The sequence below is a fragment of the Tympanuchus pallidicinctus genome, unplaced genomic scaffold (assembly GCF_026119805.1).
Source record: "Tympanuchus pallidicinctus isolate F22 unplaced genomic scaffold, pur_lepc_1.0 scaffold7, whole genome shotgun sequence".
NCBI lineage: Eukaryota > Metazoa > Chordata > Aves > Galliformes > Phasianidae > Tympanuchus > Tympanuchus pallidicinctus.
In genome coordinates, this window is record NW_026294791.1 from 15339155 (window position 1) to 15465955 (window position 126801).

Genomic DNA, 126801 nt, shown 5'->3' on the forward strand with positions numbered 1-126801 from the left:
ACTCTGCACATATGATCCTTGCAATCTTCCTATTTGTTTTCCATGCTTAACAGGTAAGTTACTAATCACTTTGGGGATCAGAGATCACTAATAATACAGTTCAGAACAAAGATTTTCCAGCATCCCTAATTCTTGTTACTCCACGGTATGTACCTATTTGTGCTGAAGGACAGAACAAAAACTTGCTGACCCTTTCACTCCATTCACAAAGAAAATCAGGAAGGTAAATGCTCTGTGAACTGGGAATGCAACAGTCCCTTACAGATACTGCATTTTGACTTTAACTGGAACAGCATTAAAAAACTCACAAGACTGACAAAATGTAGATCAAGTTTGCTGAGATACTTATAAATACCATCAGCTTTCTCAGCTTAACACTCAGTTACGATCTTCAAAATACAAGTTTTTGCAAGTACAGTATGTTCCTTACTAGAACTGACTTAGGCAGTTTACAAGCAGCAATAAGTAACAGCTGAGCAAAAGGAGACTCCACCCAAACATTTTTTAACCAATATTTCTTATATCCATGCCAAAATAATTGGATGGAAAAAGAGCTGTCATTTTTAAAAAGTGCAAGAGTAACAGTTTCGTGCTGCTTTTCTTTTTCAGCTCTGCAAACCATCTCCTCTTCGTGCTGTTCCCAAACAACGTAGAACTCAGCACTGCGCAGGACCAAACACCAGATAAGCAGGCCTTGGGGCACGGTGGGCTTGGTGGCACCCCAGTATGCTGTGCCTTCCGTACACATAGCAGTGAGTCCCTTATGGCTGCCAGTGAGTGAGAATCTATAGAAATGTAATTTCAACTGCTACCTCCTTTGGGTAGGTGAAGTGATGTAATTTGATCTTTCTTATACAAAGAATTCCAACTGTAAATGCATATAGGTTCACGAGGTCTGCTCTTGGGCTGAAGGACTGGGATTGCAGTATGAAATCTAAGCTGCAAACAGACTTTCAGCCCCATAAATATCTGTTTTACAACTACAAAGTGACAACTATGAAAAGGTATCAAAAATATTGGCTCCTTTTCCTTTTATATTGTGTTGGAAGGAATGCTGTGATAAATTTAATTCTGTTTAAAATAGAAAGGATCTGGACTGTGTTTTTCATGAAATTGGCACTTGGTATTTTTTTGACATTCCCAGATGTTTGTTTCACTCACAAAGGTCTGTCAGAAACAAATTCCAACAACACCAATACTTTATAATATGGTAAGACTTGATTCTTAATGTACAGAAGCTCATGTATAGAAGCTCAATATCGTATCATAATTTGTTGGGTATTACATGTTAAAATTAAATCCCCACATAAGAGATTGATCATATATTTGCACCACATTTCAGTCAAAACGTAAATCTTAAAGATGAAGGTGAAGAACAACTCCAGTATCTTTACGCTGTCAGCTCCAGATAACTCAGTTCCAAAGAGAAAAAAAAAAAGTCTTAATTCAGAAACTGATATATGGCTGCTAAGAAGCAATAAATCTACTGCACCTTTGGGAGTTAAGCTTACAGGCTGCCTATGACTTATGATTGCTTCTAATTAATAGTCTTCTCTGTACTGAAAGAATCCTGATATTTAAAAACGAACATCAAACATTTGGAATTCCTTTTTTAGGGAGCTTCACTTTGTGAGTTAATAGCCATAACCTTTGAATAACCCAAGGAAATACAGCGGAGGCCGGCTCCCCCAGACTGCCCATAAAGAATATTTTGCACATGAAATACAGGAAACAAAGCAGTAACTAGGATAGTAAACATCCAAATCCTTGCCCTGCTGGCAACTGACCAAGCTATCTGCTCTAACAGAGCACGACCCCTCAGTAATGAAAATACAGCTCGGTCTTGTTTGTTCATGTCCAGTGTACTTGCAGTTAAGTGTACAACAGACCAAGGAAACTCTGCTGCTTCAGATGGAGGACTCTCAGCTGACTCTTGATTTTGGCTGTTCTCAAGCCAGGCCTTGTGCAAAATAGGACTTGGGACATGTCACAATATACAACAACCAAACACCTGCTGGATCCAAACTTTGGACTTGGAGTGAAAAATGGCAGCAATCAACTAAATATGTCTACTGCCTTCTGCAATCAGCCGTGATACTGAGAAGGCAACCAAAGTCACTGAATAAAAGAACAAAGAAAGGAGAAAAAGAAAAATATGACAAAATCAAATCTTGCCTTAACCACAGTCTTCACTGAAGTTTATGGAAGAGGAGGAAACAGGCAGCAACGCAGATCTCAATCAACTGTTTTTCACAGTTTGTTGGTATTAGTTGCTTCAAATAAATGAATCACAGCATCAACTGTTAATAAACTGATATATACTTTATTGTGCACAAGAGACTAAGATGACATGAAACTGTGGTTATCAAAACTTTACAACTAAGCACTTCCCACAAGTCTCTGAAATACTGAACATAAAGTGTAGTACAAATGGGATGTTCTGACTGGCCACAGGTATTAGCAAGTATATTTCTATTGTTCTTGGATTTAAAAAAAAATCTGGCATTTGGATCCTAAAGAAATATACTTATCTATTTAAAGGTGAGAATACTGTGTGGAACTGGTAGGTACATGGCAGCGAAATATGGTTTACTCCATGAACATCCCCAAAATGACAAACAACAAGATGGCAGATCAGTCACCTCACAGGAAGGGCTGTCAGCACAACCAACAGTACAGTCTTCTTGTGAAGCGTGAGGTAGATATACGTAACAGAAAGAATGGTACATACATACATACAAGAAATGGTTAGAAAAAGGCAGGGGAACGTTTACAATCATCGACATCTACAGACATTTTGGAAAATCCATTTCCATGCGGGAAACACTGCAAAAACATTCTAACACAGAAAGCTCTGACTTCTTGAAACATCAATATAGTAATGTCCAACACCAGAGGCTCTAACAGGTTAGTGATTAGGCAGCGAATGTCACAACAAGCAGTATGGTTTGGAGTTTAAGTATGTTACTGATAGCTTTCAGAGAAAAGGTGTCCCTTTTAAACCCAGTCCTCCCATTGTTGCATAAGAAGTTCCTTTGGAGTGAATTTGATTAGGCTAAAAGTTGCCACTGTGATGAGGCAGCACGCGGCCAGCCCCCTGAAGCCCTGCTTTAAAGGCGTGTGCTGGGACATCAGTAGTACACATATGTCCCGGTGGCTTTCCACAACAGGCAGACATTTGCCACATGAAATTCAGTGTGACAAGCCCAGCTTCAATTGCATTGAGAATGAGTGACTTTGCAGTTACATATTCAGATAGCTTGCCACACCAAATACAGAGACTTGCAGTAGACATGAATAGCTGTTATAAAAGCAGAGCTTACAGGTGTATCAGTACTCTCACAGGCAACTTAATAGCTGGAAAGTACTATTGGTTTCTGTAATAAAGCTATTAACTTGGAACGTCCACTTTAGTTCCCTCTCTCTCTTGAATCAGAAACGCCTCTTCCATCTGCTGAAGAATTACATGTATTTTTGGTAATCTCCAATAGCCAATCAATTCAGATTGATTAAAATTTCTGAATTAAACAGCTAAGTACACTAAGTTCAGTTAATTAAAATATTTGAAATCAAAGCCAATAAACTGAATCTTTGAACTTTATATATTTTTGGTTTATCCAACAGTAAATATAAATCTCTACATCATTTTAAAATTAGAGTATTTTTTTATAAAAACATTCTTAATGCAGCACATTTCCCTCAAAAATATAGTTATCTATTTTACATAGAAGTTTTTCACCCATCCCTCCCAACAACCAAATTTAAAACTTCTTATGAGAAACTACTCAATAAAATATCTGAAGGAAAGGGTTAAAACAAGGAAAGAATTTACAGAGTATGTAAATTTCACAGTAACTGAAATTAAACATTTCATATAGAGTAACTTACATTTATCTAAAACATTTAAATATATCTTTATACACAAATTTAATGTAGTAAAATATAGCTATGATTGAACTTAAAGACTCTAGTCTTCTTTGAAGACATCTTTAAAGACTTTACACATAGAATATGCTTTTACAATACATTCTGCTGAAGGTTAGGGCAAAGCACTTTCTTTTTGACCACACAGGTAGCACCTTCATCCTCTTATCAGAACCAATCCTGCACACTCTTGTGCATGGGTAGAACTACACTTGCATGACAATTCCTGCTGATGTTTGCAGGAAAACTCATTGGCTTGGTAACATAAAGCCTATGGCAACATAAGCTTTTCACATGCTTAACTCTGCACTGGATGTCTCTATAGACTCTGAGAATACCAGTAAATTGTAGAGCTGAGCACGCTCAGGTACTATGAAGATGATGCACGTAGCTACCCACAGGCATGAATGTTTGCAGGATTAGTAACAAATTTGGTTCAAATTGAGCAATATTCTTCTACCCAGCTCTGGGCACTTAACGTCCATTGCATATCTTGCACTTTGACCACCCTCGCATCAGCAAGGCACAAGTGTAGAATCAGCGAAAGAAATCTGCAGCTCAGACTTCAGAGCAGACTATCACTCTAGTGTAATCAATTCCCTTCTCCTCTTGCAAAACACAGGTAATCTTTACTGAAATTAATGAAAGTTAGTTACCCCACTTGTAGAGGAAAACAACACTCATTTTTCCTTAAAGGAGAAGGATCAGTAGGACACATTAAAATTACAAAGTGGCAACATAACAGTCAAAGAATCACACATTAAAAATTACTTATTGTTTCTTCTCATTTGGCATCTAGTCAAAGGTCAAGCTATGGCAATTCACTAAAAAAGAAAATCACTGAGACAATTAGTACCTTTTTGTGCTTTCTGCATTTCAACATTATTTTGGGACTACTGGATTGCAATCTTCATACAATGGTTTGGCACAAACAACTGCATACTTAAGAGAATAGTTTAGTTTCATACGTGGCATTTTACAAAAACAATAGGCTTTACTGCACATTCTCTGTACCCTCTCAAAATCATCTTTTATTTCAAAGGGAATTTGAGGGGAGCTAAAGGAGTAGAACCACCATCACCTTTTTTTTCTTAATCTCCTCTATCTACCCATTGAGAACCAACGTGCCTGATTTTTCATACATATGCATTTTATGTTTTACATATGGAAGGAACGCTCAACTAATTTTGCAGTTGTTGAAATAACAAGTTTGGATCTAAATGTTGAGATATACATCTATTTGTATAAGGACACTGCCATTAAATGTACACACACATTTATACTAGTGCACAAGAACGTTATTTATCTCACTGCTTGTGTGTGTTTGTATTTGGTATAGCAGATTAAAAAAAAAATCTCTCATTATAGAGCTTTGGCCTGGAAAAGAGGGAAGGGAATGTTAGAGCATGCTTTTCTCCCATTACCAAATCAACGTGCATTAAAACAGAAATAACTGGAACAAACCTGAGGCTGCAAACACAACAGAAAAGCAAATGAGATGCTGTAGCTGTAAGCTTAACAAAACAAAGGTTACTCATAAGTTGCTAACATAGCTGAAGTAATAACATGTTATTAATCAAAGAGATTTCACCTTCAGGCTTTCTCGTTTAGACAAATAGAAATCTTTTGACCTAAGATAATTTTTGTTCTGCTTATCTTTTTGAATTCCCTTAATGAATACCTTGTGTCAATGAGACAGTTTAGGGAAAAAGAGTCATATAGACAAAGCAGCATTTTTCCAAACTGGCAAAGATTTCACATTGAGGGCCAAGAGACCCCTAGAACAGGTTGCAGTACTGTAACATTAGTAGCTTTGTCACATGTAGCATAACACGCTATAGATCCAAAAGGCTGTGCTTACCCATGCATTGTGTGCACGTGTACACACACATGCACATAGTGGCTTCCCCAAAAGAAAATCAGTCTTTTTTTCTGTAGAACAATCTATCCTCACGTTTTCATAAAGGAACCAAACTTTGAGCATTAAAACGCTGATGTCAGCAACACACAGTCCTTTGAACCTCTGCACTCCTATGCTGTTCCTCAGTGTTGCTCTCCCCAGCTAGGTTGCACTGCTGCTGGAACAAGGAGTGCTCTGCGTGCTGCCAATGCTGTGCGCTGCGCTGCTGTTCTCAGAGGCTGGTGGGGATGTAGGGACCTGCCGTCTTCCAGCTGCTTCCCCTGAGGGAAAAGGGAGAGAAAAAAGGAGATGGAGGGAGAGAAGTGGAAAGTGTTAGTTGTGACAGAAAATATTCCATTCCTTCCCAGTCTTTCTCCTCTTCTGGTGGTTTTCATTTCCATACAACTAATGCTTTGGGTGACAGATCTCAGAGTACTGCTGAAGATGCGACCATACTTTGTTACCTCAGCATCGCTATGCACGTGGGGAAAACAGTATTGTTTTTTTCTTAATCACTGTAAAAGCAGCAGATAGAAATGACCAAGATGGACACTGTCCACCTTTTGTTGTCAGCCATCACTCAGGTGTGTCTTGCTACGTGACTGACAACATCACAGCTTTCTCTGTTATATGGAGAAAGGTCAGTGAAATGCAGACTTTTGTTCCAACGCCAATTCACAGAAGAGTGCATTTGCTGTAATTGAGAAGCTGGAGCTAAAGACAAAGTTCATCAGTCAGCAGGATACCACATATCCTGAGACATGATCCATTTCCTAGTGTAGAAAAACAACGGGCTATGCTGCAATCTTGACTTGATGTACTCTGAACATAACATGTAGGAAGTTCCCTTACAGCTGCCACAGTATGTGCAGCACTTACAACTCAGTAAGAACAAGCCTCACCACTTCTTGTAAATTGTTTATTGACAATAAATTAAAAGCTCTTTGTTATCTGGATTGCCAAATCAAGCACTCAGGAGTTAAAGACAGATTTATGCCTCCTGGTAAAACCTAGATTTCATCTGCTCTCTTCATGTCCCTTCTGCATATGTGGCAGGGATCCTCTGGAAGAAATCCAGCTCTTACTGCATTGTGTCACAAAGTAAATGCCCAAAATATCACATTGAGGCCACATAGGAAATCATAAATAATATATATACAAAAAAGCCCCAGTTATTTATTTTAAAGTTTCAGTGCTCACTTTTGTAACCTCTTTTGTAGCAATATTACAAAATAGCCTCTTTAGAACAGATGTGAAAATGAAGTTTATGTGATTTACACTGCCACTGCCCCCCTGCAAAGGCAGGGGGTTGGAACTAGATGATCTTTATGTTCACTTCCAACCCAAACTGTTCTATGATTCTATAATGATTGCCTGGAGGTTAAGTCAGAGATCTCAGCACAGTAACAGAGAAATAACTGCCATGCAAAGCCATGAAACAACCCACAGCAGCCAGCAGCACACAGTCACTCTACCAGCGAAGTTGCAAGAAGGAAATATTTTGCTGGATCGCAGGCAGGAATAATCAGGAAAGCCGAAGACTGGTGGATCTCCAGCCTCGTGAGCTTAGGAAGGCTGCAGACTCCCGCCCTGTGTGTTGCCCGAGGTTATCTGATCCCATGGGCAAGGTCTGCCAGTAGCTGAAGAAAGGTGGAGTCCAATTCTTCTTTCCTACCCAGAGCAAGCACATCAATAACAGGGTCACAGAACAAGGACAGGTTCTCCTATAGGTGCCTCATGGCATACTTCATGCCCTTGCTTCTAGCATCCCGTGCTCCTCAAGAAGGGACCCTCGGGGCTGCATGTTCTTAATGTCTTGCATCTCAGGCCAAAGCCAACAGATTTCCACCGGATGAAGAAAACATACTTCTGCTGGCTGCAGAGCCCTCAGAGTCTACTCTGAACAAGGGAGGTCTGAGGATTTCTCACAGCAGAGGCTGCAGGCATTCTTTGTAACAGGAATTGCTGGGGTCACTGCAAGCTTGTGCTGCAGCCACAGCTGTAAGCCCAGGCACAGCCCTGGAGCACACAGACCTGCCTTGCACCCTGCTGCTCTTGGGACGGGGAAGGCAGAAGGGAAAGAAAAAAAACAAGTAAACCGCTAAATTCATTGCCCAGGAGGCCAATGAAATGTTGTGTGGGAGGATCAGTCTCACCCTCGCAGACATGAAGTACAGCCTTGGCTTTTGTGAGCAGATTTGATTCTGTTCTCTACGGGGTAAGAAATATCCACATAGCTCACCAGGAAAATGCAGATTTCTGCTTACAGGCAACAAGTCAGAATCCATCCCCAGCCATCCACACATAAAATGTGTTTCACCCCTAACCTGCATTAGAAACAGCTTTGTAACTCATCAGAATAAGCTGCACCAAATCAGCGTTTTGTGTTACCGTACTGTAAAGACTTTCATAAGCCTTGTTTGGATAGCTTCTCCTTCCTAGCTGCTCCCTTCTCCAGTTGTTTGTGCATAAGCCCTCCTTCCTTCGTACAAAAGGATATATTTACAGAGGCAGGAATAAACAAACTCCCTTTCACTAAAGAGAAGGAAAATCATCAGAAGGCAGCGAAGGGCTAACCCCAGCTGGCAGCGTTGGAGGAGGCAGCTCTGGCTGGGCTCCCCTAGTGGGGCCCCAGCCTCCCCCCGCTGTCTCCCATTTACAAACCACAGTTACACAGCTCTGCATCAGCGTGTCAGAGCAATCTGGATGTATTTAACCAGAAATTCATTTACAAGCTAAGTGTGTATTTTTATTATTAAAAAATATATATATATATTTTTATGGAAAAGTGACAGGCATGTCGGCCTCTGTGCAATCCCTGTGACGCTACCTGCTCCTTTCAGTTTCTCTTGGAAGCGTCCTACAGGCACTTCCCTTCAGTTTGGGATGGCAGCCCCCTCCCTCACTGGCATCCCCCGCTGGAATTCAATTTCCTCTTCAGTACTTCATCTCTAGAGCATTATTGGCAGCTCCCATACACCCCAATCAGCTGTGGAATAAATTTTCAAAGACCGGAAGAAAAGAAACTTTGTCACTGCGATATTACAAACACAGACCAACAACTGTACTTGGACGGGCTGATTTCTCCTGCATCTTATTTCCTAAACACCCAGCAAAGATGCAGCACAGCATTTTTAAAGAATATTCAAGAAATGGACTTAAAGAAATGTAAATTATTGCTAAAGAGGCATTCCCCATCTGTCTTCTTGTAAACAGCTTAGAGTATCCAACGTTACTGAACCAGGACTACTCAAAATGGACATGTCTATTGACAGTAAACAAGCTTTTACTCATCCGAGCGCGACAACATGCACTTTATTATTCACACTTAGGAAAGCTGCCAGTTGTACTCCCTGTCCAGGAAGTCTGAATGTTTGCTTTTCTATCTCCATCTGCCAAATATAATTGGTTGCTATGTCAGTTTATTTTAAATCAGATCCCATTTAAAAAAAAAAAAAAAAAAAAGAAAGAAAAAAAAGAAGTGGGGGAGGAGAAATGCATTTAACTTCTCAGACTTTGGAACATTCTATCCTGTTAACTTGCAGCACTACCTGAAGCAGAAAAAAGCACTACCTTACAGTATGAAGTGATTGACGTTCCATGTAACAGCTTTCTGTTTACACCTTTGGATATAGGTTTGGCAGCCTCACTAGCTTACAGATTTGTGCATGTCCTTTCCTAAACAAAACCACTTACTCCTATTAAGACAGACACTTGATAGATATTTATGTGTCTAATTTTGAAGGGTTTCTGAAACTGCACAATCTGCAAGAATTTTTGTTTCTTCATGTAATCTTCATCTTCAGCAAATCTCTGCTGCTTTCCTGTTGTTCTCAAGGCCTCTCAGTCAAAAATAATGCTGCTGCCAGTCACTTTTAAAGGCCTTTAATCGACTGGGCAAAGAATCAAAAGTAGGGAATTGTTTTGCAGAAAGGTGGGCTAAAATTCCTCCTCCAAGGTTGCAAGCACAGCTTCTCTTTTCTCCTCCCTTACTACCTATTGTACCTTCGGACAACTCCATACTGAATTGTTTCAGAGAGCCATGCACAATTTTAAAGCAAAATTTTGATGCTTTTGATAGAAATCTCTTATATTTTAATCACTGAGAACAGTGAAAGTCCTACGTGAGAGACAAAAACAAAACACAACTCCTGCTTAATATTTTGAGATTAAATTCTACTTATTTTTAGTTCTTTTTTTTTTTTGCTATCAACTGAGATTTTGATGGTAACAGCCAATACAGATGAATAAAGGAGCTCATACACGTAAAGCTTTCCCCATGCTAGAATGAGCCTGCCAACAGAGCCATTCTGGTAAAATCATATCAGCAAACCTTCTCACTACTGGCAAAAAGGTAGCTTTTTGCTGTATTGTACTTCACACACTCCCAGCTGGCATTCTCCATCAGCATAGCTTGTCCCCATTCTCTGAGTATCATTATAATATATAACTTCAGAGTTAACTCACTTTCCAATTTTTGGTCTAAATAACAGGTTGGAATAGAAACTCAGCATTATTTGCAACAAAAGATGAGATTTTAAAGAGCAATACAACAGAGGGTGAATTCTGTAACAGCAAAAGACAGCCACTCTGTAGATGATGTTTAGATAACTTTTTTTTCCTCCTTATTTTAATAAGTCTGCAGTGAACTCCCAAATGTTTCCACTGCAGCTGGATTATCTTGTCCATCACAGCAGTTGTCCTCTAAGAGGCTGTCCCTGCCAGAACTTTCACTGTACTCTGCTGAAGTTCTGCTTTGTAGATACAAGTTGTTATGCACAGAAAAATTACACGCGCAGGAACGTAGGCTCACTTTCAAAATCCAACCCAGATAACTTCCTAGATAATTTTCTCATCTCACTGCTGCGATTCTCTGACCTGATGAGTTACAGCACCTCCTTACTTTTCTTTTTGTTTTTTTCTTCTAAGTCATTTCTTCTCTTTGTCAGGCCTTTTTCTCCACTTATTTTCATCTCTTAAACACAAAGTCGGGGCAGCTGTCTTCTTCACTACTTTTACAGGGTAACTATGACTGATCTACTCTGTTAATGTAATAATTTTAATGGGATTGGTCCAAGCCTTGCTGTTAGTGAAGGATTTATCATGTTGCTTCTGAGTGTTCCATTATTACTGATATATAACATGTGCCCACAGTTGATTCTGCATATGAACAGAATCTCAACTTTCCCCAAACACAGAACCAACAATATTAATTTAACAACTGTTTTACTGTTTTTGTTAGTAAGTGTTGCCTATTTGGAAATTATTTGCTATTTAGCCATCAAAGTCACACTTACGTTTCTTGCATAATATTTTGTTAGTACATGGGGTAGGATAATACTGTTTATACTTATGATCCCAACATTTACAGTTTCCACATTTGCCTCTGAATTCCAAACAAGCTTCATACACAGCTGATGCATTGGGGAGTATTAAAATGCTTACACGAAGTTGCTGTACTGTCAACTGGAAATAAAACAGATTTTTTCCGAATTAACATAAGCTTCTAGGTCATAATATTTACAGGAGCTCTGACCCGACAGGACCAGATTCTTACTGGTCCTTACACTTATGTAGCTTCCATAAGGTCTTAAATGCAGAGGAAAACCCACAGTAGCCTGTAATGTGCTATGGGACAATCCTAGGGCTCCAGAGCTGCACAGGTTTGGAGTAGATGACCTCACATTCTCCCCACCTCCTAAAGATCTTGGCAGGGTCTTGCAGTGTTAAAAATGGAAGTAGTTGGCAGTCCAGTATGCTGCAGGGATCCTGAGATACTCAATAATCCGCTGGTAGCCAAGATCACATGACCCAAAGCAAGGCCTTATCACTGTTCAGTCTTTGTTTACATCAAGCCACAAAACAGAGACCTCCCTAAACAAACTCTGCTTCTTATGGTGTTGCACTTCTGATAACTCATCATAGTATGGAAAGAGATATGATAAGGAGACACTGAAAAATTAGCTACGCATAAGAAGTACATCAATTTCAGGCACTTTTTTGGTTATTTGCTTGAGTTAAATTAAAGCAGATTACCTGTGACTTCCACCATCTTGTGCAACAGTTGATGAACAGAAAAATAAATGGCAGGGACAAAATTTCTACGTAATCAAGAGAAACATTTTCAAGTCTAGTTATGTTCAGGAAATGTCAAAGCAAGTAAGGCATTCTCTCAGTCATTCGGCTCAGTGATCACGTCACATCTTGAGCAACATAAATCTAATTTAGTAAATTAAAAAAAACCAACACAAATAAATTAGAAAAAGTAGTATGTGAACCAAAAGGGATACATTAATGGATATGCTAATTAATTTGAAACAGAGATGCTACTAATGATACTGCACAACACAGGAAATCTCAGTTTTAATTTCAAGACCCCAGGTGAGTTTTCAAGACTTACATTTAAGATTAAAAATATATATATATATTTTCATAACACACAACATCTCCTTTTAAGGAAGGGCAGGTATCAATCTACTCATAAATACCAACAGGCTCCTGCAAGGAGTTGCTCACAGAGAAAAGCGAGTGAGAAACAAGGGCAGGATGGCTATTGCTAACTCCCCTCCCCACTCTCATTGCAAGGACTTATACCACACTGCATTTCCTGCACTATGATCTACACTGAGATCACTGAGAGTTCTTACGCTTACCTGTGTGAGAGTAGATAAACCACAGCGCTCCTGTTAGCAGGGCTCCAATTACAAATGCTGCAAAGGCAATGCCCACAACAGTCAGAGTGTCCAAGCCATAGAACACAGCTAAAAAGGCAAACACACAGAATAAGGGCTTTTAATTTTGTCAGTGACAAGTTGTGTTTAAGAACAATTACCCTTAAACTTCCATGGAAAAAGTTGTTTAGCTTTTTTTTTAGTTGAAGTTCATAGTAAATTAAGCACCATTTTAAGGAACAGTGTAGCAGATTAGCATCAAGGAAATAAAAACGATGCTTTTGGAGACTGGCTTCCGTCCAACCAACTGTTCCACATCACAAAATAAAGCTTCAGCTCTGCACACCCAAATGTGCAACACATTGCAAAAACTGAGCATTTTCAGTTGGCCCTTAATAAGTTGCTTTCAATTAAATATCCATTTATCTTAAAAATGTGTTTCACAAAGGCAGGGATTTTTGGCAAAAGATTATTTTAATTTAAATGCCCTAATATTCAAGCAAACTTTTCCCTACATCTCAAACAAGTTCAGTCTGAATTCTAGGTGGAGAACGGAACTGCTGTTAAGAGGAAAGAGATGCCAACAAAAAAGTCAGCAAAAACATAAATAGAAACAATTGAAAAGATTGCCAAATGTGAAAAACAATAACTAAAATTAATTCCAGAACACAGAAATAGAACACTTCTCCCTCCCCCCCCCCACACACACAAGATCACTTTCTAGGGGAGAGGCAATTTTGCAGCAACATTGCAAGGGTAACAGCATCTGGTTCCTTGATACGATGCCCCAGAGCTGAACATCAAAAAAAATTCCAGCTTTTGTCTTTTTTTTTTCTTGGTGATTAGAAATGCTTCAACAACTCTCCTTCATCAACTATTTGGGGGTAATCTTTTCTTACAAAATGGATTTCTAGTTTCAGTATTTTTAATGTCTCCCAGTACGCAGAATGGCTTAGGCCAGCAAATAACATTTTACTGACTAAGCTGGCTGGGAAATAAAATGACTAGATCTTCTCAGTAGTATCCTTCAGGAGAATTCCAGTTCTAAAAACACAACCAACACCCTCACTTTAGAAATAACTACATATGTTCCTGCATTCAACAGATATCCCCATAGATATCCCTCACCCACCAGCTCCTGGGATTCTCAGTGCCATCCCCACTCTGACAAATGTCATTTCCAGCAGTTCCTGTTGGCAAGGGCCTGAGTACCTGTGACCAAGTTTGCATGTGCAAAACTAGATGGACAGTGGCTTAGAAGGCCTTTCTCCCTTTACTAATATAGGACTATTTCTCATTCCTTTGTTGGCACTTGGTCACTTTTAAATGCAAAACAGAAAAGGACTTCCTAAATTCAAATGTTCTTTTTCCATGAGGCACCAGCCCTGTATACTCTTCTCTGAGAGTACTTAGTAAAGAGGAGAAAGTTATCTAGAGACTCATGCAGTAGAAGCATAATTTTTCATCGCCTTTGCTATTTAGAGTAAATTCAGTCTCAAAGCTATGGGGACAGAAATAGAGGGGAAAAAAACCTTTGTTGCACTTCCCCTTCTAATTTTCCCTCTTCTTCATTCATCGCTGATTTTAGCTGCAAATCACCGCCAACTTCCTATTTTATTCTCCTAGAGCCACTTCTCCCCTCTTTCTACCTCTCCAGGATTAGTCACTGACCATGCTGAAAAATGAAATTCACTATATCAAGACAACAGGACAAAAACAAATAAATTAATCCTACATCAATTCAGTGATCTCATCTAGAGCATGGCCTATGAGTACTGGTGCCAAAGTAATTGAGGATGTGAGCAATTGCAGTGCAGCGTAGAAGAGAGGCTTGCCATGGGATACAGGAAATCCTTAAGATGGCATTGCTGCTGAAGCTCTTGTATTGGGAAGTGGTAGCCTTGACAGAGCTGGGGAAAAAACACACACTGGCAAATGAAGTCATTAAGACTGAAATTCTAAGTGGTGTTTTCCCAAATTCAATTTTCACATATAGATATGCTTACAGTTCTTCTCTCTAAAGATCAATAGGAATGCCTACAGCAGCACTAATCAGAATTCTCTTCTGTCTCAATTTAACAAACTCACCCACACACATATAATTCAGAAAGCTTAAATATAATTTTCCTAATTAATCTAATACTAGACAAAGGTTTAAAGCTTAAAAGAGATAGGTTGAAGAGTTACTTACACGGTTGTCTCACATTTGATTTCGGAAGAGAAGAATCTGTTTCAAAACAAATTAAAAAAAATTAGAAAGTTTTACAAAGAGCCTCCAAACTCTGAAAGTAAACTTCAGGATCTGATCAAGCAGAAATACATTAATGGTAATCTTTGAAACCAAAAACTTCAGGAAAACCAGTCCAAATCTTGCTCAGCCTAGAAAAATTCCATTCATATATTGATCATTCCTCAGAAAAACATTATAGAATGAACTACGTTCATGCAAAGTGTGATTTGCTGGCAGGTACATTTCAGCTTCCCACCCAGATAACATCAGTTCTAACCTGCAGTTAAGTCTGGTTAATTCGTATAAGGAGCTCTTAAATGAGCACAGATTACAATGTCAGTCCTGAACAGATTACACTGATCTGGCTACTGACCAGTCACAAACATGAGATATCAGCATGCTAAATCATGGAAACCAAAACAATAAGTGGCTATCTTCTCTAAAGAAAAGTCACTATTATGGCATAATATAAATTCGTTCATCCAAATTGCATGAATATGTGTTGATTCACACGTTAGCTTAATTCCTACTTAGTATTCTGTTTTGAATGTTGTTTTGTTGGGCTTTTTTAGTGATGGTGGGTTGTTTGGTTTGGTTTAAACACACACAGAGAATCAAAGATCATAGCTATTAAACCAAAGTTATTATTCTTGGCATTATCATCATCATTATCAGCATGTAGCAGAAAGTGATTACGTAAATACATGTTAAGAAATGAAGAATTTTCTCCTTTTCTTTGCTTAACTGGCTCCTCTTATCTTTCTCCAAGAATGCCACCTCAAGCAGAAGAGCCAGAGATCCTGGCTTCAGATCCAAGTCTTTGTTTGGTTAGCTGCAGAATTTGCTTCTGTCCTGCCCAGTAACCTAGGGATCTTGTTTAAATTCTGGGAATATTTGAGGGTGTTCAGTGCAATAGCTGTAAAAGGATTTGTTGAGACAGTGCCCCAATACTTATTTTTATATCTTCAGGGACCAGAAAACAAACCAAGCGCAACATAAACAAAGTGGTGCAAAAAAACCCTGAAAATAAATGTTATTTATTTAAAGTGTTCTTAAACCAAGCCAATTTTTCTAGCTTCTTAAACTCAAGTGGCATCACTAAACTGACAGCAATATCCTATAAGGGCATTACACCCTCAGACACATGTGCCTACAATATCCAAATAGCACGTTATTCTTAAACTGCATTACGTTCAGTTGTTCTAACGCATAGTTATCTCCTCCAAATCACTCTTGGCAGGATAGCAGGAAACAGGTGGAACAGTAGTAGGAAACAGGTGAGAAAAGAGGGTTTGGGGGAGCTTGTTCACGCGTAACTGAATGTAACATTTGTGAGGAAAGTTGGACTGAAACCAGGAAGCAATTCACAGCATAAACACAAAAGTGTATGTAAGTGAGTCTGTATAAAACTGTAATAACATCAGTAAGGGAGAAGTAATCAGTCTCATACAGATAAGGCAGTTGTGATTTCTACTAGACTCAGTGACAATCATAAGATCATGGCTGAAGAAAAAAAAAACCTTTGCAATGTTTAGTTTGCTAAGGCTTTTGAAATTTCAAGCATATAATCCTTCACTTGGCTTACAGAGCAGCTGCAATAGCAGTAACTCATAATATGGTCTGCAACAATGAAAGCTGGCCTGTTCACGTGAAAGAAAATTGTGAACAACACCTCCGAGACGTAAATTCTCCAGTTCAGTGACGCAATGTGACTTATTCTCCAAATCTTAGATGTATTGCTCTTTACTTTCAGAAAGGGGTCATTTGATTCACTGCAGAACAACTGCATACCAACAAAGCTACGTTGTTAATGTGCCACTTTGTATTACATCTGAAAGCTGTGATATGCTGGCGGAGATTTCCATGGAACGTCCCACAATTAGACCAAATCACCCACGATACAACAAAATATTCTATCACATCGTTGTCTTGCAACTAATCTTTATAAATTTAGCTCGTCTTTGCACACTAAGACCTTGTGCCTCTCACAAAGGCAACATTCTGAGTGCAGTCCTAGACGGGAGCTGCACACAATGCTCCACACATCAGAAGGGCAAGAGAGCTCAGAGTATAAGTCCATTTATTGAAAGATGAACTTCAGTTGGAGGATTTACTCATCTCCAATAGAAAAGCAAATGAGAAAGTGGGAGCTTTGTAAAAAGAAAGAGCACAGAATCAGGCCAAAGTAGAGATTCAGCTGTATCACATCAACAGATCAATTACCAGCTTTTAATTCATTGTGAATTGATCTGGATTATCAAGAAACTTGTAAAATAAATCATAAGCTGCCTTGAAGAATTAAATAGAAATACTTTTCTCTTAAGTCCTATAGCAATGCTCTATGGTACTATAAATTGTTTGAAAACTAAAAATCTCACACTGTACAATGGAGGTTAAAGAATTTCTTACCCCCATCCTTTGACATTACCTGAAAAGCATTCTGAAATTTCAAGCAGCTTTTGTACACAATTGTAAGATTTTGATATGCACATAAAGCTACTGGAGCTTACTAATTAAACTGCCATGTTAATACAAAAACAAAAAGATAATGTATACCTTCGCCTTCTATGAATGCAACAAAATATGACTAATGCTGTTGCCAGAGGGATTCACCAAAAACTTTCAAACTAAATGAAACAGGAAACAGTTCTCAGTTCCTGTTGCTTAAAACAAAAACAAAAACCAACAAAAACCAACAAACACATTCCTTCCAGTAGCCACCCTTTTGCTTTACAAACTTTTGGGGCTTTAGCATTCTCAAGATCTTGTAATTCTACTGCTATTATTCCTAGATATATATTTACAGACAAAATAAAGAAGTGATGCAGCAAGGAACAGACTACTGCTATTGATCTCTGGGCAACAAGAAGTGCTGGAAACACTAGTGATGTATTCATACTTCTGAAACCAATTTTGTTGCTTAGTACGGTATTCCTTTGTCAATGCTGGGCAAAATCACATTCCAGGGATCAATAATGACCATTAATAGATGGCAACAACTGCCATGATAACTTCTGCCAGGGAAAAGTCTAAACAAATAACAACTTATAAACATAGTATTACCACAAGATTACAAGTTGCTTCATACTTAGAGTACTCTTTTCTTTAAAAGCCCATTTCAAGTGGCTATAAGTACATAATATAATATATTAGATTTATTAAACAAGTCAAGCCCATTTTCATACCTTCTAGTTTTCCTTCATGGGTTATTACAAGAGGCTTGGTGAAGGTTTTTTTGTTGTGCATCATGGCCAAGATCATATCCACATTCAGAGAGGTGCAAGCTTCATCAGGAGGAACACACTGCAGATGGAAAGAACGGTGAGGTCAGAGTCACACAAACACCAGCAGTGTCTGTCAGTCCAGCTCTGCCAGCTGCACAGCTATCTCATAAGTTTTATCAAACGTTGTTTACCAAAAAACATAGGAGAACTTCCAAACAATATCTGTATAACATACAGGCAAAAGTAATCCCAAACAGTGCTTCAGAATGCAACCTTTACATTCATTAAGAATCCTCTAAGATTTATAGGAGTGTTACTCTCGAACTTCAGTTGTTCTTAAAATACATTCTCTGGTAATGAACTTAAACCATATTCATCAATCATAACACAAAATTTGGTGATTTTGTAAATATCAGATAGAATATGAATTTTACTTAGAATCAGTAGAGCAGCGCAAGACCGTTTGCTATAAAAACACCCAAGATGATATAGAACCAAAATGTAGCAGACATGGCAGTACTTAGTTACTTTCTACCCAAGTTGTACTGAGATAAGCTGATCTCAATATTCATAAAAGGAAGGTCAAACACACTTGCAAGATTCCCTACTGTTACACATAACATCGTTTGTCACAGTGTTATGTGAGATTGATAGCAAAGATAAATCTGAACCATTTGCATAATGAAAAGCAATTTCTATTTATCCCTCACAATGAGATTTAAATAGAAATTGTAATTTTTGTTGTCAAAACATATAGCACCATAACCCATAAAATCTTGTACCTAGAAATATGCTCATTATATCAATCCAACAGAAAACCATGCAGTCTCTTCAGATTAAAGTTCAGATTAAAAAAACCCCACAACTTATTATTACTTAAATCAATTTAGACTTTAAAAAAAAAAAAAAAAAGTACTCACCTTAGGCAGTCTTTGTGTATCTCTGTCTTTATTTGTACACAAAGTTAACTCACAATGAAGAAAGAGCAGTGAGATGTTGAATATTGGTTTAAACACAAAGCTGAATCTTTTTTTGTCCTTCTGTGCATGTGCTATTGGGAAGTTCAACTTCTCAGTGCTGTAGAATTTAACAGATTCATCCTTTGGACAAATATTTTCTATAATGGTGTAATCAGACATTCTATCTGGATTTGAAAATGGGGAAACAAAGCACGTTTGAATGGCAAAGCCTAAGGATCTGTCAGCTTTAGTCACAGACACCTGCAATAAAAAGAAACACATAGTAAGATCTCCAAAATGACATTTTTAGTGCACGTTTCATTTGTATTTTTGACATCTGTTTAAAATAGTGATCCAGTTCCACATTCCAGTTGAACTGTTTTGAAAGCTGAATGTTAAGGGTAGGCTGTCACACACAGAGAGGAAAATCTATGGTTTCAAAACTAGCAGCTGTTTAATAGCATTACCATGCAAAACAACTCCAATTCCTTATCTTAAATAAATAAATAAAATCCAGCCAGATCACAGAATCACAGGGGTTGGAAGGATGAACCCAGATTGACTACAACTGACTACAACTACAACTGGAGATGATGCTTCTTCCCTCACAGCGAGACAGATCATGAGAACTCTGTGAAAGGCAATTACTAATCCTTTGCCTTTATTGAAAGCTTTACTGACCAAAAAAAAAAAAATGAAAAAAGAAAATGAAAAAAGAAAAATAAGGAAAAAAAAAAAGAAGGAAAAAGAATGAGAAAGAAAGCCACACAACAGAAAACCCAGCCCCAGCCAAGAGTGGAATGCAGAGGCAGAGTGGAGGTCAAGGTCTGACATGCGGGTGGCATTCCAGGACTGGGGGGGTGTGGGCAGTCTACTAAAAAGCCCTAATTTATTGTCAAGTATGAGTCTGAAATTGATATTCTTTAATGAAAAATAATTAAAAGTGCCAACTTGGAGGGCACTGATATGCTTCAGCTGAACTGGATAGAGACAGCAAATGTTACAGAATAATTAGGAAAAAAAAATGGAATTTGTAACAAATGAAGCATGCTAGTCTTAACAAATAACAGGACCATTTAACATGATGTGATGAAAACAGTTTCACAAGAAATAATTTTCTTCTCAGAAATAAGAAAATGTGCCTTAAATGTGTACTTAGTTCTTACGTGCTACATGTATATTTAAGAGCCTTCCAAGTTTTCCTGTGGTCTATACAGACATTTTTGGATGTTAAGCTGTGCAGTGAAGAACGGCATTTCCCTTTTTTCACCATGTGAGCATTAATCAAAGATGAAAGGATGAGCTGAAGCATCTAACCAGAAGAGATTATTTCATAAAAAGAACAAGAAACAAGAGGGGTGAGTGAAAACCAAGGCACTGATAACGAGAGGGAAAGAAGCTGGTGGTGTAAACTAGTTTGAAAAGAGACATGACATGAAGGACAAATATATTACTGAGTTATGAAACAACACTGCGCAAATAAAAAGATGCACAATATCTCGAGGAAACAAGAAGAGCTACAGTAGGAAGGTGAGACCAAAATAAGGTAAGAAAATGAAATCTGGGGAAAAAAAGCCAAAATGTTCAGACGCCAACAAGATTTTTTTAGCAGAGAAAGTTCTTACAGATGAAGGCTTAAGTAATTTATCATAAGCAGATCATAAGCAGTGGGGGGTTTGTTTGCTTTTTAAATTATTTCAATTATCTTTTTAATAATAACAACAACGTAAAAATGTCTGTCAGTTAGAAATGAAATCACAGAAGTCCAAAACTGATATACATTTTCCATTGTGCAAGAAGGAGAAACAGAAAAAAAAAAGGGGGGTGGGATTTGCCAGGACAAATGGTGAAGAAATCAGCACATTTGTCTGAAAAAACAGCTCCAGAACCAGATCAGTTCCAAGAGCTAGAAGCCAAGGGGACTCACCCCAGATTGCTGAAGGAAGCAGAAGATTTTATCCAAACGGAAAAAAAAAAAAAAAATCATGTGTCTTTTATGAACATTGGTATGAAGATACGAATATTATGATAAATATTATGATGATATGAATATTATGATAAATGAATATTCTTCAGTGATGAGGACATACCTTCTTTTTGTTTCAGCTGTCTTAAGAACTTTTCACTATCCCATTGTTTAAAGTCTTTTAGGCAGAAAACAACTAAGGATCTTCAGAACAGACAAAAACTACCATCAACTAAAGGTCACAAATATAGTTCCCAAGTCTGCTTGCTAAGGATCTCTAATGAGGGTGTTAGAGACTAGTAGATCCCTTTAGAGAAGGCTTCACTGACAGGTACTGAGGCTATGGTAAAGCCAAAGCTTCTTACTCTTTTCACTGTTTAGCTGGTATTTTATTCTCAGGCAAAGTATGAGAAAATAGAAAAACAAAAGAAAACAAAAAAAGACCTTCACAGACCATCTGCTATCTAGACGCCCTTAAATGGACAGCAGCTTTAAAGAAAGGAAGCAGAAAACTGCTCTAGTAACTGAAAATACAACAAGCAGGATACTACAAATGAGAGGAAACAGGAATCTGGAGCTCCAATACCACTTTCACATTTCTGTTTCCACCATGCAGTGCTGTATCATACTACAAAGACTCAGAAAGTCATTTAAAATAACTACTTTGGGATGAATCCTTATGACCTTTCTCGAAAGAAGTAGAAACCTCTTCACTGGGTAGAGAATGAGAAAGATTCACAATACACTGAAAAAGTGATGACAACTACTAGTGTTAAATGAGCCACTATGCTTATGGCTGCTGACTTTGTTGGGTTCATTTATTTTATACCCTTAGATGCCGTGCGTTAGCATAAGAAAGTGTTTGAAACACTTTTGTGTTTCAAACAAAGTGTTTGAATGTACTTCAGAGACAGATCAGAACCTGTATTAACTTTGTAACCTGAGAACACCAGTATGTAGAAGACAGACACTTGCAACCATTTTTTTCCATGCCTTCATTACAATCTGAGGTTCAACCACATTATCCAATAAAAATAAGCCCTGAAGTCTTCACCAAAAACTGCCAGGTCAGAGCAAAGACTTAGAGACCACTGTTAGGTTCTGAATAGTAAAGCAGATATGAAAAGAATGACCCTGTACTTAAATTCATGCATTCTGCAAGGATCTTTTGATGTCAACCAAAAGCACTGTCCTGCTTGTAGTCAAAATCAAACCCACAATTTCTGTTCTCTACCACCCCAAAAGCACATACCTATCTACTTAAGGCAGCTGCACAATGAGTTGTACAGCCCTGCAAAATGCTTTTGCTAGTATGAGAGCCTTTTTCAGTTTGTTACCTCTACATATATTGGCCCATTTTCAGCAACAGAGAAGAGTCCTTGGGAGGGAGCAAGGAATAGATCGGTTTTGTAGAGTTCCATGTTGAAGGTCACATTAGTGATGTGTGGCTCAGGAGGCCAGAACATGGCAGGATTAAAAAAGTCTTTCTCTGGCTGGTGCAGCGTGCAATTAAACTGAAATTACAAAAAAGATAAAAGCACAAATGCATCCTGAGTTAGAAGTAGTAGCAAAGAAAGGACAAATTTGAGTATATAGTAATGCCCCTCCCACATTCCTTTTACTTAGTGCAACCCTTCAGCAGGGTCACAAGAAATTGAAGTGGAAGGAAAAGTGGTAAAGACAAGTTAATTGCTATATTACTAATGTAATCTCTGTGAACTGCCAATTACAAGAGGTTTTTCTCAGTTGTCAGGTGCAAAACCAAGAGTAACATACCGCTATTTCAGGCCAGCTTGAGAAAGTAACATCTCCCTCGTCAGCATCCCCTGGAAATCCATTATCACCTGATTCCATGTCATCATCATCAAAGCTGCTGCCTTCTGCTGGTGATGATAGCTGAATGACAATCTGCACACAGCATATTGCAAATTGCATAAAATTAGATAATAATTGAGCATTCTCTCTTTACAATTATTATTTTCTTCTCTCTTCACAACAATGTGAAAGCCAAAAGAAGTGCACCAGCTAAAAAGATGGTAAAAGAACATCTCTTATGCTTGACACAAAGCTGTTGAAAATACATAGGTTATGTTTAGCGAAAGTCCTTTAGTTTGTTTCCAGAATTCAGAAAGCAAAGACATAAAAAATGCTGGTCTGGGTGCTGGTATCTAAAACAGTATTTCAGTATTTCCATTCTATTTCTAGCACTTCTATAGCCAACATTAATTAGAAAAGATGGCTTTCTGAAGTGATTTTTCACAACTTACAGTTTTCCTTGATGCACACATGAAAAAAATCACTGCAAGTATTAGGGTCATTAAAAGCTTTTCTCTTCTGTCATTTGCATTTTTTGAGATGCATATCCAAAGAAATTATGTCTTTTTCTTTGTTTTTCAATTTGAATTTCTACTCAGCTCTTCCACTCCTCCTTAGCACACTTTTCCATTTCCTCACTTGACAATTCCAGTTTTCTTTTAGCAGCCTTCTTCACTCTGTTAGTAACCTATGCCCTGCAACTGCACAGCTCATCCCCATCCTTCAAAGACTTCAAATTTGTTTTCCTGGACACAGAGCAACCACTACGAAGTGGCATATCCCTCTTTGGGACTCCACTGATACCATGCACAATTCTGAATTTAAGCAAGTAACCAAGGCTCTTAAGACATGATGGAGAAAGGAGAGAAGCATTAAATATCCATTTTGGTTTGGACCACAACAGAATATAATACAGGAACAAAGACAATACTTAGCTCCACACACATGCTATTCTACAGTTTGGAGATGTTTCTATCTACAGCCTCGGTTTAGGACTTTTTCTAAAGTCAGGCTCTACAGATTTAGTCAGGCAAGGTCAGATCAGACTGCCTTAGCAGTGTTTGGGTTGGACCAGTGGCTTTCCATTATTTGCCAAAGATAAGCACTGGAAAGCTCAGAGAAATGTGTCATTACTTCCTAACCCAGATTAGTCGCAACATTTTTAAGGTCATAAACTGAGTCAGCATGAAAGTGGTAGAACCTAAGTAGGCTCCTCGACATCATCACTCACATAAAAACACTCAGAGCCTCTTCATCGCATGCATCAACTGATAGCAAATAAATATGAATCCAAAACACAAGAGAGAAGCGTGCACAATCTATTTTCCTCACTTATGAAAGCCTTTTCACCCACCATTCTAAAAGAAAGAATACATCTTAAGCAATCCAGTACGTGAGTTAAATGGTATTGCTCTCTGCAATCACAGAACTTCATTCTTATCCCTTCTTAGAGCAACATACCTACTTCTTAAGTGTGGGCACATCTAAACTGCACAAGAAAAGTAGATGCAACTTCTCTGAAACTGGTACAGAGGGTTCAGCCATGTAATTTTGTAAAAGCATGCAACTTCAACTCCTCCTTTTTCCTATAGGATACTATCTGACCACAAGGTCAGATGGAATGTATAGCCTTCATATGTTCTTGAATACAGGGACTGTAGCTAGAACTAGGTTTGAGCTCAACAGGAAAAGGTCAGGATGCCTCCTTCCTGCGAAGGCTAAAGCTAACTACAGTGGCTTCCTTGTATCACTATGCTGTGCAGCAGAGAAGAAGGCTCCACTTTGTAAAATACTCACAGAGTTAAAATAAACAATCTTGTCCAAGATATACGATGTCCGAGTCCCACATTTGTTCGGCGAAGACTCCAGAATGAAATGGGTACCATTCATCCTGGCTTTGCAAGAGTGATCCAGCAATGAGAGTTCAGTTCTTGTGTAGCCGCTTGCCTAAAACAAAGATGCTTTGTAAATGGCTGCAACCTCCACTGAAATTGTGTTAGACCCTTTCTTAAAGTATAGCTCAGAATACTGTTCATGACTACTGATAAGAGGGAATGAAGTTCATTGTACTGACATCCAGGGAAGGTCAATCTCAAAATGTTGTTATACTTGACAGACAGGGAATAAGTGTAACATGGAACAAAGGAAACAACAGGTTCATTATTAATCCACTGACAGAAACTCTATTTGGTCTTGAATTAAAAATGTTTTAGTCTGTATCAAGCTATTTTCCACAATGCAAATGGGTTCAAGTGACTTGTCAGCTGGTAGATGGTGAAGACAGAATAAAATAGCACATAATGGGTAACAGCAGACTATATAGTTTCACCCTCCAGCTTTCCATTCCCTTAGCTGCCTTTTCATTGAAATATTCAGGCCTTACGAAGCTACCAAAAGCAGTTTCATCGTACGACAGAAATTAAAAACTGACCAATGGTTGAACGCAGTAGTTTTCTACAGAATCAATCCTGCAAAGCCTTAATCAGAAAGCTCTCTACAAATTACTGTATTACTGAGAAGAGGAAACAAGAGTTATGGCAAAGAATAGGTACAGTACAGTTTCCCCATCAAACTCCTGGGGGAGAGGGAAGCAGGGGAAGGTCAGGAGGGTGAAAATTGCTTTGAATCTTAGACTACTTGTTTTCCATCAAAATACAAATAAAATAATCTGATCAAAAAAGCCTGCCCAAATTTGAGGATAAGAGACCACACTTACCTGCAGAGAATCTTTTTCTACAGCCACTGTCATGACTTTGTCATCACACTTTATTGACAAGGCTACATCAGCACTGCCTTGAACTTCTTCAGGTTCTTTGTGTTTTGAGAGGGAATGCTCAAAGTCATGATTAATTAAAGTATCCACTGAATCCCTGGATGGGAAAATTCCTTCTCCCCCTGTGTCATGTCCTCCTCTATTAATGTGAAAAGGGAAAGTCAGGCCATCACTTAATGCAGGATTCTTTGCACCATGCAGCAGTTCTGTAAGCTCTGGAGGAAGAGAATGGTCTTCTTCATCATTCATCTCTTCTAAAGGTAGAAAAAAAGTTTTTTGGCTTATTAGGTATTTTTCCTAAAAGTATTCAGAGCTGAAGAACTTTCATGTAAAAAGCCATTATCTTATCCAGAAAGGAATTTCTGAAAGACATCCATAAAGCATCATCTTTGTACTTTATTAGCCACAATTCCTCTACCAACAGTATAGTTGATACTGAGGCACTTAATGTCGGTATGTTTATTTTCTTCTAGAAATATGCTTCACTAATAGTTAAAAACAGACTTTGAATGGGCCTCATTGTATGCAAAAGGCCACCACAAACATAAAGAAAACATCATACCCAAGAAATACACTAGTTTAGTGCTGCTAAAGTATCAGTCAGTCATATGAACCTACAAAATTCTTCTATTACTTGAAAATACAAATTCTACTGTTGAGGAACTACTTATATAACTAGAGTGAAGTTAAATTAGAATTAACTTTAAGATGAGGAAATGAGAACACTATCTCCTGGATTGCAGGCTGTACTGCTCAGAAGTACTGCTCAGAAGTTTTAGCACCTCACCCAAATAGAAAATTATGTGGAAACCAGAAGAGTGCAAGTGATAAAATTTATGTGAATATAAACTTTATCAAAAAAGAAAACGGTATTTTTAGGGCCTTAAATTCAGAACTATCACCAAAGGAGATGTAGTTCTATTAGCTTCTTTGGACTAGGGTATATTTAAGTCAGCAGTGACTTTGACCAATTAATTTTTTAAAAAATGGCTGTATTTATTCCAGTTACTCAGACTTTTCTGGTAACCAAGCTTTTTCAGTCAACAATTCAAATTTTCATTTAATTGTCCAAAGAAACATGTTCATATTTTTGATAAAAACCAAAACTGCATTTATTGACTAACAAAATATGCAGTTGGTGAAGTCTCATTCCAATGAATATTGAGCATGGTCAAGCTTCTGAATTGGACAGAATATAACCATTTAATTCCACTTCAGGATGTAACACAATTTGTCAGGAATTTTCTAACCAAGAAGCCACAGTTTTTTATTTTTTAATTTTAAATGAGCATTTACACATACAAGCAGCATACTTTACAAGGAGCAGTGAAAATAGCACAATCCCCAACAACAATATTCCAAAATTGAGAAAGGACCTTTAGAAGATCATACTCCTGGGAACACAGTATTTATTTCTACCATATGATAAAAATCCATCTTGAAGCTCACCTGTATGTTCAAGTTGCAGATGAAATCTGTTAGCTACGGGGGCTTTTGTATAGGAAGTAACTGGACTATATTTATGCTCATATGCCCACTTGATCAAACTCTCATGTGAGGAAGGAATATCGGGTATTACTGATTTACTCATAGCCATGGATCGTTCTGTTTCCTTTCCAAAACCAATACTATTCGATGTCTGCAAACAAAGAAAAACATGGTTCATTACTTACCATTTAAGGATACTTAACGTGGACTAGGGACAGTGATATTTTGTTGAAAACTTTTACTCTTAACAGCAAACTGAGATCACCTGGGAAATAAAATAAAATAAACTCTGCCACCTTAAAAACAGAAGTGCTGCACACATGGAGAAAGTTTTCTTGTCCAAATAAGCAAGTCGAAAGGATATATAACAAGCATCCCTAGCTGTCAAAGGGGCAGACAGAAAATATGCATTGATATTACATTTCAACTTTCTTTTAAGTGCTTGGCATCTTATGTTTAAATACGTATTCCCACAAAGCTAAAGATACAGGAATTTATTTTTACATTTACAGTTTCACTATTATCACTGTAACAATTCCATTACGAACTACATAACAAGCTGAAAATACACAGCAGGAAAGGGCATGATGACCCACTCAACAATTCCTCCAAAGTGACTGAATTGCTTTTTCTACATGCAGATTACATCTTTCAATTTACAGCACACACTTAATTTCCATGCTTGATTATATTCTCCATCATAGAGACTGTATATTGTTTATCTTCAGCTCCCTCCCTCTTTTCTTTCTAATGACCCAATTGTGTATACTTCAAACACTCAGAACTTACAGGGAATTTTAGGTGACAGTGTCTGGTTTGAGGATACTGTTACTAGTTTTCAAAGACCAGTAAATACCACCAAACAGAAGAAACAAAAAGGAAGCCACGAGTATCTTAATTTCAGTGCCTTATTATTGTTTTGGGTGAAATAATATTTTATTTTTCCAATAGATACAAATCTGGATATGATTTATCACACATTTTCATATTACCATACCGCTTCGACCAGCTGGAATTTCTATGCCATCCCAATTTTGCTGGATTTCCCTCTCTACTTTCCCCTTCTTTTTCTTTGTTAAAATGAGACAGCTGAACAAATATTATCCCAGAACTTTTCAGTTCTAGCTGGCTCTTGAACATTTTCAGAGCTTGTTTATACCTCTCCATGCCACAGTGCGCCTGTAAAAGTTCAGTCTTGCATCAACTTAATGAAACAAAACCAATCACAAGGGCTTCCAGGAATAGGCATACCTTCCTTCATATGCCTGCCCTGTCAACACCCTTGCACAGTGCAGGCAATCAACATGGAGCTGCCTAGAAAGCTATTCCAAAAAGAGAGATCCTTTCAGAAACTGGCAGGCAGTTTTCCTCATTAAAGAACAACTCCTCCAAGCTTCTGGAATCATCACAGATTTGTTGTTCTGTGCTTTTTACCTCTTTCACTCTTTACCCCCCTCAATACAGTGGAATTGATCAAATCTTTCTGCAATTTCACTTTTTTTCTCCACTGCACAATCTGTACACAGCTGTGTAAGAAGACACCTACTCTGAAGGGAGCAACGTGAAGTGCAGATAGTCCAACAAGCACAGAAACTCAAGCTGATGTAAGGACATAAGGCTACAAACAGGATCTGAACACAGCCCATGAAAAACACATTACACATACACTGCGTGCAATTATTTTACCCAAACTGTTTTCTCTTTACTCAATTTTGTGCCCATCAATTTTCAAGGAGCATGGCAAGGTGGGAAATGATAAATGATCATTTATCATCTCTGCATCTGGACCTTCACTCAAGCTTTCCGGGTTGAGGCAGCACAGCATTAACCTTTCACTCTCAGTTTGTCAATCCCCTCAAGACTAAAACTGAGGGCAAGATATCAGGAAAATCGAAGTGCATGGAACCTACTCAACTAATAAAAAAGCACATTGTGAAACATTACCTAATTGTTTAGTAATGTTTCTATGTATTGTCTAAATTTGAGCTTGGAAAGGCCGTTAGCTTAATAGAAATATTAACAGATCCTAAATCCTCACAGTACTTTTAAATAATAAGTGGTTGTTTAATTCCCTCCCCCATATAAAGTAGAACAAACACACATTTGGAAAATTAGGCATCCATATGAATGAGCCAGTAAACAGTCACGAATCCTAACATAAACATACAGTCTTTAAAACACTGACATTTTCATATACTGCATTACTTTCTCTTTTTGCTGACCTAAATAAAATATTATTTTTTGCCACCCATTAGAGAAAAGTTTCACTTATACTTTTTACTCACACTTTCAATGATTACTAAAGGTGAACTTGAACAAAATATAATAATATTTCTTCTTTGTTCTGAATAAAATTGCAGCATTTTAAGACATTTTAAAATCTCCTAAAAACGCTCTCTCTGAAAATTCACATCTACAAAGAGGTAGCTTCATGGCTTTGAAACATGTCACTGAAGTGAACTAGTGCACAATTCTCTATCATGTGGAAGAAGAACAGTCTAAATATACAACAGTGAACTTTATTAAATAACCCAAAATGAAAGTTTAAAGTGCAATGTTGTTTTTTGATCTTTTGTTTAAATGTGCTAATCCTGAACAATTGACCTTGATCTCACTCTTTTCGGACCTACTACATCAGCCCTACCTGTCCATATGATCAAGACGTGCCAAGGATCAGAAGAGAATTTCATTATGAACACTAGAAAGTCTTTTCAGACAATTTCCTGAGCAACACCACCATATTTTCCTTAACATTGGTTTCTCTTAAAATTCGAGCCAACATTAAGCTCAACTTTAAGCTCAACATTATAATGCACTCAACTCACTACTTAAGAGAGAAATAAGCCTAATCTAATTTTTATTTAGGTTTTCTTTCTCTCCAAAAAAGGAAAGGTTTATTTTCTTAGTAGAAACAATGCTGAGTCACAGAGCCTGTGCCAAAAACCATTCTGAATTGGAGCTTCCAATTATGTTTAAGTATGGTTTCAAATGCTCAGCTTTACAGACCCTGATTTTAAATTTTATAAAACCTACTATTTGCGGTCTGAGCAGAGGTGAGGTCAATTTGACCAAACACTTGCTGGGGACAGAAATACTGGCAAGGAAGAAGGCTGGAGACCACTAGAATCACAAGTGGAAGGCAAAACGCAGTTTTCACTTGTAAAACAATGTGGGTGTACGACTTATATCTAGAATTATCTATTCTGATTTCATAGGCATCTTTCCAACTTCTTAGATGAACCTGTAGATTCATTCACCAAATTAACAGCAAGAAAAGAGATGAAGATTCAACTCAACAGTGAGTGTACTTCAACAGAAATCAAGAAAACATAGACTAAATCCTTGCAGTAACTATCTGGCTTTTGGGACACGTTGGTCAGTATGTAAAGGAGAAAAGAAATATGTACAGTTTCTGTACTTACTCCTTGCAATGTTGGTTTGCATCAGCACCAGCAGTTTAGAATACATTAAAAAATCAATATGGACTAGTAGCATATCACATTCAAATGGATTCCATACTGTTCATACATGGTACCTCTCAAAAAAATCAAGGTGCCATAACTTACAATGACTTCCAGCTTTCCTTGGACATCATGTGACTTGATAACCCAGTTGACCGATTTCTTACACTTGAGGATAAGTACGACATTTCTGTCAAGTTTGGCGCCAGGTTGAGATGGTTTAATGTCAACGATTATATCCACCTGGAAAGCACTGTGTGTGGAAAATAGAGGGAAAGTAAGACCAGAGTGCCAGAAATTTCCAGCTATCAACCTTCTTCCAATCCATCATGTTTCCACTGTCTGGCCAGCTGATTAAAATGCTGGAGGTTATCCCAGACAACACAACATGTGCAAAACAGATTGTTATTCCATTTACTCTTGAATGATTTTACACTGCAACAGATACAAGTATTTTTTAGACAATTTTTTTTTTGTTTGCTTCTTTGTTTACAAAGAAGCTACTCATTTCAGCTATTATTTGGGGCAGGTTAGCTATATGGCAAGCCGTTTGCTTTACACTCTTTGCTTATTTCATTCCAGCTGTGGCTAAATATAGCTGTTTCAGTTTCCTCTGGGTATAACAAAATTAAAGTTCAAAATAGTATTTTAAAAAAGCAAAAAGACAAGCAAGTTAATACCAAAAAACACAAAAATGCTGTATCAGGCAATGTCTCTGTCTATGCAGTTAAATTGTTGAAATTACTTTGCTTAGGATCATGTATGTGTTGAGGAATTAATCTGTCCTATTTAGTTTCCAATACTTCTGGATATATACTTTAAAAACACAAGAAAACAGATGTACAGCCTACTGATCACTGGAAAATAGACGAACATTATCCAGATTTTCAACACTTCAGTACAGTAAGTAGAGCAATAACATTTCATCATGCAAAATATTAATTCAACATAAAAACCTTTACTTCCAAATAATCTTATGGGAACATACGTCTAAGAATGTGCTCATCTCCAAATATCAAGTTTCAACTAATTTTCTACATTGAGACTTGATATCTTGGCATCTTCTGTTTTATCTCATGTAGCTTTACATATATTCACTTCAGCTTCTGTGCAGATAAAGTTTGTAAAGATAGCTGTGGAACTATTTATGAAGCAAGCAGAGATTTAACATACTCACTGCCTTTCTTAGTATTGTAACACTTAAATATTTTGCAGTGTTATCATCTAAAAAACAAACTCCTACCCTGCACTGTCAGCCAACGCTAAATGCCCAGAGGAACAGAAACAGGGCCTTAATCATCACATAACGCTGTAAGAGACTCATGGTGATGTTGCTACAAACTAATACCATGATTCAAAATGGGCTTACTATCCACTGCCACAGACAGGCAGGACTTAACTACTTGCCTTCTATCACCTCAGCACTTTCTTGCTCTGCCAAGATTGCTAGGAAAGAGAGTATTTTCAGACCCTGGATTCAGCATCGTGCAATGAGATAATTAATCTTCCACCTCTGTCTCCCTGTGTGATTTCCTGGCTAGAGATGGGAAATATAATGCATAAGGAGCAGAAGTGGACAATGCTGGAAAGCCAGTCTGCAGAAAACAGACGACATTTTAATTCTACCTCATCTCTGCTGAAATTGTGCTTTACTTCTTGCAAAAATAAGTTCCATGGCAAATTTCTGTTCTAGCAACATTACTCAGCACTTATGAAGAGCTTTTCCAGGTATGATTATCTGTAGCAAACACAATTCATATGTTTCCACTAAGATCCAAGAAAGACAGGCAAAGGATGAATGCTTTGACCATCTTAGCTTCCCAGTTTACAGTACTTTTGACAATTTAGATAATTCTAATAACATGTACAGAGAGCTACCTAATCTTCCTAACAACTATTTATAAACCTTCTAAAAATGAACGGACTGTTGTTAACCCTTTTTCTTATAGATTATCAAACTATACCTTATGCTCAACCAGAAACATTACAGAAAATACGGCTATGATTCTGCAGAACTGTGACACTCTTACCATGGATCACAGATCACTCATGACCTCTAGACCCCTGGTTGGGAATCAGTGCCCTTGGCTTACTGTAAGTCATCAATACCTATGACAGGTCAAAATTACTTTTAATTCCTCTCTCATCTCCCCATTCAGTGGGCGTATTTTAATCCCTGTCAGATTTTGTCCTTATTCATACCTCCTTGTTCATTTCACTAGAAAACATCAATTGATTGAGCAAGACTGCTGTCCTTCTTTAGACAGAAAAGTAAAATCCATAAAAACTGTGCATTATGGTCTTGCCCAGAAAAATCCTGGAATCATGAAGCAGAATCCAGAGTCTTTACATGATGAAGAACTAGTTTCTACTTAAGTTAAAATGTTAAGGTCCAAGCTCTTCCTGCAATGATGAAATGACTAAAAAGGCTATCTTCATTTAAATTCCAATACAGAAGGGAAAGATCTAGCTGTGATTTCAGATTTTATATCTTTCATGATACCTTACCTGTATGGATTGGAATTTGGAGTGATTAGTTCAATTATGTGAACCTCCCTTTCTTGGACCAAGTTAGACATTAGGCACCCCTCTGCTCTTTTTGGTTGTAGGTATCCCGCAAGGTAATTTAAAGACAGAAAATTCTTTTCTATGTTGCATGTGGGAGGAAAAACTTGATCTGAAAAGAAAAAAAAAAAAAAAAAGAAAAGAAAGCATGAGTAGCTTTATACATAAATATCAACTTACATTCATGTACGTACAGCATGTACTTCAATGCAGCGCTGTATTTTATGATGCAGATCTCAAGCACAAGAGGTTCATCTGTTACCCACCTTAAGTACTTAGGAGAAATCACCATAATGTTGAAAAGCAGGTAACTGTTGCAAAAAAAACCACTCCTCTGCTCAGGGAGATGATTTAGCAGAGGGCTGTTAGAGTTGGGGTAGCATGGTTAGGTTGCGGTTGGACCTGATGATCTTGAAGACGTGAACCTGAACAATTTTGTGATTCTAAAATACATACTTTTGAACTACAGATTCAAATATTTAATGAACTCCCTCCCTTCCCCAACAGAAACCTGAAAACAATACTGAAGGAAAATACGTGAACGTTTTTCAAAATTAATAACATATTTAATTTGCTTCTCTCATATTTCTTTTGAAATTAACTCAAAGCCTCTGTGTTAACTCCTCCCTTTAGATTTTTTTTTCTTGTTATTAAAAACTTAATATATTTAAAAGATCACAGAAAATATGTTCCATTTCCATATTCAGTATATTTTCCTATATTTTGTGTAGTCAGAATCAGTTTTGTCTAGAAATATCACAGTTCTCTTACACATGGAAAATTGAATATAGCAAGAAAAGGATGAAATAAATGGCTGATATAATACTCATCGCCGAAGTGAAGAAATCCTAGAGTAGGTAATCTTTTTTTTGGTTTCAACTGTCTAGCTGATCACGCACATTAATTACTGTACAAAATTAAACTAAAAAATAGTCTTGGTATGAAGTGCTCATGCACAGCCTACATTGCTGCACTTCAAGCAGCAGCATACATAAATACTTCATTTCTGAGAGAGCTTTACGTACGAACTACCATAATACACAGAAGGACTAAGTGTCATGCTCAAGACAAAGTCTTACAAGAACAGAATTCCAAACCATTGCCCCATTGACCTTTGCATTACAAAGAAGGCTTTCCTTTTAAGATCAGTAGCACAACAGAAAAATATCTGAAAGAATATAATGCATTACGCACGTAAAGCTGCGGACAAATTCCTAGAAACTGAGTGGAGATCACTGTTTGCATTTGCTTCGTAAATCAGAGCTGATGTATCATCCCTGAAGTGCATTTGCATGTGGTACACAATTTCTCAGAAAGCTCAGAGACTCCTGTGACCCAAGCTACAGTGAAAACAATTAGGAGAATTTCTTCTCCTGATCTTACACAAAGCAGTCTTTGAATTTTAACCTTATTGCCTTTTGTACAGAACCTGTCAAAGCTGCATGAGGCAGTAACTCTTCATACTGTGCAAGCAAAGCACTCCTCCAACATCTGGTGCGTGCCCTGCCAGATTAGCCTTGAATGCAGCTGCACTCCTGCCAACTCCTCCCACTACAGCACAGAATGGAAAGTGATCCCAAATGATCTATACTGAGCCTGAAGTTATATATATATGCTCATACTTACACACAGATATTATGTATTTGCTTCTCAGTTGCTGTGCTACAACACAGTTAAACCCATAAAACACCAGCCTCTAAGCAGTGTGTGGGTAATCACCACACGTGCTATCACAGACCATGGCAAAGCACTCGCCTCCTGCTCCTGGCCCTTCCCTGCCGCGTCAGCACAGCTCAGGGAACCGCTGCTTGCTGCCACCAGCGCTGATGCTCCCCAGCCCGGGCCCCTGCTCCTCACACGCCTTTCTTCTGCACTCATTTTAACTCTGTCAGTAGATGCTTGATATACACATTTACTGCCCCCGTCTTAACCAAAATGCATTTACTCTTGTCAGTCAGTTACCAAGATTTGGGCTGTAAGAGTAGATTCATTTCTTCTTTCTTTGGTCACCATACTTTTTTTCCTTCTTTTTCTCCCTCTCAGTGCTGTTTAGTTACTTTAGAAGGTTGCTGCGGGTGTCTGCAATTCAACTGATCAAACAGAGCCCACGAGCCCATCTAGAAGCCCCAGGCCTCCCTAATCTCCCCAGGCACCAAGGTGAGGCTCCTCTGCAACAGCACCAGGTGAGCTGTAGGCCCACAGCGGGTGAGCCCTGCTTGCCACAGGCATGCAGCCCTGACTGTTCCCAGCTGCTGGCACAGGAACAGGAGTTCCTGTGGGCAACACCTCCATTTTAAAGAGGACAGACAACAGCTGCTCTCTTCTATACACATTAGGTATCACCCACAGGTTCTTGGCTAAACTGGATAAAACTTAAATACCCAGCTTTAACTCATGCAATTTTTGTGCAAATAAGAGCTGTTAATCAGGTATCACTCTCCAAGACATGCAGTCTTAGCAGCAGCAGCTTAATTCAGCAATAAAAATCCCATCCAAGCAGAGCTCACCTTCCAAAACTCTAAGCTGAGGATGAGCAAGGTATCTGGGATTTTCTTCTCCCACTCCTCTACATGCAAAAAAAATGCAGGAAGCACTTTACAGTTCACTAGCCCTTAGCACTACAGAGATCAGAACATCAACTTTAAAGTGGCACCACATTAAAAAATAGAAAGCAGCTGCAGTCTTTGCAAGGAGGGAGGAAGCTCTTAGCAGCACTCACTGTGAAGCAGTGAGCTAAAGCACTGGCAGGACAAACCATAGCACAGAGCACAAACCTACAGTATTAAACCCACCAAGTCTGCAGGTGTGGGTAAGTACAGGGCACCAGCCCAGCAACAGGACTGAAGCTCCAGCTTCTGCCAGGACAGGAGCACAGTGTTAGTTTGTAAACAGATCGTACACGGAGTCTTTTTCAAACCTGTTATTGTTATGGTTGACTCCTTCCCTGCTTTAAATGTGTTGAAAATAGGCTGCCCTCCAGGCTAGCGCACCTGTGCTGGATTTAGATTGGTGGTACCGGCTGCATGAGGTAACATTTAGCTAACTCATAAGTCTCCCTGACCTGTATGTCATATCTTACTAAGCCACAAGGAACTAAATCAGCTTTTTTTCTATAGAAAAATATGCTCTAACATCACTTTTTCTGTGAGCAGTCCAGCCTTGTAGGATCTGATAGCAATCATCATGGCTATCACTTTGTCACCTCTTTTATCACAAAAGTCCAGCTGACCACAACATCCCTACTCTGTGGGCCTCCCAGCTCAAAATTCTCACTCTAGCCTGGTTAAGTTTCCACTGTGCTCACCACCCCTGCAGAGCTGGATCAGCCACACTCAAGCTCTTGATGGATGGAATCAATAAGATTCAGGTGTGCCTGGCCCCAACCCAGTTTTGGCAGGCTTCCATACTCAGCTGCCTTTCACTCACAGCCTCAAAACTGATTTCAGAGACTCATGGCATCAGAAGCAGTTTTATTCCATGACAGATCATCCTTTTTCAGATTTTTTTTTCCTCTGGCTTGAATTCTCTTTTCCTTGCATTCAGCTAGAGCACCAACTTCTAAAATGTTATGTCTTCCAATTTCAGATATTTTTAACTTGAATAAAGATAAAATGGCAGTATTCATTTAACTACCCACATTAAATTCTGTATCAGCTGTGTAGAATGAATGACTTCATGCAGCCTCTTCTTTTATGAGTAACTCTAGCCATGAATTCAGAGACTGGCAATTGAGGGTACCTGACTGTGTAGTGTGATTTCTGTAGGAAAAGCCTAAGCTGCCTATCAGCATACACTGTGATTTGTGGAACTCACTGATTCCATTGTTCACTCTGCAGAGAAGCAGATCAGGTCCATGTCCCACGTGTTTTTCGTAGAACTTCTTGCATGACTGCTACAGTTCAAGAACTGACCCTCTCCTATGCAGGAATACATGTGCATGATCTCTCCACTTCCCCCCGCCCCTTTATTTCTTCTGCCAAAAATTCAAGTCTAAATCAAATATGGTTACAGTTGAGCTAGTTTGTAGGAGCCTTCTCAGAAACTGATGTTGGTTGCTTGCCAAGTTCCATTTTGTGTACTTAACTCCTAATTAAATTGTGTTTAAATATACTCTAAACATGATGCAAAGCTCTCATATTTAGCTGTTTTGTTTAACTGGAGATAAGCAAAACAACAAACAATTTTATATGTTTTTTGACATATCTAATTGAGTGCTTATCTCTGTAACATAGAGACCATACTCCCATACATATGTTCCAAGAGCACTTTAATAACCTAATAAATGTATTTCTGAATGATCTTCTGGCATTAAAATACAAGACTGGTGCCAAGCAGAACAAAAATCATGCAGGGGAATCCTGTACAAATTTGGCATGTTTTGGATAAAACCAACACAGCCATGCTCTGATTTGGGGGGACAAGCCTTATGCTTCAGGAAATCTAATGATGGTATACAGGTGGTGAGGATTAGGTGTTTTTGCCACAGAAGACTTTGGGTTTGGTTTTCGCTTTTTTTTTTTGGTAGCCAACTAGATCCACTCTGCAGCAGTTTCTCTAGAAATACTGCTGAAGTGATACTAAGTCACACAGCCTGCTGGTGCTAGTCAATGCTCAGCCCCCAGTACTTTTGTTAAAAGTGTTCTTCTACTGATTTCTAATATTTCAAAACAGCTGGATCTCTAGCTGCAATGCAAAGAACAGCTCCAATTCACTTTTACCAGCCTTTATTCTCATTGCGTTTGGTTTTGCCTAGACTTGAATGGCATCTTCAAAGAACTAAAGGAACACTGAAATCTTATGACATCCCCCGCCTGCAAATAAAGCAAATTTCACCCCCCATCATCTCATACTATAACGGAAAGCTGCTTTTGCTGATAAATTTCTTCTGCTCTCTATATGTGTTCCAGAAAATAAATCTGAATAAAGATAAGCAGTTTATAAAACTCTCCTGAACCAACAGCCTTATTCCAAGATCACAGTGAAAAGCTGTGCCTGTTGTATCACTATGAGTTAAGAACAGCTCAGATACAAATCTCTTGCAGAAGATATCTGTAGCATGATAATATAAGCATGATCCAGAAGCTACTGCATAGATTCATATTTTTATATTTTTCTGATATTGTTCAGCTGCACACACAGCCAAAGCCCCACCCTAACATGGGCCATGAAATCCCTCAGGCACTGCAGTACTTTCCCAGCTCCCTTTAGCCCAGCTCAAAAGGATAGGAAACCTTAATCATCAGGGTAAAAATACACAAAGACATCAGATCAGCCCGAGATGACCTATCTTCATGAGAAAGACAATAATTCTTTGCTCAGAGTAGTCTGTATCCTTATGCAAGGGAATAAGAAAAACAAAAGACAACTCATGTATTTCTAGAAATAGCCCTCAGAAAGTTTATAGAAACTTTCCTCAGGTTCTACACTCTAATCTTGAAGGCACCTAAACAGTCACCACGAGTAGAATATTTCTTTAAAAAGGCAATTTTTTTTTTTCTTGTAATATTCTAGCCTGTGATCCTGTACCTGAATTTATAAGCATAAAATTATGGCACTAAAATTCATTAAAAAACTGACTAAACCTAACGTCTGTTCTTTACACCTGATTTTCTCTGCCTCATCCTCTTCATAACATATCTCTTTGGAAAATGAGAGGTTTGTTTCACAATCAAAATCAAAAAACAATGAAATACTACAATGAAATTTATTCTCAAGATTGAGAAGTTCCAACATTTCTGTTGAGTTTTGTTTGCCTGTTTTCTTTTCGTTTGATTTACCTTCTCCTACTTTAATATAGATGTTTCTTGATACTTTGAGTTCGGTGAAAGATGTCACTGCTCCATATTCCTTCTGGGCCCACTGTAACAGATGTTCGTTTCTCTCAGGAAAATTCTTTTCTTCCATTTCGGCTGACAAAGAGAAATTTCCCTTCTCGAACCAAACAATGGAACCTGAAGACACCTGATGAAAATAAAAACGCAATTTTAATGCGGTACATTTATCCACACAGACATGCAGCCTGTTTAAGCAACATCATCTGGCACACCCAAATCAGCTGCACGTTTACAGCTTACTTCCAACTTCATGCCTAAATTTCATGCATTTTAACATCTGCATAATGATTCATTCGCAGAGATTATTTACTTTAATGCAGTTATTTTAAACAGCACAGTGTTCCCAACCTATCAGTTCGGCTGGAGTGCATACGGCAGCTGAATCAAAGGTCTCTAAACCAGTCTCAGATGTCGGCTGCTGACAATAGTATAATAATGCTGCATGTGGGCTGAAGAGGAGAAGAAGGGGAGAACAGGAAGACAGCAGGGAAATGGGAGGGGGTTAAAACAACAGAGTCCAGGTAAGTGAAGGGAGAGAAGTATGTGAAGCTCAATAAACCTGGGAACTACTGAGGTAATCCGAATCCGAAAGGTCTTCCAAATCCAAAAGAACATGAGTTCAGGCACAGTGAAAAGACCAATGGAGAGACACGGTTAGAAATGAAACAGGCTATACACACTACTGCTTTACTTAGAGTAAGAAAAGAAATGCTTTGATCTAGCACATAAAGCAGATGACTTGCATCTTTAGAAAAATCACTATAAATAGGTTGTATTAACTTACGTCTTGACCAGAAAAACTAAAACAGTGCTTAAAATTGTCAAAATATAGAGTGTATCAGTTCTTGCACCTGAGCACAAATCAGACAGAAGCCTGGAGGCAGAAAGTATCCCAATATTAATATATACTGCTGCAACATCAAGGCTTTCTAGTAAACTTGATTTCTTTGTTAAAAAAAAAATAAAATGTATTACTTCCTTACTTCCTTGAATTCAAAACTAACAGCGTTGATCAAAAGAGTAAATAGCACAGTGCAACAATTTCCAACCCCTTCTGAGTATTATTTACACGCTATCACAGGATAATGGTGATAAGTACCCATCCAGTCTTTTAAACAGCAATTATTTAAGCAAATTATATGAAGTCAGGCTCCAATTAGATAAAATTAACTAATAACAACCAGCCATTATCTTCCCTGTATCTACAGTTCACTTCACAGCATTATTTTGTGATGTTCTATATCAGCTTGTTGAGCAGTTTAGCACATACAAGTATTTGTCTAAGTAAACACATAAATTATGTCCTTTGGCACATGGAAGCAATTTCAAAAGTTCTTCTCCATGCTTCCAGCTATTATGTTGGCATTTATTATCTATGTATCACACTCTGCTCAAGAGAAGACTTTTTTCCCCCCACCAGAATAGCATTCAAAGTTTAAACTAATATTTGTTTCAATTCCAAATGATCTTCCTTAATTGTTTTTCATATGACCATCAGAACACATTTCCTTTAAATTAATCCTTATCTTCTGTAACGCAGAAAATACCATCCTTACCAAATAAGAAAGTAGACTCTAACATAAGAGAAAATCTAGGATTCTCCTACAATACTAGGAACAGATGGCAACGTATGACAGCACTTAGCAAACAGTATTCACTTTGTAATTCCATTACTTAGAAGCAGTTACACCATGAATGGGTTTTCATGGAGCATCTCCATAATAACATTGGATCACAGTGCCCAGTCTTACAGGACAAAGACCACACTGTCAGTACAAGACAGGTCATGTGGAGACAGCCTATGCAGCACCTCTTAACTATGCTGTCTTTTCTATCCAAACACATGGGACATCTTTGTAGAGCCCTGGCCTAAAAAAGAAAATTCTCCTGTGAGTAAAAATTGCTGGATTTAAGGATTTCAACAGTTACTATTTTACAGGTACATTGGATAGATACTGGCATTCCACTGCCAGGAACCAAGATTCCGTAACTGCCTCAAAAAATTCCTACAGTGCATCTAAGAGTGACAGCAATTGATGTTGATTTACACAATTTATAATAGGCCTGGTATTTTCCATGGTCAGTGTCAGAGAAAAGAATTCAGTGTAACCTTTTAAGACATTTAAGGAAAATTGGAGAGGAAAATATTAACACTTCTAAAATATTGTCTAAAGAAATGCATTTGCTTGCAATAATGCATTTTCACTGTATTTTCTATTTAGGATTTGAAATATTTAAGTGTCTGTTAACAATAGGTTTCTTCCTCAAAGGTCTTGGCTTTCCATTTATTACTAATTAAAACTTGCAAATATTCAGTATAATTCTGGGGCAAGACAGATGTTTCCCTGCAGGACAGATCCTATCAATAAACACCACACTCAAGTTTCTGAGTCTTACTAGAAAGAAACTGGGAGACAAAAAGCAGAATCACCAAGTCTCTCACTAACATCCTCAACTAACGATTATATAGTAAACATCTTTATATAGACATGAAGCTTATCATCATTCATTTTTTAATCACAGACCGAAGATAATTAGAAATTAATGGTTTCACTATTACATTTTTAAAAGAAGTGCAGAGTTCTGCTGTTCCTGCCAGTGTTAGGATTTTTACTACATGGATCTAAGGTAAGGTTAAGTGGGCCAAGCACGTTATTTTTTCTGGAAAGAATTCAACAAACTCTTCCAAAAAAGGCGACCATCACTGTTTCAACACCTGCTTCAAACATTAACTGCTTACTCTTCAGAAAAAACAAAAGCAGCCCTCTTGGAAGTACTTCAGGCATGGCAGCCAGAGCATTCAAACAAAAGAATGCTTTACATGCTTAGAAATATGTCAACAATTTTAACGTGAGCACACATTACCCAGCCCAATGGTTGATTAAGAAACTGCGACCACGTTCACTCTCATCTCCCAACTTCATCTCCTGCAGTGGTTACTTCTAGAGGTTGCAGAGTGGAAAAAGCGCTCCAGCTCTATTTCTTCCTGTTGTTGTGCGGGCATTAAAGATGACTGCACCAGAAACATCCCCTGTTGCTGAGGTCATCTACATGCTTTGCCACATTTCTGAGGCTAAATGAAGAACTTCCAAGTCTGATGTGGAAAATCAGTTTGCAGGCCCAAAATACACCGTCCACAGACAGCAGTATTCCACAGCAAGGAATGCAGTTCAAAAGGCTCTGCTGTCAGGGGGAATGAGGATCAAGTGCAGCATCTTGCATTTGCTACAAAACTCTGAGCTTTCTATCAAGTAGTAAAACATATTTAGGAACCTACTTTAATTACACATACTACTACTTAGATGTAACTTAGTGGTCCTTGGGAGAAACAGAAATTTTCTTTGCACTGTACAGAGGCAAGGAAACTTCAAGGATCTCTCATCCTGAAAAAAAACAACCAAACCTTTATGTGTCTCTAAAAAAACTTTCCAGTCTCACAAAAATTGTTCTTGCAGTGCTGCCAAGGCACCTTGGGACATCAGCTACCTGGCGTTAAGTGCCAAACTGCGCCAGTTACTGCTCACCGGAAGGAACACCTCAGATCCAGCCATAAGTCATCTCACTGGTGAGCACGTCACTACAGCCACTCAAAACAGCAACTTCTGTTTCTTATTTTACCTATTTCCTTCTCTCTTTAAAGTTCTGTCTTTTTTTTTTTTCCTTCTTTTCTTTGAACCTGATATATTGGGGATATTATTTTTTGTTTGCCTTATGACATTTTAAGAATTTAATGTAGCTGTAACTCAGAACACCCAAGTAGGAAGCAAGCTCATAAATTAGCCTTGAGAGAGTCAGATACCTTTGGACATTGACTCAAAACACAAAGTTAAGTATCCACAGCATGAATCATTCCCTCTCCTCACAGCAACAGCCACTCACCAAGGTCCCTCCAGCACAAGTGACCAACAAAGCCATCCATAACGGAACAAACAAATCAGCAGAAGAAAAGCAGCACCCTTTAATGTTTCTAGATAGTATCAGACCCGTGACAGAACACATCAGGAGTAAATCCACTCAGAGTAGAAGTAAAAATCTTGCACCAACTTTCATAGCAGCCTACACAGAGTCAGGACTCGGTAGCTTTTTTGATAATGTACTTTGACAGACTTCAGACCTCTTACAGAGAAAAAGCGAAGCCACAAATGGAGAAAGATCAAGTACCCTGAAACTCAAAAAATATTTCCTTTATTGCTTAAAAAAAAGCAGCATACAATAATCACAAACAGAGCAATTCTTGGTAAGTGGCTGCTTTTGAAATCAGGTGCAACATAAAACATGCTGCACATTTGTGCAGCATCTATAAGCTTTGCATTACTCCCTACAAACCACAGAGATAAGATGCTTTCAGATAGCAGTATATTTTTTTTCATTTTCAGTTTGGTGTTCTCAAGACCACTTAAAATCATGACAAACTTCCACTTCCTTTTCTCACTGTTTTTAGAACAAATGTGAAAGAAATAGCATTATCTTATCTGCAGATTTTAATTCTGCTTCTGAAGAGATGTTGAGTTCACCAACTATCAAAGAACCTGATAGGAATTAGAGCCCCGTGGGATCACACTTGCGCATTTATATGCATCTGGAAAGAAAATCCAGAAATTTTCCATCTAAGTTGAAACCACATCAAAGCAAGTACAATTTTCAGAACCACCATAGAAAGAATCATGATAAAAAGGAAAAAGAAAAAAAAAAATGACATGAAGGATAAATCTGTCCCCAAAGTTCAGGGCTCAGCAGGAGTTTAACATACACAGGCAACTGTTCACTCACCTCACGGTAATCTAATACCATCTTAATAGGTTCAACACGTTAAGTTGATCTGAACAAAATAAGATAGCAGATGCTTTTTCAGGGATTTTGTTTCAAGCTAGATTCCACCTAGCTAGAGAAGGAGTGAATTAAAGCATATCTAGGCAAGTGTAGCTATACTTTCCACTGGAATCAGTGACTAAATAACAACCTGTTGTGATTTATTATCTCTGCGTCACTAACACCAGTAGTCTGCCAAAATGTGCTGCTTGCTTCTGTGAACTTCCACTTTCAAAACCCCCATCAACTGAAGCAAGTGAGGACAGGAAGGAACTATGACAGTATAGAAAAGACAAAAATCAGCACAGGAATCTGTCTCCAAACACTTCAGCCTATTGCAGAATGGGTCCACTCCAATCTCCAAGTGCCAGAATGTTGTTTCTTTCCTTGCTCTTTCAACTTGATTTAACATAAAGCCCCGGATGCAGACAAAGCTTTTGTTGGAGCCCACCCTCAAAGCTTAATGAAACACCAAGCATTAAGCGTGAGTTTTGAAAAATGGCTTAAATCACTTAGGACATGAGAGAATCTAATATGAACTGTGATAGCATGAGCAAACCAAGCTCCAAAAAAGAAGAGGGCCTGACCATTCCATGAAAGGAGAAACTAAGGCACACAGACTTGCATAGATTCCTCTGATATTTACCAGCAACTTGGGAATTTTGAAATATTTCTTTCCAGATTAAAGTGCTTTACACTGAAAGCAAAAGATACTTCTGTGCCGTAAAAAATGTCCCCTGTTTTGGGACATCATGCTACCACAAACAGAATTCTTTGCTATGAACATAGCTTCATAAGTCAAAAATATAAATTCTCCCCTCTAACATTTCCTGAAGGAACTTTTGAATAAAAATAATCCAAGTATTTAAAGATGCTTTACTAGAACTACTGTGCTCTTTCACATTCCATTTTATTGAATGCAGACAATGCAACACTGTTACACATGTATTAAGCACTCTCATTTTCTACTATCTCTACTTCTGACAAAATCCTTCCAGCTGATTGCCAAGAACAGCTCTCATATATAGTCTCTGAAATTTCTGGGAGGAAAACAGTTCTACAGACTAGAAAAGCATGATTTTGTCAGGAGGTAAATCAGGCTAAATTAGACATTGTCTGAGGAATTTTACAGTTGTGACAAGCATAATAAACATTACTGTTTACTAAACGCTGCTTTTAATTAGACACTTAATGGTATTTTCACATTCCTTCCAAAAAGCACGGAAATGGTATGGGAAGGGGAAGGGGAAACATGAACTCTGCCAAGTGGAAAAGGGCAACCATGGGATTATTTCCTGCTACTAAGTAGAAGAACTATGAAGATTTAAACAAAAAACAAACCCAGGATTCTGTGGAAATGCAGTCGTCCCTTTAAATTCCTCTTCACACTGCTACACAACGCTGAAAATCTACAGCATTTTACTTTGAACAGTGAAAGGTCACTATTTATACTATATTTATCACTAGCCATGCACTTCCTATCCTTTCTCACTCTTCTAGCAGAGCGCTCTGTTCGCATCTGGGTCTGTTTAGCAAGTGATTGGAAACTTAAGTCTCCTGATTTCCCGTTAAATTCTAGGCACAGGAAAACAAATAGCACTTGTTTTTCAGTGAGTTTTGTCAGTCATCCAAAATCTAGTGCAAACCATAGAGCAGCTTGTGGTTTGGTGGCAGAGACCCAAAATATGTCAGCCATATGAAGTAAAAGGAATACACTAGCTATTGGCTGAAGAAATAAGACCATCCCTTTTTTTTTTTCTTAGAAATAAACAGATGACTAATAATTAAACTCAATCACTCTATCACTCATTTTTCTTTACAGCTTTTTCTTTTTTTTTTCTCCTCACATCTCAAAACAACAGCACACGGTCTGGTTTTGCATTTATTTTTATTACTGTTGCTTCCTCCGTTTTACCAATCTCCTGTCAGGTTATTCACTTCTTAAGTGCTTTCGCATCCATAACTCTTATTCAGCCAATTACCTGAATAACTAACTCAGAGAAAGAGCTGAAGCACCACATCCTTAACCAAATACCACAAGCAGTACTATGAAGTAGATATTCAGACTTCTGGGGAGGGAGGAGATGGAGAATCTACTCTAACAGTGATTTCTCTCAGGAAAGCAAAAAGGATTGAGGTCCATTTTTTCATTTAATTCTGATTAGTTTCACTTGCCCAATAAAGACGTTCCTAGGCTATAAAAGCAATTGAGAAAGCTAACAAATCTGAAGAGAGAAATCACTAGCGAGCAGCATCTGCAAAACCCTCTCTCTGGGCAGCTTCATAAACCTTCTGGTTTTCTGCCAAGACATGTTCTTAATAAACTGCTTTTAGGGAAGGAGTGAAATAATGACTTCGGGGGAAGGGAGGAAATTATTTTGTTATACAGAAATTTAAATGTATGGTGGTGGGAAAAGTCTGGTCAGGTTTTTCTGCAAAATTGGCCTGTAAAAGGATCAAAGATAGAAGTATTTTCTGCAGGTGTTGTCTAGCTTACATAAAATTGAGATCTGTTGTAATCTAACCAGGCTAATCCCCAGTGAAGATGTACTCTCTCTCCCTCTGCCTCCTTCCGGTACAATTCTGGCCTACAATTTCTTCCCACTGAAGAAAAAGCAGTATTTAGCACAGGTGCTAAATATTCCCCTTGCTGAACTAAGCAGACTTTCCCATCTGCGTGCCGCTCTTCCTACAGGGGGCTGATGGTTCATCCTAGGAACTCTCCAACAGAAAGGGCCCAGTCCCCAAGCTATTGTATATTTGTAAGAATATCCAATCAGACTAATATGTCTAGATACATCAGTAGTCAAAGTGGTGATTTTCAGTGACTTAGGTCAGGCAGACTTCATGCACTCCTATATTTCAGGTGTTTTCAAATTAAAATAGTACGATAATTAGGTCTGCTGATTTTCAGCATCATGAGAATAAACTCAGGACTTGCTGGCACCACCAACTTAACCCATCAAGATATACATAACTGACATAGGCTCTTTGAAAATAATCTTATCTAAGCCAGATTCAACATTAACACCGTACCAGACAGTCACCATGTACTTACTTTCTATAACTCTCCTGCAGAAATTTGCCTTTTTTGGCACTTCCACAGCTTCAATAATCACTCTCCACCCTTCTGCCTTCTCCCAGGTAACCTGAGAGAACTCAGCTGCAACAGGAGTCAAAGCTCAGGAAAAGCATCTGTTTTCTAATTTATTTTCTATGTGAGTACTTTCACATTAAAAAAAAAAAAAAAAGAGTACACAAAGCATAAGAGCATCTGTAGTTTCCAAGAACACCTGTGCACTAAAATATGGCTATTGAAACATACCTGACTTCCTTGTCTTGCACAGCACTGGAATATTATGTATACCAAACAAAGCATTACAATTCTATAATCATTATTGCATCACTTTTGACTTGAGAATACAGAACGTGTCTGTTTTACTTCTATTTACTGGCTTTTCCTTCTCCATATTATGTAGTTCCTTTTGACTCTCCATCTAGATAATTACCATGTGAGTAACTCAGCTGAATGCAATTCAGGCAGTTCAGAGTGAATTCATGAATTGCATTTATATAATTGACAAATGAACCTACCAGGAAAATCATTACTATTTAGATATCTTAAGTTAGTTTTGATCGAAATACCAACATTTTTTCTCAGGACTATTCACTAATGTTTTGTCTGATTTACAGATGCAGAAATCAGTGCAATAACAGCAAAAAGGCAATGAATAAGTAAAGAAATCCCTTAAGAACCATCCCAGATGCCTTCCTCCAAGGTATTGTAAGCGTCACTGTGCTTCCATCCATTGCACTGTTTGGGGAAGAAAATAATAATTTACAAAGTACTTTGTACTTTCTTCTACAGTTTAACCATGCGCCTGGAGGACAGATTTTCTCCACCATTCATTTTAAACTTCTGTATAATGCAGGACCTGACCCAAGTCAATAATGCAAGCTTTTAGCTATATGGAAAGAAGGTGAACTCCAGACTGACTCAGAACTACTACTGTATGCTTTCCTGGTCTTCTGAGTATATGCTGACACAAGCTTTAAATCTTTTCATTCTTTTCCATATATACAGATTGAAAGATAAAATAAATTTTAAAAAAAAAAAAAAAAATCAGCAAGCAATCTGAGACCCCTTATATTTGTTCTCTTCAACCAACCTTTGCAGTGGAAACTCAAACAATGAATTCAGACTGAGGGGAGCAAAATATCTTTCTAACAAGGATACCAAGAATACACAGCCATAGTTCTACTGTCCACTGCAACAGAAATATTGTTTAACCTCAGCAAACATTTTCTCCACCTGTACAAAGGTACTAACAGCATCTCAAAGATTGTTTTATTATCTGCTCATATCCTAGAGTTACCTCCCTTTTTAGAAATAGCTTTTGATCTTTTAATATAATTTGTATATTTATTTATTCAAATAACTTCGCTGTAATGACTTAAATATTATGGTGCTATGCAGGGGCAAATTTAACAGTTAGTAATTGTAAGAAATAAACAGTCAGGACTTGGCTCCAGGAGTGTTTTCTTTACCACTAACAAGTCCCAGAAGTTGCCAGTTAAACATTTTTACTTACTAACTAGGCTCAATCAATAAAACACTGCAATTCACAATTTACATACAGCATATTAATAAAATTGTGAATGAACATATTGTATGAAATGTCAGAAAGAGAGGCTGGAAAGACAATGATTATCATGCCTCAGGCTTCCATAGAGACAGACACAATAGTTATGACACTCCTATGGTATGCATGACACACATTCCTGTTTTGAGCATAGAATTCACAGACATCAAAACATATTTTTATATTTGAAATCCTTTATGATTCAAAATACCCTGTTTCTGGCTTGTAAACATAAGGAGAATGAACAAGATGTAACTGCAGAAGTACATGCATAAGCCAAGTATTTTCAAACAAGATGAGCCAATGAAGCCAATTTTGCATCCCATGCTTCTTAAGGTTGTGATTTACACACTGAAGCTTAATTCTCTGGAACTTATTGAGGGCTTTGGTAAGGAAGAAGGGAGAGTAGAAGAAGTATGTCTGTCTGCTCCATGACTCACCTGAAAGTACCTGGAAGTAAAATCCCTGATTCTGCAAAGAGGCAGATTGCTTCTTCAGGTCGGAGGCTGCACTAGTGACTGCAGTGTGGCATGGCCTAACACAGACAAGCAGCTCTGCTGCCAAACTAGAGCTGATCTATTTCTTTGTGGGGTGGTATACCTGTGCACAAATCAAGATTTTTTCTCCATTTCCCATAATTTTCTGTGCCACATGATTCTGTGTTGTTTTATTTTTTGAAAGAAACATATAGACAAAACAACGTATGTATCTTTTTGAGCAGAGCGGAACTGTGGAAGGGCAATCGTCTGTTACCACAGGTTAAGTTATTCAGCCAACTAACACAAGTCATAACTACTGAGAAACCAGTATATGAGGAATAGGAAGGTTGATGAGTCCCTGATAAGAGAATGAAATAAACTTACAATGCCTTTTTTGGCACAAATCGTGACTGCTGCTGCTCAAGTTTTCAAGACTGTTTTTGCTTTCAAGTCTGTTTTAAGTCAGAAGAGATTGAAGCACTTTTCTGAAGCAAACACTTGGCTAATCGTACAGTTTTGGCAGCTAAGGCCTTAGACACATTCCTATTGTTTCCGTGCCTTACTGCAGGCCACTGAGCCAAGCTAAGCAAGTCCAGCACAGCCACAGTCTGAACACTGGCATGGTATGCTAAGCAGAAATTGATAGCTCTCAGCAGAGTCTCTTCAATTCCAAAGTCAAGGCAAAAGAAGAAGGAAAATGCTGAAGAGAGGAGAAGAGAGGGCTGAAAACAAATTAGCGGAACTGAAATGGGAGTGATGGTATAGCAACTGCAAGAGGAGATCAAAACTGAACTGAAAATATGACTAAATCTTAATTAACTGGTGAAAGGTGCTGTTTCTTTTGGCCATAAGAAGATCGAGGACTCTCATCGTACTGCTGTTCATCATCATCTTCAGTCAATTTCCGAGCACATCTGAACCGTGCTGGCTATGTTAAGGGCACATACCATGAATGGTCAACAAGAAGGTAACAGATAAGAGTCTGTAAAATTTAGTGAGAAAAATTGAGATTTTACCTTTAAAACACCTTTAAAATACAATATTATTTTTTAATTTAAAACAAATTGCACTGGGAACAGGACAGAGTCCTTCACAAGTCAAAATACTAAAGGTCTTTCTACTCTTGTACCTTGATGGAAGGAAAGCTGGTGACCCGTTTCAAGTGGTGTCCCCCAGGGGTCAGTACTGGGGCTCATCTTGTTTAATATCTTTATTGATGACCTAGATGAGGGGATTGAGTGCACCCTCAGTAAGTTTGTAAGTAGTAAGTTTGCAGATGACACCAAGCTGGGAGGTGGTGTTGATCTGCCTGAGGGTAGGGCGGCCCTTCAGAGGGATTTAGACAGGTTGAACCACTGGGCTGAGATGAATGGGATGAGGTTCAACAAGGCCAAGTGTCGGGTCCTGCACTTTGGGCACAACAACCCCATGCAGTGTTACAGGCTTGGGGATGAGTGGCTGGATGACTGTGAAGAAGAGAGGGACCTGGGGGTGTTGGTTGATACTCAGCTGCACATGAGCCGACAGTGTGCCCAGGTGGCCAAGAGGGCCAACGGCATCCTGGCCTGCATTAGAAACAGTGTGGCCAGCAGGAGCAGGGAGGTGATCATCCCCCTCTACTCAGCACTGGTGAGGCCGCACCTCGAGTATTGTGTTCAGTTTTGGGCTCCTCACTACAGGAAAGACATTGAGGTCCTGGAGCGTGTCCAGAGAAGGGCAACGAAACTGGTGAGGGGTCTGGAGCACAAGTCTTATAAGGAGCGGCTGAGGGAGCTGGGAATGTTCAGTCTGGAGAAGAGGAGGCTCAGGGGAGACCTCATTGCACTCTACAGCTTCCTGAAGGGAGGTTATGGTGAAGAGCGATTTGGCCTTTTCTCCCAGGCAACGAGCAGGACACGGGGAAATGGCCGCAAGTTGTATCAGAGGAGGTTTAGATTAGACATAAGGAAGAAGTTTTTCTCTCAGAGAGTGGTCAGGCACTGGAATGGCTGCCCAGGGAGGTGGTGGAGTCACTGTCCCTGGCAGTGGACTAGATGATCTTACAGGTTATTTCCAACCTTGTGATTCTATGATTCTATGATAAAGAAATCAATCCCAGAAAAACTTTTGATATCCTGTGAACAACGGGACTCTTAGAGAACTTTATGGAGTCACCATTACACCAAGTCAACAGAGACAAGTGTCCCTTCCCAGTGTGCTAACTGCTTCCTTCTCCTCCTGCCAGAGCACAGTGACACCACTGAGTTCCCTCCCATCAGGTAGTGCAGAAGCAGTCAATGCCTACCACAGTCAGCTATGCTGGAAGAGCAAAACTGAACCCTATAAGGACATAGCTAAAAATAATCAAGTTTAGTTCTGCAATTAGAGTTGAACATAGCAACTTTAATAACGACAACTCATGATTAGACATGATGTCACACATTAAAAATTTAATCCAAACAACTTGTCTGTTTCACTACAAATAGCAAACTTGAATGTCCTGGCAAATTGTATGGACATGATTTACAAATACTAGGTAATATTTGGATCATAACATTTTAAGCAGCACTCCAGTCCTTCTGAGAAATAAAAATGACTTCATTCTGGGCTTAGTTTGGTCATTTCAATAGATCAAGCTTCACTAGAAACAAACATATCTTGAACTCAATACACACAAATTTTTGTTTGTTCACAGACTACACAATAGGCATTCACCGTAACATTTCCCATTGCTTTGAAGGGTTTTTGCATTGTTTATCAAACTTCTAATCAGAACAGGCAATCTGTTATAACCTCACAACTTCTTGAACTGGAATTGCTGCTGCTGTTAATAACTACCCAATATGCAGATTATAAAAAAAAGCAATTTTGGTTCCTTTTACTTGAATTCATATAACTGGTAATTGGGTACTTTTTCCAAACTGCTTTGCCCTACCACCTAACTGCTCCCCAGAGCCTGACACTGAAACTTGACCTCCTGTTAACTTGCCTTTCTTAACATATGTTTAAAAATTTTCCAAATGAATGCCATTAACTTTGTGCTTTGTGTGACAAATAGCTGTGATACAGAGCGGGCCAGAGGACCATGTATACTTACAAAGAAAACTCTGCGGATTCCAGGTGCCAGTCTTTCTGTTTTTAGCTTCCAGACCAGAGGCAAAGGTGAGTTGAGAAGAAACACCAGAGGCTTCTGGTGAATATGCACTGATGAAATTGGAGTCAAGTGTAATGTGACCTACAAAGAAATAAAGAAATGCACAAGTACTGCATTACAAGTTTCAAAACAAAAGGGGAATTTGAAACAATGAATCAGAAGTCACTTCTATATACATTACAGCTCCTAACATTCAGACCTTCTCAGACCAAGATTATGGACTCCTCCACTTCCCAAAAAAAGTCAGTCAAGAGAATACAGATAAAATAAAGAATGAAATAGTTAACATTTCTGTTTTATGCTTGCAAAGACACTGCTAAAGTGTTTAAGAAAACCTTGGCAAATGCTGATGAAAAATAGCTTATGCAAAAGGTCAAACCACTAAGCTGAGAGCTGGAGAACAAGGAGATAAAAAGAACAGCAAAGAAAACTCCATTTTCTGATGGTAGCCTACAAAGCTGGCTTAGAGTACAAAACCTCGTCTAATTATGCTAATAGAGCATAATTCTAACGTGCAAAATAAACTAAACAAACACAAAACAGAAGAAAATGCTTATCATCGTGGACAAAAAACAACACATGGTGAATGTAAGCCCAGGAAAGCGAGCATCAAAAATGTGAGGGAAGCTAAGAGCTGACTTTTTAAACATTCAGTTTGTTCTTGACTCTTCACTCACGGTCAGTGCTGCTGCCAATGCTGGGCAAAATTCAGTGCATGAAAGAGAACATTCTATCAGTTTTTAGTATATGACAACTCGTAAGTGACATCACAGTATTGTTACAGTCACTAGTAAGTTTACTAAACAGTCAGCATTTGGCATATTTATACATTCTGTTTTATTGAAAAAAAAAAAGCAGTGGGAGACCACATAGCACACACACCAAGAAGGCAAAGTTACATCTCAGCTGTGGACTGAAGGAGCAGGACTCCCTGACAAAGAACCGCAGCTCCTTGAACATGCACACAACCACAAAACTCTGAGTGGCTCAGAATACAGAGCATACAGGTAATTCAGAATGAGTTTTGTCTCCTGCTAGAGAAACTAAATGCATTGTTTATTGCATTACTCTTACACAGTGGTAAATACCGGTTTATTATTAAAATAAATGCAGATTCATGTAACTAGACAGAAGCTGGGAACCAAACTGAGTACAGATGTCCATCATTGCTTAAAACGTTTTCAAAAAAGGAAAAAAGAACTGAGATTTTACAATCAAATGGTTGAATCTACACATTTGTTCTGAAAAAATAACTTGTTCTTTCCAGAACCAACGTGCACACTGAGCAACGCCAACTGACTGCAGAAAGGCTAAGCAACCCCGTTCCACACGTAAATGCAGCCACATCTCTAAGCAATTGATTTCTCTCTACAGGTGGCCTATTTGTATCTATGCATTTCCAGAAGAAAGCATGAAGTACCACAGTTTACTTTTGTGTTCCAAGGACAGCATTTCTTTCCATTTCCAGCTTCAGAAGAATAAAATAGCTCCTTTTAGGAAACTGAAGGACGTTAGCACTCTGAATGTTAACAGAGGATGACACAGACTTCAGATATCAAGCAGTCATGATCTTAGATATGAAAACTGCTTTGAAGTATCAGGCTATAAAGTGAAAATAATTCTGTTAGCTGAAAAAAATTAGATAAAACTCCTCGCTTTTAAAAGTCTCCCACTTGGTTGCTCCATCTAGAAATGGAAAGAGCTCAAAGTGGAAAAAGTTTAGAACTGCTATTAAATTCACTACTAGTAAAAAGCTTTCGTTAATTCCATTGTTTCTTCAGCTGTAATCATGACTAATTAGCAATAAGCCATTTAAACAATTAAACATAATTACCTTGTTCTGGGCTTATGTAATACAGTTTTCTTACACAGCAATACAAATATTGTAATCTAAATTTACCAAAGCAGCCAAGTGTTATCTTTTGCAGTCCTTATCTGGCAAACAAGTTCAAATTTTAGTCTGATATTTCTTTTCAGTTCCAAACGGCACAAAGGACTTCTGACCGCAAAGTCTACAAACTCCAACCTGCCAACAAAAAAGTCTCCTACACTCAATGTGGTGAACATTGCCTTTCTCCAATCTTACGGTATGCATCCATAGCCACGTTTTCACAGTCAAATGATAACTGGTTTCCTCTGATCACAAATTTAGCTCAGGCTAATGTAAATATTAATGAAATGAGCTATAATCTAGGTTTCTGTACTTAAATAACCAAGAATAGAAAACTATTAACAATCTCCTGACATGGGCTAGTTGGGACACACAGTTTAGGTTTGCATAGTGCTTGTGTTTTTATTAGAATGCTGATTTAATTAAAAGAAGATGTTCCTATAGACATTTTCAAAATTCTTGCAATTTAAAATCTCTTTATTAAAAACAAACTATTACAAAAAACATAACACACTGAACACTTCATCTCAGAGATAGTTAGGCCAAATCCTCTGGGTAATTAGAAAATGGAGAAGTATCTCTGTTTCAACTGATGTCAGACAGGTTTATCCAAAGCCAACATCTACCAGACAAGACAGATGTTTTAAACTTCGTGAAGATTTCTGCCTGTAGTTTGGTCACATGAGGGAGCATAAAGAGAAAACATTCCACTTTAGAAAGAAAATCAGACTCTTTGCAACTGGATCTGCTATTTGATTTCCCAGTTGTTATTACAAGTATGTATATAACACATACATATATGATTATGTCCACCTATGAAAATACAGTATCTATGAAAATAAAGTTGTTCAGAACTGGTGGTGTATCTATGAATGCCTTTGGCTGGAATTGTTGCATAACTTGTGTCCCACAATGAATTTTTTCCTACATTTCTGCATGAAAAGTACAGGCAGATCCATAAGAAAAGCTACAAGATGTTAATCCAAAATTTAATTTTTTATAAGCAAATCAAGTGCTGTTGTGAAAAAAAAAAAAAAACAAGTCATTTCTGCTGGAGTGCCTCCACTGTCCACCTAGGAACCCGTATATCAGCTGTGTTAGACGTGATGCTCCCCTTCTTCCAGTCACATTTTCCTCCTTTCTCATCTTAGTTTGTGAGCTCTTCAGGGCACATTCTTTTTCAAATGTCTAGACAGTTCATAGCACCTTCTAAACACTGCATACATTAACAGAAAGGTACTGGATATTTCCAAACCACCAACAAAATGTTTCTAATTAATAGCAGAAGAGCTAACTAGAAGTTTTCCCTTCCTTTTTATCATTTTCTCTGGCAGAACTCATACTGTTAAATATTTATGTGAGGTACTGCCCAGAAACCCCATTGGAAATTAGTGTATTCAGCTCCATACAGCTACATATGAAGACATGCAAAATGCTGAACCCATTAATAAGCACAATGGTAAAATCCATTACTTTTCTGAACCTCCTACAGAGGCATATTATTATCCAAAATGATGGATCTATAGAGATAGTCTCCATGCACTCTTGTAAGCTGACACAAACTTACAAAATACACACATTTTGTGCTTCTCAGCAACATACTACCTCAGCGTGTCAGACAGCTCTACAAGAGCACTTTAGTCAAAAAACACCGAGAGAAAACTAAAGCAGCGCCATTAAGTATACTAAAACACCCAGTCCATTTAACAATCAGCTGACTGCTCTGTCCATATCGTTTTTAAAACATGTGAAGGAACAGCACATTAACCAAGCAGACAGCAGCATAATATCAGTACAGGGAAATAAGCCACTGTGGTCCAACACAATCCTTTGCTGCTTGGAAAGGGGTCATTTAAGTACTGAGCTGGTGTGTAGCAGCATGGTCCCCTGCATGTTTCAGCAAGGCTCAGGTGCAGGAGCTGTTTGCTGATTGCAGAGCAAAGCTGCTCTTCCCGGCATAGGTCTATTCTTCCCAGTTTCCTTTTGCATGCAAGTCACTGCTTCAAATAAGTGACTAATTTGTGAAAAATACGACAAGTTGGTAAAAAAAATAAAATAAAATAAAATTAAGGCTATTCTAAAAATGCATACAACAAAACCTACCAATTCATTAAAATGTGTATACAAACAAAGAAAGGATGCAACACGACTAGGAAATGAGCCTCAGAGCAGCTTTGCCTTTCTTCCAGAATGAATCTTTCACTATATTTTATGAAAACTGTTTAAAAAAAAAACCAAAACCTTCAAAAAGACACATTTCACAGACATCATGTCTATTGGACAGAAGCTGGCATTATTTAGCCAGGTCCTTTTGCATGGGCTCAAGCTCATCACTACCATCTGCCGACAGTTTGCAAAGTTCCTTTAAGGTCTCCGCAGATGCATGTGATAGCAGCAAGGTTAGGGCGGCTGTGGCAGCTCTGTTTCCCTGGAGATCACAGTTTCATGGATGGCTGAGTATTACCACAGCAACCAACTACAAAAACAGTCCATGGGCTCCTGCCCCATTACTCTGCTAAAGCAATTTGTACTACGTGAAAGGCAAGGGCACAAAAGTTGAAAACTGATCAAAGTAAACACTGCTGCTAAAAAGTACCATTTTGTTTTGCTGACTTCAAGGTATCAAATCACAGTCTGTGTTTTGTTCTAAAAGATGAAAGTCAAGTGCCAAGGATTTGCGAGGCTGAATTAACTATTCTAGCGTGAAGTCCTTAAGATAAATCCATAGCTCTTTTTCCAAAACAGCCATCGTGAATTTGTGCTAATAAACCAGGACAAAATATGCTGTGTTGGACTGAATTAAGCTGCCTAGGCTAGGACAGCTGTTTCATACAACAGAAGAGGAAAACGAATTTTAACTCGCAAATCATGATCACGGAAACAGGTTTTCTGACTTGCTAGTGATGCATTGAAGATGGATTTATGACAACTTAATGCACAGCTGCAGAGATGAAGTTAATTGGTACTAAGCAGACAAGAAGAGAAAAGGGATTTTTTTTTTTAAACATATCACTGCCATTATAAGGCGCTCTCAATCTGTCTAATATAATGCTTATAGGACAAATTATTCTAAATTGAGAGAAAAGTTAATAAGAAGCTTATCTTTACAGTTCATTAGTAATACAGTGTGTACTATCTACTATATATTAGTATATGTAGTATAAATACATTAGTGTATACTATCCACTATGAGATGTTTAGAGATTCTAATGAAATTCACTCTAAAAATTTTAGTGCTAATACATTTGCTATAAAAGAGTGCAGTAAAGGATTAACCCACGAACCCACCTCAAACGGCGAGAGCTGGTACTGTGCGTTTCTAAACACTGTTTATCAATTGCTTTGGGAAGGACCTCTAGGCCATTTCATTTTTTCATTTTCAAGACGAAAGTAAAGAACAGCTGTACTCTTTACACAGGGACTAAGAGTTCCAATTGGAATACATATATTATCAATTTCTTGGTATTTCTGCTATGCTCCCATGCTGTTACAAATTTGATATCAAGCCAGCTATAGTAGATTGCAATGAACAGCCTTCACAAGCCAGCAGTTTCTGAGAGAGAGCTTGCAGATTTTTCCAGGAAAGACAAACTGTTCATATGGAATTTGCTGAAAGAAATTTTGCCATCGCCACAGCTTTTGCCAGAGAGACACTAAGAAGCCTCCTCTGTCAGGCCAGAAGTAAAGCGATGCTGCTGCTCAAGCAGCACTACCACAAAGCAAGCACACAGCAACCCCATGCAACCACATGGTGAGTAACACAGCAATGCCAGGAGAGAGCAGGGTTGTTTATTTTATCCTAAATGCATGGTTGTAAATGGATTGGCACTGCCTGATTCTTGTCCACATCCTACAGAAATAATCAGATCAACTGAACAGCAGTTTTAGTTCAGTTGTGAAAATCATGGGAAAGATTCACTCTGGCACAATTCCACTGAAGCTCATGGCATTAAGCCAGAGATGATGTGGTCCCACACATTACCTAGTAAAAAAAGCATACTATTGTGCAATCTGCTGACCCTTATGATCTACCACTCACATGAGAATACTGGACTCCACCAAAGAGAAGGAGCAAGAGAACAGAATGTTTGACAAGGACAACCCCAGTGATTTAGGGCTCACTGCACACTCTTTGTTAGCAATTACCATCAGAATCCTTTGAATGCAAGGTGTTCGAAAGAGCATCACAGTAAGAAGAATACATTAGAGCACAGTAGCATGCTGTATGGCAACAACATACTGCTCACCACCTGGCAAACAGGTCATCTGTATCTTGTATCAAACCAGTAACAACTTCTCCTCACTAGTACAAAGTAAGTAACTGTTCTGGTAACTTCAGGAATAAAGACTCTGAAAAGCCCATCCAGAAAGCACCAAAGGTCATACAGCGTCAGAAAGTTCTGATACAGGAACATTACAAATAATGCTTTTAAAAAACACTGGATCATTTCTATCCACAGCTCACTCACATAATTTATCTTTAGACAAAAAAGTAGCCAGTTAATTTCTAATGTTCTAAAACTGTTATTTTAAGCAGGAGCTGCCAAATGTAATCACATTATATTAGATGTTAATCATTTATGCAAATACATAACTAATCCAAGAATTAGGAGCACAGCTGTCCCAGGAACAAAAAATTTGGCAAACATGCAGGACAGTTACTGAAGTTCTGTTCACGTTAGAAAATGGTATTGCTTGAACAGCGCAGGAATAACAAAACAGAAAAAAGAAAAGTTAGCTTATATAAGGACAGCTATTTCAGAACACAAAGGGTAATAAGTCATACTTACACCACTACCTTTGCAACAATTTCAATATTACTAATCACAGTGTACTACTGGGCTTTTGGTAGGGATTGTACATACGTGTTAACAGTACCTGAGCTTCCTTTATCTGTACTACGCAAAATCCAGCTTTCCCCATGGGCATATATTTCAAAGCAGATTTTATGTCTTTGATATCTCTGGTATTGTTTGGTTTAGAGAACCAGAGATCTCCTGAAAAATTAACGTTTCAAAAACTTCAGGCTGCATCACTGGAGCAGTCTCTGTGCGAACATCTCCGCTCTGTCAGCTAAATTTCATCTCCAGATGTGATCCCCATCTTCAGCACCTGCAGAGCATGGCCTGCCTCTAGCAATCAGCCCTGCCGTGCAATGGAAAGCCCACGCTCAGCCTTGCAAAGCTGGGACACAGTACCCATTCTTCCTTCAACACAAACTAGATGCTCCGACTCCCAAACATTAAGTGAAACCATTTGTGCCATCTGCCCTTCCACAAACCATCAGGCTTCCCAGCACTTGAGGCCTAAAAACACGACAACCCACTCAGCTTTGCATAAATCAGTAGATGTCAATACTTTTCACATGCTGTATAATGAATCCCAAAGGGAAATTCCTTCTTTTATGCATCTCGTGGGAGAATTTATTTTTGTCTTTACATATGGTTAAGGGCAGAAGATCCATTCCTGCAAGTCTTGAGTACAGTGTCTGCCTTACTGTTGTCCTAGTCACAAAATGGTATCACATCAGACTTGCAAGTTTTATTTTTAACAGTTAAGATAGAAGACTCATGAGAAAAGGATACATTTCTCCAGACAATATTCTGCTCTGTACTTACGTGTACATGCATGGCTTAGCTAACCTCTTCTTTGGTGAATCACCTGAGCTGCAAGGTAAGTCGGATGTCTTACTCCTCTCTCCTATCCCTAAGCTATACTTGTGTTTTTGCATTAACACTGCCTAATGTCCTGAAAAAAAGCAGAAGGGGTAGAGGGACTAACATGTTTGAGTTGTTATGAGCACAAAACGTAAAAGCAGTTCCTGTTCCAAAAGAAATGCTTCTTACAGTGAAAAATACAAGATCACTATGTTCAGACAGAACAATTTTCCTTAAAGGCGTTTGAGGTACTCTGAGTAAATCTACACAGACTTTTCAGATAAACAGAAGTTCCTGCTGCCTGCATTTTTAGCAACTTATTTAGATATGCACTAGCCACACAACCAGAAACTACATGGCTGCATTAATGTACCACTGCACCACATGTACCACTGCAGCACTGATGCACCTCACTTGTCCATGGGTTTCAATCATAGATCAGTTCAAACTAACTTCTGCATGTAAGAGGCTTTGCTCCTCAAAGTTTTGCCAGACCACACATCGATCTAGATGACTGGAAAACAGAAACGCCATTCTGCAGGTGTCTTTCAGAATGGCAGTCAAATAGAGAAGTGTAATATATGGAGTTCATATTTTTACTGGACATATAAAACTAAATTCTTCCTTTCCAAGCCTGGGAAGAGAACAGCGGGCACACGCATGAGTCAAAAACAGAAAATGTAAGCAGAGGCACCAGATTTAGGAAATGGCTTTGTTTACGTTATTGTCACTAAGCTATTAGTCTGAGTAAAACGTGCTGCAAGTGTGTCTGTAGTACTTAATTTGTGAGTAAAAGCACAAAGAAAACTGCCTTCAGAAGATTCAACAACTGCAGCCAATACATTTTCTTTTCTTTTCCCCTACCTTCAGGCAGACCTTCATTCTTTCCAGTTTTTTCCTGTTTTCAAACTTCAAAAAGAAAATTATAACTTTTAGTATGTACAAGCAAGATAATATTTGGGGAATACTTCAGAGAATGAAATTACACCAAGCACTTGGAAAAAAAGCCCCAGGAACCAAATTTTCTCAGTTTAATCAGTTCTCTCTGTACATGTAAGACTGCTCAAATCTGTATACACTTGCAGAATCAAAGCCGTGAACACCTGACAAAACCTCCAAAGAATTGGTGAGGCTGTCACACAAGACATTTCACACACAGTGATACCATTCTGAGCATTTCTTATCTATACTGTCTTGCTGATTCTTGCTTGAAAAGAAATTCACTAAAGAAAACACTGTTGTGCTTTCCATCTAGCAGTGCAAAAATGGATTGCAGCTTCCTGCTTGCAAAGGTTCTCCACATAGCTCCAGTGAATTCTCAGAGCCTAACTTTGTCCCATTCTAAGTATCCCTTGAAAGCCAAATAAGCAGTGGAGGCAACAGTGCATGTTCTAATGGTCTATTCTGAAAAACAAACAAACAACAACAACAAAAAAACGTAGTAAGTGCCCCTGTGCTTCTCTACTAAACAACAACACGGTATAACACTTCCCAAAACTTCCCAAAGGGCCTTAAAATTTCACTTGAGCACTTGCATGCTTCATAGAATGCCACCACTGCCATGCTTTACTTGTATTACACAAGCACAGCCATAAAAATGCTTCCATCTTTTAAACTGCCTAAACAACTGCTAAAGGGACACTGTCAACTATAAATTACCTATAATTCCTTCATACTTTTTAAAGCAACCTAAATTTCATCTATTTATACCTCTTGGTGGTGCTATTTTCGCATCTTCACCCTGAAATAAGTTTTACCACTGTGGAAGTGCTCTGTTTATGTTTCACATGGAAAATGAGAATCTTGTGTAGAGAAACAAAAACTTGAGTGGATGAGAAGTGCTAGCAAAAGCGCAGTCTATGTACATTAAAAACAAACAAAACAAAGTCGATTAAAATGTTTTTTCCTCTTCTCACACCTTTCCACCACAGATTTTACTTTCTCAGCTGATCCAGGAAAGTAAACATGAAGCACTGCAAGCTGCACTCAATTTACGTTGGAAATTTTCCTGCTGCGAAGAACAACTGGAGAACAACTCCATCAATTCCAACTTTAGTGTCAAACAGACACTCCAGAGAACAACATAAACCCAGCCACTCATGGCAAGTGCTGCTTCAACATCTCCCTCATACAAACATGTAAGCCCAAAACCAGACTGCAGCCTGCCCATCAAGTTTATGATATAAAAGGACTTGTGGAAATGCTGTCATTTCTCTAACTATCTTTTATTGGTAAAGTAACTATAGACAAAGAAGTAATTAATAAATATTCCAAGCCACATCAGATAGAAAGGGGTTTTAAGGAGGGAACTAGAGATCAAGAATTTGGATCACAGTTTATGATCAAAATCACAACACATGCATTTGCCTGAAAGAATATGTACATGTGCACAATGTACTTGTACACATATGAGAAGCAGAGAAGGACGAAGACTGGTAAAGCCAGCAGTGAAGGCTGGAACAGCTGCCTAGTTCTCTCTACAATCCTGTAACAGCAAAGTAGCATCTGTGGGCACACACAGCAGAGGAAAACAAACATCAGTAAGCGAGTCCAACTTTCAGCTCCTAACAGGATATTTTAAAGACAGTCGGCAAAACCGAAAACTCCAAGCAATCAGAAAAGTCATTCTGATATTTTTCCTTTGAACCCCTTGGCCTCTTGAAGTGGGCCTTGGCATTACTTCACACTCCGTTCCAAGAAGCTCTGTGAAACAGAATAGGTCTCATTTTCCATGCACGGAAAATAATTCCATTTCTTGAATAAAAAAACACCAAGGGTTTGCACTGCACTTTTCAAGTAGTGTGAAGTTACTGTTGTCTCTTTAAGAGTAGTCAGGCACCAGGCAGTGCTCCTGCAGGACAGCAGCTCTGCACAAACAGCCTCTTCTGGCAGACACAGGACTTCCTTTGGCAGTTTTGGTGGGCAGAGTGTGAAACAATTGCCAAACTCAGTGACCAGCAATTCCTGAGCTGACTGAAAACAACCCACAGCAACTGCAGGCCAGGGCAAACAAAAAAACCCACATTAAAAAAGGCTGAATTTTATACAAGCACAGATGCTTTAAAGTGCTAAGAAAAAAAAATGGTGGGGCATGGGGGGTTGGGGGCAGGAAAAGAGGATTGTAAGCCTTCCTTGAATGAAGGCTGAGGTGTTCTTTGTTTTTAAAGATGTGGCAATGTCATGCTCACTAATCAAAGCAATTAAGATATCCCATGCTGTAGTCTTCTCTTTAGGGTTAACCTCTCGCATTTGGAACAAAATGCTTTACTTCCAAGTTACTGTTCCTCTCATCTGAAGTCTCAACTCTGACTTCTCCATCCCCAGAGAAGCTGAACATTTTCCACCTCCTGCTCATCCCCAGATATTCTAGGCAGCACCACTCCTCTCTCAGGCCATCTCACTGCAGGTAATCCATGCCATGCCTGCTTCAGAAACCCTGTGTACCTTTGCATGGCCTCTTGCAAGTTTGCTGTCATAGTTAGACATTCATTACTGCAGCCAAGCAAAGGTGCTCAGAAAACAGAGAAGTAAACTTAGCAATATACCTTTGCAATGCTGACGTCTTTTGCAGAAACAAAGGCACAGTACTTTGCTTTTATCTATGAAAGTTTCTTCTAGAACAGGAAGTATTTTTCTTCAAAACAGATCCATTTGGCCTACCAGAGCCACCAAACATGCCCAAATGCAGCAGCATAAGCTTCCCACTGTACCACAGCTAATGAGTATAGGGCAGATGGAAACAGTACGGCAAACCAAGCAACATCCCCTGTATTTCCCAGCCTGAATTTTGTACCACATACTGTGATCAGCTTACTAGAATCATCACTTTGTGTAGCCAAGTGATACGGCAGTGCACAGACAGCATTGATGGTGACAGTGAAAACTGTAGTCTAGTTTAATCTCACAGAAATAAAACAACCTTTTTATATCTGTGCCTTTTGATTCATTATGAATTTCAGTAGTGCATAGGATTATAATCCAATTCTTTCAGTTTGGAAGAGGACAAAGGAGAATCAAGTTAGGAAGAAGAGGTTGCCAGAAAGGTTTTAAGTCCACTCTGCCAGGTGCTTCAAATATTCAAATAAAACCAGCCCATCTTTTCTGTCAATTTCAGACTATTTGGTCATGTTGACACTGAGAGCTCGGCTCTAAAAAGCTCAGGAGAAAAAGAAGCTCATTCTATTTTTACTGCGCCTCAGACACTAAGACTAAAACACCTCAAATTGACATTTGACTGTCACTAAATCAAAACCCATTTTTAAAAAAACGCATTCTTAGAGGAAGAAATAAGCATAAACTGAAATAAAAGAAATGTCTGAGTAACAAAAACTTCACTAACTACACTGTCAAGTAACAAACTCTGAATTCCCTTCCTATGTGGTTGCCAAGATTTCAAGGCCTAGGTGCAGCAGTTGGCACGTCTAACCACACTCAAAGCGAACCCCCTTTATTAGAGCTCTTTCTCAAGGCTTCCCTCAGATCTTTGTGTGCCTGAGCATGAAACAAATATTTCCACCAACATGGCCATGGCACGCTGTTGTGTAATTTGAGTAATCTAAGGAACCTTGCTCTGAAAATCATAAAAATAAAGCCTAAAACCCAAAAGACAGAAAGAATAACAATCTATAAATTATGCAGGGAGAGAAATGAAAGCTAACGAGTACAATCAAGAGGAAGCGTGAAAAAGGAAATATGGTGATTATCCAAGCATTTGAAATTAAGAAAATTGGCATGGAAGTTATAATATCAAATGGTATCTGCCATGCTGTTTCTGCAGAGACTTCCGACAGTGTCATACTGTTGGCAATGGATTTCCACCAGGTTATAACATGCACACCTTTCTGCAAGACCACCACCTCACAGAACAGATGAAAAAACAAATAAATCTTGCTGAAGGTGACAAGACACCAAAGGCACATTTATTCAGACTCCACATGCACCGTATCAAGTAACATAAGCACTGCTGTAAGCTACTAGAATATCTGAAAGCATTTAAAACCATTTAAAGCTTGGCCACCCAGTTCATTAATTTTAGGTACATACACTTTATGGACAAATGCTAATGCAGCAACTGGCATATGAAAATGCACAGCTCAAAAATATAGCTGCATTCCTAGAGGTACGTTGAGACAAACTTTTGAAATAAACTTCAGAAAGTACTTTAAATAAATGCATGGGGAAATCTAACCAATACATAGAAATCTAAGCAAAATGATCCAGGATCCTCAAAGTCCTAAAATTTGAATCATTCCAACACAGAACGACCCTGAATTCAGGATGCACAGCAAAAGTCAGGATGTAGAAAAAATGTTATCAGGTGACAATTTCATTGTCTCTTCCTGTCCCATTTTTACAACTCTCCAGATTCTCAGAAAATACTACAATGTTGGACTTCAACAATTTTGCACATTATTTTATGGCTTTAAGCAGGCCAGCTCAGGAACCTGAAGGTGCTTCCCTAGTCAGTGCCCAACTATAATAATTAGTCCACTCAATAGGAACTAACATGCATTTTAGTATCAGGTCTGCTCACAAAGGAAAATAATAAACTCTTATGAATTCGTTGTCACACAATACTGAGAAGAAAGACTGGAATTATTACAGCCTCAGAAGCGTTAATCATGATTATAAAAATAAAGACGATTCCTCGCTTTTCCTGCCTTCATTTCGCATAACACATGTTAAACATCTGTATCAGGCATAACATCTTAAAGCTATTGAGGATGAGGATGTCAAGAAAACAATAGTGAATCTGTTGCCAGGAATTCTGATTCCGTGTAGTCACATGTATTCAAATCCTAAGTACCCACATGAGAATAATTTTACATTCCCCTGCTCCACCTTTAACTATTTCAGTTGTGACTGCATGCCTGAAGTAGATCAGGGAAACCCAACTGGCATTGAACAAAATAATGTCAGTTGATATTCTTAAAAGAATCTCACACCACTTGAAGACTCTATAACATATTTATTTAAGAAGTGACTTTAATCTTAATATAAAAAGCTTTTCTATATGCTTTTTTCTGGTGCAAATTGCTCGAAACATAACAATTCTTTCCCAGAATGAATAGCCTCACAAGAAAGCAAGCTCTTCTGAAAACTAGGAAACTTGAGCAGTAAAGACACCAAAAGCCACAGAGAAAGTTCCTGTAAGTGTTTGGCAGTTCTGGCTTTCAGCTGAGCCCCAGATCAGTACAGAAATGCACACATGCTCTCACTTCCCCAGGAATATTTGATCAAATAAAACAAACAAAGAAGGCTTGCATTTTTCATGCCAAGCTCAATAAAAACACTTGTGGCTATTACACGCACCCGTATTCTATTTCCTATGATAAAGCACAGCCAATATGAAGTGCCATAAAAGACAGTTTTAAGGAATATTTCAAAAACACTGAAACTTTTGGGGTTCTTTCTTGGAGAAACGTCTTGACAGTCTCAACAAACAAGATGTCCTATCAACTAAGATAAACAATGTAAAATACAAATAAATTCCTTGGAGAATAGAGACACGATTGCAGCATTTCATGGCATGACCTTCTATCTATGAGATGTCAGTCTTAACCTGAAAGTGCTACGTTATCAGTTTAGATGTGCAAACTTCAGAATACATAATCCCACACATTCCTGGTCAGCCAAACCTTACTAATCATTAAATAAAGAAGTCTGCACATGTTACAGAGGAACACATTGCTCTACCATGTCCTTCCCCTACATCAGCCATCCTTTCTAAGTTAGTGAATGTTTGTTGTCTGTCTATTGTACACAAGTGCCAAGCAAGTTAAATTAATTAAACATGTATGTTGCACACTGAAGAGAACCAGGATAACTTTGTGAGTATGTTCTCCAAAGAATTTGCTATAGGAAATTTACACTTCTTCCAGTATGTAAGAGATGTGTAATTTCACAGCATCTAGTACTAGTAGTAATTTTGAGGCTGCAGATTCTACTAGTGTACTGTCAAAAAGTATTATTTTTATACTGGAGTATATTATCTATACTGTGTGACATATTTCTACCTTTGCTATCAGTATTTGCAGGCAACAGGAAAAACCTCAGCTGGTAAATCAAATTAATTTAACCTGAAGTGATGAGAAATTCTAGTTCAAGACAAAAGGGCACTCGGAGTTGATCTGTACAATAATGGAAAAGATATTCACTTTTTGTTTTCAGACTCCGGTCCTACAAGTAAAACCTGATCTTTCCAAGTTGTGTACACTCTCTTGCTCTACACTGTCACCAGCAAGCCTTGCTGTAGCTTCCCATTCATTTTCAGAGCAGCAACTTCTGAAGTCTGCAACTGGAAAATAGTTGGGAGCAGGTGGCTATGGGCTGCAAATTGTGGAGTATATTCTATGTCCATCGTATTAGTATTAGTATACCACAGAAGTATACAGAAAAGACTGTTTGGGCCAATTGCTTTCAGAACACATTAGAACAGGCACACGCAGTATCCTTCTACTAGACAATAACTAATCTTTATGCATTTAAGTTTTAATTTAAATTTTCTATCATGTTGTCAAGACAATTAGTACTAGCACAGTCTACAGCCTCGTGTGTATGTGACTCTAGTTCATGCTGTGTGTGCATAACTGTAAAAACTGCACTGCTACACAATTCATGGTAAGAGCATATTTTGACACGATAACATTTAGTTTCATGCAAATGTAAGCCTTGCAGTTGATTCGTTCTGGCCCCTTGGGAGATGCTAAAGCTGGAGTTCACCTACTTCACCTCACATTCAGGCACCCTTTGGCCACTAAGAATTTACAATTAACACTACATCAGGTCCCTACAGTGAGGATGTTGTTCTACATATTTTTAACAGAACTTGTGAGACCTATCTGTCAGAGTAAATCTGTCTGAAACTTTCCAACAGATTTAAAAGTTCCTGGGTGACAAGAGAAGCACTAATAAAGGCATAGCAGAACTACATAAGGCTTTTGGTTTCCATAAGAAACTACACTGCACAGGTTTCAACTTCAAACAGTTTTTCATGCCTAAAAAGCTGGCTGTAAAAACCCAACCCAATGCCTTACAAGTTTTAAGATAACAACAATAGAATCTCTGCTCCTCATTCTCAGAAGAAATATTTTTCTATTCATTCTATGACAGTTGAACTGAAGTTGATCAGACATTTTTGATTAAAGGCCATCAATGAGATGCCTTCCAAATAAAACAGTATCTTCTCTTTAATCATACACTAGACCTTTCAGGCAGTGTAAATACTGAAAACATACAACAGCTGAAGTTCTACAGATGCATACACTAAACACTGAGTTAAATACAGTACAAACACAACAAGGCTGCTATTGAAGTCAGAGGAAAAACTGATTATGGCCAAGAGCATCTGCCTGAATTGAACACACTATAAAAGATTCCACTTACAAGTTCTTCCAGCACAGATTTAGACTCTCTTTTCCTAAGCTTCCATATGATAGAACATCATCTTTGTTCTTTCATCATTAATTCTACTAACTGTGCACACACACGCTGCTCTCACGGGAAACAGTGCTCAGGATTTGTGTGTGTAATAACTGTAGGAACATGAACTAAGAAACTCAGCTGTTGTGGCATGCAGTGTTTTCTTTTCACTTCAGCACTTGGTTTTGATAGTAAACAACAGTACTGCAGAAGTTAACATCAAAAATTCTCTTCTGCTGCTGCTTCCAGAGCAGCTTAAGTTCTTGCCAGTCTCTCCAAGTGCAATGTATATAAATAAGTAATTGGATTGTACTTAAGAACTATCATAATCAGCAACACTTGCTATCTGCTCAACATTCCCCACTCAGTGAAGCACTAAAGATGTATTACAGGGCTATAAGCATCTGAACTTTAGTATTTGTTTATAGTGGTCGTGGCAAGAATCCAAAGGTATTCATGTTAATTTACAACACATTTAGGTAAATGATCTGGCTTTGAAGACAGCCAATTCTGTAAAGGCCTCTTGTAGATCCCAATCTGTTTCTTATTTCCTTTGCCCACCCCACCAACTTTTTAAACTATACTTCGTGGTTGTGAAAGATGACAGAGAGAACGACTGGGTATGGAAGTAGTTTACTGCTATGACATGCAAAGCATATGTGGACAATACCAATGCAAGCTGCACATGCTTCTTTGCATAGTCTGGATGTTCACAATTCAGAAAATAAACTTAGAATAATCCCATTTGCAGACACACTTTTAGTCATGGATCTGGAAGAAAAGCAATTACTCCTTTACCTCTCGTTCATGATGGTCGAGACCTTCCTCAGGATTTCTAAGATTGAGGACATGCACCTCTTGTGGTAGGCCTGTTGTGCCTCGGCTTGCACAGCCAGATAAGACTGTGAAACTCTCCAATAGAGCATGGACTGGGTGAGAACTGTTAACAGGAGATAGCACACACTCACTCCTTGGCACAGGACCTGCAGGGAAAGAGACAGATGCATATCATTTAGAGAAAAAAAAGCAATTCACAGATTCCATCTGTCAAATAATAAAGTCCCTTCTGGTCACAAAACCAATGGGAATACTAACAGAGATGTCATGCTTATTATCCACATTACGAACAAATTTTAATTTAGCATATTCCCCTGAATACGTTAAACTCTTAAAGTATTTCTCTCTCTGAAAGTCTGAATTTAAAATACATTATTTAAAATTGAAGATAGTGTTGTCATTATCAGAAAGGAAATTAAGGAAAAAAAAAAAAAAAGGATGACAAAAATACCCTGAAGGAGAAAAAGAACAGTTAGAGTGGTTAGGAGGAATTGGTTAGTCTTAGATATGAATTATTTGCTTATGTCAGACACTGTTATCTCCAAACACTGAAAAATGCAACTATGTATATACAACAATGAAAAAGTTAATCTCTAGTATAATGTAATTCCAGCAGGAAGGATTTGGGCAAGTTGCATATGTTGCTTTTGAAGCACTGCTGATTTATGGTGAACACCATTCAAATACACTGGACAAAACAGAAGTTTATCACATGATAAAATGAAATGTTTGTTTACTGAGTCTATTTTGCGTCTGACAGCAATTATCTACACTGATAACGGATATCTAGTCCAAAACAGAGTGTACGCCCTTTTAAATAATCACCAGAGCATGATGCAGTGCTGTACTCTCATATAGTACGTGAGACAGTGTGATGTGATACAACAAGATACAGCAGAAGCTGAAACATACGGAAAAGTTTACATTTGAACTATATCTCAGGAAACTAAAGCAAGACAAATATTTATGAAAAGCAGCCTTGCTTTTCCAAAATGGCTCAAACCCACCCCTGACAATAACAGATACAGTATGTTTTGGATTCAGGAGGTCACAGGAGAACGCCAATTGACTTAACCCCTAATTTGCACCAGAGTCAGCTAGATAAGAATTAGACAAACTAGTCAGTTCAAAAGTTACACTGTATAAAGGAGAACCACAAAGCAGAGTTCTGATTTCTCTGGCTGGCATGCAACTACAATTAAGGGAAAATGTTTCTTTAAAAGTATATATTATTAATAATAGTAATATAAAATTCACAGGGAAAGAAAATGCATAAATGATCAAATAGCAGAGCTCTCTCTGTTTTTGTGAAATCTACATCCAGCAATCTAGCTAGCACTAGAGATCATTTGACCTGGGTGTACGTGTTTAGTTATATTAGGACTGACTTACACTTTGCTGGTTAAAAAGATAGCTCACTCAAGATACAGTTAGCAACTGGCCATTTAAAGCCAAAGACCATCTTAGAATAGACATTTTACAGAAAAAACAAGGCCACTGAGAATGGTGATACTTCCGCAGTGCCTTGGGTTGTGCGTGTCTTGTCCTGCAGAAAGGGCTGCTCCTGAGACCCACTGGTGCATGCTACGTATCCTGCCAGCTCCCAAAGAATGGGAGCAGTTATTAAAGGCAGTGCTGCAGGCATAAATTACACATGCCTGTGCTTGGGATGCAGAAGATAAACAATCTTCCTGTTCTCTGTATGAGGAGCTTGGTATTAGCACTGACTGGCTGCATGGGGGATTGCAGGTTTGTCTTTTTACTACTTTTTAAGAATATGCATGTAAGATGAAAGCAGTCCAAGCAATGACACTCAGTTTAAAAAATAAATAAACAATAAAAATAAACTTAGACTATTGCCCTTTGTAACAGTTGAAACATTCAGAATTTGCAATAGAAGTATCGCCAGCAGCAAGGGCTCATTTTCTTGATGTACAAGTGCAGATCAATTAGCCCAACCACTGACGTGCAAGTCCTGCAGCAGAACAAATTATTACACAATCTGCACATAAAAAGAATTTCTAAATATGTGCGTTTCTTGGGCTAGGGAACAAACTGAGAGCCAAGGAGCAGCCATGTGTTGAATTGCTTTTCTTGCAAACTAGAGTGGAGTTGACATGTGTAAAGAAGCCTTTACCATAACAGAGAAAAAAAAAAAAAAAAAAAATCAGGGAAAGAGAAAATTCATACAAATATAAGCACACGCCAAAAAGAAATAGCAGCATGGGGGAGAGGTCCCAGAAAAGTATGGGGCAAGATAGCCTGTATATAAAGGACAGACAGAAAAGAAAGTCTGGCACGGGAATAAAAAGCTGTAAGACTTAGAACAGGATGGAAACGGAGTTGCTGACAAAAAACATACTTTTAGCAAAAATTCAGGAGAAAGCGCTAAAACCTCCCTCCTGGCACTTGACCCCTCCTGACTACCTGTTTCCATGCAGTACACCTACCAGCCTTCCCCTTCAGCCGGTCTTTATTCGATACACGTTTGCCACACTAGAGGAAGTTGTGTGTTTTTCCTCATCTCTGTAAGGCTCATCTACAGGAAGGTGACGGTGACCAATAGAGGTGTTAATTTACCACAGCCCTGAGCTTTCTTTAATGTCCTCTCCTCCCTGGCACCCCCAGGCGCGCTAGGCAGAGCTCCGCATGGCAGGCTTTGCAAAATGGAAACACTCACAGAAGGGAGTAGCAGTTCACATTCTGGATAACGACGTGCAGCAGGGCTTATCTACACAATGACAGGCAGACGGAGGCATGCCCACACTGCCTGCTATCCATCCAAACTGGAGGCGGGCCAGAAATCCTGCAGAACGCATGTAACCCCTCTGGCAGCACACCCGAGCGGCATACCAGGCCGCACAGGGCTGGCTGCCATGGGTCCCAGGCCACACGAGTGTGGCCCCTTGACTCCTGCACACGAGTTGGCTCTGGGCCTGCCAGCACAGGGCTGGCCTCAATGCACAGCAGACAAGCTGCGTGTCCAGCACTGTGAACTACCCACCACCACTGCAACAAAGCAGCCACCCTAAATCCAGGCCCCAAAATAATCTCCTACCTTTCTTGTACATTCTCCTCCCTTCCCCTTTGCATCCTTGAGCAACTACGCTCCCAGTGCTGCCACTAAGTGCACACATCAACGTTTTCTCTTTGATTCACTGCGATTTCTGTCAGCTCTGTACACCATTCCCTTAAATCACAGCTCTTCTGAGAAGCTCGGTGTAAGAAACCAACATTTTTGGGAAGGAGATAGAGAAGGCAAACGGGAGTTATTTCTTCTGACAGAGTTGCTTTCAGTCCATTGTTAGTGACTAAAATGCAGCCTCTGAAAGTCTCTGGAGATCAGAATGGCTACTGAAGGCTAGCTCCACTGTATTCCAACTGCATACACTGTCAGATTACCCAAATACAGAAATGTATGATGGGGTAAGTAACAGAGGCTTACACTAGACGTTGCATTTCTGCCAAGTTTTGCATAGGTGTTTGTGTAGAAATGTCCCTGGTCCACACTCTTCCTAGGAGCTTCCAAAGAGCTCAAGACTCAGGAATATTCTTTTAAATGTGCTGGCAATTCCTCTGTATCACGAAGTCCACTGGCACCCAGTCTGTACAGCTATGAGACAGTCCCTTCCGCCACATGCCCTCCATTTATGCTTTCTTTCAGTCTCTTTACATTAGACAAGCCCCAGCCTGATCTACCCGCTCACCACTCAATATCAACATCTCTTTCCAGCATTACCTACTGCACCTGCAGGTCTTGCCTCATGCCACTCCAAGGCACTGGCAGGAGCTCTCTTTTCTCCAAATTAACTGCTATCTCTCTTCCTGGCTCCTCTCAGACTCCTCCCAATGATATTCCTTCCATCCTCCTGCCACACCACCTTCCTGTGGCTAAAAATCTACTTACTTCTAGGTAGTTTAAATACTACAGTGTGTATTTACAACTCTGAGAGAAAAAAACAAACAAACAAACAAACACCAACAGAAAGCCCTTTCTATGATACCACTAATCCATTCGTTTATCACCTCTGCAATATCTGCTTGTCTCTGAAAGCCATAACCGCATTTCTCCAGTTTGTGTAGCTGCAAGCCTTTAGGATTCACTCCTTCTCCTACTGAGAATATAAATGTGTAACGTACGGTCATTGTTTGGCTTTTGTTTCACTATTACTGATTTGGACTATGTATTCGTTCAGTGAATACATTGAATTTAGTTACAGTTAGCAAATCCTGACTCTTATAACAATTATATCTTAATTGTGTAATGCCTGCAAAGTCTTTTGAAGAAGGAAAGCAGGTTAGGTAGTTTTATAACAACTTTACTGCGAATGTGCTTTACGATGGCAAACATTAGTGAATTTAGAATTTTAAAGAACTGTTCAGTGCTTAATTATCTTCCACTTCCAATTAATAAGAAAACCTTTAAGAAAATCTTAACGCAGATCCAACCTTATTTGGTATGAACATCTGGAATGTATTCAATACAATTTCAGAATCTTGTTTCCCATATCATCCATGTTACTAATGAGTAACACGTGTTCTAAGAAAGTAGCAGAAAAGGGAGTAAATACGACATAGGGAGTACACAGTAAGTAGCAAAGTAGGATGATACAACCTAAGACTCGCTAAGAGCTATGATGGATTTTATTCGAATAATAAATGCTAATGTACTTTCTGTTGTATTTCCATGGAGATTTCTATATTGCTGAAAAGTGTGATTAGCTCCTGAAAATTCCATGAATCTCTGCTGTGGGTTCAAAAGCACGTTAGCATGGTTCCCATATGTCATACAAGAGGACACAAGACACAGCAATGGTATATAACACTCCTCAGTAGAACAATAGATTTAACCTAATTAATTTTTGAATGTGACAATGACACACATCTAGTCATTATAAATAAAGACAAAAAATCCAAATCCAGACTTGAGAAACACCAGGGATTTCTGTGCTGTCAGGTACAAAGCAATATAAATGACTGCAGATCTTGCTAGAATTCATCACTTTAACATTGAAAAGCAAGCCCTAGAGGAGGCTAGCTATCAGAGCAGTGATTTCAGTATGCCCAAATGCCAGACTTCTGCAGAAGCTCTTTTGGAGAAGGTTAATTTAAGAGCTTTTCTTATATTAACTAGTCACAGTGACAACTGGGACAAGAAGGAAAGAAGAGACAAGATCCTCAAACCTAGTTTTGAGAGACAGCAAAGTTCTGAAAAACAAGATGACTAAAAGTCATTTTCTCCAGAACTGAAAAGCTTAAAATTCATTGCAGAGCACCTAAGCAAGCTTAGTAATAATTTTTTCCTAAAACCTTTACCACTCAGTTCTGAAAGGCATAGCCACACAGATGAAGAGCACTATTCTATACGAAGCAATGCTAACACCTATACATCCTTTTTCTCATAAAGGATTCTTTTCTAAGGTAGCATTGATACAAAAAAGTACACTAGGATTGGGGCAAACAAGATCCACAAGTGTAAATATAACTTGAACCTCCCACACGCAACCTCACATCTTCTCTTGAGAGTCTAACATCATTGTGTTTCGATGCCATTAGATACATGCTAAGGGCTGAGGAACTACTAGAAAGACTCGTCATTCATCCCAAAACTTTCCAGTAGAGCTAGGTGAAAACACTGAAAAACAATTAATTGCTGGCAAGTTTAATAGAATCACAACACAAATACCCACAAGAGTCCCATCTCAACAAATGAGATCTCTGAGGATCTACAGAATTACTGGTCATGGAAGTGGCCCCATTTGCCACTATCTCATTTGCCAGATAGCCAACAAAGCCTTGACATTCAGTTGCCCAAAGAGTTGCTTGGGTTTTTTTTTTTTGTTTTGTTTTGTTTTTGTTTTTTTGGTTTTTTTGTTTTTTTTTGTGTGTGTTGTTTTGTTTTGTTTTTTTTACTGCTATATCTAGTATTGGCTTCTTGACAGGGAAAAAAAAAGGCATTTTTGATGGTGGAACTAGTTTCGATTGAATTACTACAAGGACAAATGGAAAAGGTTTAAAATTACAATGGAAAGGTTCATGGACAAATTGTGGCCATTTCTGAAAGAAAAAAAAATCAAAAGAAAAAAGAGCTGCAAATGGGTTTGTAGAGGGTCTCAAAAACCTCAGGCTCCACATGTATCTATTTAAATTAGGGAGCTATAAAACTTGAACTGAGAAGAAAAGTATATCTTTAAGAAATATTCAATACAGATGGCAACATTTCGTTGTAGATGGAGTTAAAAACGTACAAACAATATTAAAAACATGTGCAGAAACAGAGGTTCCCCATTCCAAAGCTCAAAGCCTGCTAATCTTCAGAAACTCCATTTCATGCACTCTTGCTCTTTCCCTCTTCCTCCAAAGGAAAAGAAAACTATCTCCTGGAAGATAACATTCCAACTTAACACTGACTTCTAATGCAAAAGCTACATGAAATCAGAACTTTGCTCCATGTGTTCTTAACTCACAATTATTACTCCAGAATTAATTGCCATTTCATTATCAGCAATTCTGTTCCAGACACATTCTGCATTTGGGCCCAACATTTCAATATAACAACATACTGAATTTCTCCACCTGCAACGTATTTTGATCCTTTATTTTCCTGCAGTTTTTCTAAACATTTCTGTTATGCGTAACAAAGTCTATCTAGCATCTTCTGTTTGCCCATTCTGAGTCACTCAGATCTACAGATGACAGATCCCATACCATTTTGGGGTTGCAGTTATGTTTGGTATACACTCCAGCAGCTGGTTTTTTTGTTTGTTTGTTTGTTTGTTTTTTACTTTTACATCTCTCTAGAGAATGTAATGAAAAAATCTCCTTTCCTGTTGCTGCTAGGTACTGGTAAAAGCATGAGGCTCATCTCCCTGTTGCAGCAGGGGTGACCAAGCCTCACTTGTTACATGCGTGGATCTCACGTTTTTCCCATGATGTAAAATTTCAAATTGCATCTTGCAAGCAATAAATACTCCCTTCTACTTTCAAACATAAGCACCTAACAACATTTTGTCCTTATAAGGATGTAAAATTAATGCACATTAAATTGGAGAAGTTAACTATTTATTTATCTATTTATTATATATTTATCAAACTCAACTTCTGTAGCAATATACTGCTGCTACTTAAGAAAGCAGAATTGTACCTAAATAATTAAAGTATCCATTTTATGAAAAATGTAAATAACATTCAAATTTATAAAGCAAAACTAATTTTGATAATTGCACAAGCAAGGCGAGGGTAGCTGATGTCAATACATCAGTATCTTGTTTACTAAATAAAACTCTAAGTGTCTAAATAAGACACATATTAAGCTAATTAAATAGAAAATGCAAAGATTGAAAAGTCTATTTGGTTTAACATCTGCCAAGCAGAATTTTAAGACATTCCAGTGCATGAGACATAATCTTCGAAAACAAACATCTGTACCTAAAAAACAAAGAAGTCTTTCAAAGCAGATGTACTGCAGCACGTAAAGTATCACTTTAATCAATGAGCTGCATTTTCTGTAACTTCCACTGCACTTATTCCTGACCAAAGTACTGCCAGACCCCTAACTTCTCTTGAGATCTGCAACAAAACACTGCTTACAGGATCTATTCTCAAGTATTTTTCCACACTTAATGCACACGCAGTCTCGTACACATGCTCTCCCTCTCTTTCATCCCTTCACCCAAGTATTTGGAAAACACACCACTAATATAAGACCATCTTTTAATCTGTATAAATAGAACAGCATGGATGTGTCAATATTTGTTTAAATAAACCTTGGAAATACATTTTTTGTTTTCCATGCCAAATAGTTCACCACTGTTTCAGATAGGGTTGCTGACTTTTTCCTGTAGTTATCCTCGAGCAGCAGAAAAGAGACAAGTTTTCAGCAAACAAATACAAATGAAAAATACAAATACAGGTGATAGTTTTACACAAACCTCAGGTCCCATGGAGCCCCTGTCCTATCCCAAAAGCTGCAAAAATTAATCAAGTGTGGTTTCCCTCCAGACACATCTGTATTTTGGAAAAGCATGAATTCCATCAATACTTGTATCAAGACAAAACCTAAACTGCAAGAAAATATTACATCTCAACAGGCTGAACGGAAAAATCAAATGCAGCATTCAGTTTCATCAATTTTAATTAATCAAGTAATCAAGTTGTCTCCAGAACCATTATTAAAAAAAGATGAAGAAGAAATGAGTAAAGAAAAGCACTTCTAGCATTCCTTGCTCTTTATTTCAAACAACATGTAAGGTTTTGTTGTTGTGAAAGTCTCTTTCCCCAGAGATAGCCCATAAATTGTCACAGACTTATCCCTTCTTACTGTATAAAGGATAGGAAGTTGCATGGAAACAATGAATGGAAGTACACTCTTTTTTTTTTTTTTTTAAATCAGACAACGACAGGAAGCATTTGGCTTGGTTTACATTAGAGCTCCATACTGGGGCCAAAAGGAAAACACCTATAAAACTAAATGCCTGCTTAGAGCAAAAACAGGTTTCAAAACCATTATATTTTTAATGAATCGGTATAGAAACTCCTCAAACCATCCTACTCACATTGCTATTGTTATCGTAATCCTGAAAATGAGTAAATTAAACATAACAGAGATGGGAATTCCAGACTTTATAAAGTCAGTTTCAAGAAAAAGAATCTTACTTTTATGATCAGCCACACAGGAATTCATGCATCATCAGATACCATGCACGAACACACATGAAATCCTAGATCAGACCTCAGTGGTCTCTGCTTACCCAAGAAAACAAGTCTTCTGTTTCTCCCTTTCTCAGCCAAATTGCAAATTTGGCAATATTTATACAATATTTAAATTGCAAATATATATTTCTGTTCTTTGTATGCTTTTAAAAAACACTGATACAAGTTCTAATGACCTTCAAACCAAGACAAATGCTGAATTATGCAAGAAACTGACAATAAAATTCATGTCATTACCACTGGGTGTGATCTTGCTTTGATACTACACCATGGGAGGAGCAGAGGAATTACCTTTCTGTGATGAACCAGTCATCTGTATAATTTGGTATCTGATTGCAGGTAGCATCGAGAGTATCACAAAGTACGAAGACAAAGGTATCAAAATACCCAACAATAGTAAGATCACAGAACGTATTCACTTGCTGTGAAGGTGAGGAAGGATTTTGTTTTGTTTTGTTTTCTTCTTTAAATTCAGATCAGAATGTCTTCAAAAACCTTGTGACACTTTTTCATAAATGCAAGTAGTCACACTCTTCATGCCTATCAGCTTCAATTTGGAACTACATACACAGCTCTTCTTTTGCTCAAAAATATGTGGCCCTATATCGGTTGTCTAAGAGACAATACCATGCAGTGAAAGGAGTTTATTATGTCCAAAGCTTTATCTAATGGCTGACAAGAGCCACCTCAAGAATATCAGGAAAGATTAAAGGAGAGCCTCAGAAACAGCAAAAGCAGAGGGAAGAAAAAAAAGCAAAACCACACAGGCTTAGGGGAAGACTGCTCCATAGCTTTAAGAACACCAGCCCTTTTCTAATTAAAAATAACAAGATTGTGAGTTCAGTTGAAGGCTGAATTCCTACAGCTGACCCTTAAAGGATGTGTTCAGTATCACTAAACGTCTCACTGCACAAACCTTGAAAACTGATCCATGTCATGAGCTCAAGGAAAACAAATCCTCTCCTCCTCAAAATAGTTAAAGTTTCTTTCTCCTATTGGAGGTGAAAGACTAAAAAAAGCACAAGAGGCAACTGTACTCTTCCTCAGCTCAACCTCTGTGTTAGGATCAGCAAATAAATCAGTCATGGGATATGCCCTGCTACACTTTTCAGATTCAGGCAGTTTATTTCATTTTCCAGCTTGTTTTTAATTAGGAAGGGCTTTGTACTTAAAATTGTTCAAGGGTCAGTGCCTAAAGGAGAGCATACAACAGTGTTGAGGAATGTCCATAAAGGAACGTCCTTGCTTTATCCTGAACTTGAGGACAGGACCGTCTTGGCAGGGGAACACAGCATCCACACAAATGCCAGAAAGCTAAATACTGGCAAACATTTCTGTGAGTTCCACAAGACTGCTCAGACAACGTGGCTGGACCACGTTTCAAGCTGGTTGAGGTGGTTCACACCACAGCTGAATCTCCAGCAAAGGCAACAAATGTAACAGAGCAGCGCTCCTACAGCCATGGTCCACAGGTCTCTGATGGCTCAGACGCTCCTAAGTGGTCTGGATAGCTACATTTTCTTTATCCCATTTCTAATTAAATTTGACAGCTAAGGTAAGTAAAGCAAAATTCTGAGGGTTGGCTTCTCCACATCTAAAAACCTTTGAAATCATATAACTGGGATATACACCCAGATACTATTGCAAGAGACAACCCCCCCTCACACCCACAAGCAGAACATGAAGACTTATGAATAGAAGTCAATCAGAACAGCTTTCAGTCAGCATCAACAATAAAAAAAAAACAAAGTTTTATAGATATATATACAGATATTTTGAGACCTTTAGGTAAATTCAGTGTTGAGGAATGTGACACAACATAGCACAGTGCGTAGCAGGCCAGAGATAGCCCAAATACAGACAATGAAGTCGTCTTTCTATGAGTTGAATACCTGACATGCCTCACCCTCCTTTTTTTTCCCCCCCAGCAGCTCAAAAGAATCACTAGAAACTCCAAAAATACAAGAAAAACTTAGAGCAAAGAAAAATATATGCAGACACATTCTAGAGTATGGTGAACAACAGATCTAACTCGGGCGACTGGAAGCATTTATCTTCTGTTTCCACGCATGTCAGTTTTTCCTCAAAAATCCCTCCCACAGTGACATTTTTGTTTAAAATAATTAAAAACCCCTCATTACCTTAGCTTTCAAGCTTCTTTGTAAATGCATACATAATACCATAAATCACACATACACCTAATTATCTTAAGCTAAACAGGAAGGTTCTATGTTAAAACAATTCTGTGGGCACCTGACAATGCTTATAAAGAACACTATCAGGTAACATCTTTGAAAGCTCTTTTTCCTCTTGTTCTCCAAAGTCCACATGCTAGAATCTTTAAAATAGGACTTCAATACTTACTACCAAAAGCAAAATTCAATTTCCTGCTGTGAGACAAGGTCAGATAAAGAAAGATTTTAACCCTCAACAAGACAAGCAAACCATTGCAAAAACAAAAAAGGAAGGTCTACTAAAACTTGCAGCTGCATTTTCTGTTTAAACCAGAAGCACCATTAAAGCAGAGACACAAACTACCTTAAAGTTACCATGGCAATAGCTCTTATCCATGCTGCTTACCATTGCACCCTAATCCCTATAGTCATCATTTTTTAACTAGGTGAGCACAAACTGTGTTGGCTGGTTGCAGCCATGATGGCCCACACAGATCAGCAAAACCATGAAAACTCTTCAAGACAGCAAACAGCAGGGATTTGGCTTAGTATATTCAAAAGCACATAAAACAGCAAACTCCAGACATCCACTTAAAAGGATGACCCTCACACAGTAATGAAAAATAGGGCCTGTGCTTTCATGTGCTGTACAGTTATTGTCATCTTTTATAACTACTCTTAACTTGTGCTTGATATTCGAAAATCTAATCTATTTCTCCTTGAGGTGAAAAGTCAGAAGACAGACACTAAGAAAAAAAAAAAAAAAAAGCAACTGTCTGCAGAAATCCAGAAATCACAATATTTCTTTGTGCACTTGTGCCCTGGACATGGAAGCCCTTGCACCACACATCCCATGGGCAGGTGAGGGAAGAAGCACAGCAGCTTGGCTGCACAACAGGGTGAAGTCAGAGGCAGAGGCAGCAGCTGGGAACCATGAGCTGGAGCAAAGGTATGAGCTGAGCCATGCCAGGCCCTGATGCAGGACAGCTGGTTGGTGGATGGCAAAAATGCTGGGCTTGGCATCCAGGTGCAGATAAATGAGGAAGGCTCTGTGCCTCACCTACACAGGATGCTCCTCCATTTGCATGGGATGAGAGGGACAGACTCTAATGAGCAAGTCACTCATGATGGCAGATCTGACAGATCTGTACATATATAGCTACCAGTAGAGGAACACAAAACCACTGAAACTTAAAGCTACAGGTTTACAAGACATGATGAATCATCCAACACCTCACCATAGCCAAAACCAGCATGTCTCACTCCCTCCATCTCTTCTTCCCACCAACACTTCCAGCACCTTAAGCCCATTTTGATGCTCAGACTCACTTTCTACAGGAGCTGATTCAATGCACTAATATTAAAGGAAACTAACCTAGCAATGAAGGGACTAAGCAGGCTTCCATTAGGTTCTGGTGCACAGAAGGACAGGGAGGAAGGCTCAAGGAGCACATAGGCTAGTTCCCTCTGAGGGCAGGAGGCTGGTGTACAACCCTGGATCACAAGTAGCAAGGCCTGTTCTCTCTGGACAGCAGGCAGCCAAGCCAGTACATGCGAAACCACAGACTGAATGCAAAAAAGACCTTCCTAGAAAGAAGAAGAGGAGTTTATAAGACCTGCTGACTGGGCAAATACATTTTCCTTCCAGTCCCCGATCAGCACACAACACTACTGTCAAAAGCCCCCATGCGTTTGCACTTTGCAGTTTTGACTAAATCATTTCAATGGAGAATACAATTAACCACAGTTTAGCACATGCCTTGATTACTAAACGGGCCTCATGCAAAGGATTGCAAAGGTTTATGATGTCAATGTGATAGCTTTGGAGAATATATATTTTGAATAAAAATACAGTGGAAATGAGAGCAGTCAAACTTAAGTCATTTGATGTTGTTTGTTCCACTTTTAAAAAACACACAGGAGACTTCTGGTTTTGAGCATGAAAGCTTTTCCTGAAGCGATGCTGTGCACTTTCTTCACCATTACTAAGCTCACCCTTACAACGGCAGGACACTGTAGTCATGAGCCAAGGCTGCTACTGCTTCCCTCCCCAGCCTTCCTGCAAGCCCACCGTTAGCATCTCAGACAGACAGTGAGGCTGGGGCTGCCGCCTCCGTCGGGGGTAACTACAGCACCTTTCAGCATGACCCTCTCCTCTTCATTTCCTGCCTTAAGCTCCTGAAAGTAGCTTGAAACTACACTGCGAAGATCATTGGAGATGTAGCAGTAATAGATCAGATGTGGGAGAAAACTGAAGTTTTAGTCTTCTAGTAAATGAATATTTTGTAACTTCAGTCACTCAGATATTTTGGATCCCATGGCACAGCCCTTCTGATACCATAAAATTACTTACTCTTGTAGGAGTAACCTAGCACACTGTATTCAGACAATAATTTTTTGAGGAGACTGAAGGCACTGTGAGATCCCTCCATCTCATCAGCCTCTAGTCAAAGCTAGTTCTACCTGCAGCTTTCAGGGAGGTGGGAAGGAGGCGGGTGCTATTAAAAATAAGCTAAAAATGAGGATCAGACCATTATAATCACTGTTCTGATTAAACAGAACGCAAGTTAACTCTGTTTGGTTCACACATTTTAATAATTACCACACTATTGTTACAGCAGTTTTTAACATGACAAAATGCATGATTTTGAGATGACAGATTTTTAAAACTACTGCACGTCTCTGTATCGGCACATCACCTGCATCTCAGTGTCTGCACACCTTCTGCCTGACGGCCTGTAGGCTCATGCTAAAGTGAGTCAGCCTGCAGCACACAGAGGCAGTCAGTCAGAGCCAGCATACGCAGGCCAGAAAGTCTCAATCATCAGCACAGAATTAGAATGACAGAAGTCACATCCATTTCCACTCTTCATTTTTACAGTGCAAGATTATTTGATACAGTTTGCTTGGTATAATATCTAAATGCATAGTTTTTTTCTGATATTCTCCTGCTGCTTCTATAAAACTGTCAATATTCAGATAATTAAATAAATAGTTCTGCTCTTAAAGCCAACTGTTTTTGGATCATAGCTAAGTAAAGTAGAAACTGTCTTTGTTTTTTCCTTCCAGAACAGGAAAAAGCTGAACCTTGTCCTCTAATAAGGCTGATTCAACAGGATGAGTGGAATACAAGCACAGAGGTCAAGTGGCCTTAGAAATCCCTCTTCTGATCCTCCACACGAAGGGGTTGGCAGAAGCCACAGCAGTAATACCTGAACATTAACAAGCTCAGTGTTTGCACCACACTGACAACAGGCTCTGTGTAAAACGTGATGTTACATATTAAACACAGTTCCCAACCTAATACTCAAGTGTGAAAAACAACCAACCCTCCACTAGTCCACACAAGCCATTTCACCAGAATTTAGCATTGCCATAATTACCATAAAATAAGATGCTCTGAACCAAAAATTCCAGGTCAATCTATAAGCCCACAAGAAGCTTTTCTTTTTTTTCAGAATGGTTTCTTTCAGTGATTCAGGGATCTGAAACTTTTGAAATGTTTCATCCCGGCAAAACAAATGCAGGTTTTCTAAATACATAATTATCATTTGAAGAGCAGCTTCACATGTAAGACAAACAGTATGCACTAGCTTGACATAGTGGCCATATTTTCCCCTTTTATAATCTGTTAGCATTACTGCCATTAATTTATAAGGCAAAAGAAATTTAGCAGTTCAAAGAGTGAGTTTGTCCGTAGGCAAATTACTCAGTGGCTTTTAAATGAAATCTCAAACTAACTCTATTTACCTAACACAGCATGTTCTCTTTGAATGCTTTATGTTAAAAACACCACATAAGAGTTAATCACATCTTACTAAAAAAAAAAAAACATAACAAAAGGAAACAAAACTTTTTAAAAAAAAAAAAACCACACACATCCAAAAAACAGGCATCATGGAAGAGAAACCGAAGATGGGAGTATGTAACCATACAATTCCCAGCCAGAGTTCTGCAATAGTTTGCAAGTCACAGGCCCTGCCTGGTCTTCTACTCCTTTGAACGTTGCAGTGCAGCCACAAAGTACAAAACCCCAACAAATGCGAAGCAACAGACTCACTGACTCTACTGAAATCAAAATCTCAGTATGATTTGAGGAAAATCTGAACTGGGAAGTTATTCCTTAACATTTACTAAGAGAAGGACAAAGAGGCTCGCCATTCCTCTTCCACCAAGCTTCTCCTTTCTTTTCTTTCCACTCAAATCCTCTATCTACTTCCTTGAGCTACTACAATAAAAGCTGATAAAAGCAAATTTATTGGTTCATATCATCAGTTACACCCTGCTACAAATTCAAGAGCACCTTTAGCAGTCTTTGCTTTCTACTTTTTTCATGATAACCTCTTTGGAGCAAGTATCACTAGGACCTCAGCAAAAAGATAGGCGTTCTGTCTCTTGATCAGCGAGCATCCAAGCACAGCTATTCCTATCTGCAGAAACATCATGTATCACCAGGTCATCACAACAGAAGCCCACGCTGCAGGAAGACAAGTGTGATGTGTTTTAACAGACAAGTGTTATCTCATTCAACCAGAGACTACAGTGCTTCCAACCAAAGTATAAGCCAACACTATGAACATCATATGAAACCAATTATAGGATTTAAAGAATAAAAGTGATTATATGCACCCAAAAAAAAAAAAAAAAAATGCTTAGAAAGCATCCTGAAGCTTTACTGTAGTACTCAACTCAAGAAACTTCTGTTTTAAGGATTTAATACTTTACTACTGAGTTTCAGGCCCCTTGTTAGGCCTAGTCCAGTAGAACCGAGAAAGCTACGAGCAGTATTACAATATTAAAAACTATTTTTTCTTACATCAAGTTATCTGTGATGTTAATTGCATCATACACTTTTTTTAAAAATTAAACACTAATTAAGATTGTGTGAAAATTTCAATTTTTCTTTCCCTGTTCTGAACTGTGAGATTCCTTGGGGGTTTTGTTTTTCTTTTTGTTTTTCTTTTTCGGTTTTTTTTTTTCTTCCTCTTTTAAATGAGAAGTCCTTTTTTGGGGTAGTACACACTATCAAAATCAAGTTGAACAAACAGCTGAAGGTCAGTACCCAGTTGTGCTCATTATCTTATTATATAGCCTAAATGCTGTAATGTGCTTGCTTCCGGGATGTGATAATTAGCTTTGTGCTCCTTTGTTTTTCCACAAAAACGTGGAGATACCGGAATCTTTTAAGGAAACAGTGAATCATTTTGGAAGGCTGTGTGCAGTAAGAGTTGAAGTTACAACCCTTCCTAGATCTTAGAATTTAATGGCCTCAACTTCACAAAGGAAATCTGCGCTCTTGGATCCTGCTTTTAGGAAAACAGCTCCAAGAGAACTATACCAATAAACTGGAAATTTCTGCTGAGGAACATCTCAACATACACAATCAGAAAATGAAAATTCATTCTAAATAAGCCACAAAATCCACAGAAAGACCACGTTTTCCTTTCCACAGAGGATTAAAATAATGGCAATATACCTGCAGTTTAATCAAGTTAGGGCCAGTAAGTATGTGTACTGTAACCCAGCCAAGTGCTCAAATCATTACCTTAAACCCAGCATATACGCTGAACACTTTAGCAGCACATACTGCCTTCAACTCCCATTGAAATCTGTAGGTCCTTGTGGGGATGCTGGGGTTTTTATTATCTCACAGGGTCAAACTTTTAGTCCTTAATCAGGCAAGAACCCAGATGAGGTCTATGGGAGATTTGCCAGAGAAAAGATTAAATGGAGAGTGAGAAAGGATGACTCTAAACAACTTGGGAGCGGACCTTTATACAAAACAGAGCGCACACATATTGTACAACTGATTCATAGGGAGTGATCTGGCTCACACAGATTGCAGCCACATGCAAAAGGTTTGGCTGTATATATCCTACATTTGCGTCTCTCATTCGTTGATGAGAAAAAGCAACATCACTGGATGAGCATGGTTTTCATCATCTAAAACGTAAATTTTGATGGAGTGAGTGAACTTTCCCGGTGCTGAGATTTTCAAAAGCCATGAAAATAATCATAAAAAAGTTCAACTGTAAAACAAAACACTGATCGGCCTGCCTGATCTTCTCTGCCCTTCACTAGGAATTAAATAAATCCTACAGCAAAACAAAGTCGTTCTCAATGAGCAGGAAATTTTCTTCAATTGAGAAATCTCTCACAAGAGAGTCAGATATCTCAAACAAATCTCTAATGTCTCTTTCTTTTTCCCTTGTGGTAAAGTTCTGTTTAAAGAGTTTTGTACCAAATGCCCCCGCTCAAGTGTCTTCTACCCAGGAAAAAGTCAAGTCTTGCTTTTAGAGCCTCTTTCTTTCCTTCCAAAATACAAAAAGATTTTATTTCATTCTCATAATTCCTTCCTTTATTAAGCACGTGTCCACTGCTCTGTGCTCTGTAGAGTTCTGACAAGGACATTTAGAGAAACACAGAGATGTGGTTCTGCAAGAGTTAATGGCATTCACATTTTGTTAATGCACCAACCATCTGCTTGTTAACTGTAACCAAAAAGAGCATGCACATCACAGTTCACTGTTAAATGCATTTGCGAAACTATTAATAAGTTGAAAATAATTTGAGTCCAAGACACGAGTACAGTAAATACTCCCAGGCCAGCATCAGATATAAAAGGAGAACTGAGCCCGCCTCTAAATGAAATCACAATGGCTCTTCACCTCACCAACTCTTACTGGCTTTTACTTTGTCTTTGAAAAAAGAAATTGAAGAAAGGATGCCCAACATTAAAAGCCTGTACAGGGCACATGTTGGAATGTCACTGCTGCCTGAAAAAAGAATCTCAGAACCTCAGAGCAGGCTCAAGTTTCAGTAACAGTTACAGAATTGTGTCAAACATCAGTAGAGGTTGGAAAGGACCTCTGGAGATCACCTAGTCCAAGCCCCTGCTAAAGCAGGTTCCCTTCCTCTGACCCCATGAATGCTGCAATCCAACTCACTCTAAGGTAAGAGTTCAACATGCCTCACTTCATGCCTCACCTTCATTGCCTTAAGAAGTCCCAGAGCTCCCTCAGCACTGCCAGTGGCGGGGGGACACAGAGGGGATCCCAGGCATGGTGGGGGTTGTGAACTCAGTCATCTTCTCCAGCAGGAATACCTCCAGATGCTTCCAGAACAACCAAACAAGACAAAAACACAGACTACATTTTGTCACACTGGCCACAGGATAACAGTGAGCTCTAAAGGAGAAACTTTCTTGCCACATTAATTCCCTGGAACTAGATGCCTAAGTGAGTCTTTTCCATTTCAACAAGGCATACAACAGACCTACATATGGTGTGAGTAAAGAAAAATCTTACAGTGAAACTTTCAAAGTGACTTGGCATCATGACACTAACTCATGTTTTCAAGTACAATCAGTAAAGTACAGCATTATTTGGAAAACAGTCACTATCCTGGAGCTTACTAGATGTAAAATAACTTTGCAGTGGAGTCAGCAGGCTGTGGGGCCTCACGCATGCTTTGTATGCTTTGAAACAGTCCCCAAGAAAGGTTATTAAACAAGATGACTAATATATCTTCCCGTCAGACGAGACACACTTAAAAACTGTCACCGAGTCAGCGCGTGGTAGTGGCACTTTGTACCATGAAATTTGAAATTTGTTTTGCTGGAATTGGTCAGAGTCTGAAGGTGATCCTTGCTATGCATCTCATGTACCCAGATTATTATTTTTAAATTATTACAATTACTTTTGTAGAAGAAAGTAACATTTAAATGACCCATTTAAATGGATCCATAAGCAGTATTAGTTTTTATTTTGAGGAACAAACAAGAGCTCGTGACCATCTGTCTAACCTGACAGAAGTTGGAAACCATATAAAAGGTAATTTAATACAAAGGAAAGCAAATAAATGATCCTACACAGGATCTGGTAAAGTTACTGTAAGTCTTCTCATATGGTTCAGTTTCAAAAGGAAAAGCATGCAAATGTCAATGCTATTGGTGGTACAGTGGTACATTTCCTTTCCATAATACATCAAATTTCACTGTTGAAAACTATATTAAGATGGCAAATCCTTCTTGCAGACATAGTTACATTGATCACATGAATTTTTAAAAAGCATCTGTCATTTCTATTTATACTTTTAGGGTAAATGGTGTAGCTACGCCAGCTACATTCTATTTTGCCACATGCTTCATTTTTGGCAGGGAATGCTTTACTTAAGAGTTGATGACTAACTGCCACCAGGTGAACCACAGATCAACAGATACTCAAAAGACTTTGACAAAACTTTGATACCACACTTCTGTTAGAGGAAATTCAGTTTTGATCTAGAACAAACATAGGCTGCTAAAGAAAAGGGAGGCCCCAGGGAGGCCCCCCCTGCTCTGGCCACCCACTGTCAAGGGTGCTCCTGTGTTTGCACTAGCAATCATGATGGTGCAGGGAAAACAAACAACGCTTCTGGGGCTTCAAAAGCTCTCACACGAGCAATGGGAGCCAGGCTGAAACTTGTCCTTCCTATCAGAGGTCCAGTGGTAAACCTTATATCCACTTCCATGAAGTTAAGACCCATTATTTTATGAAAATTTTGTAAGATTCATAGTGATTTTCTGCTCATACAGTCCGCAGGCAATCCTAACATTATATCACTGGAAGAGAAATTACTTGGTCAAGTGTAAGCTTGACTGCATAACTGCTTGGAAAAAAATATATATCCCTGCCAATCAACTGAGGAGTGGCATCAGCATTTTCTAATGGGACATCAATGACTTCAGATACAAACAACCAAAGAAATAATCACAGTATGTGATTTCAGTAAGGTCAACACAGACCAAACTCGTAGTAAGAGTTAAACAAGGCAGCCCAGTTCTGCAGCCCCAATGCTCTCAGCCCTACTACCAGCCTCATAAGATTGGCTGGAAAAGAACAAAGCTCTTCTCGTGCACAAATTACTTTTTTTGGATAATAAGGCTACAGCAACAAAACAAACTCAGAAATAAAGCATGGACTTGTATTCTCATTTACCAGCAATTTTACTGCACTTAGTTCCAAAAGTAATGCCTCCTATTTGTACCCACGGAAACTACAACAAATACAAAGAGCATAATAACAATATTTGATAGAGCAAATTCTCAGCTACAAAACACTTTCCCAACACAGCCACTACCACTAGTTATGCATCATCACCAGCATTTAACAAATGTCTGCAGGCTGCACTCATAAACAGGCTCATTCAGCAAGCAGCAATGAATGTCAGCTGGTGCCATTTTTTATGGAAGGAGGAATCCAGTGACACATCTTTACTCCATCTACACTCCTATGTCAGATACCAATTTGACAAAGTGCCCCTCTGTCACACGGCAACAAAACGTAATGAAATATTGGTGGGAAGGTTGAACCACTACTCACCAACATTCACCTCTGGCCCTGGGAGAACACCATAAAATGGTAGGCACTACTTTCAGAGCAGCCCTTGTACAATCAGTAACAGTTTAGTTAACCACCTAAAACAGTTGACTGCAGTTTTCATGCACCCAGAAGTGCAAAGAGAGACCACACATAATCCACAAACACATAACTAAACTGTTGTTTAAGAAGCCTGTACCAGTTGCTGTATATATGTATTAGGGGCTTTACAAAGGCATCAAATACTAATTAGTGTTGGGATCACACTAAATAAGAAAACAGACGTCTTAGATACAAACAGATACAGTCAGGTATTAGACACAAGAGGAAGAACATACTCCAGGGAAGAGAGAAACAAAGCATAGCACCCATTGCAGTCATAGAGTCCCATTGAAAGGAAGTAATTACACGCGTCTCCTCACTTGCACAACAGCCCTTGCACTTGCAGCCCTTGCAGGTTTCTACTAAATCTCTCTAATTCTACTAGTGATGTACAGCACAGAAAGTGTAACTAGAAGTCGATAAGGAGAAAAATCCAGCAGACCTATGCATTGCAAATAGAGGAAGAATATCGAAGGACTTCTGACTAGGACAGCTGTGTTCATACTGCCTCAGGAAACGAACTCTAGGATTAAGAAGAAAGATGACCTGTGCTACACTGCTCTAAATTTTATGCCATTTATGCATATAACATTATCCTAGAGTCATACTGTCATATGACCATATCTGTAGCAGAAACTTACTGCCTGGTTTAGAGCAAGATTAAAGGGCAGAAGATATAGCAACTGTGCAGGCAACTATGATGTGAAAGCAATCTTTCCTGTCACAGTATCTCATAGCCCATAAGGGAGTAATCTGAATCCCCAGAGAAGTATTCCAGCAAGGAACCCCACCAATGAGCACAGGCATGTCAACATAACAGGCTGGCATAGAGGAATAATAAGAGATGAAAAACAATCGCACCCCTTCTACTGGATTGGAATGTCTCCATTTCAAAAAATAATTGGAAGCAATTGGAACATGGAGAGAAGGTAGGTACCAGAACTGTACCTACACTGAGTGACTGAGTTAATTCAGTCAGCTACATCAAAACAAAGCGTTTTATCTATTGCACTGATAAATCCAGTCCGCTGGGCCAAAAAGCATTGATTCATTGTTCAAAAAAATGTTCCCTTATGAACCCAGATTTCATTCTACTTTTTCACTGAGCAATCTCATCAAATCATAGACATACATAAGCACTTGACCTAAAAGAGACATCTTAGGTGCAGAAAAAAAAACGAAAAGAAAAAGAAAAAAAAGATTTCTTAGCAATCTCTTTATCTGAAATCTCAAACAGCTTGTGGCTGAATACTTATATATAGTTATTCTATGATGTTGAAACAAACAGAAAAATTAGCTGTTCAGAAGTTTTTTCCCTGCATATAGGAAGATTTTAATAACACCATTAAGCAGCTCAATGCTCAGAACAGTTTCATTAGAATTCTTTTCTCCTGAAACATACTAATAAAATTAAAGTTCAGCCTGGTAGTCATAGTGCTGACTTACAAGCTTCTTGCTGCAAATGTAGCTTTAATATGCTGTAAATGTAATGAACACCAAAATGTCAGTAACTTTCATTTTTAGAACGATTTTACTTGAAATCCATCATCCCAGACTGCCTTAAACGTCAATTTATTAAAAAAAAAAAAAAAAAAAAAAAAAGCCTCTAGAAAATTTACCAGCAACAGAATAGGGTATTTTTCTGAACAGTTTTTTTTTTTCCTGCTACTGATATGAAACATTCCTTAGTCTGAGTAATTCAGTAATATGGTTGAGTTTTTTGTTGTTTGCTATTTCAGTTGTGTTTTTGCCTGTTACAGAAAGTATTACTAAAGTCATCTAGCTAGCCTTCTAACAAGAGTCACTTGTGAAGCATTTACTCAGGTATTATTGCTCAGGCAATTGTAATCTTCTCTTAAAAAAAAAAAAAAAATTCTTCAGAGAGTCCTTCTCGTGATGCATATTTTAGCTCTCTTACTTCCACCCATGATGATACATGTTATCAGAAAGATCAAATATTAGCACTGAGGGAAGGAAAAGTACTACTTCAGTAAGAAAAACAGCTACTACTAAGCTAGTTCCAGAAAGCAGCCGAGACAAGTAATACCCACAGTAATCTCTAAAGAGCTTTCTTGCCTTTTTTATCAAACACTTGTTACTTTTTCAGCTTAAAGGTGAAAATATCCCATAGAAAAATAATTGCAGATTTGAATTCTTAGTATTATGAAAGGAAATTTTGCTACTGATCTAGCATTCCAAAGCAGGAAGTGTGGAAAACTAGCAACCTTTTAAAGAATATGTAACTAACAAATCACCTCCAAAGAGGTAGAGTGCCTTAACACAAGAAACTGAAGCCACATATTGAATTTCTAACACGTAACTCAAACTACACATGGATGTCCCACCTGCTGTTGCAATCTTTCCTCTAATGATGCAAGACTCATATTTCACCTGAAAACCTTTTTCCCTTCAGCAAAGTAAGAGTGGTCTCACATTTCCCCCATCCACTTGATTTAAGTGTGACTTGTTCTCCTTCCCATAAAAATGATTGATTCTCTTTTTAAATAAGAGTTGGAATGGCAGAAGAAGAAGAAAGAAAAAAGCAGCAGCTCAATCAGTTAAGACACTCCTCAGAATATTATAACTAATTTATGGCTTGCCAAAACTTCAACCAGCCTGCTCCTTATCTGAGATCAGAGAGAACTTCTGTAGTTCAGCATCCATTAGTCTAAACACAAGCAAGAAAGGCAAAAATTTTGACATAACTTTAAATAAAGGCTTTGTGATTTTCATGCTCCAAAAAAGGGCATGGGGAGGTTTTGAAGAATTAATAAGATAACTGCAGTTGGGACCAATGTGATCCAAGCACTTGAAAGCTATGATGTTAGTCCTTTAAACAGTCCTGCATGGAGGAAGACAGGACAGAACACATCTGTTTTAAGTACCAAGAGACTAAGACCAGGAGATGAAATAACTCATGGCAAGATCACAGAGAAAGTCACTAATCCAAATATAAGCCTTTCATCTTCAGTCAAGAGCCAGGGCTTGTGGATGACTCCTATGCCTTCAATCCACCTGTGGCCACCAGAACGAGGGGCTGCGCAAGAAACGTAATGCAGCCAGCAGCCCAGCAAACTCAGACCCTGCCCATGGCCAAGGACAGCCTGCAGCCAGAGGGAATTGCACTGACCGCCTACAGTACACACCCCGCCCTCTCTCAAGGGTCCTGCAGACACAGGCATTTGCATTTAGTCACCACGAAGGAGGAACACATGCACACCAAATCACACAGGGCAGCTGCATGTTGGCTACATGAAAAGCACACGTCAGTCCTAGGGCAGAAGTCTCCACCTCAGCCCTCAGCCAGGGCCTGGGCAGGCACTGCCCTGAGCCATTCCGGGTAGGGCCGCTAACCAAGGCACCAAGCAGCCCAAAAAGTGCCGGTACATCTCTGCTGGCTGGTCATGTTCCAAGAGCTTCACCACAGAAGCCTGGAGTGAGCCATCCACACCATGATGTCTTTCGCTATCTATCCTATGAGAAACTGCATGAAGCCTCACTCATTTGAGCTCTGAGGGCAAGCAGGCAGCCTGCACATCAAAAGTACCTGACATCGTACAGCAGGGCCACAACAAGGGCATGGAAAGGCAGCTGAGACTGCAGGGTATTGTAGCAGAGGAGAAGTAGATAAAGAGATCCTACCAAAACTCACTGCAAGGCACATGCATCTCCTCACATACAGCCTCAGTCACATCTGCCTGCTGCCCAGAAGCCAGATATTCAGTGAGCAGATGTCTGCACCGTGCTGCTTTAATCACAGCTTCTTTGGAGACAGTAAAGCTGTTTCAAAATCATGTCAGTGTAACTAAAAGCAAAGCAGAGCTCCCGTAATTAACTTCAAACTTTTGGGGGAGCTGGACACAACATCTCAGCTTGTGGATGTCAAGATGCTAACACACATGAAGAAGTGAAGATAAGCACAAAAATCAATTATTCACCTGCTTGTGGCAGCACATGTTAAACAAAAATTAATAAACAGTAATAATAAATGCACAGGGAGAAAGAGAGGGGAACAGACAACAAACAAGGAGTGTTTCAGAGTGAAGTAAAACTTGCTGAAAACATAAACAGCAACAAACCTCAGAGATGTTTCCACAGCTTACTGCTGAATGGCTCTGTGTGCTCCTCTATACGCTATTTCCAATATTGAAGGAATAAATATATTCTCAGGTTCCATCTCTGACAGTTAAAATCCCTTTTTTATTAAATGCCTATTAGTGAGTCCCACAGTGTTGCAGTTGCCAAATAAGGGAACAATAGCTCCATCTTTTACAAAGTACACTTGAAAACATAAAGAAAAGCACACTGTGCTTAAAACAGTTACACTTCACAAAATTATTAAAAACCCTTGCTTTTGTCACCTGGGGTCAAAATTTATCCTTGGTGAAATTCCATTGACAGAGAACAAGCTTACACAAAAGAGGAATCCAACCCAATGCCTCCAGGTAATGAAACACTGCACAGCCTTTGTGCTGACTTTTTTTTTTTTCTACTCCAAATTCATCTCTCCTCTGACTTATAGCCTGAGGAATTTCAGTTCCTTTTATTATCATTAGCACCAGAGAATAAATGTATTTCTCTTCTGTGAAAAGGAACATACCTGGTCCTTACATTCTCTTTATACAACAGGAAACCAGCATAGAAACAACTGTGTTGACACATGCAAATATATTTAAGTGGAAAAGTTTATCAAAGAAAATGTGTTCTAGAAACTCAAATTTTCCATGTGAAAGCAACAACTGTGTTTCTAACAGCATATCCTCCCTTTCTTGTTGAGACATCTAGGATCACACTGGGGAATGCTGGGTTTGGAGGCACTACAGTCCTTGAAGCCTGATTTTTCCTGTCTTGTGTCAACAGATAGAAGTCTGTTGTTTGATGTTTGTACATGCCCTGCTTAGTCCAAATTACAGAAGTTATGTTATTCCACAGCAAAAGAAAAAACCAAGCACAAAAAAAAGTGAAGGTAAGCAGATTCAAGAGAACTCTGGGGTGAATAACGTTAAGACCAGCTGAGGTCATTTGATGGGAGAAGAATTTTAAAACAGATATGAAAGAAAATAAAAATGTTTTAAGGATAAATACAAACTAGTTAGAAGGTAAGGAATGAGGTATGTTCCAGAGTACCTATTACTTCAACAAAGATATGATGGGATCGGGGAACTTCTGTATCTCTCTTTGGTATTCATGTTTTTAGTCAACTAATAAGCCCTTTTCACTTTATCATCAAGATTAAGGGGTTGTGTTATTTTTAAGACAAATGGCAAATGGAGAAGCTAAAACAGCATTAACAAGGGCCTATAATAGAGGAAAGGATATTTAAAGCTCTACAAGCAAAATCCTAAATCCCAATTCCCTTCAGAAAACAGAAGAACTATTTTTAGCATAGTATTTATAAATTTATTATGTGATGCTTGTAACTTCTTAAAGACTAGTTTCTGTTAAATAAGACATAATAAATCTGCTTGGAAAGACAAGGATTAATGTCATTCAACATACCACACCTTAAAATTTTCTATATAACTGTTTTTCATCAGTTGAATGCTATCCTCCAGAGATGCTCAGTAATGCTACCATTTGCCTGCATCCATACAATTCAAGTACTGCACTAAGGGCTTCATATTTCTTAGAATTCCTTTGACATCATCCAGAGTCAGTTTTAATCAAAGAATGAGACTTTCAAATTCACTTATAAATGTTCTGCTTCAGCAGAGCACTTAGACATACGCTCAGTTGTTTTGCTGAATCGGGACCTACCACCCCTCCATGTGGGTGCAGTGTTCAGAAATTCAACTGTTTATAGCTTCAGAGTCTTGCTGATAAAGGAAAAATGCAGCCTGCTGAGTTTCAGCAATTCTGAGGCTGCAATACAACTCTCTTCTGAAATATATAGCCTTTCTTTGTATCCAGGCACTTCAAGTTTTCCAGAAATTTGTGTTTTTCTGAAGATAAAAATACTATTTAAGCCTAAGCCACAGAGAAATGACACCAGATCTGATTCGCTTGAGAGACAGACCGATTACATTAAGAAACTAATGTACACAGGAGTAGATCACCAAACAGCAGAGCTGTCAGTGGTTCCTAATTAGCATTTCTCAGAACTGAGCGATGAGCCCTTCTTAAAGGAGCACAGCTGCTCCCTTCCAGCCCTGCTGGTACACAGCATAGCAGTGGCACCAGCACAGCACAAGCCAATGGCACACAAACCACCTGCTGCTCCTTCAGCTCCTCTATGAGGATGCATGCCTTTAAACACTCCGAGTCCAACTTCCCTAGCAGACTCGCTCATGCAGATGCCTGGAGAGGAAGAAATTACTGGGCAGTGTTTCAAGGTAGAGTTTGGTTATAGCAATAATGAACTAAAGGAAGAGAAAGATAGAGAGTAAAATCCTTAAGCATTCTGATGTCAAAACTAGTCTGCACTTTGCTCTAATTCTAGTAATTTGAGATTAAACCTCTGTTCTCATCCTCCAACCACAGTTTAAACAAAAAACCCCACACCTCTGGCAACAAATATTTTTAGGGAAAATAAAGCCAGTACATTACATCTGGGAAATATGCAACAAACATTATCCAAAAGGGAAGGAAATTTGTGTGACTCCTATTTTGTTTCAATCACGTCCTTCACCTTAGAGTGGAAGGGCTTTCTATTGCACTTTGAAGACTCCTATATTGCTTTCACAGCTCAAGGTTGAGGGAAATTCCTCTTAAAGTAAACAAAGAAAAGATGCCGTGACAGGCCCTGTTTCTTCCTACTGTTATGCTTGCTAATAGGACACCCATCATCACCATACCTAGGGGCACTCCAGACTCAGGAGATCAGCCTACAAGCAAATCACATGTTGAAATTTTTGACAACGAAGCACATGCTCTGAACACAAGGTTGCTCATAAGAACAAATACGGAGACTGAAAAAAAAAAAAAGGTGAGGGCAACAATATAGTAGAAAAGGAGGGAATGGGAATGGGGCTGTTGAAAGAAAACCACAAAGGCAGATGTAACAAAAGAAGGAAAATTTATAAGTTTATATAATAGAGGATGGATAAATTGCTCAACATATATCCACTTATCATTCAAGTGCTACAGTCTCCACTGGCCTGACCACAACAGCATTACAATGAGACACATCTACAAGGTAAGCAAGGGAACACAAAATATTAGGTGGGTCAGAGGAATGAGAACACGGCCACATGGGCAACTTCTGGTCATATCAGACACCATGGTTGCACTGCTTTGTCCATAGCAGGGACAATTTGTACCACCCAAAGATGTACCTCAGACAGAGCAGACCCACAGTCTGCATCAGTCTTCTGTTTCATTGTAAACAGCTAGGCAACAAGATGGAGAAAAGAAAAGAGATCCAAATTTTAAAAAATGCTTCCCACTCTCTCAGGAAAACCTGCATCGTTGAACATCAGGCCCTCAGGCTCTAGGATAGGTACACATTTCAATTTCTCTAAGGCTTTTTATCAAGACATCATGCACCCAACAGCACAAATTTGCTATTAAGTAAATGCTTCAGTCTTTGATCTAAGCTACATTAGGACCACATATTTTTACCCTCGAGACTACAAAGCCAGACTTGCTTATGAAGTTACGCATGGCTGCAGCATGTGCAGTTCTTACAGACTATGTGAAGTTCCTACTGCAGGTTGCCTGATCTTTGTTCAAGCACACTTCAAAACTCTGACTCCTTCAGACAAGCAGATAGTTTGCCAGCAATTCTCTTCCATTCAGAAGAAAAATCGCAGAGAAATCCAGGTTTTCCTCGCAGTATTTTTCTGTACAACTGAAGCAGCAGAAATACGAGAGGACAAGAAATCAGTGCACAGGGTGGAAGCAGAACAGATCCATATAAGCATTTAGATACATACATCTCAGAAATAAGAGGAAATAGAGAAAAAACATTATTTGAATATTCATATAAAACCATTTCCAAAGCAAAAATCAGTGAAGTGTATTCCTTAGTTGATTAGCATGAGGAATAGCAGCCTTTAAGCTCAGGCTTGCATATGCGTCTTTGTGCATCATGACATCTAACTCAGTTTTTGTTGTTGCTGTTGTTTTTTAATATGTATATTTAACACACAACTACTTGAAAAAGCAAAATGAAAAGCAACGGAGATTCTGCCTAGAAGATTCATTGTATCTGAAAAGATAACAAAGCTGAAAATATTAGAAAAAGAGAAACAAGATCTTCAATATCAGTGGGAGACTAACAAAATAAAGGTTTGCTCTCCAGTATCAGCCTCACTACTTAAGAAACAAAGAGGAGGCTGGAAAAAGGCTCAATATATAAAAATCAACACCCTAGGGAGGTGGCATGCTGCCCCCTGCCTCCCCCAGGCCTCACCACAGGCATGCAGGGATTTTATTTATACTTCTCAGTTTTATTTATATTTCTTAGTTTTATTTGTAGTATGGGAAGTAGTAGTTTGTTAATTATTCAGGCTTGATAAGGGAGAGTTCTGTGCTCTGGTGTTTAACAGCCAAGACTGTGGTACCCTGGCCATCACATTGACAATAGCTCAGTCATTTGCCACTGCTTTTTCCACACTGAAAACACACTGCTTGCTCCCATCCCTGTTTCACTTACAACCACAAACTCTCTCATTTACTTCTGTGACTGTAAAGTTTAATTGTTTACATTAACAGGACTTCATGACTACTACCAGAAAAACACTGCAAAAGCTCTCTTTAAATAACCTTCACAGAGGTGTCCTTCCTCAGTTGTAACAGTATTTGCTTCATCTCAACCTCTACCCCTCCTTCAGCACAATCTATCAGTTCCTTACTGCTTGTATATTACTGTAATCATGATACATTTTAAATGAACTCATCTTTCTCATTAGGAATTTACTGCAAAATGAAAAAGAACAAAACCAATACCCACTGAGCAGGCACAGCCAGAAACTGTGACAGTAGCACTCCCTTCTATCTTCTCCCAAACCAACTGACCCCACTACTCCTTCCTTGTCTTCTCTTATTCCCACGCAGATAGTGGGAAGGATCTCCAAAAGTGAACCAACTTGGAAGCTAGCCCTGCTCAGGGCAGGGGGCTGGACTGTGCTTGCAGAGATCCTTTACAACCAGGAGCATTTCATGAATAAGCATTTAATCAGATCCATGGCAATTTTGATTTTGAAACAGCTGTCAATGGAATAAAACACAGAACTTGGAAGTCAAACCAAAAAGAAACAGAAGAGATTGCAAAAGAGAGAGATGCTAAGGTACACTGGATAGTACTGTATAGTAGTACTGTATTTGATAGCACCTTTAAAGTAGTGTTTTTAATTAAAGCTGGCATCAAGCAATCTCAACAATAAAATGTAACCGTGGTTGCTATGAACTATCAACTATGCTATGCTATCAACGTAGTTTTTATTTTCTACACTGGTACTTTCCCTTAAAGTAGATTTTTCATGAATTGATGATGACTCTGAATCACACAAAGTAATTCCTCCTGAGCCAAGATCAGCATTCATACCCTCAGCTCAGGCCACAGACACTCTGACACACCCTGCATTGCTAAAAGTTCATCTGTAATGAAGCTATTGCAAAATGTTAACATCATGTACTATTAAATAATCGAAGTTACTAATGCTGGATGGATGCCTTCAGGAGGTCAGCCCCAGAGAAAGTCCCACAAGGTTTGAGGGCTTGAAACAACATAAATTTCCATGCTGATGGTGAAAGGAAGCCAAATTGTAACATATTTAATTGCTCAGCCACATCTCTTCCAAAGCTGGTCATCTTTTCCACAATGAGGACATCTCAGATTTAAGAAAGCCTTCTGTCCACTGTCCACTTTTCCCACTACCTCATTTTGACTAACTATATATCCACTTGGCTGCTTCTCCAGCGAACCATGCTGTAATCAAACTGGACACATAAGAGGCTTCCCCTTGTAACCACAGGAAGAACTTTGACAAACAAACATACTCAGAAGAATCACTTCAGCACTTGAAGAAACTTGAATATAATCTTGGTACTTGAAGTCTATGGATCTTTCTCATTTATTTGTCACAAGTTATTGCAACACAGAGCTATAAAAACCCCTGCTGAAGACAAGATGCGCAGCAGGCACAATCCCCATAAATGGCAATGCATCTTCCTAGCCCATGAGACCTCCAATAACACCAACAACTTTTAATAAAAAAGAACTCATTGTCACCATTGACAGTTAATTTTGAAACAGACCAGACAACTGTCAGAAATGACATAGGTGAAGCTTGTCCCATAGGAGAAGAAAGATGCTTTCAGTGCTCTATTACAATATCCTTCAGGCTTACTGGTCTGGAATTTTTGTCTAATTCCTTTCTACAAACTAAACAGTCATAGCATAACTATAGATTGGAGACCTTGAAGGAAGCACTACGCTGGTATGTATGTTACTACTGCAGTTCTTGAATGGTTTTAATTGGGAAGATAGCTGCATGAAAACTCTTATAGAAACAGCATTTCACACACCGTCACACTAGCTGGCCTATGCATTTCCAGTGTGAAGCCCTAATTTTGATCACTAATTCCAGGTATATACAATAAGTTACACTGAATGAATGATTTACATAACACCACCTACCTGCATCTGCAAAACACAAAATCATCAAAGCAAACACTGGAGTCACACAACTTGAAGACATTGTTGCAAACACCATCTTCTTAAATCAGCTCTTTCTGTAGCTCTTCATGTAGATTTACTTTCTTTGAAAATTGTGGTGTGCTTTGAAATCAGATCTTCCAGACTTCTAATTGCCTACAGTAAGAAGTAAAAAAAAAGGACAACACAATATAAATACAACTTACAGAAATGTTACTAGTTATTGAAAATTATCTCTCTTGTAACAAGAGAAATAGAACTCCCTTCCTCAAGAGAGTATTGGAGAAGTGCAGTTCATATTGCCAGACAGTCTGGGCAGTGGTAGCCTAGCACTCTTTCCCCTCTGCACTTGAGCACTTCTTGGCAGTCACTGCTCTTCAGTATCACACATTGTGCAAGTGGTGATCTTCTTGGAAGTGAAAACCCAGAGTTCCTTTTGTCAATTAATAATTGTACTGCTGAAGCTTGGAAACAGCATTCAGTCTCAGACAAGTTAACTATTCAAATTCCCTAGGACACTTAAATATTCATTTATTTATCTGTTGCTACCTTTATTACACCAAAAAGAAACACGTGTTTCACGTGTGTATTAGCTGGTTTATGGGTAACATGATAAATGTGATTCATTTCTCAGCATAATATATTCTGAAATCTTCTCAAGACCGTTTGACTATAATATTTCCTAATATTTAAAGAGATTTCATTACTTGATGTACCAGGTCATTAAAAACAAACAAAAATCTTGGATGTTCTGAACAAGTAAGTGACAACACAGTGGATACTTGCAAACTGGAAAACTGTACAAACTTCTGATCAAATGCACACCACATATTTTTATGGGGAAATAAGTGTAATATATACAACATCATATTCCACATATATATATATATATATTTAGATCTCCAGCAATCTAAATGTGTAGAATGAGACCAGGGGCCAAGTAGGTAGGCAATGAGAACATTGATATCACATCCAATCAAATAAAATCTCATATGCTTTGCATCCTTAACAGGTGCCCTGGGTAACATGCTTCTTGCAGGATAGAAACACAGGACAAGGAAGGAGCCAGGTATCCATTACAGCCCACTCTCAAGCTCTGCATTTCCTCATAGAAGCAGTCTAACTTGCATTTCCTAACAGTTTTTAGCACACAGAATGTCTGGTTGAAATTCTAGAACTGATACTTTCCAGTGCATAATAGCAACGAAGGAAGGAAGCCCCCTAAAGAAATGGTAACTCCTGTAATTCTAACAATTGAGCTCATTCTAGGGAAAACAAGTTTACGGCAGACTCTAAAGAGGGACATTCATTCCTTCGCGCAATGAAAAGATCTCTGTATCTTCAAGGAAAAAAAAAATCTGGAGAAGGATGAACAGACACAAGCAACACTGGAGACTGAAACAGCTCAAAACAGGAAAACCTCAGAAAATCACAGCTTCCCTGGACAATTTGCGGGGCTTGTAAAACTAATTCATCCTGAGCCTACTGGAAGAAATATGCGAGTTCCCAGATACCTCTTGTTACACACAAACACATACACCAAGAATGTAAGGTTACACAGCTAAACTCATCAAACCAAAAGGGAAACTGAACTTTGCGGTAAATTAAGGCCAACCTTCGTTAAAGGGAAATGAATTGTCGACAGGAGTGTTGGACAATCCTTTAAACACAGAAGCTTTGAACATGAAGATCCAACTCAAACAAGTTTAATGCCAAAATTGCAAGCCAAAAGGAATTTGTGGCAGATACTGAACATCATTTGGGAAGTTAAATATGAGCTGGAATCATTCGTTGCTGCTTCTCTAGATGAAGAGAAACCTTAACATACTCAGAGTATTTGGTTGTTAATTCAACTTTTAAATGTTGCCATAAAAACAAACGATAAATACAGCATATCGAAAGCCTTCTAGCCACGTTGCCTTTTGTGAACTCCAATACTTGCAGATCTCCTCCAACTCAGGAAAGTCTGTGACTCTATAAAAGATCATCACAACATACTGAAAGAGCAAATAGGCAATGAATGAGCATTCAGAAACTTGATGAAGTGGTTACACATCAGTAGTTCAACACTGAACAAAAGGGAAAACAAAAAGACAACTTGAGCACATTCACTCAATAACACACCAAGTAGGAATGCATACGATATTACTCAGATAACTGCCATCAGAACAAACCTCTCATTCTTCCGTGATACTTTTATAACTCACACAGTTATGCAGAAATGAGGAGCATAGAGAAGGGAGAGATCAAGCTTTGTTGCTAAGAACCGCTCAGCATCCCATTCTACAGTGACCATCTACCTACGTACGCTAAAATGACAAGTTCAGATTCAGCATTGATTTGGGGCAGATTATTTAAAAGGGAGAGAGAATACATACATACATCCATTTTCAAGAGAAAAAGAAAAGAATGATATTTCATCCCTGCCACCCACCAACCAAAACATTTGTAACTCAGAGCTGACAGCATACAAACCAAAAGCCCTAACCTTCTCTTCAATTCTGCCAGGTCAAAGGCTGAAATAATAAAAATTAAATGAAAATCAGAAAGATCTTCCTGAAGAATGATTTCATTTTCTTGAAAATAAGCATTCACAGAATTAAAAAGGAGGGAAAATTTCACCCCTGGAGAGACGATGTGAAAGGGCGACAAACTGACAGCAATTTTCATGAATTTAGGAACTCCCAGCTACACAGATGTCTGGAATAAAGCAAGTTAAGTCAAGCACAGACAAGTATCTGACTAATAATTAACTTAAGAATAAACCTACCAAACATGCATGGAAAACTTGATCATCTGTCAACTTTAAGTCACACGTCCTTAACAGCTAGCTCAGCAGTTTCAGAGAGGGTACCCAAAGACAAAAAAAAAAAAAAAAAAATAGAAAAAGAAAAAGGCATCAGAGGAAAAGGGGGCACTGGTTTGGCTTGCACATTTTATGTGATTTCTTACTGGAAAGAATGAGGGCTGTGAGCACACAAAGCCAACCATATTCTGTGCCACATCAAAAGCAGCGTGAGCAGCAGGCCAAGAGAAGAGACCGTTGTCCTCTACTCCAACACAACTGGAGGACTGCATTCAGCTCTGGGATCCCCAGAACAAGAAGGTCACGAAGCTGCTGGAGCAGGTCCAGAGAAGGGTCACAAAGATGTTCAGAAGACTGGAGCACCTGCCTTGTGAAGCCAAACCGGGAGAGCCTGGAGAAGGCTCCACAAAGAACCTACAGCAAGCCATCATTCAGTACCTAAAAGGGACCTACAGGAAAGCTGGAGAAGGCTTTCTTACAAAGGCGTATAGTGACAGGACAAGGCATAATGCCTTCAAACTAGAATAGGGTGGATTTAAATTAGATATTCTGAAGAAATTCCCATGAATTTGTTGAGGCACTGGCACAGGTTGCCCAGAGAAGCTGTGAGGGCCCCATTACTGGAAGCATTCAAGGTCAGGTTGGTTGGGGCCCTGGTTAGCCTGGGAAGATGTCTCCACTCATGGCAAGGTGATAGAACCAGATGGCCCTTAGGTTCCTACTATCACAATCCACTCTGTGACTCCATTTGGCAACATATACTCAACAGAATGCTGGTGTTTTGATCAATATCCGTCTTTCACAAGTCAGCTATGAAGTTTTACCTGTATCATCTGACATTACCAAAGAGAAACAAAAAAGGAAAAAGTGTGCTCTACTGCAAAACATGTCACATTTTGCATCAGTGTGAAACCTTCTGTAGTTAAAGAATACATGAAACCTGAAAATAAGGAAAAGTTGATGAAGTCCAGTGAATGGTGGGATATTTTCTTTGAAACAAGAGAAGAAAGATGTGCAAAAGGATTGGGAGCCTAAACTATTTACCCAAGAAATAAACAGAACTCTTAGTTAATTTGAGATTCAAAAGAAATTTCCAAGAGAACCATCTTTTCCTTTGGGGTATATCTGGGTAGCTATTTTTGCAACTGAGGTCACTGAAAGGGAATATTAAAAGTATAATTAAAAAGTCCTGATGAGGAAGTGGAAGAAGATGACATGAGGGCTTCTGGATTACTAAACATACTATTTTCATCCCTATGTTCTAAACTACTACAGGCCGTAAGAAAGATGGACAGAAGAGGGCATCTGAATCTGGAGTCACCGAAGACTCACGGTCAAAGTTCCTGGTAGGAACTTTTTTTGCAGGGATAGAGGCCACTAGTCCTAATATAAATGAGGGCCTGAACACTACAAAAGAGCTGCTTCACTGCAAAGTATTTTACAGTGGCAATCAGGAATGAGTGCTATTGAGAACATCAGGAAAAACCTTAAGAGAAGATTTTGTTTGGTTTTAAAGATGACTGGGGAAATTGAGGGGGTGAAACATATGATGAAGCACGTGAGGGGAGGGACAAGAAGAGGAGGAAATATGAAGCATTCTAGTTTGTCCACCAGAATTTTGATGCATACAGCTTTGCTCAGAATTCCAATCTTCTGTGGACTTTTTAAAGCCATCCTTGGAACTAGAAACTTTACCTTTAACGCTACTGCATAATCAAAGAATTCAGAAGTTGAAAGCATACTGTGTCCTCTTAAAAACATCATTCTACTAAGGATTTCCCAGCCAGCACTGGCAGGAAATAACAGAATCTAAGGCTTTGTGAAGCAGGAGTTCCCTATAGCCATTGCTAAATGGGGTTTTTATTGCTTTGCTTTTCCCCTTTCATTTCTGTTCATTTAAGCCTTTTCCCTAATAGCCACCATTTCTCCAATCACTGCCTACCATCCCCATAGTTCTTCCCTTGCCTTAACTCTATCATCCTCCTTGTCTAATCTCTTCCCTTACTGCTTGAAGAATAACTTCCACTTCCTCTCCTCCTTATCCACATGGACTCTTCTATTTCTGTCTTCTTTATGTGCACAATGCCAGAGGTGACACAGCTCTCTACAAATGCTTCTGTGGCAAAGCAAACTAGAAATCTTTCTCTAAACCACGTCAGAAGTCCCAATGAAGTGAATGGGGATGCTTGAGTGAAGCCAGCAGGATCTGTCCCTTTGTGTTGTTTTGCTATAGCAACACAAACCCAAGTCTCTAGGCTATCCAAGAAGGCCTTCACAGCCAAAGTTTTTTCACTTTTTGTTTGTTTGTTTTACGCATGGCAACCATTTCTTTTATTTAACCAGTTTTTCTCCCACTTGCCCGTGCTGGCTCACCACATGAGTGCAAGAAATATGTACATTCCATGCATAAGTAACAAAAGGCAATCATTTGTAATCAAGTATGCCTCAACAAAAATTTCACAGATAGGTAACTACATGAGCAGCTCTACAAACTTGGCCACTGAGCAGTTTTGGAAGAGTTTATTTATAACTCCATTCCTATTAAATATGCATTTTAGCAGATTCCTTTTTTATTAGATGACATTTATCCTCTGTCAATTCTGTGTAATTTGTACATGCACAGGTTGGAAAGCTGACTAACAGGGTTAGCAAGTATTAACGTGGGATTGAAAGTTTCTATGTATTTTTAATGCCTCTGTCCAAAGCATACAAAGTTCCACCATTGAGAACTGAAAACAGTAACTCACTCATAAACTATTAAGGGGATAGATTCTGATTTAGAAAGATCAAAGTGGTTTCAGTTTCAGGGAATATATGAATAGTAATAAAACCAAAAATCCTGACATATCAGAAGCCCAGGGAAAAAGTAACTGATGTCCTGCAGTTCACATGCTGCTGTGCTTGTAATGGGACATTTCAACAAGTCACTGTTAAAGGCTATGGGAACTGGACAAGTGCCAAGGGAAGATATTTTATGCCATTTAGCAATTGTGCCCCTCTACTCTGAGTGACTTCTGTTCTAACATTTCATTTATTTATCTTCATATTAACGTATTACAATGTATCTTGTCACAAAATATACACAAGTCAGTCCATACAACATGTAAAATTTATTTCACCTTTTAGCAACACGTTACTTAAGTTGACTTTGCTACCTGGTACACATATTGCCCACTGCTGCCAGGAGGCTCCAGTTCAGATAATGGTGGCTATTCTCAGTATAATTTCATAACTAATTTTCCCTTCAGCTTCCCAACAAGTTCTTAACCAGCTGATTTTAATTGCTGTGAGTTTAGATCAGAAAAGTAAAGTCATGAAACCAAACATCACGGAAGCTTGAGCTACATAATCACTGCATAGCATAGCACAAAACCAAGAGACAGTTTACAGAAACAGGATAAAAATCAATCGTTTGTATGTTCCCAGGACCTCCCTTCCCCCAGACCCAGTGAGGTATGCAACTGAGTCTTTATGAGCTCAGGGGCAAGGCTGTACTTAAAGTGTAAACAAGAGAATAGCCTCTTGCAGGATCAGGATGTAGGAGGGTTTCAATAGGTGGAAGGGAAGGAAGTGCACTCAGGCGTCTTTTTTAGTGGAAGGAGTACACAAGATTCTTCCTCAAGGAGAGACTACAGTGCAGATTCCCTTTTAACAAAAGCAGAAATTCCTAGAGATTACTGAAAGTCTAGGAAGGGAATACACATGGCACAGGAGACAGAGCTTAACAGCAAGGCAAACATCCTATGCGTAACTCGAGCGGCAAATCAGAACTTTTCTACTTTCACACACTCTTCAGGGACAGCCTACATCAGAGGGTCTCTAAAAGGAGCACAGAAAAAAAGAGACCGGGAGGCTGAGCAGCTGTTAGGCTACAGTGGCTCAAGCAACCTGGAATCTAGTACCAGCTTCAGCCACATATTTTCCATGCAACTCACAGAAAGCCTCATCTTTCACAAGCAAATGAGTCGTAACAGCACCTCTGCATGGCCACAGCACCCCTCCATTATCTACCTGGAAAGATAACACCATTTCAGGTTGTTCTGCTTCTGTCTTCTGGAAAAGATCTCACTGTCCTTACCAGGGAGCAACAGAGGTAAAATTATATCATGTCTTCCTGATGAGCATTCAGGCAGCAGAAGCAGTAAAAAAGCTTCTATATACATAAGATGGGATTCAAGTTGCCAAGGCAGCCCAAGAAATCTGAAAGTGTGCACCTGAAATAAAGCACAAGTTCCTAGGAACAAAACCAGCAATATCTCACTGCTGCTAACAGCAACTGGGCTTCTGTTTTTCTAATGGAGTTTGTTGCTTCTGGAAATTTTACTCTGAAGCAAAAACATTGCTGCTGCTGCTGCACAGGAGTCTTCAGGATGAAGAAGATCGTGAACAGCATGCAGCAATTCTCTGCAACTTTCCCTTCTCATGGTTAAATTTTTTTGGCCTACTTTTTTTTTTAATGATTTCTAATTTGAAACAGAATGGGTTTCCTGGCACTGGACTATCTTACTCTTCACCAATGCAGCAGCAGCCAACAACCTCACACAAATTTCATTAATCTTAAGTTTTATTTGGCTCAGTTTCTAATTGCACACCTAAACTAAAAAGTTAACAGCTCTAATGCACCTATCCAGGCCAACATGCCGCTAGGGAATCATCTCCCTGCAGCAATGCCACAGAAAGGAAAGAAAACACTGCAAGGAAACACTGAAAGTTTTCAACATAGCAGGGCTTCTGCTCAGGGTAAGAGATTTCAGCCACTGAGTTTCTCAAGAAAATGCCTGATGCAGTTATTTTTTCAAGCCTAATCTGCAAAACTTTAGAACTGTATCTAGAACTAGTGCTAGATGCAGCCTCCCTACCAGCAACAAAGCTAAATCAATCTCTGATTGATTTCAGATCTTGAAATTGCCTCTGTACGTTTAGAGAAGTGGTTTTCAAATGGTGGCCTACATTAAATTACATTAAATACATTAATATAGAAGAAATTATCCAGGCTAATTGTGAGAAGATCACAAGGGAAGACAGCAAACAATGTGACTATGGCTCTAAGCATGAGTTTTCTATATAAGAATGCAGGTCGTTCCTAGGGGAAAGAATGGTAACCAGCAAACTGAAAAATGCTGAATAACAATGCAGAGCAATGGGATGAGGCGACACAAATCAGCCTTCCCCTCTACCATGGTCATAAGATGTGACAAGATGTAAATGAGCAGCTTAAAATATTAACTACTGGGTATGTTGAAACTAACCACATTCATCATCAAAACCACCTTTTGAAGGGAAAACAATAAATCAAGAGAAGCGTGTTCTGAAATTTGCTCTCTAAAACAAGCTGCACATTAGAAAGCAGGTAAATTAATAGTGCATTTCTTCAGGCTGCTATACAACAACAGAAGCTAAACACATTTGTCAGAAGCTAACCATCAGCCATTAGATTTGCAGATGCAAGTCTGTAAGATAGGAAAGTTCTCCCACACAAACAGGGAAGACCACAAAGTTCTACACAGTTAAAAGAATGAGTCAAAAGGAGCTTCCCTTTATGTAGGAGTAACCTAACCTCTCACTAATTGTCTGCCAAAGATGTGTAATTTAATTTGTTTGGCAGAGAAACACGTTCAGGCTAAGGCAAAATCTTTTTCCATAAAAACTATCATTTATGAGTGCTGCGAGGAGGATTTGTCTCAACAAGGATCCGTATCACTGGCATATTCCACTGAGAATGCACACATACTCCTACATAATTTTACCATGCAGAATTTCCTGCCTTTCATTATTTATTACATTTACACATAGGGACTGTAAAAATCTCTGAACAGAAGGTTTGAGATGTGGAAGGCCACAACACATTCCTAAATTCATATAAATAAATCATTTGCACACCGTGTGTGCAAGAAGAAAATCACGGTACCTCATCTCCAGAGTGAACCAAATCCCTGACCCAAAAGAACTCAGAAAAACTGGTCATTTTAAAGAGAGGAGGGGAAGCTCATCCACTGCGAAGCACAAGCTGCACATACAAGAGGAGTGACTTGGTCCACTCATTCTGTAGCCTTAATATGAGAAAAAGTCATGCTTTTCAAATCCTGCAGCAGCTGTTTTGTCGATCAGAATGCTATTTTGCTTCACTCAAATCGCTCTCAGAAAGAAAAAGAAAACAAGTACAGCCTCACTGATAGGAGACTACTCATTCACACTGTGTCACATGCAGGTATGGCCTAATGAATTACTTCCATGAATCTAAGACAAAACAGACAGTTCTTCAATCCACCTCCTGCTTCTTGACAAAGAAGCACGTTTCCAGCAGACCTACACTGTGCAGTTGGTTCCCTTGATAGTCTGAGATTTTTTTGTTATTATTTACTTTTACCATCCTGACTCAAACAACAAAACTACAGCAATTCCCAACAGAAATGCCTATGCTTATTAAGAAAATCAGAGTATAAGTGAATTCCCTCCCCTCCAATCACCTTCTATACTACAGTCCCTTCCATGCAGAGCGGCTCATACGTTCAGGTATATAATTAACTTGTTTCAAACCTGTGATCTACAGATAAGCTATTCTCCCAGAACCTAAACAGGCCTCTTGCAGGGTTATAACTAAGCTTATTTGAAACAGTGAACCTTTCCAGCTGATCTCTCGCAATTTTGCAATAGTCTGCAACAGCGTAATAAATAAATCTGGAATTGGTCAATATTAAAATTAGAGAAACTACTGAAAAGTAGTGTTAAATATAGCACAATTCAATCTGTTAACAACCAACATCAATAACTTAAGTTGAGGAACTAATTAAAGAATGAATATGAATGAAGAGCTTTCATGTTCTTCCTCAATAAATTCATTATTTCACCACAAATGCATTATAAACTAGTATATTTTGCCAGACAGTTTCTTGCAAGCTGTACATATTCAACAATCTAACTAAATATCAAACGTCCTCTGCTGAACTTGATAAAGCGACCACTTGGATATTTAAGCTCAAAGGATGCGTTTCCAAAAATCTACTTTGACAGGAAGAAAATAGAAAGACATGGGATATATACTGATTAAGCAGCAGTTTTGAAGTCCCTTTTTCAATGATTTCCCAAACTGTGTAAATCTGTTTCATTTTGGCTATCATAGAGTTAATTGTTGCTCTCCTAGCACAAGAAAAGCTGCTCTACTGGATGACTGCCAGCTCATGAAAATGAGAATCTGCAGTTATGGACAGAGCAGTTCCAATTGCATTACTTCTCTGCTAGTACATTTTTATGGCAAAACATGCTTCTATTCATGAAATGGCTAGAAACTCACATACCGCTGTTCACCACCACAAATATTGCTGCTCTACAAGTAACACTTATTTATAATACACAAATATTCTGTGGAATTAGACTGCAAGTAACGTGACTGCAAAGACATTTGCAATTTGTATCCCACAGGGTATTTGCTGATATCAATCACCTCTGACTCAGTAACACCTACCTTAAATGCTAACAGAATATTATTGTAGCTATCAGACAAAAGCACTGTAATTTAAATTTGGCAAAGCTTTAGTGCTATCTTTAAATAACACAAAAGCATAAATTTCACACTGACTTTACATATTTCAGCATCTCATAGAACTGCACAGGGGAGAAAGTTTTGTGATTCGCTATTAATTATAATCAAAGCAAAAATAATGAAAGATGCAGATCACCAATGGAGCTTAACACAGAACTTCAGTATCTGGCAGTACAGGATACTGCTCTCAGAGAAGAAAACAAGGCCACTGGAAAACCTATATAGCTGGTGGCTAAAACACTGGGAAAGAAAACAATGATGCCTCATGTTCTGTCAGTGTCATTCCAGAACCAGGTAAGCACATCCCCAGAGGAACTCAAGTCTTTCTGTAAAGGTGACTTGGGACCATTCATTCTAATGAGTCTGTATTTTGTCTCCATTTGCTTTAAGACTTAAAGCTATGAGAATATGCAATTGTTGCCAGTCACTGTGGTGTTGGAGCAAACCTGCAACTCCATGGCAGATGCTTCCAGGCATGTTCTTACCCTACCATCAGTCAAAGACAGTTTAACCCCATAGTGCAAGCAGCAAGGCAGCTCACATTTACTGCAGGGTAAGGGCTGTTCTTTGGCTTCCACCAAGAAACAGCAACTTGTTCCAAGTTCCCATCCTTAGCAAAGAGAAAGAAAAATCATTACTGATTCATACAGGGAGCAACAGTTGACCTCTGCAAAAACAAACTAGTCATGGCTTCCTAAAACCTAGGAGATCACCTACAATACTTTCTCTTATGGAAACCATAAATACTGTGAATAGTTTCCTGTAAGAATACAATTTTTGGCCACTCAACTTCAGTTCTACTGTCAAAACATCCTAGCTACCTCACTGCCCAAAGCTTTGGGGGACTACTCAATATCATTTCTCATTTTCACTTAAACTCATTTCAAACATCTTGAAAGAAAAGTTCCACTTAAAGAATTTACCAAGTTCAGTTCTCAATAATACAGTAAAATTCCACTCAGAAGAGTGAGAGAGATATCTATCAGAGCAAACTAATAGGCATGCATACAAAAATCATGCATTTATTCTAACATTTACTTTTTTCCAAGTAACTCAATATTCATCTTTTAAAGAAATACTATCAAAGGCATAGGCCCAAGGTTTTAACAAACTGCAGCTGTGGCATGAAAACTGACTTCAGAGACAGTGTTGTGTGTTCCCCCTGCTGGTTAGCAATTAACTTCAGAGCACTGTTCCTAGAGGTAGCCACCAAGATGCTACAGCACCACGAGATATTCTGCGTGCTGGAGAAATAAAAATCAGAACTTCATGAAAGAAATCCCATCTTTTGGGAGGCATCACTCACACATGGCCTAGACAAAGCTCTGCACACACACCCAAAGCTGAAATGTGCACAAGAACCAAACAAGATCTCCCCAGAGGGAGAAAGGAAGGCAGAAGAGGAAAAATTTTGAAGTGCCACTTTAAGCTCAACAAGGTTGGACTCAGCAAACAAATGGGGGAAGCAAGCTGCAGAGTAAAGGGCTCTTCACTGAAGGAAGCCAGCAGCCTGCCCCAAAGCAGCTGGCCCTCCCTGACTCTGCAGCCATGGCTGCCCGCACAACCGCAGCGCCAAATCCTGGCAGGACGCACTCTTCTTCAGCCGGCAGCCCCAGCAGCTTCCATAGGATGACCAGGGCTCTTCGCACAAACATGCATCTGTCACTAACACTGTTGTTAGAAATGCTTTGGCAGGACACCTGTGCTAACTAAAACCCAGCTACCAATTCATGTTGTCCCATGAGATCCACAGAAAAAGTGTGGACTGCACGGGAAATAAAGTATTCCTGGCAAGAAGCAGTAAACAAATAGATCTACGCTTTGGAATTTGTTGCATTTACAGCAGCCTCAAGGTCTATCCTGTGCAAGGCTCCAGCAGCAGCGCAGGGTCACAGCACTGTGCCCAGCCGGTCCCCGCACTGCTCTGGGACAGGGGCTGCGCTGCTGCAGGAGCCTCCCTCCAAGGCCAGCACTGGCCTGCACACCTCATCCCAACAGCCCTGAAGTGCTTGGCCTGGTGTAAAGGCAGGGAGACCAGGTAACAGCCTGTGGGAGAACGACATCACAGTGCTCCTTCATCCAAGCCTTCCTTCTCACAGTGACTGCAAAACCTTATGAACCTAATTTTAAGTTTGCACTAAAACTGATCTGTGCTATGGGACATAGGACGGGGCATCTATGGGGACATGGGCATGGTCAGATGTGCACAAAATATTCTGTGACAGCAACTAAGTCACAATAGCTACAGTGTAACACAACTGAGGTAAACCCATGGGCATCTGGTTGCACCCCCAGCACCTAAGGAAGGCGCAGCCCTGAAGGCAGCTACACCTGGAATTGGTGAAATGGGTAAAAGGACGAAACGCATCATCTTCAATGATGCCAGTAGCAATTATTTGGGACTAGCAAGAGCTCGTGAAACTGGGGGAGCTGAAGAAGTGGCCTGGGCACACCTGGTGGGAGCGTGGCACACAAAGGTGCTCAGAGGCGGCAGCAGGACGCACGTCCTACAGGCCAGCAGCTTCCCAGCGAAAGCACGGCGAAGCCGCACCACGCCAACCCGCACACCGCCTTCACGCCTCTCGTGTCACCACCACACCCGCGCCAGCTCCATAGCTCGTTCCTGCGGCAGTGGCCCATCAGTGGGGCAGCACCGACCCCGCAGAGAGCCGCCCTACCGGCCCCACACACCGCTCAAGTGACACCTGTAACGTGCACCGCCAGACCCGACCGCGGCTGCTCACCTCCTCCCGCCGCTGCCGGGACCCGACGGCTGCCGGTCGCTGCCTCCCAGCCTCACCCTCACGCCTCACCCCCGCAGTCCCACGGATCGGCCGCCCCAACCACGGTCCCGTTCCCGGCCCCGTGAGCGAGACGCGGACCGCCGCCCACTCCCGGTCCGGGCCGCCCGCACGTACCTGGCAGGAGCTCCGTCCACGCCGCGTCCCGCGGGGCAGGCGCGCGATTGCGGGGCTACGCCATGGGCAGCGCAGCGCCGGCCGGGAACGGAACGGAACCGAACGGGACCCTCGCCGAGGCCGACCCAGCGCCGGCCGCTACTGCCCGGCCCGCGGCTCGCGGGAGGAGGCGGCGAGGAGGAGGAGGAGAAGGAGGAGGCGCGCAGCCGCCCGGCCGGCCCCCAGACCGCGAGTAACCCCATGGCGGCAGCGCCGCGCACACGGCGGGGCGGGCCGAGCCGAGCGGGGCTGCGCCGTCATTGGACGCGGGGCGGGGATTGCGCCGTGACGGCACCGACAGCGTCCCCGCCCCCGGGGCCCATTCGCCGCGCGCAGCCGGCCGGTCCAGCGCCGCACCTGAGCGCCGTTCGGCTGCACCTGCGCTCCGCGGCTCTACCCAGGGCAGGGGAAGGAGCCGCGTGACGTGCAGGCGGAGGTCTGCGTGCGCAAGAGGAGCCTTTGTGCCAGAATATAACAGAGGTTGTTCTGTACTGAATCCGCTCCTCGGCTTGTCAAAGCTCCCGTTTCAGCAGTACATTGAGTTTTGGAGCGAAGAGAGCACGGGTGAGGGCTTTGCACTTCACTGCGATCGCCAAGCTCTACCATAACGCTCTCCTTCGGCAAGGGGTGCGGAGAACCGGCTTCTGAAGCCCGACGGCTCCTTAGAACTGAGTGGGCCGGGGTACCGCTGCTGCTCGGTGCCGGTTCCGCTGGGCGCCGCAGCCAGAGCGGGCAGGGCAACACCAGGAAGCTCCGTGACGGTTCCGAGCCCCCACCCGCCTATCCGAATGAGCAGCTCCCGTACGGAGCTCACGGCGAGAACAGGCAGAAACACAGCGAATAAAAGAGGAGTTTCAGAACGCTTCACCGAAATTTCACTAGTTCACTAGTGTGCTGTCAGAACACTGGGGATGATTGCTACCATACTTTGTAGCCTCATTAAGAGGCTGCAAGAGTTTAAACAACTTACCCACTCTTGAAATGCCAGCAGACCAGAGTAACTTGCTACCACCTATACTTAGTGCTGTTTTCTCCTTTGGAAGAACCTTGCAGAGCCCCCACAATGCACACCAGGGGCCTGTGAGCAGTTTAATCCTGGGCACCCACACTGGGCAGCACTGCTGAGCACCTCATGGAGACAAAACCTCAAAATGTTGGCATTAGCTGAGGCCTTAAACAAGTAAACCAAAGGTTGCTATAATAATCATTTGGTTTGCCTGCAGAATTTCAGTAGGCAGCCTTCTAAAACCTGAAGAAACAAGCAAAATACAAGTTCAGGCTGCTTTCTGGCAGCCTAAAATCCACTTGCACAACTTTTGATTTATTTTTAAGTGTTTGAAAAGTTGTGCGTGTTGGAGCATGATATAATCCCCTATTACTCCAAGTCTGTATGTCAGATACAAAATCTGCACAAGAGATGTGGAGGTGGGGGAAGTCCCTTAACTAAAGAAATTAATATTTTGCAGCACGAAAAGCAACACACGTATTTCAGTGCATATTATGTCTACTTTACTTCCGCAGCCCAAAATCCCAGTGTGCTGATCAAAAATGGGATTGAGACTTAAGCAGAGCAATGACTTATTATTTTAAATACTCATTTAGGTCTCAATCCTGCACAGATTAAATTTGATAACAGTTACTCAGATGAGTGGTCAAAGCTGTTAATGTGTACAAAGTGTGTACAAATCTTGGTAAAGCCAAATTTGCTGTGTGCAGCTAAAAATTGTTATCACCATTTGCACTGGTATTAGGAAAGAACTGATTCCTGCCCTCAGAGCCACCTTCGTTAGGTGCTAAGCATCCAAGAAGTTGAGGCTTTACACCACTTCTCTGATGTCCGATGAGACTTTCCAAGCCATGCTCAACATTGTTTTATAGTTATAAACTCTTCTGTAATTAGTTGATGTGCATGAAGTTCAGTGGCTTAAGATACGAGAAGTTACTGCATACAAGTACAGTCAGGTGTAAGGTTTGGCTGGCAGAGGAACATTATGATTGATTGGCTCTGGCAATATATTTTTTTATAATATTTCATGAAAGAACAAGAAGACACCTGATTTCCTATTAAAATCAAGTTAATTCCTCTCATCTTAACTGTAGTGTTAAGCTGTGCAGAACTGTATATGTAATCCACGCTTTAAGTATTTGCTGCTCTAGTAGTTCACTTCTTTTCCAGGGCAGGATTATTTCACTTAGCAGCCACTGGCCAAATCCAACAATGCAATGGATTATCCTCAGCAAGGTATATGAAAGCTGTGGCGAATCACTTTTGCAAGCTTACAGAGTGCTGCAGAATTCAGCCTAAGTAAATGCCAATCCTTATCTTAAGGACTCTGCCCCAAGTTAACAATTGCAGTTTCAATGTCTGTATTTTTGAGACAGCATCAATTCTGAGTCATTGCTAGTAAATGCTTTATCTATGTAGACTCAAAATTCATTAGGAACATATACTTCTATGAGTAGCAATTACTCATGTGCTACTCGCAAAAAAAAAAATAAAAATAAAGCCACCATCAATTAAAACCTCACATTACTGTCCTGAAACTCTAACCCACTCTGAAGAGTCAGATGAGTTCACATCACACAACCAGAAGCAGCATCAGTACCCTAAAATGACATGCTGTATTAAGTAACTAATCCTCTCTAAGGACAGGCCTTATTGATGTGGATTCAACTCCACATTATTTTGTTCAGATCTTTAGACTCCTAAACCGCATAGGTACATGCTGGCCTTTGTCACTCAAGCCTAACAATCTCACTGCTAAGAGACATCCACATTACTTAGCATTTACAGAAGCCTTGCCACCAGCCAGGTTCCTGAGTGTACAACACTCACTAACTAGCAAGGAGCTCAGCTGTGCAAGATGCTTATCACATTTAGCACTGATTCAACAAATGACTTTCAGCACAGTTTTAGGCAGGCACTGCTGAAGAGCGTACACTTACCAATCAGTGCTTATTTAACTGAAGCCACATTGTTCTTATGAAATCAAAATTTCATGCAAGCTAACTTTTTTTTTTTTTTTTTTTTTTTTTTTTTTAAATCCATGGAGTTTAAACAAGAGAATTGGAGTTAGCTTGTTCTTAAAACCTTGCCATACTGAAAACCTTCACTGTCTGGGTAATTCCCACAATTCAGGGAACTCAGAATAATCTCTGACTTCTGTAATGATGCTAAACTGGAGCTTTAAGAGTAAACTCTGAGCTAGGGACTACATCATTGAATATGATGATCAATATTGAATGTGCCTCCTGCTAATGAATATATTCTTATTATGAATCCACTGCCACAAGCAGAAGTGTACTTGAAGCAGATACTTCAGGATGTGAGCATCTTGCCTATTTATAGCACTATTTAGAGAACTTCACCCACCAAAAGAGGTTATAACAACTTAACAGCTCTATGAAATAACCACTCTCAAATTGATTTGGAGACTGTAATTCTGAAAGCAGATATTTCAATAAACAAGCAACTTAGTATGAAAATACTTTCCTGTCAAATTATTTCAAGATCACAGAAATGATTCCCAGACATTAGTAAGAACTAATTCTTCCTTATGGGTAATTTTATGGCTTTACCTATACAGTGTTTCACATGAAGGTCCAATTAACAAAATTAAGGCATCTAAAGCTTCTTCGGAAATAACTCACTAATATCAACTAATGAGGTTAAAATTCTATATTCCTTACAAAACAATCCTGCATTCCTTGAACACCTATAACTTCTGCCAAAGTTAAGTAAATGTTAGTGTTATACTGTTAGGCCTGTCTATACTTGAAAGTTACTTTGGATTAAGGCAGGGAATAAGTTTCAAGTGCTGCAGAAAATCTGGAAAAATTCCAAGAACAAAAAAAAAAAACAAACCACCATGTCTCATACTACCCAAACCTGGTAGTACCATGGGTTTTGAGGTCAACATTGAAGTTACAAATCTAATTTAAATAATATTTCTGAAGGTTTCAGATTAAGGAAAAAAAAAACACACAGAAACCCTCCAGTGTGACCAACCAGCCTTTTTGTGCCTCCTATTCTTACCTGCTCACCTCACACTGACTCCCCCATACCCAGCACCCCTCTTTGACTCTAATACATCCCTTATTCTCCTTCCAACGTTTTTCTGATGTTTACAGACCACCAGCATAACAAGTGCAAACACAACAGACCAGAAGAGGGAAGAAAGAAACTGTATGAAAGAAAAAAACAAACAAACAAGAAAAATGTTAGAGTAGCATACCTGTACTGCTCAATTACTTCTTTTTGGCTGGATCCCATATGGCATGTTGTCTGTTCAGAGCCTCATCCAAAAAGCAATCAAATAGGCAGAAGTCAACAGGTGATTTTAACCTCTTCAAGTTCAGACAATTCTCTTTAGACTAGATCACACAACACCTAGAATTTAACAGAAATCAAAAATACTAAATAAGATACGCACAAACTTTCATATTCAAGCCTGCACATTCACTCTCTGCAAATATCTAAGCTACAGAATTACACATGACTAAAATTGTAGCTGTGGTCTGCAGAGTTCCCAGATTGCTATATTCAGGTCTGAGCTTTAAAGGCATAAGACATGCTTGTGGTTCAACACCACATTACGGATGGAATTCTTCACAGCCAAGATGTAAATATCACAGGCTAAAATCTTCTCATGTATATAATGGCATAATTACTTTATTATATTTTACTTTGTTATATACACAGGGTGTCAAAGGTTTTATTGAAAAACAAATAAGACAAACCTGTTTTCTAGAGAGTTAACAACTTAAATAAGCAAATGCAAGTGAAAGAAAGGAACGCGCAACAATGTAAGAAGTTATCGGACATTTTTGGTAAGTTAAATTTCATCCAGTACAGCAAAAATGCCTGAGATAAGACCTGTTTCAGGACAGAACTACAGCTTAAACAAATTAAGTAGATGTTTAGATTCTAAGTATAAATCCTAAAGAAATGAGAAAATATTCCACGTGAATTTTAAGAAGTTGCAGGTCATTGTTTTATTAAATAATGCTATTATTTATTTTGTCAGCATTCTGCTTGCAAAGGGCCTTAAGGATGAGGAAATCATGAAGTTATTCATGTAAGATATTTGGAGTCCAAAACAGGCAACAACATTTTTAAGTGGAAAAATTAGACAAGTATATACTCTGCTTCTAAAATCATTCCCCCACAGCGGAAAGTCACCTAGTTAAACACACTGCATGCAGGAGCCTCAACATCAACCTATGGCAAAATTTCTGGGTTTGCCAATCTGAGTCATGGATTGCATAGGCTGCAACTTATTTATTTGAACTCCAGAACTTCAGGGAAGGAATTCTGCACTGCCACTCTATGGTTAGAGTTAGAACTGCACCTAAAGAAAATACACTCCTTTTCCAGAATTAATGTTAAAGCATTTCCTTCTCATATACTGTACTGCTTTTGCTATTTCACATGACATATTAAAAAAGACAAAAGAATATAAGTATTTAAGTCTTTTCTGCAAGTACTAGGCCTCATTTTTTTTTTTTCTCTCCATGTGATCTGTAGTATATTACATTCAAATTTCTTCACTTAGATTGCTACTGATTAATGCCTTATGCTGGATATATCTTTGTTTTCTCCCATATGTAAGCTTTTCACGCTTGAAAGAAGAAGAACAAATGTGCCAGGGAATGTGATCTATCCATCTTAACTGTCCTTCATTGGAGTCCGAGATGTAAGACAAGTGCACACATATAATTCCTGAAGGGTTTATACTTAAATTTGACACGTGATTTGCTGCTGGAAGACTTTCATGTCATGCATTGATTCAAGAAGTATCAATTATTTACAGCAGATGTGTGTGAACTGCTATCAAAATTCACTCTTTGTTCCCATTCACACATTATAAAAAAGCCAAATACAATCTTCTTTTTCTTTCTCACATACACAAAAGATTGAGATCTTGATAAAACAGAAGAAAAAACAACCCAATCTCCTTACAGCCTACCTTTACCAAGCTCTTGGAGGAAAGGACGGTCTTATCTCAACATTCAGATGCTTGCAAAGCCACATCAGGCAGACAGTAGGGCGGGTTCTGTACCTGGCAGAAAGCCTGAGTTCCAAAGAAGAGAACTCACTTGAGAAATCAGCCATCCAGGGCAGTTTCAGGGGGATGTGTATCACTTCAAACATCTCTTGACTGTACTAGTGACTGTGGGCTTGTGGAGAAAGACAGTGTTTCAATAGATAGGTTGAAAGCAGCTGAAAGCACCACAAAATAGATGACCAATATACCAATCATAGAACAGATCTGAGCTCAAAGACTTGCAAAATATCTGTTCACAAGTAGTCCAAAGTATCCCCAGCTAGCTGTAGTTCCACAAATACTCCACACTAAGGGGCCAAACACAAGCTTTGGTAACTCTCACAGCTGCTTCCTGTAATCCACCTACATCTCCCTCGCACAACTTAATGTCGACAACCCTTAAGTATTTCTGAAGAATTTGTTCCACATAACTGCTAGTGTCAACTACTGTCAAGATGACAGCAAGCTGAAGGACAAACTAAGTATCTCAGAACCAGTATCCTCTCAGAAATCTTGCCAAGGTTATCACACATGGACATCACTTAGAGCTGGGCCTGGTTTGTTCCTGCTTTTATCTCAGGACTGAGAACCTTCTGTACAAGCTGACTGTAAGCAATCTAGTTTGTATCTATTGATTCATCTGAAGTTTATCAGACGTAAAATTAAACACTCAGTGCTGTTGAAAGCCACAGTCAAAAAGAAAAAAGAATAAGGAAATCAAGGGCAAGTTACACTTTCAGCAGAGATCACGAATTTACATAGCCAATAAAACTGCTACTCAGCTCTTTCATTTTTTTAATGTTGTCTTAAGGACATATTTTATCCTGAAAATCAGAAGTTTCATCCGCACCAACATCTTTTTCTGATGTATTCACACAATGACAGGGTAGATGTCTACCATTGCAATACGGACCTGCAAGAGGCTTCTAAGCCCATTCTGAACTATCTGTGTTTTCCTGAACTAGCCAAAACATATCTAAAGTATTGAACTGGCACAAAGTGTAAGAGACCAAGATTACTAGGAGACACTGTGTGCTTGAATTTTCTTTTCAATACTTTTTTTTTTTTAATTTGCTCTTTCCAAAAAGAAAACAAAAAACCCACAAAGACAAAAAAAGAAAAATTGAAATGCAATGTACTTTTTTTTTTTTTTTTTTTTTTTTTAAGGCATTGACAGATAAATTTACCTCCTCTAGAAAACATGCTGATTTAGCCATTTATAGACAGACAGGAAGATCTGCAAGCCACAGACCTCCTTGTCACACTAACACATTTTTGCTCGTTTATTTTTTTTCAGGCATTAGGTTCCAATATATTTTTACATCAAGAGTCAACAGAAACAAAATAGTTAACTACACTGAAAATTGCTCCTAACGAGTGAGCCACAGTACTGTCACTGAGGGTGAGAAGGGCATCATGCTACAGCGTACCGGCTGGTCACCATCTGCCTCACCCTGTTTCTCACCAATCACTTTGTTAATGAGCAGAAATCAATTCCAGGAGGAAGATATAAGAACAGATTTGAATAAATGCTTTAAAAAAAGTGATTAGACTGTATGCCTATCTCCAGTAACAATTAGTGCAGTACAAGAAGAAGGTGTCAACAGAAGAGAAGCTACATCTTGAGCACCTGATAATAGGGTGAATTACTTCCAACCAATTCCAGTGTGGACTGCAAATCCACTGCAGCATGTTAGGTGCGCTTTCAGGCCACAGTTTAATTTCACCCAGAAGGAATCCTATTTGTCTTCTGAGACTTGTTTCATCATGTAAACCAAAACGCCACAGGGGTGAATGGCCAGGAATTTGGCTTCCAAAGCCTGCTCCTGATTCAAAATGAAACGCTGAAATAGACATACCGCCTGCAGCTTAAAGGACACAATTTTACTCTAACTGGTCTATAGTCACCCAAACAGGTCAGAAAAGCTTACAGACAAGATACTGCAGGGCACTGACAACACTAACAATTGGTGCCTGAAAAAGAGTCTTATGACACTGTTCCAAGACACTCACACAGAGCAAGTTCAAATCCACAAAGTGTTTTTACTCTCTGCTTCATAGGGGTTAAGCAACATACATGTACTGCTCTGCCTCCCTCTCTTCCTGCTTTGACTCCACATGTTATCTAGGCATTGTACAGGCCTTCTGCTAGGGAGAACTCCACCAAACGTGAACTTCCAGAGATGGTAGAATCCCTTCTCCCCAGTCATTTTTCTTCTCTTCAACAAGGCACAAGTGGTGATTCCAGTACACCTAGAACCTTACACGCTCATGTCTGTGATGCGATGAAGGCATGCCAGAGAAGATAACATCTTCTACTTCAATGCATTTCTAAAATGGCTTTACTTTTTCCACAGTAAAGACACCAACTGCAGTTACGTTTCATTGTATGGGATAGAATTCTGATCCCTGTAGAGAAAGCAGAAGAATTCTTTGTGCCCAAAGCTACAAAGTTAGAAATATAAAAGGCAGCAAATTCTCTTTAATGCAAAAGGGATTACAAAGATAATTTCTTAACAGTTGCAGGAGAAATACCACAACCACTTACAATAAAATAGATTTGTTTAGCATAACTATAAATATACTTTTTTTTTTTTTTTAAACATAGAAAAATAGCTGTTTCTGTGATTCTTTTTTTATTTTTTTATTTTTTTTTTAAGTGAAAAAAGTGCTATGGCAGTTTGTAACACTATAACGTGAGGGCAGGCACAACAACAGTGGCAAAAACCTAGGTTACAACAAGAGAAACTTTGCTAAACACAACAGCCATAGGCACAGAATCAAAGAGGGGGGGGGGGGAAGCCACTTACCCTCAGAAGACCTCAGGCACACAGAGATCTCCAGTGATAAACCCTTACCACTGTCAACCCTTCTATGAGGTCTGGGAAGGGCAGGATCCTGGCTCCACCCCTTCTGGTCACTCAAGGGCATTGCTTGCACCTGAACTCCCCTAGGTTGGCTCTGCCTTCCCACCAGGTGCTCAATCACTACTCCAGGCCATGACTGAGCATTTCTGCTACAGGCAGTATGCTAAACCACCCTTACAATGGAAAGCCCAGCTTAGCATCTGTTCGGTCAAGTTAACAAAAGACAGACAAAACATGTGACTGAGCAGCACTCTTGCAATCAAAGAAAGACAGCTAATGTTTTAAACAAAATTCCAGCCTAAGTAGTAAGATTAAAGCTTCTGTTGGTTTTTGTGTACTTGTTCTGCTTCTGTGGCTAAAAAAAGAAAGAGAAAAAAAGAAAAAAAAAGTCCCAACCAACATATTCTGCAGTTTAGTAGAATTCTCATTCTAGTTTATGAAATACTACTGAAAACACAGTCTTTGGTAACTATTAGCATATTATTAACTACGCCTATATGTACATTTCTTACTGTAACCATATACATTTCTCATAGGGGCATAAACTGGGGAACATTCTGAGCTCATATTTGTTTTCCCTGTGCATCCACACATGTGGTGAACAGCTGTACAAGTTGTAAAATTGTCTTTACACATTGCACGTGTTTTTGAATATAGTATGCACGTGCATATATAAAGCAAGTTCTAAAGCAAAATAACACTCTGTTTCTTCTAGTTTGTTTGTTTGTTTGTTTGTTTTGTAAATATTTGTGTGGGTTTTTTTTTCAAACAAAGACAAATGCTTTCTGCTTAGCTTCCACTAACAAAATAACAGCAGTTAATTATTCAGAATTATAGGCTTACCAGTTCTTAACACAACCAACTACCTCTACTGTGGCAAAGAATCAAGCACTGTCAAAACCAGCAACTGTTACCATGCTATTGTGATCAGCTCCACTGCAATAAAATATATAAATGAAAATGTAAATTGTTACTCGTATATACATTTTTCTCTAGGGTACCATGAGCAAAAATTGAAAACAGCTGAAATTGTGTCACCCTTTCAGAAAGTAAATATTGCTAATATGAATCTGATGTGTTACAGGGTGGGGGGAAGCTCCAGAGACTAACGTTCCCTTTGTTAATGCTCTACCACCAAATTAAAGAAAGGCGGGGTGATTTCCCCACCTCTGGTGAGGGCTTAGTTTTCTGAACGCAGCTAAATCCATTCCCAATGAGCTATCTTATCTGCAAGGCTCATGAAAAATATCTGGAGTAAATGGTTAGCATCTGGCATGGACCACACTGCATGAAGTAACAGTTATTTCATAGGAGATTTCCCATGGTAGATATTCCCAAACCTGAGTATGAGGTCTTCACTCCCTCCCACACCCACCACAAATTATATCAGTTGAATGCGCTGTGTTATACTATTAATACACTCAGGGAAATTTTAAACAACAAAGCACATACAGCCAAGTACAGTAAAATGATGCCTTCTTTTTTTGGTAATTAGCAGAAAAAAATTAAGGGCAGCTCCATTTAATGAGAAACACATCCCTGTGCTTCCATCTTTCATCTGCCAACAAATGCAGATATTGCACATGCAATTTATCACAGATAGAAAGGAAAGTGATACACAAGCCACTGTTAGATTTAGTTATGTAAATCTGAGCAATGCTTTTGTTCTATTTGTCTCTTTCTGCTCTCCTACAGCTCTACTATTAACATTTGAAATGCTTCCAAAGAATGCTCATTCTTCCAAACATTTGTAAAGCTATTTAATATATATATATATATTAACCAGCTATGTAAAGCAGAAATGTGTTGTCACTTGGGTTTTAATGTTGGCAAGAACAAAGAAACATGCATTCAATTGTGCACAGAATTTGTCTGCAGGCAGGTCATTCACATACATTTACCACACATTTTCTGCTTGCTCTAAAACTGATCAGATTGAACTTAAATATTTTCCCTTCAATTTAATAAAATTAGCAAAAAATATTTTCATCTTACTCATGGGTCTGACAAGACAGCTTATAAAAAATTGTCAGCCAATCTGAGAACTTTCACAAAACGTTTTTTTCATTGCAATGTATTAATGATGATATTCTTCTCTCCTTTTTTTGCATCATGCATGTCAAACAAACTGTTACAATTTGGATTTAATTTTGCTGCTTTCAGTATTAACTTGTGTTTGTTCTGCAGATTATTGTGATGCTTTGATTAAGGGTATCACCTTCCCCATCTCTGCCAGTGAAATTTTCAGGGAACTTTATCAACAGCTCACATCTTCATCAAGCCTCTGTTCAATAGACTACTGATGTGTTCACCAGTAAGTTAGTAAGTTGTTCCACTCCAATTTAATGAAGTTGCTTGTGTGTCTTGACTTCAGTTGTGTTGACTAAAGTCCTAATGAGCTCATCTACCTGGAGAGATACAAATTGAAGCCCCTCACTATTTCAGGCTACGTGACCTCAAACCTCCTGTTGCTACTAGCAAACAAATACTAGCCAAAGATCAACCCTCAAACAAAGATAAGAATCAAACCAAAATCAGCAGAGGTGAAAAGTACACATTGCTTTGTAGCATATCACATTACATAGCTGATCCCTGAGAGTCAGCCAAAAGGACCCCTGTCCTTTTAGCTCTATTTACTGGGACAAGTTGGACTTTACTTGACATGCATGAAAATAGCCAAATCAGGCCACTTCAGATTTAAGAGCCTGTGAAGTTCAGCATTTAGATATATGTTCACCAGATAATTTTCTCTCCCAGAAGTTAGGGTGTGGGTTTTGTTTTTTACTTCCCCCCTTCTTATTGTAGCAGCTGTAATGTAGTTAAGTCTCTGCTGATAGAAGGGTAAGAGACAGGACTTCGACTACCATCTGAGGATTATTCTCTCTGCTATTGTAAGAGATACAGAAATACATAGGGTCTGTTTTCTGGTGACTTTTTTTTTTTTTTTTTTTTTTTTTTTTCCAGAAGACATCTTGGAGAAGGAAAGGAGGGGAAAAATGGAGAGATGCCTAGAGCAGGAATGCAACTCCTAATAATGACTTGCAGATGTCAGAGTAACATTCTAAGATCTTCTTATTAGTCCAAAGCTATTGTTTCTAACATATATAGAATAAAACTCTCATGTATATGGCTGTAAACAAACTTCTCATTTAAACTAATTGTGCTTCAGCCAACTGCAGCCCTGGAGGAAGGGAGGGATGAAGGCCTTAAAAAATATCCAGTTTTACAGTGTTGCACTCAGATCATCTTATAATTTTGCCGTTATACTTCAGAGATGAGTTATCTCTATTATTTGGGATCCAAATCACCACCACAGTACTACTGGAAATGCCAATGATAAAGCAAATAAAACCATACCCAATATTATGAGATACTGAAGTTCAAATATGCAGTAGTAATAAGAGAAGATGGGAGTTTTCATTTAGAATTTGTAAAATCACTTCCAAAAAGAGAATGAAAATGTGTTCAAGTTGAGCAGCTCATATATATATCTTGGAGAGTTTAAATGCATCCAGCTTTCACAGTAAATAGTATAATATGTAATTAATTATATTTCAGCAGCAAATACTAGGATACTAATACTCCATTTACCAGAAAATGCTTTCAAGTCTTCAATTTCAGATAGTTTTATTCATGTCAGCCATTTAATGGATTTTTTTTAATATGAAGGTAACATTTGATCTTTATGCCAGTTCTTAATTACCAGACAAAACTCTAGCAGTATGTTTGATGTAAAGCAAGAGCACACTGGAGGTCACATCTTTCTTTCACACACAAAAGTAAGTTACTCATGGTGTATCAATACACTGTCACAGAATCACAGAATCATAGAATCGCAAGGTTGGAAACAACCTGCAAGATCATCTAGTTCAACCACTATGAACGAGCACAGACCTTCTCACATATGAGAATAGAAGCTCCCGTTCCTCACCATATATGTGGGAGTTATACATGGGGAGATACGTGGGAGGGCCTGGATGCACTCAAGCTACATTAAAGTTTCACAGCTTCAGAAGGATTTTTTAGCACTTGATGCATTCATGAGCTAGTGCAATATAGACAGCTGAACTCAACATTTATTACCTGGTACAACATAGGAAACCTCCATCTACAGATCCATATAGTGGTGACAAGGCACCATGAGGACTGTGCTCAGTATCATGGGGATATTATTGCCGTGGGATTGGAAGAGCAACTGCAGTATTGGATCAGAACCATGGTTCAGCTGGTGTGGAGCTTTGTCCTTGGCCATAGCTGTTGCATAAGAAATTCAAGGACTTTTGTGAGCCATAGTTAGGTCACATCGGTTTCAGTTAAAAATTCTTCTGGTCTCCAAGAGTCAAAAGCATATGAATTTCTGTCTTTTCTGAAACTCTTAATTCTTTACTTAGCAGTATGTCAAATCTGACTAAGCTTGTTTTCTTGTTTCTTTTTTTCATTGTCAACTCCTTTTCTGGATCCCACTAACCTCTAGATATAAAACAGTATCCTGAAATAATGATTTCCCCAAGGAAAATATACACTGCATCCAAAAAAAAAAAAATCTTCCTTTTCATTTTGAATGCAAAATATTTCATGAATATCTTCATCATATTTTGCAAGAAAAATCAAATAGCTCTTCCCACTGACTCCTCTACATTTGCTATTATTTTTTAAAACAATAGATACACCACAGTTCACCTCCATTTATCCATGATATATCTTTAACTTAATCAGAGTTTTTCACCTCTCTCAATCTGAAAGCTTTCCTAAGTTTTTACCACTTCTTTTTTGACCAAATTTCTCTTTCTGTAGCCTGCTTTTGTTGATGTTACAGCAGCAGGAGTTTTGCTGACCGATGTGACAGATAGTCTGTCTTTTCCATTCCAGTTATTTTCACAGTACACAAAGATGTGGTGCAAGGAAAGCCACTTGCATGAGTGGACGCACAGGGAATTGAGGATGTCTGGCATGAGGC

The 126801-nt window shown here is 39.0% G+C and overlaps 1 protein-coding gene across 2 annotated transcripts; it reads right to left on the reverse strand.

The window, feature by feature from the left end:
* Positions 1-2301: 2301 nt before the first annotated feature.
* Positions 2302-119004, reverse strand: TGFBR3 (transforming growth factor beta receptor 3). Of its 2 annotated transcripts, XM_052666541.1 has the most exons (18): positions 118900-119004; positions 117166-117320; positions 99610-99783; positions 68642-68826; positions 51818-51955; positions 38754-38937; positions 32920-33088; positions 30517-30664; positions 26912-27101; positions 25406-25716; positions 24487-24636; positions 22651-22782; positions 22212-22388; positions 18870-19169; positions 17911-18028; positions 14687-14722; positions 12478-12585; positions 2302-6105 (listed from the first exon to the last, which is right to left on the reverse strand). In XM_052666541.1, the coding sequence occupies exons 3-18, from the start codon at positions 99683-99685 to the stop codon at positions 5987-5989; spliced, it is 2541 nt and encodes an 846-aa protein (XP_052522501.1). In that variant the 5' UTR covers positions 99686-99783; positions 117166-117320; positions 118900-119004; the 3' UTR covers positions 2302-5986. The 2 variants fall into 2 exon arrangements, with proteins under 2 accessions (XP_052522501.1, XP_052522499.1); XM_052666539.1 differs by lacking the exons at positions 117166-117320; positions 118900-119004 and adding an exon at positions 112892-113112.
* Between the last annotated feature and the right edge of the window lie 7797 nt (positions 119005-126801).

What these genes read in the sequence shown, in the direction of transcription:
- TGFBR3 (XM_052666541.1), bottom strand. Translation starts at nt 99,685, where the DNA reads ATGGTGTTTGCAACAATGTCTTCAAGTTGTGTGACTCCAGTGTTTGCT. An exon ending in CAAGCTGGCCTGAAATAGCG is followed by an intron (nt 22,389 to 22,650) that starts GTATGTTACTCT and finishes TTGTAATTTCAG; the next exon opens with TTTAATTGCACGCTGCACCA. An exon ending in GTTTATCTACTCTCACACAG is followed by an intron (nt 6,106 to 12,477) that starts GTAAGCGTAAGA and finishes CTTTTCCCTCAG; the next exon opens with GGGAAGCAGCTGGAAGACGG.